The sequence below is a fragment of the Camellia sinensis genome, chromosome 1 (genome assembly GCF_055761805.1).
Source record: "Camellia sinensis isolate YWXY chromosome 1, ASM5576180v1, whole genome shotgun sequence".
Taxonomy (NCBI): Eukaryota; Viridiplantae; Streptophyta; class Magnoliopsida; order Ericales; family Theaceae; genus Camellia; species Camellia sinensis.
The window spans coordinates 4,702,277-4,846,455 of NC_138961.1; the positions used below are offsets into that span (position 1 = coordinate 4,702,277).

Genomic DNA, 144,179 nt, shown 5'->3' on the forward strand with positions numbered 1-144,179 from the left:
GGACGGACTGTATACAGGGGATTAGAATCCATCGGACTTGAGTCCTGGGACTGTGAATCCCCCGGACTATTTGGTTGGACTGGATATGTATCCTGTGTTTGTTTTTTCATGGGATTAGATGTCTAGAAATAACTATTTTTAGTGAATCCAATGTTTGGTTGGACGGACTGGATAGGATAAATGAACAAAAGACTATTTTACCATTTTTCAATTGTTTACTAAGTAATAGCAATATTAAACATATCTTTAATATTTTAATTATTTTTAGCTAGATTAAATAAAATTTTATTTTATTTTATTTTTTACACAATTAAATAAATTTATTTTTTTTAAATTAAATAAATAAAAAGGGTAAAATTTGATTACTGTGTAACCATTACTTTTATTAAAATTTGATTACTGTGTAAGCATTACTGTGTTAAGATTTTTTACACCATTACTGTTATAAAATTTTACACAATGATTTATTAAATAAATTTGTTTTAATAAAATACAGAGGACATTATTTTTTTTGTATTATTTAATAAACCATTAAAATTTCATTTAACACTGTATAACCTGTATAAAAAATTTATATTATTTTTTTAATTAAAATTTTTAATAAATTTTAAATAAAACACCTATTAAAATTTAAATAATGAAATTAAATAAATTATAAACAAAATTTTAAAATAAAACATCAATAAAATATATATAAAAAATTATTTTAAAAAATTAAATAAATAAAACATCAATAAAAAGTTAAATAAAATTATTTTATTTTTAAATTGAGACATTTAAATTTTATTGAATTTTAGTAAATATAATACATAATTAAATAGTAGATGGTCAAAATAGTCATTTTAGCATCTAATCCCAACAGTGGATAGTCCCCCACATTCTGTCCCACCCCCCCAGGACACAATAGTCCTCCATATGGGGATAAGGAGTCCAGCCGGACTCTATGTCTGGCGGACTAAAAAAAAATCAAACGGCAGACAAGGAGCACTATTTGGATTGTAATCCAAATAGTGGATAGTCCCCCTTCCAATCCTACGAATCAAACACGCACAAAGGTGTATGTGTGTAAATTAAATGTATAAATTAAATAAACAATAAAATAAAATAATTCAGAAAATAATTATATAAATTATTCCCCGAATTACATGCTTACAGAAATTAATGTCGAGGGTTGTGTTGGACACAATCTCCTTAAAGTAGATTTTGCCCTCGCTCCGGTGCTTCGAGATTTACCAATGTCTACTTTCCAGGATGCAACGACTAACACTTGATTTTACAACACTATAAAATCAAGTCTGGCGAACCAAACAATGCTATAACTCTTTCTCTTTCTTTTTCTAAAAATAAATGCAGAAACAAACGCAGGAGCAACCGAGGACGAACAGAAGAAGAAAGGAAAGAAGTCCGAAAATTTTTTCGGATCAAAATGAATTACTGGAGCAAACTTTATACAGGCAGATTGGTGGCTGTTCGAACAGGTAGAAAATCTGTTCGAACAGATTGAACAGGCACTAATAGATTTGAATTTGTTTGGAACAGATTCAAATTTGAATTCAACAGATCTGAACCTGTGTTGAACCCTTTGAACTATTTGAGTGGGTTAAACCTGTTAGGGACCTATTTGGGTGAAGAAAAAATTTTGGACCAATTTATTTTGGATTTTGAAACCAAAATTAAAAATAAAAAATAAAATACAAAAGTTTTTGGACCAAAAAGATAAGTATTGAGCCGGACAAGTCCAACCTAACCTCACACCCAAGCCTAGGCCAGCTGGACCGGCGGCACCAGCGCGCGTGTGGTCTTAATTTTGGGTCCAATGGGTCTAACTCACTTCACCTATCCACAAACTTAGGTACCCCTTGGGGGCCATCCTAAGTATCCCAAGCTAAGGTATATAAACCCATTCAAAACCTCAAGCCTTTCCAATGTTGGACAAGCACATTTCACAAATGTGTAGGAAACACACCAAAACTAGTTCCACAAACCCGAAAACGCGCGTTGAATTCTCATTCATCCGGAAATGGTTTTGAGCAACCAAATACATGAATTTATTCACTACGCGGCATTAAACATGAACCCAATTAGAAACGTTAAAAATAATGCTTGGGTCTCACCTTAATTAATGCTCAAAGTTAGCAAAAAATATGATAACACAAAAGCCATTTTCCAACATTTTATTTCCTACCGATGGCAATGCAAGTGACATGATGAAAAGAATGATTAATTCTAAGTAAATAATATTTTGTTTTAATTAAAAAAACATAGCTATGATTAAAAGTTTAATTTATACCCATTAAGGAACACACTTTTTTTCATTTTTCTATTTAAAAGCAAAATAAGAACTCGAAATCTCTACTCGAACAAAAATATACACTAAAGATCATACTTTCTCACAAGAATCTGAACTAAAGTTTCACCAACTTACAAAAATTAAAATAAAAATGAAAAAAATAAAACAAATTTATGCTATATGTAAATTTTTTACAAATAATTAAACAAGTCTTTGAAATTTTGACAAACAAAATTTTTTGCGATACGTAAAAGAGAAGTGCTAAAAATTCACAATTTTAGAGTTACAAATTCACCCATAATGACGTATTTGGCAAGAGACTTGGGCCTACATCATTGAATGTGTAACAAAGTAAAAGTGATCATATCACATCATTGTGAGTCAAATTGGAGGTTTCAAATATTTTTCAAATAGATATGACAAGGTGGCATCTCTTTTATCTTAATTATAATTTTGAAGGTGTTATAAATAGGGGAATTGATTCATAAATCCTAAAAGGTGGAATTGTAATCTAATCAGTCCCATATTTAATTTGTTACACCCAAAGGTCCCATTAATTGGGGGTGGATTGTTTTTCCCATTTATGTAATGTTTTTTTATTTGTGATATTATGTTGTAATAATGTGGGTGTATGTAACGTTTTGGAAAAGCTTACTATAGAGCTTTATAGGTTTAGTATTTTTTTATGACCGACACGTTGGTGCGCCAAAACTTTTTGGAAGCCCACGTTTGGAGAGCACACATCATTTTTTATACCCACAAAATTGTGGATGTATGTAATGTTTTTTGATTTGTGATATTATGTTGTAATGATGTGGGTGTATGTAACGTTTTGGAAAAGCTTACTATAGAGCTTTATGGGTTTAGTATTTTTTTATGACCCACACGTTGGTGCGCCAAAACTTTTTGGAAGCGCACGTTTGGGGAGCACACATCATTTTTCATACCCACAAAATTGTGGACCACATCAATTTGGTGAACCACTTTTTATGGTCCACATCAATTTGCTGAACCACATTTTGGTGGCCCACATGGTACTGCAAGTCCATCCTGTGACCCACACGTTGAAGACAACCCATTATTTTGTAGAAAACCACTCACGTTTGTGGCCCACATCGTTGTTTGAAAAGGAAAGTAAGGAATCGAACAACAAACCACCGTATCCATCGGAAGATTCCCAAGGATAGAACCCGAATGGATCGTCACCAAGGAAGTTGCCGGAGTCGGAAGCTTTGGCGCTGATAGAGAAGAAACGAGGCGAGGAATGGGGGCGAAGAAACGAGAAACTACGGAGCGAAGTTAGGGGAGATGAGGAGAGAGAGGAATATGAGGTTTCTTTGGAGCGAGAAATTGAGGAGAGAGAAGAGGAGAAGGTGCAGAAGCACAGAGCTGAAGTTTCCGCCATTAGAGAGAGAGAGAGAGAGAGAGGCTTAGGGTATTGCTCCGGAGGTAATTGAAGGAATTGGGGAATCTAAGGAATGGAGAGAGGAATGGGAATGGAAAAGGGAGCGAAGGGAAAATTAAAAAAGAGGAAAAGGATCATACTGCAAGTCCATCCTTTATGGGTTTAGTATTTTGCAGAAAAACCACTTTGATGAACCACATTTGAATGGCCCACATCATAAAAGCAAGGCCACACTTGATCTTCCCATAATGGACACCGAAATCAGTGTAATCAAAATAATTCAAAGACCCTCCCAAAAATCGTTTCAACCACAAAAAAAAAAGGATACATTAGTCAGAAAAATCATTTCATAATTACATAATGGGATCCTTTGGATCATATTACCAAAAAAATAAGACTTGGACGTCTATTAATTTTAAAATGGGACTTGATAGACTACAACTCTTCAAAATGGGAGTTTCCAATAATTTCCCCTTATAAATATCTACACAAAAATATATATATAACAACTTATTCAACCAAAAAGGTTCGGCAATTTTTCACAAATTAGCAAAAGTTGCATCAAATAAATTCATAAATTATTTTAGTACTTTTAAGCGAAAAAACTATCTTGTAAGTAATACCAAACGGGGCAATATTTCATCAGAAGAAAAGGAAGAAAAATTAAAAAAACGTTAAAGAGAGAGGGGGGGTCAAATAGACTAGGGAAAAAATCAAGCCCCAACTATTTTTTTATTTCTAATTTGAAAAAATATATTTAAAAAATTGAAATAAAGAAACAAAAGTGACTTTTGAAAATTTTGAAAGCCTAAATTACCAATATCATGATTTGTAGATAACAAAATCCAATTCGCTATTTTCAAAAAAAAAAAAAAAAACTATTTAGCATTTCCCCCTTCATGAATGAAAAATTAAGAAAACAACAATACAAGGAAAAATTTCAACAAAAAAAATAGATGAAAGATAAGAAGTTATAACTTCGATCTCCTTATCATTGTCTGAGCAACCAAATAGGATATGATTATGAGAGGACACCTAATTATTGAATTCTTTCTAGTCGGTCAATCAACAAACTCATACTGAGGCCTCGTTTGGCAAGAGACTATTTTAGCCAATTAGCCAAAAAGTTACTAAATTAGCCAAAAAGCCAACAACCCATACCAAAAAGTCAAAGATTCTCTTTTTCTCTCTACTTTTTGCACATCTTTTCGTAATTAGCCAGAAAGTCATCCCAAACATACAAGTTTTTTTTACCTACCTTTTTAGCCAAATAGTCAAAAAGTTACTAAATTAGCATGTTCCCAAACGAGGCCTGAGAATCAAATTCAAAAATTATAGCACACAAATGATACAATAAGAATACTTTCATGTAGAAACACCTAAAATAAGAATACTTTCATGTAGGAAACATAGATAAACAAACTCTAAATAAAACACAATTTTAACCCAATAATTCCCGTTGCACACTACATGACATAGGCGTGCGAGCGCGCGCGCGCACACACGCACACAAAAAAAGCAGCTAAAAATGCATTCAAAGAATGATTATATGAATATTAAACTCTTGTGATTGGTTGTTAAAATAAAAAAAATTACTGATTGTAAAAAACAATCAGCTTGTTTGGTTCCAGCTTTCATAAAACAGTTTTCAGAAAATTTTATTTTTTTATTTTTCGTATTTTAATGTTTTCAATGAATTTTTTAATATTTTAAGCAAAAAATTTTTTAAAATTTTTAGACACACCTAACATAAAAACACTTAAAAAGTATAATATTTGTGAATTTTTTTTATTTTAAAAAATACACTAAATACCAAAAAATACAAAAAAAATAAAAATTTAGTACATTTTTGTATTTTTGTGTATTTATTAATTTTTTAAAATATTTTTTTACAAATATTTTACTATTTAGATACATCTAAGTAAAGTGCATCTAAAAAAGTAAAAAAAATTACTTAAAATTTAATAAATATTCACTAAAAACAAAAAACAAGAAAAATAAAAAACTTAATTTTCAGAAAATTGAAACCAAACACACTGAATGATACTTGAACATCCAATAATATTTAGACATATGCCTTGATTAAGGCTTTTAGTAAGAGTTGAAGTATATGTAGCATTACTCAAATTCCATACTTGGCAGTGGAAAAAATCAACTCATAATGGTAACTGGTAAGGGAAAAGTTATTGAATCTCAGGACGAAACTACAGCAAGACCACGAGGGGCTATGGTTTCCTACTCATGAGAAACAATTGGGTGTATCGTACTTGATAGTTGATAATATGTTCACCACCTGATAGATATATTGGTCCACAAGCTATTACACAATTGAAACCAATGGCCATTTTATATCTGGACATTTTATAAACATTTTGTTTATAATTAGGAACTTTTTGATTTAATGAAATGAAGGTATAATGGAATCATTATTAGAATGTTGATTTGTACATTTGATTTATTAAAAAAATAACAATAAAAAATATATTACAAATAAAATTATCATTCACCATTATAAGTGAATTGTCATTTCAAATTAACAAACGAGTAATCTCATTTCATTTCACTCTTATTCTAATGAACCAAATATAACATTAAGACTAATTAAATATTATATTAAGAGGTTGAGGGTTTTACTGTTGCCACAATAAAATTTTTTATTTTTTTCAAACGGTACTCCAAATGTACACAAAACAATAATAATAATAAAAATAAAAAATTGATTTTATTGAGTTAACCAAATAATATAAAGAAAAAAAAAATTATGATTGCAGAATTCATACAGAATTTTATACTTGCTTAATGTGACAATAATTTTTTTTAAAAAAAAAATTAGTCATGCCACATCGCAGCCCCCTATACATAAAATCCTAGTTCCACCCTTGCCCAATGGGTAGAGCTGTGGGAAAGTGATTATAGCTTATAACTGTGAACATAAGCTAATTTTTTACTTATAAATTAAGCTTCTCCTCCTCCACTCAAAAAATAAGTTAATTTTTGACTTATAAAAAACTATAAGCTGTATTGTTAAGCTGAACCAAACACATCAAAATAGTTTAAATTAAACTAAAAATTGAAATAATGTGGAAATAAGCCCTACCAAACCGGGCCTATGTACTACAACAAAAAAAGAAATATAATCCAACAATATATCCAAGTGTGCATAACAAATAATATGGAAACCTTAAAAACCATCCCAACAAATAAAATACTAACAAAGAATACCAGTCAGGATGAATGACCAAAGACACAACAAAACAGTGAAATACACAGGCCTGCACAATTAAAACGAAAATAACATCGATGAAACAATGCTCACACTACAAAATTCAAAACTGGCAGAAACGATAAACAAACATAAATAAGAGAAAGGAAAGGTATGCCACTTTATATCAACTCTGGCCCTATTTGTTTTCCGTTATTACAATTCACTCTGGACTATGATAGATGAATAGTAACCATAACTCTTGTTTATTTTGATTTTGGACTCCGGATTCGTAGTCGGAAGGTGTTATGGATAGTATGAAAACTCACATTTAATTATTCTTAAAAGAAAATTAATTAATTAATTAATTAATTTTATCCAGAGTTTATCTGAAATATATATTAATGTAAAAGTTAATTTTAAATTAACCTAATTCAATCACTAACAAAGACATTATTAGGAATAATAATTTTGTGGGTGTTCAATATTTGTTGTTTATAAATTATTTTAATTAGGATTCAATATGATAATTATTCTTACTAAATACCTTAGTTAGAAATCTTGGTGTATCAATTTTAAGAAACCCACACAAAAAAAAAAAAACAACAACAACAACAACTTTACAAAATTTTTGGTGGCAACTTTGTCACATGTTGGATTGCATGATATTATAGAGAATGAGAGCCCATTATACTTTTGGAATTGAGAAAAAAGGAACTCATAGAATGAAGAGAAAATGATGAGAAAGAGAGAGAGAGAGAAAAAGGGCTCAGCAAACATTGTATATATATATATATATATATATGCATGCAAACATTCATTGTGTATAGATATGCATGCAAGCATTCGGTGAAAAAAATAAAAAATAAATAAAAATAAAAAATAAATAAAAATAAAAATAAATTTGTGAAGCAGCTAAGTTGGGTAGGAGAGGAAGAAGAGTGGGAGATTAAGGAAGCTAAAATTTTCTACCATTTCATCATTCCATTATTAAGTAAGAAATCCCTCTCAACCCTCTCTTTTTTTTTTTTCTTCTTATATTTGAGATTTTCAGATTATATACATATGATAAAATGTCTAAACTTGTAGATAAAATTTTATTTATAATTGTATGAAAATTTATGATGGTATATCAAATATTGGTAGTATGAAAATCATGATAATATTATGGAATTTGGACTTGCATGTGTAGTTTATGCCATTAAAAAGATTATTGAAGATGTTATTTGGCCCTTTAAATCTACCAGAAAGTTGTACGGATTTTTTGAAAATTTTATACTCAAAATTTGAAGATGATTTATTCTAAAAAGTTGTTGAAAATGATGTCTAGGTAATCCACAAAATTTTTCAACAATTATTGAGTTTTTTACGAATTTATACAAATTTTTAACCAAATCTGGCGCTATAGGCAGATTTCACTATGTGTTTGAAAAATCATTAAAAAATTATATTAAACCAAATCTGGTAATTTCTAAGCAAAAAATGAAATTTGAGAAGTCTAATTTCATAATAAATTTTTATATTATGGAATTGATTTATAAATTTAAGTATGGAATTAATTTAAGAAAATGTAATAAATCTGTGTCATGAACATTCTTGGAATTTTTAAGAATTATTTATAAATTATTTTTGAAAAATGCTTTCTGAAAAATGACCATAACATGTTTATTGAGTATTCTGTAGATTGATATGAATTTTAGAGTTGTATAAGTAATTTATTTATAATTTTATTTGCAAAATATACATTCTGAAAACTTTGGCAGATTAAGGAGGAATAAAAAATTATCTCTTCAATTGTTTCTTTGGACTAAAATTTAATATTGTGCTAATCTAATCTTGTAAATTAAAAATCCATGCATGTGTGTGATTATGATTTATTTCTTTTTGGTATCTACATTATTATTTCATACCATAGTTTAAATAAATTGTTTATTTAAATTTTGTACAATTGTTTATTATGGTGTGACATATGTAATATTTTATGTTGGGATTTTAATGAGTTGGTATAACATTATTGGTAATTAAATTTTGAATTTTTTTGAATATCTCAACAAGTAAAGAAACACGAAATTTAACCAATGATACATTAAAATGTAAAAGTGATGGGGTGAGCTTGGTTTAGAATCTTGCGCAAGTGAGTTGTGAACCCTAATATGGCACGGGAAGGTATTTCGACTCTTATCGGTGTAGGCGATATAAGGTTGGTGGTACGAGTGTCACAACATAGACCGTTCCCTTGGGACAGATCGTGATGTCACGACTCGGGTACGTAACTCTGGTACGTGAGTATCATTGGTAGTTACAATAAGTAACATTTAAATATTTGACCAAGGGGGAGTCATAATTGCCTGTGGCCATTGCTTAGTGGTTGAGTGGAAATAGTGCTCCGCGGGGAGTTACTTAAATTTATCTGATAAACTAAATCTATGAAAATTTAGAAAGAAATGTGGACATATTCCTTATGATGAAATACTGCTTCCGTTTGTTATAATTTTTTTTTATTATTTGATCTATTATTATTTATTGTTATTATTTCAACTGATAACATTTATTTTATGCTTGCTAAATGTTACTGGTTATTCTGTTACTACACATTATTCATAAATTGTGAGTATAATTATCGGAGTGGGTATTTTCGGGTTGTACTATCTTATTGAGCTCGTCACTCACTGGCATTCCGGTTGCCCTGGCGTTTTATGCCAGGTATCGAAGAAATCGAAGGAAACACCAAGGCCTTGCAAGGCGACACTCAGCCTTGGTTAACTTGAAGAGTGCCAAGTTCCATGAACTATTTTCTAAAATTTCTAGTTTTTCTCTAGTTTTCTTTTTATATTTGTGTCATTTCTTTTATGTACTAAGACTAAGTTGTGATGTAAGAACTTTAAATTTTGGGTTGTTAATTAATGGATGTTGGTAATATTGGTGGCAATATTGATTTTAAATTCTAAATCTTATTGGGATGTCCTTAAATTTTGGGGCGTCACAAATAGCCCTTGGCGAGGGTATTAGCAATCCAGAGTGGGAGATGGTATTAGCAAAGTAGTCCATTCGGATTGGGTATTACCAGAAGTTTGGCCGGTCAACCGGTCAACGCAATTTTTATTTTTATTTTTTATTTTTTTTATTTTTACTTGTTAGGCATTTTTTTTAAAACATTAATGTTAATGTTTTTGTATTTTTTGTTAAGAAAAAATCATAAGTTTATTTGTTTTACTATTTTATATAAAAATAATTTAATAATCCCAATACTAACAATTATTATTGAAACAAACATAATTTTACTAATTTCCTCACTATCAATCTCCTATCTATCAATCTCTTTTATTCTACCTCCAAAAACAAACGGACCTTGATTGTTATGCTAAAATTCCCTCTAATTTGCTAAACCCAAAAACAAAACAAAAAAAAACATTAAAAAAATAAGAAACCAAAATTATACATACTTGTACTATCTATATCTATTAAATGAAGTCCCAAAATAGTCTCCTGAAACTTTTGCCACTTGAAAATTATATAATTAAAAACAAAAAAAACTACACCTGCACTGTTTAACTGTCCACGTTCTGTACCCTCACCTTTTATTACTCTACACTTACAACTTCTCTCATTTAATTGCCCAATTAGATTTTTTTTTTTTTTAAAAAAAAAAAACTTCAAGTCTGCACGTACACGTTTTTTTTTTATTTTTTATTTTTAGGAAAATCCTCCTTTCTCTCCCGCAAGTCCAAGACAGCGCCTCTTAAAGAGGTCACCAGGGTATTCTGTTAGCCGTTCCGGGCGAGGAGACTATAACCTGTGAACTTGCCCCAATCTCTCAAGACAAGTTCCGCTTAAATCAAGACTTGCACAGCGAAAGAGTATTAAACACACACTAAGTGTTGATTAGATAACTTGAGATTCAACCTTCTAACCAACTGTACTACGGTCAAAAGATTGACTCGAAAAAAATTAAACCCATGACCTAGAGGTTTAATCCCCGGATTGAAACAACAATGCCACCCACCCTGGTTACACTTGCGTTCTGTTTCCTAACTTTCATTTTATTTCATCCCTACCCTACACCTACGCGTTCTGTACCCTCACTTTCATCTTATTGTTCCATAGTTCCACAAACTTTTCAAAAAATTTCTTCCCATTCAAATCATTAACAGGTTTGCACAGTTCCGTTGTCTTTTTCTTACTAAAGTTGCTCACTTTAATTTTCTTAATCAAACTATTGTTGTTTTTAGTTTTTAACCTCAACTATTTTGTTAATTTTGAAAACAACTATTTCTCAAATAAAAATATAAAAGTAAAAGCATTATCAAGTATATTTTTTTCATACAATTTATTTTTATGTTATTGTATGTAAAATATGGATTGAATATTGTAAAGTTTTTTTTTCTTCTTCCGGTTCTTTCTAAATTTCCTTTTAACTGAAACTTTTTTCTTCAATTTTTCTCAATTTTTTTTTAAAATTTTATTACTTTATTATGATGTATCATAAAAATTCTAATCAACCAATTCAAATGGTGGCCTACGTGGTGACTTTTTACAACTTATTTTTAACTTAGAAATTAGAAATGCAATTGGCTTTTTTCTATAAGTGTTCTATCAATGTTTGTTTATTTTTTTTAGTATAAATTCTGTAATTATTTAGTCAAAAATATGATTTTTTTTTTATTTTCTATTTATTTTTTATGTTTTGCATTTTATCAGAATATGCAAGTAAATTTGCTTATCATTACCGCCTATTGAGTGACTATGATCTCCAAATAATCCAGTAGCAACAAAAATTCCCTACATTAAAATGACAAGATTCAAAAAGAATTTTGCTAAAAACAATTGTATATTGGCAAGAAAAACAAAGTGATGCCAAAGAAAAAAAGATAGAATGAATCCAAAAAAAGTGCACCATTAAACTGGACTACTGGAGCAAGCAATATAGTTTACAACATCAAATACAGAAATGTATGCATGTATCAAAACACATTTTAAAATATTTCTCCTTGCATCATCTTAAAGTTTTTCATAACTTGAACAACATTTAAAAGCATGTCTTCCTCTTAAAAAATAAATAAATTACATAATATAAAATATAAATTACAGAATATAACTTCTTTTTTTTTTTAATTTGCACACGCATCGGCTGCTAATATATTATAATATGAAGAAGGAAATTGGGAAATTGTTTTTTATACTTTTTAAAAAAAGTTCTATAAGGAGGTGAGTAAGGTTTGAGCCAACGGCCATAGATGAGAGGACTTATACGTACTTAACTACATACATTTTAGACTTATACTACTTAAGTTGTATAAGTCTAACAAGTCTAATTGGGCTGCATAAGTTGTATTGGGCCTTATTCTTTCTCCAATACTATAAAAGGCTAATAAAAATTAGGGCCCTATTTCTGTTTAAAGTCTGGAGCCCAATATGCCTTTGTTGCCTACCCCTTGTTGGGCCTGCGTACAATTCTCATAAATTCTTTTTAAATGGATTTTCATTTGTTTTTATTGAATTTTTTTTCATATTTTAATCAATTTTTTGTTTTTAAGACACATTAAGATTATTTGTATCTAAAAAGTAAAGATGTTTAACTAAATTATAAGAAAATTACTAAAAACAAACTAAAAACCCAAACAAAAATGTATACAGATTTTTGTTTGAATTTTTATCAATTTTTAATATTTTTCTAATATTTTAGCCAATTTATTCTATATTTTGGATGCATCTAAAAATTACAAAGAATTGATTAAAATATAAAAAATGACCAACAATAAATAAAAACTCATCTAAAAATAAATTTGAAAAATTAAACCAAACATATTCTATTATTTTAATCCATCAATATCAAATTGAACGCTACACGTGTATGTAAACCACTTTTAAAAATATGATGTCTACAATAAAATTATAATGGAGTTAATTTTGATTAATGTAATGATATTTTATATTGTGATATGTGTTACAAATGAATAATTTTAATAATCTTAACCTTATCGTTCTATAAAAGTGTTACTTAATTACTTATATATAATAAATTTAGTTAAATTATTTGTTGATTTTGATAATTTTAGTTCTATTGTGCTTTTAAAAGTGTAATTATCATATAATGAATTTATATGATATATATTAAATTATAAGATAGTAAAATAAACACTCATTTTGATATTAAAAATAATAGTTAAATTAGAAAGAGAATTAGCAATATTAAACTAAAACTATAAGTGATTCTAATTATTTAATTTAATTTTAATTTTTATATTTATATTTATATTTATTTGGATAATAAAAATATGTAGAAATAGAGCTATATAAAATTTATTTAAAAGATTAAATATAAATATGTTGTGATTAGATTAAGAAGAAAATACATAAATTAATTATGTTGAGTATTGATTTTTTTTTTTTTTTTGAATTATTCATACATATTGTATATAGGTTTATCCAATTTAAATTAAACATAAATATTTTGTAATAAATAATTTAATGTTAAATAAAAAATTAAATATAAATTAATATTAAGACACCAATAACATAGACAAGCAACATAAAAATATAAAAAAAATTAATTTGATCTGTGTAATACACATAATTAAGCACATTAATTCTGTCTTATTTATTTATTTGTTTATTTGTATAGCGAGATAATTTTTTTTCAAATATCATAATAATTAAATCATAATTATATGTATGGGAAATAAATATTTCTCAAATAGAATACATACAAAATTGGTTATTATAATTAAAATTAAATTTTTGTAAAACTTTATATGTAAATGAAAAACAAATGCTGATATGATTTTTTTAGGAAAAAAAAAAGAGAGTAAGGTTTAGATTGTGCCACATAAGAAAAGAAAAAAACATTACATATATATATATAATATGATTAGAGTTTAGATTTGTCTTAAAGCTGTGAAGTATATAAAATAAAATATTATTATATTACATAGCTATCAATTATTATTTTCTATATAATTTTTTACACGAATAAACTTTTTGAGTAAATTAAGAAAAAATTAAAATATAAAGAGTCAAAAGGAAAAGAATAAAATTGAAGGGTTGAAAAAATAACCAAATATAATAATGATAAAATATAATAGATAAATTATAAATACACAAGTTTGTTTAAATACGAATTATTATTATAATTCTGGAAATTGTATTCCACCTTTTGAGATAATATCATAACAAATGACTTATTGTATTAATAAACAATCAACTCAATTAACAGTTTTTAATAATATTTAAAATATACTTTAATTAATAATTTATATAATTTTCTTATTATATAAGAAGAGAGTTATAAATTTTATTTTTTTAATTAAATTTATTAAATAAAAAATGTTTCACAAGAAAATATTTATAAATTTTCAAAGCTTTTGTAATTTATCAAAAATATAATAATGGGATACGTTTGGGGGAATATAAAAGGAGCAGTATATAAAGTATCAACACGAGACATGCAATGCAAGGCGTAATTTGAAGAAAATTGATAGAAAGAAAATCTTCAATCCTCAGGTACATCTCTTCTTCTTCACGTTGCTTGCTCTTCTTCTTCTTTTTTTTTTTCTTTTTTTTTTTTTTTTTTTTGTGTTCTTCCCTCTTTATATGTTCTGCCGGGTTTCTGTTACATTTTTTTTTTTTTTTTTGTTTTTTTTTGGGGGGTGTTTGTGTTTGTGTTGTTTTCAGGCTAGGGCTGTTAGTTTCTTCTTCTTGTTCACTTTTTTTTGTTTCGTTTTTCCCCATTGAGGTTTTGTAGATCCAGGCCATTCTTCTCCGCCTCTTCTTCTTAACGATTATTATTATTTATTTTTTTGGTGGTCTTATTTTCTAGTTAATGATTAATTTTAGCCCTCTCTCTGGTGAATGACCATGATTTGATCCCCCACCCACCAACCCCCATCTATACCGGCTGGACTGATTGATTATGGTTGTGAATCACAATGCTAATGAATTTCTTTGCTTATTATGAATTAGGTTGCCTATTTCTCTGCGAGTTGTTATGGAATTAGCATTTTAAATCAATTCTATTAACTGAGAATGAATGTGCTGTTGTAGTAGTTTGGGTGCTCCTTGTTTTGGTGAACCCCACTCCATGCCAATAAGGGGACACCACATATTGATATAAACTTTAAAACTGAGTATTTTTTCATGGGCAAATTACACTGATAGTCCCTACATTCATTTTGGTCCCTCCGCTTTTAATTGACTCAATTTTGACCCTTCATTTTAAATTTTGTGTCATTTTGATCCAATTGATAATGCCCTTAGTGTTTTTGATGGAAAATAATCATTGAATTGGTTGAGGTTAGCTCACTAAGTTTAGTAAATTTATAATTTTACTTTAAAAAACATAACATATGCCACTTGTTTGCATATTTTCTATAATAAAAAAATACTAAGAGTTGTAATCAATTGAACCAAAATCATAAATTCAAGGTCAAAATCGAGCCAATTGAAATTATAGGGACTAAAATGACACAAAGACCAAAGTACAATTTACCTTTTTTTTATAATCCAAAATTTACTAACAAATTGAAACCATCACTTGCAAATTTTAGAAAGCTAATTAGGGGTCAAACTAAAAATATATGGAAACAAAAAGTGGGAAAAGTGAAAGAAATTAAAAATACACTCACATATCTTTGTTGAGATGTGAATGTTAACTTGAATTTCTCTCTTCCTCTATTTTATTTTCTTTGTTAAGAAAGTATTTGAATATTAAGTTGCATTGCTTAATGTTAGCATTAGTGAGCATGGCAAACAAATGAGACTACGAGGATCGAACCTCAATCTTCTCATACCAAAATTTATAATTAACAAATTACAAATTTTGTATGAGAGCTTTGCCACTTGAGCTACATCCTCAAGTTTGTTTAGGTGAATTTGTGAACATTTATCTGATTAATTTTTTTTTTTTTTTTTTTTTTCCAAGATAGTTTTAATTTATTTATTTTTATTATTGAAGTGCATTCTCTCTAAATTTTGATAGTATTCATTAATCATATGAAATTTTTTATACATATTTTATTTCTTATTATAGGATCTTACGATTCTTGATTTGATCCTATGTAGGCCGGTAGAATCCCAAAACAATCCTATGTAACCCCCAAATTTTTACAACCTTGCTTCCTGTTGATAAGGAGTTATGGCTCGTTTTTTTCGTGGTGGAGGTCAGTATTTGTTTCCTTTTGCCATCTCTCTCTTTCTTTCTATCTTGCTTTGAACATAATTTAATTATATACATTTTTGCCCATTTCAATTTGTTTGTGCTTTTTGTTATCTGAAACCATTTGCTCAAAATGGTAGAGGTTTATTTAAAATTTCAATGTTTATCTACTTGCAAAAGGTATATGGCATCTGTGTACATTTTGCAGCATATTGGAAACTAAAAATTAAAAGCAAATATTGTTAGTTATTTTTCATGCTTGATTCATTGCTAGTTTGTGTTTGTGGATATATTCTAATAAAGGTTCTTTGTTGAACTTGTAAGTTTTTAACAACCTCAAACTGTGTTGCAAATTGATGTTTTTATGCTCTAGTTGAACAACTAATACATGTTATGGGTTAATTGTTTTTGATATTGTCTTTCCGTGTTTTTCTTCTCAAATTTGTTGCTCGTCTTTTGTAGGAAATTCTTCTTCAGCTTCTTCTGGTTCAAACAGTTTAGTGTGAAGCATTTTTCTTATGCTAAACGAAGTTGCTTGATCGCCCCTAGTAACTTCCCCGGTTTTCATTTCTAAGGGAAGTAGCAATCGGTTTTCAGCAACTTCTCTAGCTTTCTTCCTTTTTATTTTATATTTATGATATCTTGTTTTTGTGTTTACCTTTGCCCTTGTGTTCTTTATCTTCATAGTTACAAAAACTGCGGCAACTCTAATGGGTTTCTCTGCTCTGAGCAAGAACTTGGCAAATCTTTATGTAGAGCCATATTCATGCGAGATTTTAGTCAAAGAATATGAAGAGGTACAAATTTTCAAAGTTCAGTCATTGGGAATGGTTATTGGTGATATAGTAGTTGTTGCCTCTTTTCTTAGTTGAGGATGTGATGGTGCAGCCCTTGATTGGTTGGATGCCAATTATTGGATTTGGAAGCCAATGTTGAAGTGCATGGGTCCAAAGTCTTTTTGGTCCCATAATTGTAATTTGTAGTTTATTATTATTGTTTAATTAGATTTAATTAGATAAAGTTAGCTAGGAATATTAGGTGGTTAGGTTTCCTAATTACAATGTAGGACTTTGGTTATATAAATATTAGGAGTTTGAGTTTTGGCATTGTAATATTCAGTTTTTAGAATAATATTTGAGAGTAAAAGGACGTGGCCAACTTTGAGTTCTTCTCCCTCTCTCTATCCAGTCCTGCATCTGGATCAGCCATAGGTTTATGGCTTAAATCCAAAGATTTAATTTCCTAATGCAAATATTTTTAGTTTTATTTCAAAGAGTGTTTGGAGAGATTTTATGTTTCACTCTTCAATTTTCTTTTTAAGTACATTGTTTGTACTATATTTTGTCCTTTCTCTATTATGCAGTGCATGAGCAGAACTCCAACCAGTTGCGATGCCCAATGTTGTGAAAAAATTCGCAAAAGGATGGCATCTTGCCTTGAAAGTAAGTTGGGTTTGTATGCATATCTAGAAACTTTCTTGTTTTCTCTGCGGTGCCACTTTTGCCATTATTAAATATAAAAGAATAAAATGATGATTCCTTGGTGCTTTTAAGATGGTTCTGCATTTTAATTTTGCAAGAAACTCTATACCGTATCTCATATGAACCAGGAGTTCCATTCCAATTCTAAAAAGAAAACTAAACTAAGAAGGTTTAATTATCGTATAGGATTGTATTTTAAGGTGTCTTTATCTATTTTAATAGGACTTTTGATCCATCGAAATGCAAAATCCCATGTTCTAAGGTTTTGTTTGTTTGTTTGTTTGTTTGTTTTGTTTTGTTTTGTTTTTTTTTTTTTTTTTTTGGGGGGGGTGGGTGGGGGGGGTGTTGTTCGTGGGAGTAACACATGTTGACAGAATGAAGTCTGTATTCCCCTGATCACTATTTTTTTGGGATGATATTAGATTGTTGTAGGCCTTCCAGTTTATTGTATTTATTGGATTCATTTTATTTTTGATTTTCTTGGGAGGCAATGTAGTTAATAAAATTGTTTGCTTTGAGTTCTTGTACAATGTATATTGCTTTTGCTTTGTAATTACGGTTACTATTATAAAAAAAAGCAGCTTGCATAAATTTCAATTGTGAAAAGAATCTTAGGATTAGGACGGGTGAAAGTTGGATCTTAAGGTTTAGAAAACATGTAATGCCCTCTATTTGGGTTGTGATTAAATAAGTATACTTTCGAAATAGAGATAAGGAAACAAAGAGGAGACAACATGTTGTAAATTTGATGAATGGATACAACAGTGTGTAATATCAAGAAGGGAGAAAGCAAAAATGAGAAATCTATGGTGGGCTGAAATGATTAGGTTTGGAAACTAGACATGAATCCCAATTTATAAAGCTGTGATTAATGCTAACTTGTTAGGTGGTTGTTGTTCGTGGGAGTAACACATGTTGACAAAATCAAGTATGTATTCGCCTGATCACTATTTTTTTGGGATGTCATTAGATTGTTGTAGGCCTTCCAATTTATTGTATTTATTGGATTCATTTTATTTTTGATTTTCTTGGGAGGCAATGTAGTTAATAAACTTGTTTGCTTTGAGTTCTTGTACAATGTATACTGCTTTTGCTTTGTAATTATAGTTACTATTACTTATCAAAAAAGCAGCTTGCAAAAATTTCAATTGTGAAAAGAATCTTAGGATTAGGACGGGTGAAAGTTGGATCTTAAGGTTTAGAAAACATGTAATGCACGCTATTTGGGTTGTGATTAAGTAAGTTTACTTTCGAAATAAAGATAAGGAAACAAAGAGGAGACAACATGGTGTCAATTTGATGAATGGGTAAAACATGGTGTAATATCAAGAAGGGAGAAAGTAAAAATGAGAAATCTATGGTGGGTTGAAATGATTAGGTTTGGAAACTAGACATGAATCCCAATTTATAAACTTGTGATTAATGCTAACTTGTTAGGTGGTTTTTTGGTAATCCAATAGAGAATGCATGCTGAAAAATTTAGGCCATTTATTATTGATTCATAGTGTTTGGGAATTTTGTATCAAACTTATTTGGTACTTAATCAAATCAAATCAACCAAACCAAACCAAACCTTGTGTCCCAATCAATTGGGGTCAGCTACGTATCATTTTCCTCAATTATGTTTTGCAGGGCCATATGCTTAAGTAAATTCATATCCTTCTTCACCATTGTATCACATATCAATCTAGGTCTTCCCCTCCCCCTTAGCATTTTCACTAGCAGTAATCCTATTGCACTTCCTTATTGTTGCCTCTACCAATCTTAGTTGTACATGTCCAAATTATCTTGGTCTATTCATTTCTAACAATCAGCTCCAATTGGAGCTAATAATGTTAATAATTTGTAATTTTGTTATAAACAAAACAACTTGAATGGAAAGAAAACTACTGGCTTAGGGGTGGGGGGAGAGGAATGCTACATTAATTTAATAGAAATAAATATATTTGTGGAGACATCATGCAAGCGTGCAAGCTTTTAAACTAATGATAACGTGGAGTAACGTTTCCAATGAGTTATAAAGGTTATTGATGGTCCTTTTTTATTCGATCAATAAGGGGTGATCAGTTGGAAGTGAGACTTCTTGATGGTGTTTCTCCAATAGGAAATCTTCAATTGCATCAAGAACAGTAAAGATGGCTCGAGCTTGGTGATTTGGTTGGTGAAAAGTTGCAAAGAGATGGTGACGGCTATGCATGAAGGCTTTTTGAAGGATGATATTGATCAAGATGATTTTTGGTGATGATGGCGGGAGTATTCAATCAATTCATATGGAAGACTTTGATGAAGGATATTTTGGTGGTTGTCAAGCATTGACAAAATTTGGGGGTTATGTAGAATCTGATGACTTCTTAGATGAGTCTTTGGATGGCGATGATCGCAACAAAAACTCGATCTCAGCGTTGCAAGAGTCGTCCAACTTTGATACAGTGGTTTTATTCAACAATGCTTCTGACCAAGAACAAGGGGAAAATCATTCATCAGGATTTATACACAAAGGAAATGAGGGAACAAATGGAAATGGTGTTTTCACCGTTGAAATGGACCCTATTGTATGTGAATCAAATGGGTATGATCGTATGAGTACTTTGCTTTGAAGGGGCATTATTTGCTTATTTGGTTATGTTGATCGTCAAAACAAAGTGGATAGGAATTGTGATGCTCACACTTTTCTCTTCTTTGTTTTCCCTTTTTTCTTGCCAAAGGTTAATTTTGATCTTGAATCTCTACCACCTTCCAATCCTTTGAGAAATGCTTGCATTGGGGCTTGAGATGATATTCTTTTTCCTAGTAAGGATCTTATACTAGTTGATGGCTGCAAGTATAATGCTGCTATTAATTACTTTGGACTTATGGAAGGGGAATCTGGTAACCGTGAAGAGGAGGGGTGAAGGATTTAGGAGAGAGTGTGGTTTACCAGTGTTTATAGCCCGAACAATCCTAGGTTAATAGCTTTCTTCTAGGAGGAGTTAGTTGCTCGTTGTGTTGTGTTCTCCCAGTTGGTGTGTCAGAAGTGACTTTAAGTTTAGTGTCATTACGGTAGTTTCAGAGAAGATTAATGGGGATAAGTTACTTAAAGTATGAAGGATTTTGATATGTTCAATAGGAATTGTGATCTCAATCTATCATCAAACTTGTCTTTAAGACAGCTGAAGGGGTGCACTCTTTATCACAGGTCCATAACCATTCTCCTACCAACTTTGTTAAGGCTACCTATACATTTAAAGTAAGTTTTTTTTTTTTTGTGTGTGTGTGTGTGTTTTGTATTAGTGGTACGAGAGAGAGGTGGTTGAGATTATGATAGGAAGAAGTCAACTTAGCCTGTTGGATAGGATCTTCGTGATCACCTTGTAACTAAAGTTACAAAGATTGATTGGCCTGAAATCTGAAACGGCCTTAAATTTTAGGAAAACAAAGATGATTCACTGTAGCATATTCTATTACTAACTTATCCAGCAACCAGTTATCTGTCCAAAAGTGAGTTTAAGTTCCATCTCCAATAAGCCAACAAGAATTCTCAGTTAGAAGCTTATCATTGGAAATTCTTTCAGACAGAAGCTTTGAATAATTTTGACAAGGAGTGGCCAGGCACATAGGCTTTTGTTTAATATATATTGGTTTGGACTGGCTGAGTGTTTTTTTTTTTTGGTTTGAAAAAGCTTGTTTGTATTAATGTTAACACCGTATGCTGTAATTGGATTTCTCATGCTTTCTTTGATGGCACAAGCAGCCTAATGTTACCTCGTTGATCTTTATAGATGTATTTCAATTATTTCCCGTTATTTTTTCTCATGCATCATGTATGCAATCTCAGGTGTGCAAAGAAGGGTTGAAAGAGAAAAGAGTAAGTTTGACCTTTTGATTTCATGCTATTGTTTATTTCATTTTCCAATTAAAGCTTTCAAACTTGTATATTCGTGTTGATTTATGTTTATTCATGTTATTTTCATTTAGAAAATGTTTGGAAAGTTATAAATACACTCCTTGAGGTTTTAGAAAGTAAATACTGCCCCTTGAGGTTTCAAATCGCATGACAATTCTCCCTTTGTTAGTCAACTGTTAGGTCAACTAACAAAAGTAGATGACGTTAGCAATTTTATTTTTCAACATACGTAAACGCTTTGCTCATTTCTCTCTCTGTCTTTCCTATTTTGTTCCTTTCTCCCTCTCTTCCTCCCTGAACCACACCTCCTAAGAAAAACCAATGACCTTTTCATTTTATTTCATTGTTATATACTCTCATATAATTTCATATACAACTATGTTAATGATTACAAATTGCAAATACCAGTAAGGCTACATCCTTGTGAGACAATGTGTCGGACTTTTGGCAAGTATCTTCCAAGCCCCTTCAAACGTTTCAAAATTCGTGTAAAATATGCCATATTTCCTCTTGGTTTTATTACTTGTAGAGAGTTGGCCCTTCCAAAATCTCAATTTGTTTTAGTTAGGGTCATGATACAATACACGTGGTGTATATACCATACGTTAATTATGTTCTAAATTGGTGTTGGTTACGAGTCATTGTGGTTTTTAGTTATGGGCCATTGTCCTACTGAGGCTAACAATTGGTAAGTCTCATTATTATGTTTATTTATGTGTAAAAGTGGTTTTAGTTACGACTTATTGTAGTCACTTTGGTTACGACCGAATTGGTATTTGATGACTCAAGTTGGTGTTAGCTACGACCAATTTGGCTATGATCGGTGTGATAAAGTATTTAGTATTGAGTATATATTATTATTTCTCGTCTTATTATTTTGTACATACTTTTTTTTTCGTAAGGTTCAAGTATTTAATATTGTCTGAAATTTTATTTGCGAATTTAATAATAATGTTCAATTTTTATTCTTATAAATATGAAAATATAGTAAGAATTTAATAGAAGGGCAAATTATATTAAACCCCCTCAAACTATTGGCCATTTACACTTTACCCCCCTAATGTTTTAAACTCGACAATTATCCCCTCAAACTATTTGAATTTGAACATTAAGTTCTTCTGTTAGTCATTTGTTAGATATTTGGATAAAAATTGCCAAGTGTTGTACACATGATGATTATATTAAATTTTATGACCAAATTACCCCATTTTATTTTTTGTAAAAATTTAATATAATCATCATGTGCACCGTACTTGACAATTTTTCATTCAAATATCTAACAGATGACTAATGAAAGGACTTAATGTTCAAATTCAAATAGTTTGAGAGGGGTAATTGTTGGGTTTAAAACATTAGGGGGGTAAAGTGTAAATGGCTGATAGTTTGAGGGGATTTAATATAATTTGCCTTTAATAGAATAGATTATGTAGTCAATTTTTTATTGTATATATAATTCGGGCCCCCTTAACGAGATTTCCGGGTCCAGCACTAACTAAAGTGTGTTCCTAGTGAGCATCTTTAGCCACAGCGCACTCACTTCCTGCTCAAATCCACACCAAACTAGTCACCAACAATACATTGACCACCGAACCAGTCACCAACAAGCGTGTTGTGTCTAACCTCGAGACACTTTGGATACTCCTAAAAGTGTATTTGACACTTCATCTTTTTTAATTAAAAATGAAATTCATAATTACAGACATTTAACCAACATTTTGCAGACACTTCGGCGACATTTCTTGCATTCCTTAAACAAGTCCTACATAATGAACCCCTTTATAAAGAGCATGTGTTAAACTGATTGTTGATGGTGGTATAAAAAAAAAAGGGAGAGAATGAAAAGGAACTAAGGGATTGAGGATTAATAGAGAGAGAAGGTAATATAGAGTGCAATTGTTTTAGCTTTCTCGTCTATGGCTGCAAAAGGGTGTCAGTTGAGCATGGGAAGGGATGGGGGTGGCTGTTGAGGGTGGGGAGGGTAGGGTTCTGGTTGGCGGGGGAGAGTGGATGAGGGTGGAGAGGATGGGGGTGGCTGTTGAGGGTAGGGATCTGGTTGGCGGGGGAGAGTGGATGAGGGTGGGGAGGGTTTTTGAATGGAGGAAGGAGATGTGGGTGTTAGGGTTAATTTTATTTTGGTAATGGAGGGTAATTAGGTAGTTTACATTTTCTTTTAATTCTATTAAAAGACAAACGCTGACTGAGGATAATTGTAATTTCTCAAATCATGAGAGAATTTGTACCTTTGATAAACATCAAGGTTGTATTTGTAATTTAACCTTTTTTTTTTGGTGGGTTATATGTGGATGAGGTGTGTTGGGTCTTACTTTTTAATGCAGAGTATGGAGAATCTCTCTTGAAAGAAGCAAATGCGGCAGGTTTTGCCCGTGTTAAAGATCACTGGAGGTATACAACGTGTAATGACCCTGCACAGCGCAAAATAATTTGTGAGATGTACAATGAGGTAAGTTGTGTTTATTTTAGAGACTTCTAAGATATTTGTTTACGTGATATAATAATTATTTACGGGCAAGTTACACCGGTGGTCCTTACATTTTGCTCCCAGTGTTATTTTGGTTCATTCACTTTCAATTGACTCAATTTTAATCATTAATTTTAAATTTTGTATCAATTTGGTCTAGTTGATAATGTCGTATTTTTGACAGAAAATAATTACTGAATTAGTTGAGGTTAACTCACGAAGTTTAGTAAATTTATAATTTTACTTTAAGAAATATAACACATGCTACTTATATGCATATTTTTTTGTAAAAAATTATAATCAATTAGACCAAATTGAAATGAAATCATAAATTTTGAATCAAGTCAATTAAAATTATACAAAGACCAAAGTACAGGGATTACTATTGCAATTTGCTCAATATTTATTGCTTTTTATACTTGAGAATTAATAATATGGGCTAATTATTTAACAAAAAAGACTGAGACCCCCTTTCAAAGGTACCCCCACGACCTCCTTTGCCTTTTGATTGGTCAAAAATTTTTTTTTTTTTTCTTCTCTCCCACTCACCAACTCCCACGTGTGGGGGGGGATATGAGGGGGTCCTAATCACAGTTTAATTATCATTGTGTTTGTAGTGATATGATCCCAAATGAATTATCAAATTTTCTATCAAACTGCTCACATGAGTATAACGTTTGGTAGAAAATTTAATAATTTATTTAATATCCCTATCATAACTCTTTACATAATCTTGAGGTTGTTCAGATTTATAACAATTGTTTAATCATGCAGTGCCTTAGCAGGAAAGGCACGAATTGTGAATCTATTGGCGACTACTGTCCTCAATGTAAAATAGGCTCCTAAATGTCGTGTTGTTGTTCGCCATTATATGAATGTTTGGAGCACACTGAAGTCAATATATTATGCCTCTGAGATGAGACACTTATATTTATGGATGGGGTAAACATTCAGCTAAAGCAACGTGCCTCCGTTTGGGAAGTGGATTGATTTTTTGATTTTTTAATTTTTTAATTTTTTGGCTATTTTGACTTGGGCTAAAAAACTTGATTTGGGAAGAATTTTTTGACTTTTTGACTTTTTTGATTTTTTTTGTGAGAGAAGAGTGTAATGATTATGAGTTGGATGTGATGTTTTGTTTGTTATGGTTAAAATAATATATTTTGTCTTTTGTGGCTATTTTAGCCACAAACTCACTTGCCAAACAACACCAATTTCAGTTTAAGTGGTGATATATTTATATAATTGGTGTGAGATATATATATACATATACACACATAAATGAACTAGAATATTCTTGCTCTGGTTAAATTATGGATATGAGTGATGGTTGCAATTATACTTCACATCTTGTGAAATGCTTTCTAATTTAAAATTTATTTGAAAAATAAGGGAAAACAGTAACTGTTTTAAGTTATATATTTTATTTACATATATTTAAGATAATTACATAAGAAACTTGATATTAAATTTTTTGAATAATATTTATCCTATTTTTGGGATAATGATTATAGTGAAAATAAAATAAATTAAGCAGAAATAGATTTTTTGTCAATTTTATTTATACTTATCTAATTCATTTTCTTTGCATATTCTTAACTCAACCAAAATAAAAAATAGTTTCTTTTTCACTTCATTTCATAGCGTATAACATTTTATGTTTTCTCATAATATATTTTCATTTTCATTTTATTTATTTTAAAATTTTTGTAAACTTTTTTTTAATACATTTTATAAGTATTGAATAACAATATTCATGTATGGAAAAAAAAATAAGGATCTTGAAAAAGTAATTCAAAAAAATTATCTAAAAATAAAGTGGGCGGAGAGTATTCAAAATTCATGTGATGTGTTATTACAATCAGAATGTATCTATTCCACACGTTTTATTTTATGAAAACTTTTCAAATATATTTTTTAAATGATAATTTTAGAAAATTGACATATAAGTATTAAATAACAATATCAACGATGATTAATAAAAAAATTGAAAAAAAAAATTAGGAGCTCAAAAAAGTAGCCAGGAAAATTATCAAAACAATAAAAATGTCATGTAATGTGGATTACAACAACAATAAATTTGGTCTAGAATCTAGATTTTAATTTTGACAACTTTTTGAGATATTATATATATTTTATTTCGTAATAGAAAAACAATTAACAAATGAATGATAAAAATTCATAAATTTGAGAAAAATATATTGAGATTTTCATCATTAATATAAAAAATAGAAAGTTTCCATATTGACAAAAATTTCAATGATTCTCTAATTAATGGACAAAATTTGAAAGGTATTGCCATATTGGTCATTAAAATTAAAAAAATAAAAATGAAATTTGATGAGAACCAATAATGTGACAACACATATTTTTACATTATAAAAGTTCAAAAATTTGAGGAAAATATATTGAGCTTTTCAAAAACACTGCCACACAACATTTTTACTTATATTATATAACTAGCGTAAAACTCGTCCTATGCACGGGTAAGTAACAAAATGTGGTAAACTATTCTAAATATGTTAAAAATTAACTAAATACTATGGTATTAATTTAGATGGGTATTTAAATAATAGATTTTAGTGATTTTACTAGGTTTATATAAATATGCAGGACTAATTAATTTTTTTTGAAATACACTCAATTAAATAAACTCAATTGAAAAAGAATAGTAAGGGTAAAATTCTATAAATATAAGATGAATATGAAAAAATTAAATTAAATTTGAAGATGCATATAGAAAGAGAAAATGAGATAAATCTTCAGAAAAGAATAAATTCAACTGAAAATCAAGAGTGAAAGTGGATTCTGTAAATATAAGATAAAGTTTAAAAAAATCAAATTTAAATTTGAGGATGAACTATAAGAATATAAAAAGAGAAAATTAAATAAATTCTAGAAATATGAGGTAGAGAGAAATTCAGTAAATATCAAATGAAGATTAAAAAAAAAATTAAATTGAAATTTAAAATTTTAAAAATAAAATAAGATAAATGTGAAAAAAAAAATTAATATAACTCTAATAATAGAAGAATAGAAGATGGTAGTAATTTAAAAATTAGATAAGAGTGAAATGTTACCTATAAATTTTAAAATTTGTAAAAAAAAAATCTTAAAAATAAGAACTGGGGTATAGCAAGTTAAAAATTAGATAAGAATTAAATGAAAAATATAATTTTTTTAAATTTAAATTTTGTGTAGTTAAAAAATAAGCATTTATGATATCTTATTATACAAATTTTAACTCTATTTTGTGTCTACTACTGATTATTTTAAATAATTTTTGTATTATAAAGTTACTTAATTTTTTTTTTTAAAAAAAAATCAAGGGATCACCTTTTTATTTCTTAATTTTGTTTTGTGTCAATAACCTATAAATTTCAACAATTTTTGTATTTTGAAGCTAATAAAAAAAAAATCGCTTTTCTTTTTATAATCTTAATTAGATTCATTCTAATTTGGTTTTGTGTCAATAACCTATAAATTTTAGAAATTTTTGTATTCCAAAGCTACTAAATTAAAAATAAAAAATAAAAAATCACTTTTCTTTTTAAAATCTTAATTAGTTTTATTTTTACTTTGTGTTAAGATTTGGTAAAGTAACCTTGGTAGTGCTATGCACGAGTATAAATAAATAATCAAAATTTTGTTTTAAAGTTAAATAATAATATAAAATTTATCTAAAATGTGTAGTAAAAATGATTTATAATCATTTAAATTTTATTCATTTTTATCAGAGTTATACATAAATGACTTGTATATTTATGTCAATGTGACTTTCACCTAATCATTAAAAGTTGTCTTGGTCCATGCACAACTTATGAATCATTTGACTTATTTATTTATTAAATTGGTAAATAAATATCTATAAGTATTTTTTATTTTTAAAATAAGAAATATGAACATATTTATGCATATCTATTAAAAAAATTGAACTTAGGTAAAAAATTATATATTTATGTTAACACTATAAAATAAGTAGTTACATATATTCATATATTAAAAAATTGTCTAAGACAGAGTTGTCCTAAATTGTATATCATATTTTAGCTTTAATCTTAGTAAAAATGTTTGATAATAATAATTGTAAATATTATGTATAAATTATATCATAATTTATCGATTTGTGATTGTTATGAGCTAGTTTGAGGGTTCTAATATTGGATTGAACATTCAATGGGCCAATTTTCAAGCCTCGTTTTAATTATCCGAACCGTTCATATTTTAGGGTGCGTCCAGTACATCATCCTTGCAAAAAATAAGACAGACAAATAAAGGAAATCACGTGTTTAGATTAATTTCATATGAATCGTTTATTTTCTCACTATCCCTTTTTTTCCCATAGAAAACTGATACAAGCACATGTTTGTCTTTATTTGACCGACTTGACTTTTTTATAGGGATGATGTACTCAATAAATCCTAAAATATAAATGGTTTAAATTATCAAAATGAGACCTAAAAATGAGCCCATAAGGCCCTGCAGCACCTCTCCAGTCCGATGGAGGGCTAGAGAGAAACTTAGGCCATGTTAAAGAATCAATAATATTTAAATTTTAAGTTAAAGAATTAATTAATTTTCATATATGTATGTATGAATATATCAAAATCATACATTAATGCAATCTTAGGGAAGCAATTTTCGAAAATAAATTTGGTATGGTAAACATAAATTAATGAAGTGATTTGAAATGGTAATTATGGTAGCATAATTTAAGGGTTTAATATAAAACTCCATAAATTTAATTGTGAACTAATTAGTATTTTCATTATTAAAAAAATTATAAAAAAAAAATTTGAGTTGAGAGCTTGAACATTAAAAAACCATATTAACGCTTATTATGTATGAAAATAATGAAATTTGATACATACATTGAGCAGTACTGGTCATAGTGAGAGGGGAAAAAATGTTATAAATTTTTATTATATAAATTATTTTATATTTTATGATGAAGAATGTAAAATATTTTAATAGAAAATATTTTACGACGAAATAGTTTTGAGTGTGTGATTTATTAATTATTTTTTCTTAATTGGAAAACTCCACTACAAGAAAACTGGATATATGAGACGGAACTATTTGCGACGGCACACTTGCCGTCTCAAAAAGTCACTTTTTGTGACGGCAGAAAATGCCGTCTCAAAAAAGCAGAGTATTTGCGACGGCACCATTTGCCGTCTCAAAAAAGCAGAGCATTTGCGACGGCACTATTTGCCGTCTCAAAAAATGAGAGTATTTGCGATGGTATTTTCTGCCGTCGCAAATACTCTCATTTTTTGAGACGGCAAATAGTGCCGTCGCAAATGCTCTGCTTTTTGAGACGGCAAATGGTGCCGTCGCAAATACTCTGCTTTTTTGAGACGGCATTTTCTGCCGTCACAAAAAGTGGCTTTCGTGTTTTTTTTTAGTGAATATTTTTAAAATTTTAAATATTTTTTTTAGATGTACCTTACTTAGATGTATCTAAAAAATAAAAAATTTATGAAAAAATATTTTTAAAAATTAATAAATACATAAAAATACAAAAAAAAAATGTATTGAATTATAGTATTTTTTTTTGTATTTTTGGTATTTAGTGAATTTTTAAAAGATTTTGGTAATTGTGGTTTTGAGATAGCTTCATATATATACAGTCACAAAATGATTTGAATAAATTCAACGGTATTTTTCTGTCGCAAAAAAAATTAAAAAAAACAATGTCGTCTTACTCTTTTGATATAACATTTCTCTTTTCATTCATTTTTTCATTTTCCTGTCTCTCTGTCTCTATCTCTCTCTCTCTTCTCTTTATCTCTTTTCATTCATTTCTCTCTATCTCTATCTCTCTCTCTCTTTCTATGTCTGCCTGTTTCTCTCTCTCTCATTTTCTCTCTGTGTCTCTCGTCTATCTTTCTTCTCTCTATCTCTCTCATCTGTTTTCTCTCTCTGTCTCTCTCGCTCATCTCTCTTATCTCTATCTCTCTCATTTCTTTTTTTTTTCTCTCTCTTTCTCTCTCTCTTATCTTTCTATCTCTCTCTATCTCTCTCGCTCATTTCTCTTCTCCTTCTGTCTCTCTCTTTTTCTGTGTCTCTCTCTCGCTCATCTCTTTTCGCTCTATTTCTCTCTTTTTTTGTCTATCTCTCGCTCATCTCTTGTTTCTCTCTCTTTTTCTATCTTTCCATCTCTCTCTTTCTTTCTCTCTCTATCTCTTTTTCTGTCTATCTCTCTCTCCCTGTCTCTCTCTCACTCATCACTCTTTTCTCTCTCTGTGTCTACTTGTCTATTTGTCTATTTCTCCCTCACTATGTTCGACTTGCTCACTCTCTTACTCCTATCTTCTCTCTCTATCGAGCTCCTTCTCGATTTATCGATCCACTATAAGAAAATACACTTTTGGCAACCACTTTGTCTATCTCTCTCTCGCTCATCACTCTATCTCTGTGTCTCTCTCTCTCTATCTCTCTTCTTTATCTGTCTCTCACAAAATTAAAATATTTTTAAAATATTTAAATATTTAAAATATTTAAAAAATTGATTTGAATTAAGTTTTGAACAGAGTTTTGAATTATCTGTCTTCTTTATTTATTGAGCTCGCTATCGATTTATCGATCCACTACAAGAAAATGCACTTGTAGCGACCACTTTGTCTCTTTCTCGCTCATCACTCTATCTCTCTATCTCTTTTCTCTATTCGTCTATCACTCATCTTTCTCTCTCACTACCCATCTTCTCTACCACATTTACCACTACTGCAAATGCCATTCAACTACCACCACTCTTCTCTTTCTCTCTTTCACTCATCACTCTTATTTCTCTGTCTGTTTGTCTATCTATCTGTTTGTCTGTGTGTCTTTCGTTCATCTTTCTTCTCTCTATCTCTCTCATTTGTCTTCTCTCTATGTCTCCCTCGCTCATCTCTCTTCTCTCTATCTCTCTCATCTCTTTTCTCTCTCTGTCTCTCTCGCTCATCTCTTTTCTCTCTATCTCTCTATTTTTCTATTCTCTTTATCGTTCATCTCTTTTCGTTCTCTTTCTATATGTCTCTCTCATCTCTTGTTTATCTCTATTTTTCTATATGTCTCTCTCTATCGATTTCTCTCTCTGCCTCTCTATCTCTCTCTATATCTCTTTCTCTCTTTATCTCTCTCTCGCTCATCACTCTGTCTTTCTCTTTCTTCTCTATCTGTCTCTCACTCATTTCTCTCTCTCACCACCCATCTCCTCTATCACCTTCACCACTACTACAAACACCATTCCACCACCACCATTACTTCTACTGTAGCCACTTCACCTCTATGACTACCATTACTACTACTATCGCCACCACTCCACTACCACCACTACCACTACTACTACCATTACCTCTCTTTCACCCCTGCCACTCCATTTACACTACCACTACCACAACTTCACCACTAATCTGTTTCGCCATCACCATCACCGCCGCCACCACCATCATCTCTTATCCACCACCTTCACTACTGCTGCCGCTCCTTTTCCTCTACTACAAAAAATTAGTTCATGATTTTTAATAATAAAAAAAAATAGACCGCAGAAAAATATTTTTCATTGACTACAGAAAATTAACTTTTATTTTAGTGAAAATATTTTTCATTAAAATATATATGAAACAAATCAACTTTAATAACGGAAAGAAAATAAAAATTATTATTTATTTATTTTTATTATTTAAATATTTATTTATGATGATTTTTTTTTTTTTTTTTCCATCCCGCCCGCTCGGTTCCCCTCATTTTTTCCATTCCCGCGCCCCAAAATCCCCAATCTCTTTAGAACCAAAAAAAACCCTAAATCTAATCGTCTCCCTCACATCACTCTCTCAGTCGCCTCTCTCTCTCTCTCTCTCTCACCCTCTCGTTTATCTCTGCACCAATCACTCTCTCAGTCGCCTCTCTCTCTCTCTCTCTCTCTCTCACCCTCTCGTTTATCTCTGCACCGATCTCGTTCATCTCTGCACCGATCACTCTCTTACTCTCTCGTTGCTCATCTCATCGATTCGCACCGATCATCGCACCGCCGATCTACTCACTGGTAAACTCTCTCTCTCAATCTGTCTCTCTCTCTCTCTCTCGGCCCGATGGTTGTTTTATATATATATATATATATCAGATATATCTCTGATTTATAGTCATTAGTTGCGATGTATGTGTAAAAATTGTGTAGAAGTATGTGAATAGTGTACGAAAATATCTCTAAAAATTGTAAATATTGTATGAAATATGTGAAAATGCATTAGGTTTCTAATTATTGGGAAGATTCCACAAAGAAATATAAAAAAGAAGAAATCTATAATATTTTGGTTGCTTTGAAAGTTGAAAGAACGAAAAATCCATAGTATTATGCTCTGATGAGTAGAGATTCATTTTTTTTTTTGGTTGTCATATACCAAATAATGAGAAATCGAAGATTCAGGGTCTATTTAGATCTTGTTGTGAATCTATGATTGACTGAAAAGGGGAAATGACTAAAAATTATTTTTCAAGTGGAATCATTTCTGTTATAGAAATGTGAATGGTGTATGAAACTATCTAAAAATTGTGAAAACATCTCTAAAAATTGTGAATATTGTATGCAATATGTGGAAAATGCATTAGGATTCAAGTTATGAGGAAGCTGCCACAAATATATATATTTAAAAGAAGAAATCTTGAATATTTCTGTCACTTTGGAAGTTGAAAAAACTAAGAATTCACAGTATTTTGCTCTGACTAGTAGAAACTCCCCCTTTTTTTTATTTTTTGGTCATATCCCAAATAATCAGAAACTGAAGATTTAGGTCTATTTAGATCTCATTGTGAATCTGTCATGGACAGAAAGTGGAAAAATGACTCAAAATGCTTTTCCAAGTTGCTTCATTTCCGTTATAGAAAGATTGTGCCATTTCTTGACCATTTGTTTCTAAACATAATTCTCTTTGTTGTTCAACGGAGCTTTAGAATTAAATTCATGTATTGTTATTTATTTTTAGAATCAATTGTATACTCTAAAATAGTGTTTTTGTGGATATAATTGTTTAACATTGCTACTGGTTTTGTCTACACTTTGAATATTTCTAAATTTTTAGGCTGATTTTGTCTACACATTTGAATAGGCTTTGTATCTATCTCTAACAGCAAATTTGTTGGTTTGTATAAGAGCAAGTTGTCATATAAGTGTGTCTGCTGCTGGTTCAATGAATCATACAAAAGTGACTAGTCATTTTAACAGATCAAACATAGGATTACATCCCTGTCAAAGGTAAGGATTAATTGACAAAGGACCTTTCATCCTTAATTTCTTCTGTTGTTTTTGTAATTGGACCATAGGAATCTCGAAACATAATTCAATGGTTGTGAAGTGTTTGAGATTTGATAAATATCTCATAAACCTGAGTTAGTTGTGTGCAAATCTCAGGAAAACCTTAAAATTTGAAATTCAAAACATGACTCACTTTATTAATAGTTCTACTTTGTAAACTCAAAAAGTAGATAATACACCTAAAACAACAATAGATAGTGTTTCAAGCCTCATATGATCCTCACAAATCAAATAATCAACGAAAGTAAGTATAAAATAAATATATATATAAATATAATGCAATCATAGTAGTTATAAAAAAAAAATATCATATAATCATGATCAAATAAATATTTAATCAAATAAAAGTATGAATCCATACCTATAAAGAGTTTGTAACTTGAAACCAATTTAAAATATCTAAAAAATATGATAATTCCCCAATTAGTTAAAAAAATCTTAGATGAATAGATTCAATCAAACATAAATTTAAAATAAAGAGGAAAAGAGAGTACCTTCATTGAAAGAGTGCTTCTCCTAATTAGTCAAGACTACATGATAACAAATTGAAAGAGTGTTTCTTCTAATTAGTCAAGACTGAACTGCATTTCAAGGTTCTTGTTTTTGAATTTGAGTTGAAGATGCATTTATTGGAACAAGGTGGTTTATTTTAGTTTTGTGCTAGTGTATGGGCAGCATTGGAGTGTTTTTGAATCATCCAGGAGCTTTTGGCTCAGGGAAAAGCAAAAGAGAGGTAAATAACTTCTTTTAATTCTTGTCTTTTGCTTACAATTTTGTGGTTTGCATATTATGTGATTATGTGGTCAGGGATCATTGGATCATTTCAAAAATCAGCATTAGCTTAGAACTGTGATGGTGAGCTAAGCTAAAATACTGCTTAGATGTTTTTAACAGATAAATTTGGTAGATGGAAATTTGAACAGTTGCCACTTCTACCACCCTAGCACCAAGTGTCTAAGAATTGGGTGTAGTTTGATTTGGTTGTTTGGAATTTATGAACTGATCTAACATGGTCATGACACTTCACTTAATCATAGTTTGATTTGAATAGGTCATTGCAAAGTCACATACCAGGGGAACTTATAATTGGTGAACATATGCCAGAAGTGGTGATACCTTGATTCTGTGTGGTTGGGGTGATAAATGCATATGTCTGAATCAGCATAACTAAAAGGTGTAGCGATTGTGTTTGCATGGAGATGAGCCCCATACATACTACCAAATCTGAAAATAATATTTGTTGTATAAATTTAGAAGTTGCTTTAAACAGCCTTTTTGAACAACACACGCAAGTGAGGGCAGTGGGATTAGCACCTTCATACAGTTGTTAAATGAGGATGTAATCGTCTTGTATTTAAACACATTTCCTTTTCGGTAGATAAATTATCCACGTGTCAGATGCAGGGGGATGTTCTGTTATTGTGTCTACCACACCAAGTTTTATAGTCTTCTAATGTATCATAAGATAGAACCATGAGAAACCCCTTATCAAGATCATATTTATTCAATTCCATAATAGAGAACACGACTATAGATTCTAACCACACAACCAACTGTATATGAATTTATCTAGTTGCTTTAGGTCAATATCATTAGCTCGTTATATAGCTATCTTTGTGGTATATACTGGAATCAAATATTTTTTTACTACTATGTAGCATTGGTAAGCTGATGCTTTTGGTTGATCTTAAGAGGAGCTGAGTTTCTTAATATCCCGACTGTTAAAACAATGTTTTTGTTTACATCTTTGCACTTCCCTCCCTCTTAGTGCCACTGTTGCTGGTATGCTAGCCTAGCATTTAAGAATGTGATGATCTAGTGGTATGATGAGATTATGCGAATCACTAGAAACATGTGAATTGTATTAAATTTTGTTAAATTGCGATTAGAGTGGACTACTAATAATACTTATCCAAAGGGAAAACAAAAAAAAAAAAAAAAGAAAAGCAAATTACTCTTCGATTGAGTGATAAATTTTATTATTTGTATGTTTATATTCCATGGTCTTGCTGGCCGATATTGCAGATAATTGAGTTACAGCTGCCTTCATTTTTCAACAACTTCGATCCTCGTGCTGCTGCTGCTAATGCTAATTTCCCTTCAGGTAATGGACTTTCTAATTTTACCATTAGTTGCTTCACCTTGCAGCACTCCTGTGCTGGCAACCCTGCTTGGATACATAGCTGAATCCAAGGTACGTTTAAATGTTTATTGATATCAATTTCCATCTGAATTATTACCTTTTCGGACTGCTTTATACTAATCGTTCTGGGCCTATAATGATGGGTTAGCACTCTTATAGGAAGCAAAAAGTCTGCCCAAGAAAAATTTTGAGACCCAGGAGGGGCCATGGCCCCCCTTCATCCAAACATAGGCCCACCCTTAGATCCATCTTTTAAGTTGATAGTTTGCATAATGCTGTTCTGATATTTTGTTTTGAGTATGGCATTTCTATTACATATGTGGTTTTAAGATAAAATGTCCAACTTGCATTCTTGGCATTATTTGAGCATGTTTGACCCAATTTTAATTGAGCTTGGTCTGATCCAATTTTGGAGTTTTTATGGCAGCATGAACTGCATGGCACGGAGTGGTGCTTGCTTGAGTCTTAACACTTTTTTGGCAAATTGACAGTATCATTTCTCAATTACCACTTAGCTTGCTTTCATATATTAGATTATAGCTTCTGTTTTTCAATTACATTTGGAACAGGGAATATATGGTTATCCAATTGAGATCCAGGCCCTTTTCTTTTTTGCACTGAGGTGTGCACAACAAATGTTAAAACCAGAGGGTGGTGGCAAGGAATTGATTGAGCGGATTGACAAGAGGATTACAGCCCTGAGCTTCCACATACAAAATTACTACTGGCTTGATTTCACTCAATTGAATATTGAATTTGAACATGTACAGTTTAATTATTCTTTGTAAAATATTGAATTTGATGGTTTAATCAATTTTTATTTTTATTTTCTGTTATGATGTTTTTGTGAATGGAATATTTTTTGCGACGGCATTACACTGTCGCAAAAAATAGAAAATTTCATATTTTTTATATTTTTTGCGACGGCACCACACCGTCGGAAAAACAGTGTTTTTTTTTAAAAAAAAAAGACTATTAGCGACGGTATTTTTTTCCGTCTCAAATAACATTTTTAGCGACGGTAAAATAGGGCCGTCGCAAAAAAGTCAAGAAATTTCAAACGTTATTAGCGACTGCACGGTGTCGTCGCAAAAAGATAAAAAATGCCGTCGCAAAACATTAGCGACGACACTTACCGTCGCAAAAACTCTTTTGCAACCCCTGCTCTTGCCGTCACAAAAAGTCATTTTGCCGTCGCAAAAAGTATTAGCGACGGCATTAAGAGTATTAGCGACGGTATTTTACCGTCGCAAAAAGTCAATTTTTTTGTAGTGCTCCTTCCCTGTTTGATGGTAAGAAAGGAATGATTTTAGGAACAAAAAATGCACTATTTGTTTAAAACAAAAGTGTTAGCATGTGATTTATTAATTACTTTTTTAAATTGAAAAATTAAGAAAATTAGATTGAACACTTTTAGATCTCTCTTAGCTCTTTTCACTAAAAATATCCTTTTGTTTATATAATATATAGATAATAATAATATATACCAATATGTAATCAAATTTGAAATTAGGTTTAAAAATTAGATAAAAATGATTCTCAATTAGATTGAAAAGTTAATAATTGTTCTTTTTTTTTTTTTTTCTAAGTAAAAGAAAATGTAATTGTTAATTACGGTTAAAAGTTAGGAGAAATAACGAATCAGTTGGAAGTTGGAAGAAAATTTTCAGATTAATGGTAATGTTTATATACTTTGATTTCTAATTTCTCCTAAAAATTAATAAATATGTAATCTTTTTTGTAAACAAAATTTGTTGAATAAGACAAAAATGGTATAAATGTGTTTTTATCCATGTAGCAATTTAGTCCAAAATGATGTGGGACTCTTTGCATATATTTGAATTATAGAGGGATAAAGTGCTACAACCCTCAACCAAAAGAAAATAAAATGAATTTTGCCCCTTTTTATTATTATTAAAGTGCATTATCTCTTAATTTTGATAGTATTCATTAATCATATAAAAATTGTTATATATTTTATTTCTTGTAATATCTTACAATTCTTGAATTGATCTTATATAAACTTTTTGATATTGAAATATTGAAAGCATAACAACTGCAAACATAGTCATAATTTAGAATGAACTATTTAAATCTTTTATTTTTGATGTCCATGTTTTATTTACAATTCGTGTATTTGCATGTCACAACAATCCTAATTAGTTGTAACATACACCTAACAATATGTATTCACTATACAATGCTTATAAGGCTATCATCTTCACAAGCGCTCACACTCTTGGTACTCCTAAATTTTTTGAACGCAATTGGAGATTCAAGAGACCTCTAGAGTGAGAAATGAGGCCTTCCCTTGGATATCCTTACAAATGAGGCCCTCCTCTTGTATAGCCATCCACCTCCTCAATGGATGGTTAGGATCATTTTGATCCAAGAGTTACAATCTTTCCTCTAGAGCGTTCTTTAAAAATATCTAGGATAACAACCTATTTACTATATTCTAGAAGCTATATAAGTGTAGTATATAGTAGGCTTCTCCATAATTGTGAAAGGCTGAAATATTCTCCATAAGGAAAGTGAGATGAGTTGCTCATTCCTATACTCTGCAAAAAGACATCAAGTCGTTAGTGATCACTCTCGACCAGATTTGGTCGGGAGGACCCTCCGACGGTCAAGTCAAAATAGTGCTCGAACATATTATATTGAAAAGAAAGATTGAGCTATATTGTTTTTTCATACTTGCTATTGCTATCTCTGGTTTTTCCTTTTATAGTCCTAATATCTTATATTTTGGCCGTTGGATGACCATTTTGATCTAATGGTCTTGCATGCCATCAGACCTTGGTTGAGCAAATGGTCAAGTTGCCTTGATTTGTCACTGCCAGATTGTTTCATTCTGGGTGGCTTAGATTAGTTTGGATGTCTTATGCTCAATTTGCTAGTATCTTGACCGTTGGATCTTACTTATCGGGCGGTCATGTTGTTTGGATGTTCTGATCCCGAATCCTTATCTCTGATAGTCTTGATCTCCATCGTTGATTGTATACGGATCCAAGGGCACTGCTTTATTCTGTGAATCTCCCTCTAAGAGGCGATTTTATTCTGACTTTAGTCATGTGACGCTGTCTCCTCACTCGATAGACATTATTGGGTTTCTTCTTCACCTTGGACTACTTTGGCTAGACTAAATGTTTTGGGCCAGTCATTCATGTTCTTAGGCTTTTGAGGTTAATGCTTTTACCCCTCTACAACTCTATAATATTCTAGAATGTTCCAGACTCATCTAGACTTCTCTAGATCCTTCAAGGTTCTTCCACCAAGTTCAGAATCTTCTAAGGCACCACAGACCCTTCTACCATGTTCTAAAGCCTTTCAACCTTCTTTAGCACGTTCTCTCGCCTTCCGAAACCTTCCATAACCTCCAACACTGCTTCTCGTGTCACCAAAATTCTCAGGGCGTGATAGGTACTCATATTTAACTCATTTAAAATTAATTTTAATTCAAGTTGCAAAATGCAATTCGTTTATGAATTTGGACAAATTTAAATGTATATAAATTGATGCAATTGAATGAGTTCATAATTTCGGGTTTAATTTATCATAGTTATTATAAAATTAAAAAATAAAAATCCCTCTAATTAATACAAAATCCAAACAATACATTCAATCAAATTAGTTGAATAAATCTAAAAGTTCATAAATTTTCCAAATCTAATACAAAAATCATTAATTAATTGAATAAAGCCGGCATAGATTGAATGAACTATTTTTTGAAGCTTGTAATATTTGGACCAAATGTTAGTCCAATCCAATTGAAAGATTGTTTTTTTATTTTTTTTATTTCAACAAAATTGGGCCCAATATCCGGCCCAATGCACGAAATATCTCTCTCTGCGCCTCCAATCTGAGCCGAAGCTGGTATCTCTCTCTCTCTCTCTCTCTCTCTCTAGAATTGAAGGAAGGTCGAGACTCGAAGGCTTGGTGGTGTCTACAAATGCCGCAAACACTGTTGTTCCTCAAACCTTTCTTTTCAGCTCCATCCACTCTCAGTTGGAGGTTCGTTATCCTTGTGAATTTCACCGAATTACTTCAATTTCATTCTTATCTGTTTATATTGCTTTTGTATGTTTGGTTGCTGAGAAAGTCTTAAATTCAATTTCTTGTTGAAAAATTTATATAGCCAATTAAGCATTATAAGGCTCAGTAGTTGGGTTTTCTTGGGTTCCAATTATGAGTGAAGTTAGTTTAATATTTGAAATTCGTATAAATTTATAATTGCTTGTAGAATCTTTATAAATTTATAATTGACTGCTAAATGGGTTTTATATTTGTGGGTTGTTCATTTCTTATCATGTTGTTTGTTGGGTTGTGTTCATTTAACGCCTTTGTTATCATTGGTATAAAATTTATAAGTTGCTATTCTCACTCCACTTTGTTCCAAATACACTATATTTTTTGTCTAAATTATATATAATTACATTAATACCTTGGAATTTTAGTTTTTTCAAGGAGTATATTTGTGTGAGAAGGTATTAATGTAATTATGTATAATAAGAATAAAGAAGGGAGTCTATTTGGAATAGAGTGGAATGGGAATATTAGCTCCCTAAAATCAGGGCCGGCCCTGAGTTCGTCGGGGCCTAAGGCGAATTTCAGAAATGGGGCTCTTTTATATTGAAAAAAAATTTATGAATAAAACTATAAGTTATAATTTTTTTATTTGTTTGTAATCATAAAAAAATTTAATTACACATATAATCATTAAAATTATAAATAAAACAATTTAATAAAACAAAATTAGAACAAAAAAATTAGGAAAAAATTATTCAATTAAAATTGATAAAGACCTAGGTAAAAAAATTTGAGCAAAATTATTTATTCCACTAAAATCTAATAGATAAAGAAGGTAAAAATAAAAAATAAAAAAAATAGGGCCCATATATTGTATGTATTATTTTTCTTGAGCCCAAACACTTTTTTTTTAATATATATTTTCATTTTAATAAATATGGACCAAACTACACTTATAAATAAATATGGAGTAAATCATACATGGACTCAAAAAAATATTTTGGGGCCCTTTAAATTGATCCTAAAACCAAAAAAAAAAAAAACATTGAGCCTATAATATTTTACCAAATTTAGGGGCCCTATTTTTGGGCCAAATTTAGGGGCCCTATGTTATATATGTTTATATGTTTTACCAAATTTAGGGGCCCTATTGTTTTTTATTTATTTATTTATTTATTTATATATTTTCATTTTAATAAATATGGGCCAAATACATTTATAAATAAATATGGACTAAATTATACATGAGCCCAATAAAACATTTGGGCCCTTTAAATTGATCTTAAAACCAAAAAAAAAAAAAAAAGTTGAACCTATAACAATTTTTTAAATTTGGAGGCCCTATTTTTGGGCCAAAATATGGGACCTAAGGCACAAGCCTTACCTGCCTTAGGGCAGGGCCGGCCCTGCCTAAAATTTTCATGAACACCATATTGAAGTTTCATCAAATTTTGTTCCACAGATTGTTGAGCAAATGAATAATTAAGTTACTCCAATCTCTAACTGGATAAGCTTTTAGATGAGATAAGCTTAGTCCCTGTTTTTTTCTTCTGGTTCAATAGTTCTTTCTTTCTTTTTCTTTTTCTTTTTTTTTTGGTTTGTTGTCTGATATTGTTTAGTTTCTGGGTTCGGTTTGTTTTGTTTTGAAGTGCTGGGGTGTGCCCCTTGTTTGTTTTGTAATGGTGTTTTCTTTTGATATAAAATTTAAAGTTACCAAAAAAAAAAAAAAAAAAAAAAGTATGTATATATATATTTTAGATGAGATGGTGATTAACAATTTATGACAGTATCAAAGTATACAGTAAATCATGTGTTTGAACATCACTGCCTACCCGGTAATTATAATCATTGCATGTTTTTGGTTTGCTTATAGCGGAGAGTTTTGCTACACGTGAGGGGAATGCGTTGAGAATAATAAAGTAACTCTCTCTTTCTAATATCTTAGCTTAACTTTTAGATACGATGGTGCCATGGTGGTTAACAATTTATCACATATATTTGAAAAACAAAAAGAGGATACTTCTTGAATAACTTTCCAGCTTTTGGGGTATATTCATATTTTTTAGGGGCAGGATAATAACATTATGATATGTTGTGTCTTTGTACTCCAGTAAACCAAAAATATGTGGAGACTTTGTTGATGCCAACATAAAAATCCATAGAAGAGCTGAGGTAGTTTGTCTTGGTATGCTGGCTCCAAGAAAGTTCTTGCAAAAGAGGAAGAAAATAGAAGTTTTCAAAGATGCAGCTGACGAAGCTGATCAGAAGAACTGGAGGAAACTTATGAATGAAATTGAGGAGGCTGGATCTGCAGTTTCAGTGCTCAGAAGCCAAAGGACCAGAAACGAGTCACTTCCCAAGGACCTTGTTCTGGGGACCCTGGTTAGATTTAAGCAGCTAAAGAAATGGAACCTTGTTAGTGAGGTATTTCCAGAGGTCTTTCTCACAATCTTCTTTTTCTTCTTATTTTGTGGCTTGCATGTTTGCTTCAGTCATTTCATTAACTGTTGAGGAGGAGAATATGTTGTTGCTAAACTGTGTTCTAAGATTCACACATTCCACGTTACCAATATTTAAGTGAATTATAGGGTTAAGCCCATTATGCATCAATTCAAAATATTCTGTGCGAGGCATACCTCAAATGTTGTGCCAATTAAATTTCTATTCTAAATTCAGTATGAAGGTTCTCGTATCTAATGATTATCCAATTGTGAAGTGTCCAGACCTTTGGGCTATTAGGGAAGTATGTTTTGAGTCTTGTATCCACCATGCTATTGATTGGCATGTTTGGATTATAGACCGTTTAATATTCTGTACGTGAAGAGGAAAATATTTTGCAGTTTGTTAACACATCATTCTTATTTTTACTATGATTCTAACTTCTTGTTCTAATCACATGTAGATTCTTGAATGGCTTCGGACTCAGCATTGGTGGCACTTTAATGAGATGGATTTTCTTATGCTTATCACTGCTCATGGGAAGCAGGGGGACTTTAACAAGGCCGAAAGGGTTTTGAGCTACATGACCAAGAAGGGTTATGCATCAAATGTAATATCCCACACTGCTCTTATGGAAGCATATGGAAGAGGAGGTCAATACAATAAGGCTGAAGCAATATTCCGAAGGATGCAGTCTTCAGGCCCTGAGCCTTCTGCTTTAACATATCAGATAATTCTGAAAGCATTTGCTGAGGTAATTGATCTCTGTTATATCATTTCTGGGAATAATTCAAATCCTTTGACTTATGTAATTTCTTCAACTAAATTTTTATTATTAGAATCACAAAAAAAGGTTGTGGTCCAGAAGTGTGTAAAAGTTTGTCAGGGGCATCCGTATAAGAGTAATATAGTTTTGGACTCTTTTGCTTCTCTATGTAGGAAGCTCACTTTCATCACAAACTATGGCAGGTGGATGCATGATGCCTATGTTTATTTATTTTTTATTTATTTCATATTTAAACAGCATGATGTCTATGTATCCGTTAAGATGTTGATGTCCTTAGGTTTTTTTCTTCTCCATTTCAGAAGTTGCACCTTCACTCATTCTCTGTAATTGGTTGCATGGAAGATACCTCTGCGTGCTCTAAAGAGTTAATATCTTTCCTTTGCTTTTTTGGTTTTAAGGGAAATTATTATGAAAAGGATGTTGTAAATGCAGGGATCACTTCCTTTCCATATATACATTAAGCTACTACTATTTGAGGTTTTGAAAATTCATCTGATCTCGGCCTTCTAGGCCGGTCCCTCAATAAAGAGACTCCAAATTTGAGTATCCTTAAATTACCTATAAAAATAACATAAAAAATCCTCTTATTGCTTCCAAGTAGATTAAGGTGGTCAAAATGATTTGGATATTTCATAATGGAGACTGGAAAGTGTTGTGGCTTAAAAACACTAATTCCAATGTCATGGAAGTATGCACCAAGACTATGCCATTACCACAATGTTGAGTGCTATTAAATAAACTGCTACCTTTTCTGCAGGCAAAGAAAGTCCAGGTTCCTTGTAGCTCTATATTGCATTCCTTGAATATGCTTCACCATTAGAATACCTACAATAGGACCATGATCTGATCAGTATCCTTAATTAGCCCCTTTTCCTTCCCCCATTTTCTCTTCATTCTTTAATTAATCTTTCTCTTCATTCGTCAATTAATCTTGTGTTAGATGGGGGAGCGCATCTAGGTAGTTTATGGGATATACTTTAAATTTGTTGTGAAACACTACTAGTATGCATGTAATGTGTATCTGCACAGGCACATGATTTTTGGAGTAGGATATTGTTGTGCCATTGTTTGAATATGCGGGAATGGATATTGTGGAACCTTATGGTTGATTGGGTCTTGTAGGGGGACAAGTTTGAAGAGGCTGAAGAGATATTTGATACCCTTCTGAATGAGGAGAGTTCACCTTTGAGACCCGACCAGAAAATGTTTCATATGATGATTTATATGTATAAGAAAGCAGGGAGCTATGAGAAAGCTCGTAAAATATTTGCATTGATGGCTGAGCGAGGAGTGAAGAAATCTGCGGTTACTTATAATAGCTTAATGTCATTTGAAACAAATTACAAGGAGGTTGCAAATATCTATGACGAGGTAAAATTGAAGGACTTTCTGTTTAGTTTTTGTATTCCTGGATTATAGTTAACCAGTCTTTTATATGGAAGTACTTTTATTGATTGTCTATTAGCGTAGTGCAGTAATTTTTTTTATGTTTATGATGTATTGCAACACACATTAGGGGTTTGCATGCAAGTACACAAGCATTCTTTGTGAAAGAGTAATCCTTGAATGCTTGTCATAATTATGCAGGATCTCCTGAATTTTCTTTCCTACGTTTATCTTTTAATTTCCTACTTATGTAATTTCATTAGACTTATGAAGTAAATGCTAATTTCAGATGCAAAGAGCTGGCCTTGAACCTGATGTTGTGAGTTATGCATTACTTATTAATGCTTATGGAAAAGCTAGACGGGAAGAAGAAGCATTGGCTGTTTTTGAGGATATGCTTGATGCTGGTGTCAGGTGTGTAGTGACCTATTTCTTGTTATAATATCACTAGTATACAATGTTATAGAACTTAGATGTTGAGAAAATTATAGTTTATTCTCTACTTTGATTTTTTTGACTTTTGATGAAAACCCACTAACCATGCATAATGAATCTTGCTTGGCCTTTTTAGGATTTTTTCTTCATGCGCAGATTATGAAAAACTAGATATCATTGACATTCCAATATTAGAATAGATATTGTTGCATATGTAGGGGTGGAGCCACATGCAAAGGGAAGCCGTGACTCCCCACCCAGGAGATAAATCTGGCTCCACCCCTATAGTTGTGTCTTAACTTGGATTTTTCCATCTGAATGTTGAGAAATGAATTCAGCTTTCATGTTATAAAGACTGTTGGGGAATCATTTTTTTCTTCTAACTCTTCTGCTTGCTACTTTGGAGGATTCGTGCCCCTCTTTTCAAAGCCACAACCCACCAGTGGACTTCAGAGAGATTTAGGGTTGGTTTGGGATGTTCTAAAAAAGTGCACTTTTTGACTTATTGGCTTATATGAGTTGGGTTTGGGTTGGGTTTGATGTGATGTGTTAGAGAGGTGATGTGATTTAAATAAGATGATGTGACTTAAATAAGATAGTGACTTTTTGACTTTTTGTATTATTTAGGTTATGCCAAACTTGGCCTTAATATGCAAAAGTTTATAATTGATTGAGCCCAAGGGGAAAGTGATTTTACATCTGTGGCCAACCAAACACGAGCATTTTGTTATTAGATTATAAACGAATATTACCCAATGCATTTGGATATAGGTCAACCACAATCCATCTGTGTATCTGTAACTATATATCTCATCAATGATAAATATGAAGGTGCTACATTTGAACTGAATCAGAAACTACTTTGTTTAGTCTGCACAGAAGCCTTACTTGGATCTAAATATAGCTAAATCGGAAACTAACTGTTCAACTGATGAGAAGAGGTCAACCTGGTACTAATTCATATATGAATTGGGTTAGTTTGCCAGGTTGGATTCATACCTGCGTTTCTTTTATGAGTTGAGAATGGATGGAAATCCCAGTATCTCATTATGTGTTAGACGAACAGTTTTGCATTTTAAAAAAGCTTTAACGTTGATTTCTTACCTTTGCTTGATAGTTGATACTTGGTGTCCTTTGCAGGCCAACCCAAAAAGCTTATAACATCTTGCTTGATGCGTTTGCAATCTCAGGAATGGTGGATCAAGCTCGAACTGTCTTTAAGAGCATGCGAAGAGACAGGTAACCTTTCCTCTTTCTGAATATGATCACATACCCTGGGCTTTTCCTTGAACATGTCCTAAACTAAGGATAGAAGTATCATTCTCAGACAGTAATTCTTTATTTCCTTCTTCCTGAACCCTTTGTCTGTCGCTCTTCTCTCCTGTAATATGTTTTTCATTGTTCAGAAGTATAAAAAGCAAGTCAGCGATTTCCTGATTAGTGCCAGTTCAGCACTTCTGAAAGAAACACATTAAGACCGTCAGGTTCTGAAACGGTATTCCCTTCACAGCCCTTAATAGCAGCCCAGATTTTCCCTTCAGTGAACTCAGCCTCCAATAATACAGTTGCTTGTGAACCTCCAATAGACTGAAAGTGACCTGTCAGCTTTGGTCTAATCTTCCAAAGTTCAGTGAATTGCTTCTTAAAATGAGAGAACACCTCCATCTTTTGAGGATCATCATAATTAACTCCCTCAACCACCGCTGAATTCAAAGAGTTTCTGTTCATTCTACTGCTAGCGATAGTGTGAAAGAACTTGGTATTCCTATCTCCCTTCAATGTCCAACTCAATCTGGATTTTTGGAGCCACATCCATTCTATTCACTTGCTTAACTTCCAAACTTACTTCTTACCTCACATCTTCTAGCCTTCTCCGACTCATTCAGTGCTCTTTCTTCTGCAATCAAATCAAAAGAATGGGCTTCCTTCTCAGCAATCTTCAACTTCACATCCACGTTGCCAAGACTTCAGTATTCCACTCTCTCAGAGCCACTTTCAGTGCTCGGAGTTTCCTTCCGAGACTTGCGTACAACTGGTAAAACTTGGATGTAAAGCCCATGCATTCAAAAATCTAAATGGTCTAGGACCCCAATCCCTTTCATCTTCCATTAGAAGAATGGGACAATGATCCGAGAACATTCTTGGAAGTACCCAAAACTTAAGATTGAATTTGGCTAGCCACTCCGGGTGAATTAAAACTCTATCGATTCTGCTCCACCTCTCTCCATCATGAGTTGCACCAGGTGAACTTCCTTCCAAGCATTGGTAATTCTGCTACCTCCATTTGATCAATGAACTCGTTAAAACATCTTATTCCTCTATCTCTTCTGGGGCATCCCTTTCTTTCATTTATATTCCCAATCTCATTAAAATCACCACCCAAACACCATGGCTTTGGGAATAAAGATTTCAATCTAATAAGTGATTCCCACACCTTTTCCTTGCTCCCTGCATTATTTGGTGCGTATACGTTAACAACGATAAACTCAAAAGAATGACGAAAAGCACCAACAAGGAGTAAAAAAAATTTGCTGCTACAACATTCATAGAGTGGGAACACTTCAGGGTTCCAAATACATAATAGAGTAGCGCTACAGACCCCACAATTTGGACCCCTAAATTCACCCACAATGATGTGGCAAGAGAGATAGGCCCTACACAATTAAGTGTGTGGCAAATAAAAGTTAACATCTATCATGCCACATCATTGTGGGTTAAATTGTGAGAATTTTTGTGGGTGTTAAACATTTTCCTACATAATAATCCTCCTGCACTCCCTTCCAAATTAACTTCCATGAAATCAAAATGCTCCCCTACCCACAATAACCTTACAAACTCCCTAGAAACACTCGATTTCTTTGTTTCCTGCAACATTGCCAGGTCTACCTTTTCATCAACACGTTTCTAATCTTTCTCCTTTTCTCAAGTCTCCCCAAACCTCTAACGTTCCATGATAAGACCACCATTAAAAAATCAATATGACCCTTGAAATCACCTGAGCTAATGTAGCTACTGAGCATCAGCCCCTCCAACCTCGAATCGCTCTTTATCCTTTGTTTCAAGCTCCATTGTTTTACTTACGACTTCTTCCTCTATCCCATTGCAATTCATACCCAAAATTCAACCCATTTGCATTGTTGCTTGAGCTTCATCAAGGATTAGTCTATCTCTTCCTGATTTGCTTGACATTGACAACGATAATGTTGCTACCACCGCTCTAAAAACTGCTCCTTTCTTAAGATTAATACTTGTAGCAGCATCATTTTGGTACATCCTTCTCATCGTACCTGTATCCCTCTTTTTTTGCATACACTTCTTCCTTCCCCCTTTGCTTTTCTATCCCTTATCTCCTACTCTTCTGCTTTCTATGGTTCGATGTTACACCCTCATCAGCAATCCTCTGATTAGATGATAATAAGACAGTTTCAATTTGGTGAGCATGGGCTTTATTATTATCTGCAATCAATATGCTCAGCTCCACCAACTAAGTTCCAGGGTTGGGTTTGGCCCAATACAACTTCCTAGGTAATGGCAGGCCTACATCCCTCAGACCAACTTAGACTTCTAACAAAACCTGGAGTGAAAAATTCACCATCGACCCTTTGCCTCCCATCTTTAATGCTTTGATTGGAACTCGTTACCGTGAGCATACTTTTCCCACGCACGCACTGCATCCGGTTGATTTTCCCCCACCACTCCTTGTTTCTTCTACTGCTGATTCCTCCACCTAGCAATCATCCCCCACCACCTCATCACTTCTAATCTTCTTTGAATAGCACTGATGTCCACATCATCCCTATTTTCCACCTCCTCCTCCACATAGGCGTCCACATCATCATCGTCTTCCTCCCTTTGACTTCCATGTTCAGAGAATGGTCATCCCCACCTTCATAACTTCCATCACTGCCTTCTTTGCAATGAATCCGACATTTGCAAGATTCAGGAGCTGTTCTTCACAAACCTTAACTGGGAAAAACTGTCCCTTGCATTCCAAATTAATCACATTATTGATCAACTCCATACATTTCGTGGCAACTCTTACTCTACCACAGTAAAAGAACACATCATCAATTCCTATCACCTCCCCCAAAATCTCTCCAATTTTTTTAAAAGTATCCACATTCCACAAGTTTAGTGGAATACCATAACGGCTGATCCATACAAACCTTTCCTGTTCAATGCACAACCCTTTCTTCCATTCCATAGCAGAATCACTCCATTCATGCAACCAACTTTTCATCAAATGAAATTTCTCCTTCATAATATCCACTGAACTAAAGGTAAGAACAACATCCCTACCAACCCCGACTCTTACTTCAATGTCCTTCAATCCTTTCTTTTGTAACTCATCCTGAAAATCCTCAACAGAACAATAAGATTTGAGCCCTACAATGGAACTTTGATATAGCCATCCATTACCCACTTCATTAACCTTGACTGTAAATTTAGAGTTCTCTGATGATCCTTCTCCTCTGACTGCCTCAGTGAATGTTTTTACTCTTACACCGGTCGACAAGATGCTCTTAGCCCTGCTGACGTATTTTCTGGCATTTGTTGAGTATGGTACCCTCTGTCCTTTTCCCTGTTCTTTGCCAAACTCTGCTCTCTTTACTCTTATTGCTCGATCATCACACCAAAGTCCATTGGCTTTTTGTATTACAACATTAGCTGCCACTGGGCAATCATACCGTACAAATCCGATTCTTGACTTTGTTGACTTTCTTCTCTTACTTGGAAAAAACACATCTTTTACAATGCCATAGTTTGTAAACAGATCAAAAAGCCCCTTTGGCTCCATTGACTCTGGGATATTATCCACAAAGATGGTGTGAATGTCTGCTTCCTCTTTGTTGAACCGCTCCCTCTGCCTTCATGTTTGTAAACCACTGGTTTCCACCCTCCTCTCCTCTCCATATTGCCAAATTTTTTATATCGCCTATATATTATTTGAATGGTTTCATATTATTTTGGCATAGCCAATTCCCATAGATATTAGGATTAAATATTCATATATATGACATAATAAATGTTTCTTTAGTGATGTGTTATGTATTTTATTTTCTACCATGAGGTTATGATTGGTCATTATGTCTTCCACTTTTAGTCTGCTTAACTTTAGGATGTAACCATTTTTTGAATTATTGATAATGCACTCTCGGATGGCAGATGTACTCCTGATCTCTGCTCTTACACAACAATGTTGATGGCAGATGTATTCCTGATCTCTGCTCTTACACAACAATGTTATCAGCTTATGTGAATGCATCTGACATGGAAGGTGCTGAGAAATTCTTCAGAAGAATAAAACAGGATGGATTTGAGGCCAATGTTGTCACTTACGGGACAATGATCAAAGGCTATGCAAAAGTGAATAATCTTGATAAGATGATGGAGAAATATGAAGAAATGCGTTTTAGTGGTATCAAAGCGAATCAAACCATTTTCACAACAATCATGGATGCATATGGTAAAAACACAGATTTTGACAGTGCTGTTGTGTGGTTCAAAGAGATGGAATCTTGTGGGGTTCTTCCCGATCAGAAAGCAAAGAATATTCTCTTGTCTTTGGCGAAAACAGTAGAAGAACAAATGGAAGCTAACCGACTTGTAGGGCATAGCAATTCTTATGCCAATGATAATGATGATGATGAAGATCATGATTATGATGATGATTATGCAGAGACTGTTTCTGTTGAAGAAGACGAGCTGATTGCTTTGATTGGTGATCATCAACATGAACAAGGTGTCCTACATGCTGTAAATTTTGATGCTCTATAAAATTTTTGACATTTTGAATGTATTAGTACACATGGAGTACTTGGCTGTGACATAAAAATTTGATGAGATTAGTCCCAGAACATTTTGTTGAAATGAAATCCTTCAAATGTATGTTACAACATTTGAAATGAAGTCCAGGTTGATAGTGCAATTTGCTTGAGTTTTTAGATTATGTATTTTTTGAAAAAAAAATTAAATATTTGTTTGGTGAAAAAAAATAAAAGCACTCATTATTTTCATATGATTATTTCTTTTTTGATAATGAATAATATTTGAAAATTCAAAGCATAGTTTTTTTTTAGTGTTTATTTTTGTTTGACTAGTTTTAAATTTTTTTTTAAGATAAAAAATAAATTATGAAAAACTCAACCAAAAGTTGTGCCTGTTTTAAAGTGTTTGATACAATTTTTGTTTATTGCTTTTGAGATAAAAAAAATAGTTTCAATAAGCTTTAAAGAAAAGAAAAGAAAAGAAAATTGGGAAGAGGTGTTTTGACTTGCTTATTATCAACTTTCAATTCCAAACAGGCTCTAAGTATGTTTTAAAATCACTCTGAAGGCTAAACTAAATCCAAATCTATTTTTTAGATGTCCAAAAAAATAAACGATAAGCATATTTTTGAAAATAAGTTATTTATTTTTTTAAAGATAAACACAATAAAAATTTTTAAAAAGTAAAACTTTTTTTTTTTGTCTCTCTTTTGAGCAGAATTAAAACTTGCTTTTGTATAAACACAAAAAACAAGCCAGCACAATCTCATCTAATAGAAGCCTTGTCTGACGCCTCAGATTTTGGTCCAAAATAACCCAAAATTTCGTAGTCTGTTATAGTACTTTAAGGGGCAATTTGGAAAACAATCATGCTGCATACCCTCATTGGAGGTCGCACCCCCAGTGAGGTAACAGTTTTTTTTTTGGACCAATAGTGGAGTGCCACCTCACTGGGTGTCGACCCCGTGGGTGTATGAGGCATTTTCCTTTGGAAAATTAGTTAAAAATTAGCTTTTAACGGGAAATTTTATTTCTATACATCTATTTATTTCAATCTAAACACTTAATGAAATTTTATTTTAATGACAATTGTACTTTAAAGTAAAATGACTATAATACACATCAAAATAAACCTTTAATATTCTATTCTAATTTTCTCTATGAACATCTTTTTAAAATAAAAAAATTTCAAAATTTTCAAAAGGAAAACCTTTGGCTGGGTCACACTAAGGGCATGTTTAATTGGCTGACTAAGGAGTCGGATTGGACTATTAGTAAGCTACAACAATGAATAGCATGTTTGGTTGGCAAATGATGGGCCGGATTGATAGTCTACGAGGATTAGTAATCCTGTACGGGTATTAGATTAACATAGCTGTGAGGAGTGTGGGATTCAAAAGTTAGTCCACAGATTGTTGGTGGAGAGGGTATGAAATTACATAAGTGCCCCTTTCTTTTCAACCCTTTTTCAAATTATTACCAGCATACAATGGCTTAAAAAAAAAATTAAAAAATAAAAAAAATGGAGGCGTTTATGTAAAAGGCAAGACACCCCAAGTGGGTTGTCTCCCATTTTTATTTTTTTATTATATACATATATATATATATATATATATATTATAATTATTAGAATATTGGTTAGTTTGAGGGTATTTATGTAATTTCATATATTAATCTCATATCATAGTATTTCCAACAAACAAACTCTCTTTATCTTCTATCTTCAAATTAATACTATTATTACTAATCTTCTTATTCACTCGTATCGTACTCATAATCTCATCCAACCTAATTCGCTAAATAAATGTGACCTAAATGTAGATGTATATGAAAACCGCTTAGTATTCATTTTTGCACACTCCTCTCATCAACAACAAATGCAAATTCCATGAATTCTCCAAAAATCATTTCCATTTTCTCCCTCTAATTTCGTCTACTTTTTGGAGAAAATTCAATTTCCCCGACAAAAAGTTTGCAGTTCAAGCAATTCACGGCCTTGAACTCTCCGTCCAGCTCTTTTGAGCAGAACCATCTCAAGAACTCACTGTTCTTGAAGTTGAAGGGTGATAATTGCTATTTGCATCCACACAATACAGTTTTTATTAGATCATAGTCAAGTTTGTTGGTTTAGTCAAGTTTTAAAATAAAATGGTAAATGCAATCATGAAATGAAAAATGGAAGATGCCTTACTTTCAACAATGCAATGGAGGGTCTTTAATGGTATTGTCAATGGAAGGTCTTCAATGGAATGGAGGTCTTCAATGGAAGACTATGATTTTCACTTTGACTGTGGTCTTCTTTGTCTGGAATGGAACTGTAGTCGTAAGTCTATAATTTTCAACAAGTGTGTGAAATGAGGGTTAAGATAGTGTGTGTATAATGATACGAATGATTGGCATAACTGAAACATTTAGTGTGTTGATTGAGAAAATAAATTAATAATCAAATTAATAAATAAGTGTATTGAGAAATAATGTACGCTGAGATAAATAGGTATGTAGAAATAGAATTTTTTGTTTTTAATTTTTAATCCATTTTGGATTACATCACTTCTCACATTTTTTACACACAAAAAGACAAAAAAATCAAAAAAAGCTAAAAATTCAACTTTTAACCAACTTTTCAAATCACCTCTAAATTCAAAAAGGCAGCTTTATTTGAGAGGTGGGTCGATTTTTTTAGTTTTTTGGCTAATTTAGTTTGAGATTAAAAAGTTTATTTGGGTTGCTTTTTTTAAACTTTTATAAGAGAAAAAATAAAATGATTATGGTTTGAATATAGCTTGGAGCTATTTGACATGTATTATATAAGTGTACTTATTTAAATAAGTACACTTTTGGGTTACATCACATCTTTATTTTTCTGTACATCTTTTTATAAAAAAAGTCAAAAGTATATCTATTTAGATAATTCCAAATATCCCCTTTATCTTATTGATTTTTTAACTTATTTTGGAGTGATTTGGGATATTCTAAATAAGTGTACTTTTTAATTTTTTATAAAAAAATGTGTAAAGAAATAGAGAAAGTAAGTAAAAAAATAAAAAAGAAATGTTCATAAATGTTGATTGATGTAACTTAAATAAATGTATGTATATAAAAAAATATAATTTTTTAATACATGTCAAAAATCTACTTCATCTTTTATGACTAAAAACACTACCAATCTCATTTTAGCCCATCACAAAACGAGGGCTATCTAACAATGAGGCCCAATCTAAATAGCCCAAATTATTTTCCCTTCCCATCCAAATATAAAGTTAAGGAAAATGTTATAAATCTCGATTTTTTTTTATCAAATGATCAAATATTTTACGCAAACAACTATCTATTTTCATAAGACATTTAATCACTTATTTAATAGAAATTTTTTAATATTCCTAACCTTGATGAGAGAGGACAATAAAATTAATAGTAATAAAATTAAAATAAAATAAAGTTATATTTGAGTCGAACACGATTGTCCCATAGAGAACACAACATATACTCTTCTTCTCTAAGTCAATCTCCTCCATATCCAAGCGAACAAGAAACCTCCGGCGACGACGTGAATCATCCGTCTGTGTACCTCCGGCGGTGAGTCCTTCCTCGCTCTCTCTCTCTCTCAGATTTCAATGGAAGAACATAGTTTGCCCTAACTGTGATTTTTTGTGTTCCTAATTGGAATAGTCTCTAATTTATGTGCTTCAATGGAAAATCTATAATTCTTGATGTGCTCTAATTTCTGAAAACATTGTGGATTGTGAATTTGTGTGGATTTTTTTATTGTGTAGTTATAGTTATGGATTTGAAAAAAGGAAAAAGAAGCGAAAAGTAGGGAAAAAAATTATTCAATCTCGATCGGGAGTTGTTGATAAATTTTTTGGTAGTAAAAAACAAATAATAGAGAGTTCTGATTCAGTTGATGAAGTTTTGGTTTGACGATTAAAGAACCTAATCAATGTATAAATGATAAGCTAAGAAGAGAGAGTTTATTGAAGAAACAGTATTCTTTTACAGAGACAAAATCATATATACATGCAGACTACGAGATCCTTCCTCTATTTTATACCCACCTCAGCCTAACTAATTGATTTCAGAACATTCCCCACAGATTCCTAACTAACTGTAACAAACTCCTAACTAAAAACATCCTAATCTGTCTCTCTCTCTTCTCTTGATTGGTCCACATGTCCAGTAAATTGTGCCCCTAACTATCTCTCTTATCAATAAATGAGTGGATACTAGCAAATAATTGTAGTTATTATATATGCAAGTAAATTGTGATTGAAGAACCTAATGTATAAATGAGTTGGATGTCTAGCTTTGAACATCAGTCACTTCTTTTCTCTGATTCATCTCTTTTGGGGTCTGGATTCCTTGTTAATGTATTTATACAAAGTCTCATATGTAAATACAATCTTTGTGAATAGATTTAGAATTATTGTTTGTATTAGGACTGCAATTTGAAGTTTGATATGGATTAGTAGTTGTTAAAATTTAATTTCAAACACTGAAAGTTTGAATCTTTTTCTCATTATATCAGACCTATAATTTTGATAATGATATGATAATAGGTTTCCAGGTTCAGTTTTTAAGCTTTGTGCGTCATTGATTATTCATAAATTTCCCTTATTTTTCTATAGTGCCTTTGTACTTTAATAGTTTTGTTTGTGTACGATGACCCTTTCCTGAATTGTCATTCTTTCAGTATACTTTTTTTTCATTTTGTTATTTCTTTTTTCTTCTTTATTGAGTGTTTGGCATAAGAACTTTGATGTTGGCCTTCTTGTGGTTGTGTGTGTGCAAGTGTAATATACCCTTGTATGTTTATGGTTTTGTATTTGGAAGATATTTATTAATTATTTCTAGACATTTGTGCCTTGCATATCACTTGTTGACTCGGGCACAAATCTTTATGGCCATGTTAAGGCTATAATTCTATATATACACCAAGTCAAATGAGCTTGACATGTCCTAATAATATCAGTTGCTTTGGGTTGGCTCCATGGATCCGACTTCTCGAGTTGGTTTAATGCAAAGCCTCATTAAGTACAAGACGATGATGCTCTCTCTCAGCCTCAACTTGCATCCTCGTTGGCCTTCCTCATGTGCTTTTAGCACGGTCAACTAGGATTGCTACGTACTGGTGTGCTAGTTGTTAGTTGTTTTACATTGTGCATGGCCAAATGATCTCATTTTAGATATATGTATGTGTGCGCTTGAATGTGAGAGATTATATGACTTTTGATATATAATTCCACACGTGCTCAGACACACACATGCATGAATATATTATATATGTATACTTTAATTTATTTTAGCATATTTGTACCTTTATTTAAACTGGTTGAAAGTGTCTTGGAGAATATTAAGAATTGTGTAGCTTTTGCATGCAGTGTACTTGTTCTTTTGGTATCTGTATGACGAGCCATTGACAATACTTGATGGGCTTTATTTTTTTCTGCCAGGTATCTTGGCTTCTGTTTAGGACCTTTTTGTCTTTTACATTTGGACTGCTGATGAATATTTCAAGTTCCGGTTGTCCCTATGAGCCAGTTGTATCCTTGTCTGCTGCTTTATGATTAGGTAATGAAGGGATTTCACGAGAGAACTTTTAATTCAAAGCATTGTTGTAAAACTTATTCTGATTCTCCAAATAGAACTTCTGGGTCTGTTTGTTCGGAGCCAGGATCTAGTGACAGTAAGCTCTACAAGACTTCCTTATGGTCAGGATTTTTTCTATCTGCTTTCTCAAACTTTGAAGCGCATGGTGATCCCAAAGGTTGTGGAAAGAAGGGATTCGGTACTAGAAGTAATGGGTGGACAGCAGCTGTGAAAAGAGTTATGAATGGTGGCTCAATGAGGAGAATTCAAGAGCGTGTGCTAGGGCTGTACAAGACTGGCATTTCTAGTTCAACAAGTGACATATGGCATCTTGGTTTGTGCTACAAAATTTCTCAGGAAGATTCGTCTAGTGATCTAGCTATTAGTGATGGACTAGCAGCATTTGTTGAAGATTTCTCATCAAGAATTTTGCTGACATATCGTAAAGGTTTGTTTTGTGGATTGTTGCCTCATTTCTGGATGAATTGAGTTAGGGTAGAAAACTGATGCTTACTGATGATGTGGATAAAAAGATATTGTGTTTGTTAATTCGCAGGCTTTGCTGCTGTTGGAGACTCAAAATATACCAGTGATGTAAACTGGGGTTGCATGCTTCGGAGCAGCCAGATGCTTGTTGCTCAGGTATAGTACTGTCTTCTCTCATCTTTTATTTTACAACTTCCATCCCAAATTGTTTCTCCGGCATGGAAAACGAGAACCTAAAAATAACGTGCCAAACTTTTCATTTTTTCTTTCACAAATTAAAAATATTTAAAGAGACCTTTTAATTGGTAAAAAAAGATTTAAAAATTTTAGTATGAGAATACATTTTTTTTTAAGTTATTGTTTTCCGTGCTAGACAACAATTTGAGACGGAGGGAGTAATTACCATAAAATGTGTTTGTGATGAGCATATGTGATCTTATATTTGGTTTTTGGGCTAGGAATAGTTGCATGTTGTTCTATTACCCATTAGTTTCATTTTTTTTTTTGGTTTATTTGTAATTTGTCAATGAATGAATGGCTATTCATATCTACAGGCATTGATTGTACATCAATTAGGGAGATCCTGGAGAAAAACTTCTCATAAGGTAATATAAAACCAGAGTATTATATTTATTATTTCTCTCCCTCATATATTGTAAATATTTTTAAATTTGAAAGTCAGAATCTGTGGGATCTGGAGAACGGGGTAATGAATTTTGATAAATTGCTAAATGGTTATGCTCATGTAACTGCCTTTCCATATGCAGCCACTCAACAAAGAATACATTGAGATATTACATCTCTTTGGTGATTCTGAGGCATCAACATTGTCTATTCACAATCTTCTTCAAGCAGGAAATGGTTATGACCTCGCTGCTGGATCATGGGTTGGCCCTTATGCCATGTGTCGCACTTGGGAATATCTAGTCCGCTTCAAGAGAGAGGAGAGTGAACTTGAAGACCAGTCTTTTCCCATGGCTATTTATGTTGTTTCTGGTGATGAAGATGGGGAGAGAGGTGGAGCTCCCATTGTTTGCATCGAGGATGCTTCTAGACATTGTTTTGAATTTTCAAAAGGCCAAGCTAATTGGACACCTATTCTTTTGTTGGTTCCCTTGGTTCTTGGTCTTGACAAAATCAACCCCAGGTACTTGGGTACTTCTGATGCTTGTCTTCCTGTTCATCATCATTTGTTTTGTTGGCCTCATCATTTTTCACACAATTTTTACGATGTACTTTTCAAACAATTTTGATCATAGCAAGTATTCATGTACTTCAATATTTTCTATGAGGTTACTTTTTTCTTGTTCTATGGCTATTAGGGGTTTATTTTCCATGCATTGAGAATTGGTAAGCTCCCCTAATATGTTTACCGGGGTATGTTGATCTATATGATTCAGTGTCATAATTTTGTTTTGAGCAAATTGTTCTATGTGGCTGTGTGCACTGATATAATCGCTGGAAACTAAATATGCTAAAGTTACTGCCTTGTGCGTCTTATTCCTTCCTTACCTTATTTGGTTTAATGTTGTCTTGTATGTTAATCAGAATTATTTTGTTTTTAAAATTCTGTTAGGTACATTCCTTTATTGTGCGCGACATTCACGTTTCCTCAAAGCCTTGGTATCCTGGGTGGTAGACCTGGTGCTTCAACTTACATTGTCGGCGTGCAAGATGAAGAGGCTTTCTACCTTGATCCACATGAAGTTCAGCCGGTACAGTGCAATATTGCCTTTCCACATTGACTTGTGTATGTAGTAATAAAATGGTTATCAGAATCTCGATCCGGATCACACTAAAATCTTAAATTTTGTAGGATCTTAAAGTGATTACGATCTTATTCATAATATGATCCCAATTCTATTATGATTTTGATCTTCCAATTGTTTTTGTTATTATTTATTTGTTATATATATGTATATCTATATAAAAAATTTGACTACAAACTCATTTTTCAATCGTCTCTTTCAATTTATATTAACATAGAAAGTGCGTTATATCAAATTTATCATTTTTCTTTAGTCTTTTTAAAATTGTGCAACATACATTATCATTATCCATAATTTTTCATTTTATTTTGCGTTGAAAATAGAATCTTACGATTCTTGATCCGATTCTACAATCCGATCCACGGGTCTCTCCCAACGATCCCACTTAGGATTCCGATTTTAACAACCTTATTTGTGCATACCTAGGCTGGCAATCTGCTTGTTGTCAACTTGAATACGGTCTACACGCTTCACCTTTTCTTTTCTTTTCTTTTTTTCTTTTTTGCGAACATCCTACAAGCTTTATTTGTAATAAAAAAATGGTCATAATTTCACGGGTGAAATGAGACAAAACCTTAGTTTAAATCGAAGTTCACAGTATGAGTTGTTTTAAGAATATTGATTTGACAAAGTCCTTTTTCACTATAAATGGTAGGCAACCTTTGAAGTGCCACTGTTAGAAACTATGTTCATGCCCCTGTATGGAAGGTTGTGCTGGGTTTGTTTTGCAACTATATGTTTTATATCAAGCCTATATGCTTAGCCTTCAAAATGTATACTAAAATGAAAAGTATAAATGCTAAATGCCTGCGTGGTTTTTAACGGCAGTCCCAGCAAAATGTACGTCATTGTTTTCCTGTGTCTTGATTTGCTTTCCTTACTTTTATTTTCTCATTATTGTCCTGTAATGATCTTTAATTACCTGGAACGATGAAATATGTTGTTGCTAATAAAAAAAAATGGCATAACTATGTTGTTAACTTGTTGCTTTATGATGTGTGAGTATTCATAATGTATACTCCATTTTCTCCTTGGCTGGTTGCATAATCAGGTAGTTGATATCAGGAAGGATAATCTAGAGGCTGATACTTCATCTTATCACTGCAAGTAAGTTTTGAGACATAGTGATTGCTTTATTATCATCCTCCATTTACTTTATTCTTCTTCTATTTATTTGTGTTGCTTTTTGTTTTTCCTTTATTTGTTTTGATAATGATTCCAGTGTTGCGCGGCACGTACCACTTGACTCCGTTGATTCATCCTTGGCAATTGGGTTTTATTGCAGAGACAAATGTAAGGATGCTGGCTGGCTGTTCTTCATTAAATTCCATACATTCATTTTATTATTGCTCGAGGATTGAAGCTTTTTTGGGCATGACATTCTTTTTCTTTTGGTTTGGCAGATGATTTTGATGATTTTTGTAACCGTGCTTCCAAGCTGGCTGATGGATCGAAGGGTGCTCCATTATTTACTGTTACTCATACCCGCAATCCGCCAAGGGCAGCGGATCACTATGACATGCTGAGTGATACTAGTCGGAATCAACAGGACGAGTCTTTTGACATTGTGCACGGTAATAATGCAGAGGGCGGAACACAAGAAGACGACTGTGATTGGCAACTCCTTTGACTGAGATGGTTAATATTCTGCGTCTGAAACTGAAAGTTGCGGTTTTGGGTTGGAAACTAGCACTCAATGCACTCTCAACCTGCACACAACCCCACAACGCCTCTCTTATTAGCAGAACCACAATCTCAATTGGGTTCATGTTTGTTTGTTATTTTATACAAATTGTTGGATTATTAAATGTGTAGAATAAATTATTCAACTTATTCATATGATTTACCATATACGGATGTTGTAATGTAAAAATGCAGTTATTTAATTTTTTGTTTCACAATTCTATACCATTTGAGTGCTGATTATTTGATTGAAAGTTTTATGCCATTATATGGGTTTTGTGGCAATTTTTTTGGTAAATGGGTACTAGGATGTTGTGGTATGCCAGTTCTGGGGTTTGGTTTGAGTTATAAAAGTTGTTGAAGTGAGTGCTTTCATCGGATTTTCAACCACCCAATATTGAATAAATCTAGGAATTGATCTATTGAAGTTTTTATTGTTTAAAATTGGCATTGCGAAGGCAGATTTTCATTTCTGAAACAGTCGATTAATGTTTGGATTTTTCTACTTTTTAGATTTATTTCTTTTGTTTTTTTGTTTTTTATTGTCAAGTGCGGCAAAAAGAGAAATGGAGAGGAGGATACATTTTGATCAACATTTGGAAGCTAAAGATTGAAAAAAGGGTTTGAGGTTTCAACTTTTCAGACACAAACAGATTGAAAAAAATTATTTCTTCAAAATCAAGGCCTAATTATAGATTACTACATTAACGCCCATATGGTGAAATTATACTAGACAATTTACAAAGTGATGAAGATTTGATGAAAATTTACTTTAGTCTGGCCAGACGAATGGTAAGATTAGATTTGATGAAATGATTAAAGTGTATCATATCTAATTAAACTTTTATTCAAATTTGATGAAGTGTTAGAGATGCTCAGCAAGACATTTAGAATAGGAAATAAAAATAAAAAAATACTAAAGAGTGCCCTTGAAGTATTATTGAATGTTAAAATTAAATTAATTTTGTGAAAATATTAAAAAATATATTTATTTTAATAAAAATTATATTAAATTAAAAAAGTATCTCGGCTGTGTTTGGTGAAGATTTCAAAACTCAATTTCACTCCTTGGTTTGAGTGTGGCATTTGGTTAAAGTTTTCAAAAATTGATTCCACACTTACTTTTAAAAACACGTCTACCCAGTCATCCTCCTGGACGTCCGACCGATTGACTAGAACAGTGTTCGTTTTTTTTTTTTTTTTTTTTTTTTTGGCAATTGGCACCTGTTATTTTTTTTATATTTAAAATAAAAAAATAGTTTTAGAATTTTAGATTATGTGTTTGGTTATGAGTTGTAAGCTTTTTAATCAAATAACTTTTCAAATTTCAAAAACTCAAAACTCCCTCAAAATTCAATTCAAAATTCTTTTTAAAATCCATTACTAAACAAATTTTCTTTTTTTCAAATCATAATTTCAAAACTCACAAACTTAAAATACAACTCTATCATCAAATTATAATTCTAAAACTCTAACAAACGCTACCCTCTTTTTTAAAAAAAATTTCTTATGCCTTGTCAACATTTTTTAGTAAACAATTTTTGAGTTAAAGCTGTCATAGCACAAGAAAATCACAAAAAGTTAATAGGAGAGCATATGCAAGGTTGGACACCAACTGCCCCTGCGAACTATTTCAAAATTTCAGGTAATATTATGCATTTACCCCTTTAGTCTACAATTTGTGAAGGGTTGGCCCCTGAAAAAAAAATATAATTATATACTCACACTACAATTTCATTATATTTATTTTTTGTTTTTTTTATTATAATTTAACTTTAATTTAAAATTATCAGAAATAAATATATAAATAAAACAACTTTGTTTTCTTTTTTGTCGTTTTTGTTTCTTTCTTTTATAAGTTGAGAATGGAAAAAGTAAGTGGGACCCACAACGTTTGAGTCTGTGTCTCCCATGACCTCTACTGCAATGCCGCCTATATATGCGCCTATCGAAAACAAAAATGATTATATGCCTCGCTAATTTTTGTAGTGAGAAGTTAGTACTACTCCAACATATTACACCTAATGTTGTATTGACGAAACAATTCTCATTTAGAAATTAATATTTTAAAATTCTTTATAAAATATATAGAGATTTTTTTTTTAACAACTAAAATTGTAAAAAAAAATTAAAAGAGTGAAAATTATCATAAAACTAATAAAAATATCTTCAAATTTATACTTATTTTGTACTTTTTTTTATTTTTATATATATGAAAAATTATGAATACATCCTTCTTTATGTTAAATTGGCTTGTGGCCTCAAGGCCTAGTCAAAGCTTGCTCAAGTGACGTATTTTTAGGCTCGGTCCGACCCAAATCTCAGTTCAAAGAACCTGGCTTGAGGCCTGACTCAAGGCCAAGCCTGACCGACACCCAACGTCACTTGTAAGTTATTTTTGGTGAATTTTTTTTTTTTTTTTGAAAATAAAATCCGATCTAGGCCCGACCCAAGCCTAAAACCCGTTGCCTAGGCTTGGACTTGGGCCTAAGCCTAGATTTTTGGGAACTAGTTCGGCCTAGCCACGCTGGTTTACATTCTTTTTACTATTGTTTAAGATTGATTCTGATTTTACATTGTTAATCTCTCTACATGTTTCTGTTAGAGGTTTAGAACACTACAAATTTGCATAACAATTAAAATTAAAGCCCTTAGGTTTTTAAATCTTGAAAGTCTAATTCTTCTTTTCACGTTATTTTAGTTTTTTGTCTAGTTTATCCTTAATCAATAAGGGGTGCTTTAGAAAGATGATTAAAAATTGATTTTTTGGCTTTTTTTATTTTTATTTTTTTTGGTTGAAAAAATGTGTAAAAAACGTGAGAGGTGATATGACTTAAAATGGATTAAAAGTTGATTTTTGGCTTTTTATTATGTTCACAAATTGGCCCTAAATCTTGATGTTCACTTCTAAAGATGAATTTTGAGTTTTTACAAATCAAGATTATGAATACCTATGGAGTAGGATCCTTATACAGGAGCATATGTAAGTTGCCAATACTTTCCATATAGTTGCTTAGAGATGTTATTGGTTGGTCCCGAGGCACCGTCACATGGTGTCTTAATGGTGTTGTGATTGGTAAAGACCGTCACATGGTGTCTCAATGGTGTTGTAATTGGTAAAGAGAGTGGGATTCAAAAATTTATATTACGTAATTGGAGAACATAAGGAGTCACGGTGAATTGTGATTGGTAAGGGGCATTGTCACGTGGTGCCCTGAACCAATCAATAATTTTTCGTTTTCTTAAGAATAAATCTACCACATTGGCCTTGTTTGGAAGTGTTATTTGGGCTAAAATAGTTAGGACTGTACAAAAATATTAGCCAATCCGTTAAAACTGTACTGATCCTCATGAATTTATACTGCTCTATCTACTAACTGCTGATTAAATTTTAAAATTTATAATCTACCTTCAAAACCGCTCTACTTTGCTATAGTTAATACTTATATATTTTTTAACCTCTAATGAAATATCAAAATAAAAATAAGTGTGAGAGATCGAAAATGTGAAATTTATTACAAATTAGTAGTTATATATATGAAAAATATTATGTAAAATTTGTTTGTGTTATATATATAAAAAAATATTATATAAAGTAGTGTTATATATTATGCAAATACTTAATAACTGGTTAGAATATTTTTCAATCCATTAATCCACCTAAAACAGTCCAAATCGTAATTTATCGATCCGACAATCCGCTGATCTGCCATTCGATTTATAATTTTACTCTCAAACTACTCGAACTACACTGCGCACACCCCTAAAAATAGCCATAAAGATAAAATAGACTAAAATAATCAATAAGACAAAATATTACATCTAACACATAATCATTTTATTTTTTCTCTCACAACTATCAAACCAACAAAAAAAAAAAAAAATCAACTATATTCCCAAACACAACTTTTTTTAGCTAGGCTAAAATAGCAAAAAAAAAAAAAAACTAAAAACCCAATTAAAATAACTAACTTTCCAAATGAGGCCATTGTGGGCCTTCACTTTCATTAACTTATTTCATTGCTGAGAATTATCGTGAAAAAATAAAACAAAATTAAATTGGCTTTTCATGCTTTAAAATTGGAAAAAAATTTGAAACATAAAGGACTTGGAACGCCTCCAAAATAATACAACTCATAAAGAGAAATGAGCAAAATAGAATTGGTATACTTTCATTCATCAGAGTTCATATTACAAAAGATGATACATGCAATATACATTCATAAATGTTCATCCTGAATCTATAGCATGTAACACCAGTGAATAATACAAAATAAATGCCCTACGGGCTTACATCTTTCCAAGACATTATTTGGTTACAACAAAAGAGAGTCATAAGCTCTGTACATATATAAAGCCCTTGGTTGGAATAAACATTTAAACACAAAACACAAAATAAAGCCTCCAGCTCCTAGGCTCTCCCAAGCTACGTCTTTGGAGGAAATATGTCATTGGTACCTGAAAATGATTTTCCAAATAGGGTGAGCCAAAGCCCAGTAGAAACAGTCTATCACAGTATATGAGGTTTAACTGAGTTATAAGTGTCAGAGACATATTCAATATTTATGACAAACTCACATTCTTCACATGACCATGCGGTACCAACATTCACATCTCAATCCATTTTCATTTATTCATTTCAAGTTAATTTGTTTTATTTCTATGCATAAGTCAAGTTTACAATTTTCCAAATAACCCAACTGAGGCTACAACTCAGTGGTTCTCAATCAACATAACCATCATACAAACACTTCAATCTTGCCATTTTACGAAAATTTCGTTCGTAGGATCGGCACCCATATATACATATGATTTCAGGACTTCTACCCTAGACACTCCATCCAACTTAATTTCAATGGAGTCCAACCCCTATCTCCTCTCAAAACATGGAGTACATCCTCTTTTTTCTCCCAAAACATTATACATAGACAATGTATTTAAAGGTACTGTCATATTCAATGACTATCAATTATAACAATGCCTCAACATACCGTCATATTCAATGACACAATTAAATGATTAGTTTTAATTCACCTAATCCTCATACAATTTCTACAACAATCATAGCTATCCTCCATCGATAGCCCAATACATATATTCAATCTTAATAACAGATAATTCATCACATTTTCATAGGTGAGTGATTAAACAAATCCAACAACACCATTCATCTATACTTTCCCCCAATTTCACATTTCCATGCCAATTTCATTATTTATGCAAAATAATCATTCAAGACATATTAGGGCAAATCTCCCCATTTTTCAAATATTAACCCAAAGGCTAAAATCCACCATTCTAACATATGATAACTTCATATCCAAAACCCCATAATTATTTATGTAATGCAACATAGAAACCCCTCTTTTCAATTTGAATCCAAACCCTAGGTTTACTCAAATACTTCCAAAATCTCACCCTTTGTACATAACAACAAATAACTAGGTTAAAGATCATATCAAGGTGTAGAATATTCCTACCTCAAGTGTAGAAGCCCAAAGGAGAAGTGGAGAAACCTTAAAAATGCCCAAACTCAACTTTATTCGGATCAAATGGAAGCTCACGGGATGCTCTATCTTTTTACCAAAGAGAGTAGGGTAGAGAGATCCCTAAATCTAGGCGTATTTCTAGAGAGAAGTCAGATTTTAGAGAGAGAGAGCTGATCTAGGGTTTTTGAGTAAAAAGGTACCAAAAAGTGATGTAAAAATGAGCTGCAACAAACTAATATACGCGAGGCTCACTCGAGCGAAGGAGTTGTCGCTAAAGCGACCAGACATAATAAGTGTCCTCGCTTGAGCGCAAGAAGCATCGGCAGAATACAAATTCCTAGAAGTTTTGCAGATAGAAGACCGTCGCTTAAGCGCAAGAGTTCTCGCTTGAGCAAACACCAACACCCTCCCAGAAACTCTACAGGACTAAACAAATACTGGGAGATCACAAAGCTCGCTTGAGCGCAAGAAGCTTCGCTCGAGCAAAGAAGCCAAAATCTAGGCAACAACATTCTACGCCAACTGGCAACTAACCTGTTCCAACTACCACAATGCTAGATGTCAATTTCATCTTCTTCTTTAGTTAACATCCATGTTATTATTATAAAGTAACTTGGATTTCAATTCATAAGGCAAAACCAGAATCAGCCGTTTTATTCTTCATAATTTGCTTAAAATGATAGGTAAAATAATTAATATTTTTTTCTAAAAGGAGTAACCAAAATCCATTTGCATTTGGTTAATAACTTATTATGCATGGATTATATGAATTCTTTCCTACCAGTAAGGATGGGAGCTCACTTCCAATGGGTTTGGTGAGCAAGTGGCTCTGGGTTTGAGTCTCCATGGGGGCGACGTGGTTTCCATCCACCTGTGCTTTTGACTTTTCTTCACTAGGACACTGATGGGGCTGGGGTCAAGCTTGCCTTGAGGAAGTGCTTGCATATTCCCCTTGTGTGTGCGATACCACCTCTTTGTCGGTCCTGTTTAGGTCCCTCCTGTCTGGCCTATCAGCGGGTTGGGGCTCCTTTGGCCGTGCCCAACGAAGATTGCTACTATTGGTCACCCCCTCCTTTTTTTTATCAAACAAAATATGAACTGTTTCCTATGTCATGTATGACCCCTTTTCATGTGTGATTTATGCATATTGATTAATAGGTGGGCATTATTTATTGTTCTTATCTGTTTTGTTTTCCTTATATTCTAGTTAGTTTGATTTAGTTTCCTAAGGCTATGTTTGAATTTTGGATTTGTGTGAATTTGTGGCAGGAAAAGCTAATGAAATAGAAAGCCATGTTTTTTTTAGGGAGAAGTTAATGAAACAGCATTTCCCCGACCACAAATCTCTCTTTTTTTCCTCTCTATTCAAAAATATAAGATCCAAACATAGTCTAAAAGGAATGATAGAAATATTCTCATTCTCTCATTGTATTTTAGACTTGCATTACATTTGTAGTTATAACCATCAAACGAAACTCATAAACTACAAACGTTAAGTTACAAGAAATATGATTTGTAAAATAAAAGTAACATTTATGTTCTTGTAGTGAGAGTTACATTGGTTCTATAGTCGAGAAAAAAAAAATTGTTTTCTATCCCCTAACTTAGCATTTCAGGATAATTGTTATTGAGATATAAAATGTCCTTGTCAATATCCGAAGGCTTAGGTTTGTATCTTCAATCTTGTTGAATTGTATAAATAACCATTGCATTTGTAGTTAGTGTTACATATTCAAGAGGTTGTTCAAATTTATTTCTTTAATTGTGCAGTGCCGCAAGAATAGATCTGAAGAGAGTTGTAAACATTTTTGCAACAAGTGTCCCAAATTTAAACAAGCTCCTAATTAATATCGTGTCGTTGTTTGCTGCTACTACATGAATGCCTGGAGCTCACTGATATTTATAAATTATGGCTTCTGATTACAGACGGTTATATCTATGGATTAGGGGTGTAATTTTGGCCCGTGGCCCATGGGCGGCCCAAAGCCCACCCGCGGCCCGAGGTGGGCCCGACCCGTTAAGACCTGAGCCCAAGTCCAACCCGAGGTCTTGGGCCAGGGCCTGGGCCATCATTTTGAAGCCTGGCTCGACCCATGGGCCCGACCCGCTTGGCCTGGCCCGTGGCCCGGCCCATTGACCCGCTCAAGGCCCGCCCAAAAAGCCTAGCCTGAGACCTGGCCCGCCCGGCCCGCCCGGCCCACCCGATGCCTAATGTTATTTTTAATGAAAAATAATAAAATTCTGGTGGAAAAAATATAAAAAATATAAAAAAATTATTTAGGCCCGCCCAAAGCCCGAGCCCAAGGGCCCAGGCCCAGGCCCGACTCACTGGCCTGCCCAAAGTCCGAATACCCCTGGGCCTGGGCCTAATTTTCTAGCCCGTGGGCCTGCTCGACCCCACCAGATTTTTTGGCAAGAACCCGCAAGGCCCCACATGGGCCCGGCCCAGCCCGAGCCCGAATGGGCCGGGCCAGGCCAAAATTACACCCTTACTATGGATGCAGTAATTATCCTATTATTAGAGCAGTGCTTCATTTTAAGTAGCTTTGCTAGTTTATATAATTGGTGTGATATATCTATACTATCTACATTATTATTATTACTAGTATTAAGTGAAGGTTGAATTTGGTGTCTTAGCCTTTTTCTTGTTTCTTCTCATGCCACATGTCATTTCTCTATTTACAACAAAATAGTTATACAAAGAAAACACACAAGACTCGAAACTTTAATCTTGAGTTTAGAAAATAAAGTTGTTAGCATTTGAGCAGCACATATATTTTGATATTAATTAATTAATTTTATTTTTACTTGTTTAAATTACACATAATATATATAGGAACTGGAATGAACCAAAAGTTTTTCCTTCTCTTTCCTTGGGTTCTAGCCCTAACAATTTGTATTTTTTTTTAGTAGTGTTTTTTTGTGTTTTGAAATTCTAAAAATTTTGCCACTATCATGTAATTAACTTTCTCAATTGCCACTATCAAGTAATTTTTCCTTTAATATTTTATATTTTTAGTTGATTCAAATTTATACAGTGGAATATCTTTAAATTCGATGTGTGAATTAGAACTTGAATTTTTGATTCATTCACACTCGTTGCTTACCAAGGTACATTTGATTGGGGTATTGTTGGCTTTTTGGCTTTCGAAGGTTATTTTTGTAATTGCGAGCGTGCCAGTAAGGATCAATCAGTCCTTACAGAAAATTAATTGCCAACCAATTATCAGACGATTGTGTTTTAGTTCTTTCAGCCTCAATGAAGAGGACTTTTACTGGTGGCTTGATTTAGGAGAATTAAGCAAATAACAATTAAATGAAGAACAATTGAAGCATTTCATTAAAATGAAAAACTTACAATGATCCAAACTCAGCCTCGTAGAGGTTTATAGCAACAATCTACTTGAAACTACTCCTATGAACGAAGTGCAGTGTAGGAATTTTAAAGTACAGAAATGTAAAGAACTGGAAATGTAAAACTGGAAAGGTAAAACTGGAAAGGAAATAAAGTAGAATAAGACTGGTTTTTTGGATCTGAGTCTGGGGGCTTTTTCTGGAGCCTTCTCTGCTATTTATATTTCTCAAGGATGACCATCGAACTGCACTTCCAACCGTCAAATTACTCTTCCATGATCGCTGATCATGTTGCCTTATAATTAGCTCCACTATGCCATCACTTGCAGTTAGGCTTCCCTCTTAATTTTGAATTTGAATGTGAGTAACTGTTGAAGCCACATCACTTTACATCTCTTTGTTGATCCAATGCTACTCAAATCTTGTAAGAACGAATACTAACTGCCACGTGTACGATCATGATCGAAGACTTGAATATTCTTCCCATATTACCCTTATTCTGCCACGTGTTGAATTGTAATTGGCTTGTACAAAATATGTAGCCAACATTACCCCCTGCACTAATATACCTAATACTTGGTGATATTAGTGGATCAAGGTCTTTTATCCACGTCCTAGAACGTGCATGAGCTTTGCATTCTTCCAGAAATACAACCGTCATTCATTATTTGCATTAAACTCTCTTTTAGTCTTTTGAACACCCTTATCACCTTAGTATTCAAATAGACTGATACATTTTTTATGGCCAAATCAACTTTCTCTTCTATTGATCAAGCACATGAAGAGTCATTTGATGATGCTGTTCCTCCTCAAAAGAACCTCCATGCATTAATTAGCCACATTTACCCACCTTTCTATATTCAAGTCATGGAAGCTTTTGCAAATTATCAACCCTTGGACTACGAACACATTGCCCTTAATCCTTTGATTTAGAAAGTTACGAATACGGACATGGGAAGTTCTTCTTCTGATTCACCCTTGGACTACGAACAAACTGCCCTCAATCCTTTGATTCAGAAGGTTACAAATATGGACATGAGAAGTTCTTCTTCACAACCCTCTGCATAGGATAAGGCTGTGGCTTCTTCCTCCTCTGGGGCTTTTGACTGGGCAAGCTGGTCGGAACCTGAGGCTTGTGATTTAAGGGAGCGAATTAACCATCACTTTGTCGAATTCACTGACCCTTTAGAGTTCCCTTCCTATGCACAAAGCTCGGTGGTTTATCCTTACGTGTCCATCGACCGTCGGCGCAGTTTAGAGGACAATCTGCTTGTAGCATGGTACACATCCTCCATGCCTACAAAAATAGTTCACGCTACCCGACGTCTAGAGGAGGCACAAGGGTATAACCCATCATTCTTAGCCCAGAAGGCGAGGCTTTGCTCTTCTGACTGGCTTGATTATATTAATGCCCTTGTTCCTTCTCTCGAAATGGAAGCTTCCATACCTCCTCTCCGCAAACCCCCTCATGGACAGAGAGACTGAGGCTTACCCTCTCTGAGGATAAGGTCTTTTCTCCTTACAAGCCTCCAACTTCCCCTACTTCAGTTGAGCGAAAGCAAGCCCAACTTCTGCTTGCGGCCTTTTCTCACTTGCCTTTCAATGTTCTTGAGGTTCTTGAGGACGATATTCCTCTCAAGAACCTTCGATGGGCTTGGGATATTCTGACTCGGGGTCACGTCCTCAACCCCCTCGCCCAAGTAGAGCTTCACATGTTTTTGGACCAACTACCGTTGCTTCTTCATTGGCATTGAACTTCTGTGGCCACCACTCAATTGTTGGACCAACTCTCCGCCCTTTAAGTTCATACCCAGTACGAAACGGAGAACCTCATTGAAGAATTCGATGACTTCAAGAATAAAGACTCTGCGTACTGGGATGACTTGGACATGGACTAGTTGGAACAAGGATTGAAAGAAATGGCGTTCGAAATGAAGGCTGAAGAGCTCTTTTATGAAGTGAGAGCACACCAACTTCAGCAGCCAATCCTGGAAGAAATAAAGGATAGAATAAAAAAAGAACATAAATTCATTGATCATAGTTGGACCAAATTCTATGATCTTGTTATATATTCTATTCCTTACTTTTATGAACTCGAATTTGTACCCAAAGAGGGCCATTCGATGTAATTGCTTTTACTTTAATACAATTAAGACTTCCCTATTTGTTTGGCATTGTTTGATCTTGTCTCCGTTTGTCTTTAAAAGCAAATTTAGGGCTTCGAATTGAATAATCTTATCCTTCGAATCTGGATTCAATTGTTTTAAATGAAACACTAACAAAAACCAACATGAACTTTTCCAATTTATGGAATACAGTTGACAGTTTTTGCTGATTTTTATTTAGAATCAGTGCTTCGAATTCAACAGTCTTATCCCTTAAAGCTTGTTTTAATCATAACCAAAATATGGTCATGGTCAGCACGATCAATCAGTTTTAAATTGACCATTTTTGCTTCGAACAACAGTCCATACTTTCAAAAATATGGAAGCTTCTTTTGAGGGCTGCACTGTTTTAGTCCGAAAAGACAATCTTTTCTGTATAAACCAACTATTGGTTTTGATGTTTCGAACACCAATTCCCATCTTTAAGGGATCTCAAGTTTTGCTTCGAAGGACATTACTCTCATTAAGAAACCTAAAACAGGTCTTTAATCCTTTTGAAGCAAACAAATACTTGAGCATTCATACATGTTTAGGTATGGAATGCGCTTCGAAGCCGGCTTCTCAGTTTCGAAGCCATTGTTATTTGAATTTTGGTGCCAAAATCTGGTTTCGAAGCCAAATATTTTACTTCGAAGCTGGCATCAACACCTGGGATGTGTTTTTTCCCTCCAAAAGTATCAATATTGAAGGAAAACTCTTCGTATCTGTACTTTTAGTACTTAAAGAATTACGCGATATATTTTCCAGACACAAAGGTTTTTAAAACCCTTTTATTTCGTGTTCTGAAATCACTCGCTCGCTTAACGCACAAAACCCTTTATCTCTACCGACCTTCCACTTCTCTCTACTCCCTTTTCCAACTTCGTCCTCTGAGAAAGTGTTCTATCAATGGCTTCTTCCTCTATGAAAGTACTCGCTGGTGATCGTATAAGCGTAACCATAGCTCTGAAAAGATGTATTGATAAAGAGATCGCCAAGTTAACAGCTGATGGGTCAAGTACCATAGACGGACTCCTCTTTATTCCTCGCTACAGCAACAAACAAGAATATGTCTTTGGTCCCATCTTTCGAGAGGCTCCTGCTTAACTTCCAGCTTTATACCCTCGCTTGGAGGACCACTTTCTTCTCTATGAAAGAGGGCTCGACTGGGGAAATTGGAGGGTGACCCGACCTCACCGTTGTTGGCCGACATTGAGAGCTGAATGGGAAGAATGGTATGACAGAGTTGTACCTGCAAGAGAAGATGACCTGCAAGAGCTCTGTATTCTCGACGCCCTCTGTCTCTCCAGGTTTATCATTCTTGAAGACCCTTTTTTGATTCCTGCTGCTCTTTGCTTTTGGAACATGGCTTTTAATTTTTTTCAATTTCGGTGTGGCATGATGGCCCCCACTGTTCTTGATATCTGCCATCTCTTAGGGCTTTCACCCCTCGGTACTCCTTTTACTCCCAGCTACCCAGACCTCTCTGTTAAGTTTTCTCTTCCACCCTTAAATTCTTCCTACAGTGACTTTGTAAAGGCTGAAAACAAAAGGGTAGGCCTCGTGAGAGATAGAGAACTCTTTTCCTTTATCTTATACTGGTTGTGTAAATTTCTCTTTTGTACATTATCTCAACGGATTATGCCTGAATGCGCCCCACTTGCGAAGGCCCTTGTTTTGAAGAAACGTATAGCCTTAGCCCCATATCTCTTAAGCCATGTTTATAGAGTTTGCTCCCAATTTTGTGAGAAACCTCTTGACATCGACCAGGGAGGTCCCCTTTGGGTGCTCCAACTCTGGCTCTTCGCCTACTTCACTGATTTGCATCCCAAATACTTAAAATTCTTTGTTTAGGATCCCAGCACTTATGGGGAGAAGTATGCTAGAAATTGTTCTTTATCCTGCTTCCTTTGCCTATTACCTCACCTTTTTTCATCAACTTCCTATTTCTCCATCTGCCTCCTTCTTTTGCCCCTTTGATGCCAACAAAGGACTTGCTTGGCTGCAAACATTCTTGGCTGACAATGAATGCTCCACCCCACCCCACTCCACAAAGATATGTGGGCTTCTATTTTGCTACCGAGGGAGCTGTTTATTGGTACTTTAAACCCTCGAGCTTATAAATGTATATCTGAGGTATACTGCCCTTCTCAGTTTGCCAGACAATTTGGGTTTACTCAGGGGATTCCCGTTCTACTTTGCAGCCTCTCGAATGTCCATCTTACGGCCAGAGACCTGAGAATACCCAAATCAAAACTGGAGGCAGCAACATTTAAACTGTTGAAAGAATTGAGTGAGTTCAAATTTGTCCCCTTTCTTCCCTCTGGCTTGGCTTTGAAAAGATTTCAAAACTGGTGGACAGCCAATATGGAAGTGCGTCTGTCAGTACACCCTTATGATTTACTGATAGGGTTAGGAGTGCCTTCTAAGGCTAAATCAACAACAGTCGAGAACATTCCCTCTCTTTCCACAGCTGCCAAAACTATTACTGCAACCTCACCCCCTCCTGCTAGAGTTACCAGAGCTGCTTTAAAAAATGGTAAAGTATTTTCAGGTTTCCTTTTTTTTAGACTCTTTTGTTTGTTTCCTTTACATTTATACCTCTTGGTGCAGGGTCTCCACAAGAAGAATCTCCTCAGAGGGCTGAAATTCTGGCTACTCTCAAGGGCAAACAAAAGCAGAAAAAGAAAAGGAAGCTGATACTCACTCCTGAGGAATCCGAATCCCAGATTGAAGAGGGAGGGATTGAGAAAGAGCAGAAAGTACCATTACAGAGAAAAAAGAGAAAGCAGATGACTGTCTCTCCTTCTGATTCAATCGAAGATCCTACTCATGAGACAGCTGCCAGAGTAATAGAAGAGGAACTCACTTCTGAGGAATCTGAATCCCAGATTGAAGAGAGGGTGATTAAGAAAAAAATAAGAAATACCAATACAGAGAAAAAAGAGAAGGAAGATGACTGTCTCTCCTTTCGATGTGGTTGAGGATCCTACTCATGAGGCAGCTGCCAAGGCAGTAGAGCAAGAACATTCTAAGGCCATAATTGTTTTTTAGAGAGCTGAAAAAAGGCGGCAGCAACAACTGTTAAGAGATGAAGCTTCTGCTGCTGCTGTAATCCAAAGAGAAACTGCAAGGAGGCAGCATACTGCTAAACACTATTCCCTTCGCAGCTCTCTCATTGTTGCTACCACTTCTGAAACAAGTAACCTTTTTCATGCTTCTATTCTTTTCCCCTGTCAAATTCTTAGTATTGAGACTTGACATTACTTTGTATTTCTTCTTTTGCAGCCACAATTACTTTGCCAATTCTTCCAATGAGGACTTCATCAATTTCAGTTAAAGTTGAACAACCTCAAGATGTGGATCCTATTCGAATAATTCTTCCACTTCTTGGCCCTATACTTTCCATACCCTTTTTGAGGTCAAGCATTCCTGCTCCTTTTCCCTCTGGCTTAACACCATACCTCCCTCACTTATCTTTTGATTTCACTCAATTTGGTTCTTTTTTGAGCTTTATTTCCCCTCCTCCTCCTGAGGAAATTCTAGCTGCTACTCCTTTGATGGTAGCTGATTCTCCAATCGTGGGCCCTAGTAGTTCTCCAACTCATGGTTTATTACCTCTACCTAGTTCCAGCCCCTTTTCCCTCGACCTATTGGTGGCTAGAACCATAGAGACTGCTGAAGATGCTCCAGCCATTTCTCCTATCCGTATGCAGTCCTTTGTGTCTTCTACCAAAGCTCTTTCTGCACCCTTCATGTCCACGGACGAGGTAGACATCTTCGAAGCAAGACTAGCTAGTCTCTTCGACGTGCCTTCCACCTCTCCAATGGCTAGTGATGAGACTGAGCCACTAGTTTTGGCTGATTTCCTACTAGAAATTCTTGAGAGCTCTTCCTTCAGTAGTAAGCCTTCTTCACCTCTGATGGACTTGGACAGCTGTCTGGAGCTGTTGACATCTTTTTCGGGGATTCCTTTTGAGGCCTTAGAGAGACCTATAATAAGAAATGGCTTCCTTCAGTGCTGCAAGATTGTTGAGCAATCCGGCATGACTGTCTCAAGTCATTTATCTCAGGCAGTAGCCACTATTGACTTTTATATCAACATTTGCCATGCTGCCAAGGCTACAGAGGAGAAATTGGTTAGAGACCAGAGCTTTGTTTCCACAGTACATACTGAAGTATCAGAGCTAAAAGAACAACATTCCTCTGTCTCCCACTTTCGAACTCAATTACTGGAGTAGAAAGCTTAACTTAAGGAGGAACTATCTGCAGTTAACCAGTCCTTAATCCGAACTGACACCAAGTTGCAGATTACCAATCAAGGACTGGCAGACTGAAAGCAGGAAATAACCACAGCCATCCAATTGTTTTCATCTTTTAAGAATAGAACATCCATTGTAAAAGAAAAACTGAAGCATTGTAATGACTTTTGGGCCAATTTATGGCAAAATATACTCAACTCTTTATGAAAAGCAAATTCTTATTTATCATTTGAATATTCTCATGTTCTTTTACTTGACATTTATTCTATTCCTTGTGTTTCCCATATGATTGGAAAATAACGCTTCAAATACATGCCATTAATCTTTTTGGGATGTACATATCCATTCAAATTTCTCAAATGGTATGCTCTAAAAGGCAAGACTCTATGAACTTGATATGGTCCTTCCCAGTTAGGGACCATTTGCCAAACTTATGGCTTTTAATCCCTATTGGGAGTATTATTTTTCATACCAAATCACCTTCATCAAAGCCAATATGTTTGACTTTTTTATTATAGTTTTTGGCTGCTTTCTTCTTTTGGAAAAGAATGCTATTTAACGCCAGAATTCTATCTTCATCTATGCTTTCTAATTCCAAGCACATACTCTGATGGTATTGCTCAGGATTTAACTGGTCTTGGCATCTTACCCTCAAGGGCTTAACATTAATTTCCACAGGTAACACTGCATCATGCCCATATACTAAGGCATAAGGAGTGACTCCTGTGCCTGACCTTGGAGAAGTTCTATAAGCCCACAATACATCCAACAACAAGTTATGCCAATCCCTAGATTGTCTTCCACAACCTTTTGTATTCCTTTTTTCAAGGACTTATTGGATGATCCAGCTTGACCATTGGCTTGTGCATAATAGGGGGTGGAATTAACAAGGCTAATTCTGAACTCTGTCATAAAAGACTTTACCATTTTCCCATCGAACACAGTCCCATTATCAACAGTTATAGTCTGCGGGATACCAAATCTATGGATTAAATCCTTAATGAACCCAATGACCTCAGTCTGGTCTACAGCCTTGTATGGCTTAGTTTCGACCCATTTAGTGAAGTAATCAGTGGCCACTAAAATGAAACAATGATGCTTCGAAGAGGGTGGGTATATTTTCCCTATCATATCCATGGCCCATCCTCTAAATGGCCAAGGCTTTACTACCGCATGCAGGTCAGTTATGGGCACATGCCTTATTGTGCCATGCTTTTGACATGCCTGGCAACCTTTTGCATATTCTATGCAGTCTTTAAGGATAGTTGGCCAATAGTAGGAATGCCTTCGAAGCAACTATCTCATCTTCACACCAGGTTGATGAACACCACAGATGCCTTCATGAACCTCAGTCATAGCTGTCAATGCTTCTTTTGGGCCTAAACATTCCAGCAATAAACCATCTCCCCCCCTTTTGTAGAGAGCATTACCATATATCATGTATTGCATAGATTGTAATTTAATTTTTCTGCTGGCCTTCGAAGATGGGCCAGCCAAGTACTGCATTATTGGATGCCTCCAATCTAGTTCTTGTAAGTCATTATGATTGACTTCCAAGACCACATTCCTTTTATTTAAGGGTGGTATTAATTTCTGGTATGTTGTTTGGCTTATGTTTCTTTGAGTATTATCCATTCTCTTGAAATTTGAAAATTTCTGAGCTACATCATTAGCTCTATTATTCAAGAATCTTGGGACATGAGTTACATTTGCTATTTGAAATTAAGAAAGCAGATGTAATGCAACAACATAGTATGGCAACATGCTTATACTTTGACATTTGAAAATCCCTTTCACTTGATTAACCATCAATTGAGAATCTCCAAATATGTCAACTGCATGAACTTGTAATCCAATAAGAATTTCCAATCCCACTATTAAGGCTTCATGTTCAGCTTGATTATTAGAAAAAGTAATTTTATCCACTCTGAAACCATGTGTGGTTTCTACTCCTTGTGGTGACTTAACCACTATACCAATTCCAATTAGGCCATTGGCTTTTGATCTATCGAACCACATTTGCCATGGCTCAACACTAGCCATACCAAGTTCCAATATCTCTTGGCTTTCTGTTTGAGATGGATGGTCTGCCAAAAAATTAGCTAAAACTTGTCCTTTTACTGTCTTTTGGGGAACATATTCTAAATGAAATTCTGATAAGGCTAGTGTCCATTTGCCAATTCTTCCCCTCAACATAGGTCTAGATAACATATACTTAACCAAATCTATGGTTGCAATTACCAAGACAGTTGTAGGCAAAAGATAGTATCTTAATTTCATTGCAGCAAAATACAATGCAAGGTACAGCTTTTCTACAGCTGAGTATTTACATTCACAAGAATTTAAAAACCTACTAAGGTAATAAACAGCTTGCTCCTTGCCTTCTTCATTGTCTTGGGCTAAGAAAGCTCCCAATGAATCTTCTACTGCAGCTATGTACAACTTCAAGGGCTTATCATCCTTTGGTGGCATCAGCACTGGAGGGTTGGCCAAGTAGGATTTGAGATCTTCGAAAGCAATTTGATGCTTTGCTGTCCACACAAATTCCTCTTCATCTTTTAGCCTTAATAAGGAAGAAAATACTTTAGTTTTCCCTGCAGAATTAGAAATGAATCTTCGAAGAAAATTAACCTGTGCAAGGAACTTTTGTAATTCTTTCTTACTTGATGGAGGTCTGACTTCAATGATGGCTTTGGCTTTATTTTGGTCAATTTGTATTCCTTTCTTGTGTACTATATAGCCCAAGAAGTTTTCAGATGATATGCCAAAAGCACACTTAAGAGGATTGAGTTTCAACTTGAACTTTCTCATTCTTTCAAAAGCTGCTTCTAAGTGAAACATATGCTCCTCCATGGATTGGGATTTAACTACAATGTCATCAATATAACACTCTAAATATCCTCCAATGAGGTCATGAAAGATAGTGTTCATAGCCCTCTAATATGTAGCCCCAGCATTCTTCAGGCCAAATGGCATTTTAACCCATTCGAAGGTGCCAATATTCCCAAGACATCTGAATGCTGTCTTGTGGACATCCTCCTCTGCAATGCAGATCTGGTTATAACTAGAGTGCCCATCCATCATTGATAAAATTTAATGCCCTGCTGAACTGTCTACCAACAAATCTACTATAGGCATAGGATACTCATCTTTTGGAGTTGCTAGATTTAAGTTTTTAAAATCAATGCATACCTTCATTTTACCATTCTTTTTAACTACATGCACAATATTGGATAGCCATTCAACATACCTGCCCGTCCTAATAAAGCCTGCTTTGAGTAGTCTAAGAATTTCCTCCTTAACTTTCTGAATCACTTCTGGACTCATTCTTCTAGGTTTTTGCTTGTATGGCTTGAAATTAGGCCTCATAGGGAGCCTATGTTCCACTAATGACCTATCCAATCCTGGTAGTTCATTATAAGACCATGCAAAACAATCTTTATATTTCTTTAGAACAACCAACAACTGGTCCCTGTCCAGAGTATTCAAACAAGAACTTATATAGGTGGGCTGTTGTATAGAACCTTCCCCTAAATTTACTTCTTCTAAGGGGTCTTGTGTCTAAGAACTTACTGAAGCTTCTTCTTTGATTCCTTCTACCTTCGAAGCAATCTTCTTGCTTTGTTCTGCTCCCAGATTCTTTAATTCAACATCTTTACCCTCCTCTTCATAGACAAAGTCTGTCCATAAGGCTTCTTCTTCCTGTATCTCCTGAACTTTTGTTTCAATGTCCAATGCACAGTATTTATCAAGGGCCAAAACTCTGGCCTATTGCTGCTCTTGCTTGCAGCCAATTATCATGGCTTCTTTCTCTTGCTCTTGCACTTTCTGGACTATTGATTTTATATCTAATATTGAGAACTTAATTAGAGCCAAAAACTTGGCTTCTTGGGCTTCATTTCTTTGCCTACAACCAGGCATCATTGTCATCCTTAACAACAACCTCTTCATCAGCACTCTCCTGGACTAAGTGCATCAGGTGTGTCACTTCCTCATCAGCCGTCACTTCGGCTGAGCCATCAGGTTTCCTCAGTATACTAAGTGGTGTCACTCCCTCAATATACAATTTGGCCTCTGCGAAGTCTACACAGACTATGAAGGGTTGAGGATCTGCATCAATTTCCTCTGTCTCTCCATTGCCCAAGGCCATCATTATTTTCTGATGCAAAGAGGAAGGCACACACTTGTTAGTGTAAATCCAATCTCTACCAAGTAAAGCATTGTACTTAGCATTGCTGTCGATAACGAAGAATGCCGTCATGCAGTCCCTAGTTCCCACACTCAGGTTGATGGGCAGAATTCCCTGAGCCATCTGTTTGTCTCCAGCGAAACCAGCAATGGTTGTGCTGGTTGGGATTAACCTGGGGTTCCTTTTCCCTAGTTTCTTCAAGGAAGATTTCGGTAGTAAGTTCACCGCTGCCCCATTATCCACCAAGACTCGGTTCAATGGTATCCCATCGAAGAAGGCCTTGATATACAAAGGCTTGACATGCTGTGTCATAAAGTTCGAGGGATACTCAAAAGGATATGAGATGTTAATACCCACCTCTTCTTCACTCTCATATTCAGTTTCCATTGGGGTAGCCATTCCGGATTCATCTTGCACCATACTCACTTGTGAGTCTTCACTAGAGACTGAAATTGGGTCAATTTCTTGCCCATCTTGGTTCTCATCTCCAGCTTGGAATTCATGCGGTAGTACGTGTACCATATTCACTGACACTGAGCCAAATTAGATGGCTGGTTGTGCCTGTTTCTCCTCTTGGCCACCTTGTTCAGTTACTTCAGAAGCATCCTCCATGCTGCATTCTGGCACTTCATTACTAACAAACTCCTTCGAATGGTCTTTTCCGACTGGCTTTTCTTTTTTTTGGCCTAGGCCAACTTCTTTCTCTGTCTCGCTATCACTCTCTATCAATGCCTTCTCCAATCTTGCTAAACTGGACTTCTCTCTGGCTTTTAGTTCAGAGTGAACTTTGGCCAACTGTTCTCTGCTACAACCCATTTTGCCTTGTAGGGTTGGTTTTGGAGTATGGTCTGACTTTGGATTCTTCTTTCCTTCTGTCTGGACCAATGAAGAGCTCTCTCCACTTTCTTTCAGGTCCTTCTGGTACTGAGTGTACCTACACTAAATCTTCCTCCTTTGTGATCTAGAAATTACGGGGACTATATCTGGTTCTTTTGTTTTTGGGTGTTTAAGCAATACCTAATTGTTCGGAGCCACCAAAGGAGGTTTGACCGTCCTACCTTGGTTTCCAATTACATCTCTTTGGGTAGACACTTCCCTAGGTTTGTTCTGCATCACAAACCAATCTGGAACTCCAGGTACCCACGAACTTACTGACCCAGCTGTTGAACTGCTTCTTTCTTCCTTCGAAGCCATCTTCGAAGCTGGCTGTGAAGGCCACTGCTTGGCCCTGACTTCATGTTTTGGGCTTAATTCAGGCCTTCGATGTAGGTGTCCACCTTCTGTCCTGCGTGAGGCTGGTCTAGAGGGCCAATCTCTGGCTTTGATCCCATAAACTGAACCCTTCTCCAGTCTCCTTTTAGAATGACTGCTCTCCATTTTGTAATAATTAGGCGGCCTGGACTCATATAAAGGCCTCTTGCCTTTAGAATGCATTCTATCGGCTGTTGGTTCAACCATTAATGGCTGCTGCCTAACACCAGATGGATATGGCCTTTTATTATAAGCATTGGTTGGCTTAGGACGCCTCTGCACATCCTTGTAATATTGCTTTCCAGCAATTAGAAGCCCTTTCAAGCACTTGTAGCTCAGTCTGCACCTGGGACACATCCTTTGCATTACAGCTGCCTCTAAAGAATCGTCATCCAGTGTTTCTTCATCAGAGTTTTCCCTCTAGTGTGAGAAACCTTGTCCAATAGCTGGTAGATTTCCAGTGTCTTTCTTGATAGTTGTCTGGTTGACAACATGGATCTGCACATTGACTTCTTCCAATTCTTTCAAGGACAAGTTCTGAAAGTCTGGCATAATGACATTGACTGCCACCTCTCCAATTTCTGGAAATGGATTATTGTCGATCCCCATGGCCTTTTCTGCTTTGGCTGGGAATTTCAAACTTCCTTTCCGAATTTGTTCTTGAATCCTATCTCGAAAAACAATATAGTTCTTAGTCGAGTGAGACCAAGAATTATGCCACTTACAATATACTTTTCCATTAAGTTCATCTGGAGATGGAATTTTGACTCCTTTTGGTAACTTAAGGAAGTTGGCTGCAAGCAAATGATAAAAAATGTCATCTGCCTTAGTTAAATCGAAAGAGTATTTCCTATGAAGGTCTTTCTTTTTAAATTACTGGTCAATTGTTGTATCCTTATGAATTAATGCCTCACAGATCATAGGTTCTTTCCCCACAATCTCTACTGCACCGATCTCATAATTAGGATCTCTATAATATGTCTTGTACGATGCATTATTTCGATCTTGTTCCTCCTCTAGTAATGCTTCATACCTAGACACCTTATAAGTTAGTTCCACTATGTCTCTGAATTCAGTTGAGTCAAACTTCTTTCGAAGCCTAAACTCTAAGCCATTTTGAGCCAATCTCACGAATTCTGGCTCTGGTAAGATGACTTTACATTTATTTCAAGCCCTTTTAAATCTGGCAATAAACTGAGTAGCCTTCTCATCAGGCCTTTGACTCAATCTTGCCAAGTCTGCCATGGAAACCTCTGGCTCCGATTGAAAGAATTAGGCATGAAATGACTTTTCCATTTGTTGCCAAGTTTGGATAAAGCCAGGTGTAAGGTTAATATACCATACAAATGCTCCCCCAGTTAGAGAATTTGAGAATAATCTTAACTTCATATAGTCATTATTAGTAAATTCACCGCATTGAGCAGCAAACCTAGCAATATGCTCCACTGTTGACTGGTTTCCATTCCCATAAAAAAAGGCAAAATCTGGTATCCTGAAACCTCTTGGGTATTCATGTACCCTATCTACCCATTCTGGGTACGGTTTCCTATACACATGAGTCTGGACCCCCCGAGCCATCGGTCCACACATCTCTCTAACAATGTCAGCAATTTGGTCCCTAGGGACTATATTTTGTGCTTGTTGAGCCACTAGTGGAGGGACAAACACAGGATTTGGTGGACAACCTTGTGCCTGTGGTCCTCTTGGTCCATAAGGTGATATATTTGGGACTGGTTGTCCCTGTGGTGCAGGTTGCTGTTGGGGGTGTGGGTAACCCCTTTGAGCCTGTCCTGCGAAAAGTGCTGGAACAAGTGTTGTGTCCCTTCCATTTGTAGGAAAACCTTCTAACCACCCCCCCAGGTATAAATTCGAATAAGGGATTAGTGAACCCCCTCATGCCAGGTATGGCTTCAAACATGGGATTTGGAACCATTCTTATGCCATTTTCTTGTACTGGGCCAGATCCACCAATTTGCATGGCTTCACTGTTAAGTACTGAGGCATTTTGACTTGTTATAGGCCTCGAAATAGGTTCGTACTAAGACTGAGGTGATGGTCTTTCATAGTTCTGATTACTAGTTTGACCATTAGAATGTCCATTAACTTGCATAGGCTGTTTATCTCTAGCCAATCTTTGCTGAGGGACATTTGAAACTTCCTCCATGTGTCTTGCATTTGTTGGTTGGTGGTTATTCATTCGATCCAAAAAGGATGTTGCCCACCTTTCCATCGTGTTCATTAACTGCTGTCCCATGGCATCTACTAGGCCACCCCATGGATTTATTGGCTGAGTAGATGGAACAGTGGATGGTCCAATTCCTTGGTCTCGTCCAATATTATGAACATGTGGTACTTGTTCCGAAGTGCTGGTCTGTTCGACTATAGGTTCTAATAAAATGGGAGTTTCCACAGGATGTGTTATCACATTGTCCTCTGGATTAGGTATCTCTACCTCTCCTTCTACGCCTTCCTCCAAACGTTCATTTTCTCCTTATCTCCTACGTCTAGCCATTTCAATTAGTCCCACCGGGCGTGCCAAAAATATATGTTGGCTTTTTGGTTTTCGAAGGTTATTTTTGTAATTGCGAGTGTGCTAGCAAGGATCAATCAGTCCTTACAGAAAATTAATTGCCAACCAATTACTAGACGATTATGTTTTAGTTCTTTTAGCCTCAACGAAGAGGACTTTTACTGGTGGCTTAATTTAGGAAAATTAAGCAAATAACAATTAAACGAAGAACAATTGAAGCATTTCATTAAAATGAAAAACTTACAATAATCCAAACTTAGCCTTGTAGAGGTTTACAGCAACAATCTACTTGAAACTACTCCTATGAACGAAGCGCAGTGCAGGAATTTTAAAGTACAGAAATGTAAAGAACTGGAAATGTAAAACTGGAAAGGAAATAAAGTAGAATAAGACTAGGTTTTTGGATCTGAGTCTGGGGGCTTTTTATGGAGTCTTCTCTGCTATTTATACTTCTCAAGGATGACCATCAAACTGCACTTCCAACCGTCGAATTGCTCCTCCATGATCGCTGATCATGTTGCCTTATAATTAGCTCCACTAAGCCATCACTTGCAGTTAGGCTTCCCTCCTAATTTTGAATTTGAATGTGAGTAACCGTTGAAGCCACATCACTTTACATCTCTTTGCTAATCCAATGCTACTCAGATCTCGTAAGAACCAATACTAACTGCCACGTGTACGATCATGATCGAAGACTTGAATATTCTTCCCATATTATCCTTATTCTGCCACGTGTTGAATTGTAATTGGCTTGTACAAAATATGTAGCCAACAGGTATTAATGTTGTGTTTGGTTGGAAAATTTGGAAATGAAAAAGGAAAAGATGTGTGAAATTAAGTAAAGTATAAGTATGTTTTATTCCTATTTCACTTATTCTTTTTTTTTTCTTTCCAAATTTCTCAATCAAATACAACGCATAAGGGAGATTGAATGTGGACGGAATATGAGTCCAATTTGATTGTAGAGAGTAAGGGAATAATGAAGAAGGGATTGGAAGTGAGGGACATTTAGGTTCTATTGGATTATTCAATTTTGTGATTGTTTTGCATGGTAGTAAATTCTGAATTATTTTAATATATAATTTTTTTTCTTCATCCAATGATAAAAAATAATTATATATTCTTATTTTATTCTAACTAAATTTAATACTTCACTCATTTTATCCAATTATTATTATTAATTTTTTTAAAAGAAAATTATAAAACAGTTATATTAAAATAAAAGTAAACAACATACAAACATACCGATCAAGAAAATAAAAACTAAAAAAATGACCTTAAAAGACCAAACAAACAATCTATAACCTAACAAGAACTACAACCAACAAAATACAAAATTGTCAAAAAAATAACTATGATCTATTGATCTTATCACATATGTGGTTTGGAAAAATAAGATCTATATCAAACCCATTGTCGGCGTCGACCCCGTACTTTGGTCACTGCCAGATGCTATAGTTGAAGAGAAAGCACACCCATAACAATATGGGAGGAGAATTGAGAGAAGAAGGAACTATTGTGGATATCGAAAATCTAAAAATCTATGCCAAAATTGGAGAGAAAGTTTCAAACTCCTCTTTCTAGGCATAAAAAAATCCAAATCTACACCTTGAAAGTATTTTGGAAGCTTGCCGGAGATAGGCCAAAAAGTTGTCAGAGAGGCACTAAAAATCGCCTAGAGTGAGGGTCTCCAGTGCCTCTTCTCTAGGCATTCCATCCAATTATTTATTTCATCTATTTTCTCTTCAAAGAAAAGTTTAGAAGGGCAAGTCAACAGTTTCATTGATTGTAGGCGTTAAAATAGTTCAAAATGTAAAATTGATATAACTAAAAAGATTGGGATGATTCATTTTTTAGGAATAACTGAGGCTATAAATGAAATATTCTCAAAAATAAAGACCAATAAATGCATTGAAAAGATAAAAAATAATACTAATATATGAAAAAAAATTCATTAAGAGAGAGATAGAGAGAGAGAGAGAGAGAGATTTAGAAGTAGTATAGTATTCAAAAGTGAACTAAATGAGAGAGAGAAATTTAGAAGTAGTATAGTATTCAAAAGTAAACTAAACGAGACTTTTTAACAAACTTCACATGGATAATTTTATTAATTTACACATTATTTATTGTGTTTTTTTTATATTAAGAGGGTGTATTTAAGAACTCGCATAAATATATAAGATTTACAATAGATTTCATTCTTATTATTGAGGATATGGTTTACTATTGCAACAACATCAATAGAGAAATTTAATTTTATTAAATATTATTAAGGGTATAATCATTATTATAAATTTTATTAAATACGAAGTTTTCAAAGAATTTTATGAAGTGCATTTGGAAGGTCCCCTATAGATTTAAATTGAATTTTTTTTTAAAAAAAAATTCAATAGGAAGCATCTAAACTATAAATTGAAAAAAAATTAACCTCCTCTCTATGGTGGTGTTTAATAAAGTTAAAAACTGAAAATTAAGTATTAAAAATTGAATGTTAAATTTTTTTAGTTGAAAAGCTGTTTGATAAAAATTTAATTATTGAATTAAAAATAAGTTATTTAATATATATAAGATAAAATTTAAAATTTATTATTAAATTATATATTTTAATTTTTTTTATTGTGGTGGTGGTGGTGGTGGTGGTGGTGGTGGTGGTGGTGGAGTGGTATATGAGAGAGAAAATTAGGTGATGTTTGTTACAAAAAGCAACTATGCTGACATCATCTAATGTCATCTTTTATAATATATATATATTGTAACGCCCCCAATATAGTACAACTAGTCCAACACACGAGAAGTAATAATAGAAATGATATGCTTTCGTTCATCAGAGTTCGTATTACAAAAGATAACATATGCAATATACATTCATAAATGTTTGTCCTGAATCTATAACATGTACTATCAGTTACAAACCAATAAAATAAATGCCCTACAGGCTTACATCTTTCCAAGACATTACTTGGTTACAACAAAAGAGAGTCATAAGCTCTGTACATATAAAGCCCTCGGCTTGAATAAACATTAGGTACAAAACAACAAAATAGAGCCTCCAGCTCCTAGGTTCTCCCAAGCTACGTCCTTAGAGGAAGCATGTCACCAATATCTGAAAGTGGTTTCCCAAGTAGGGTGAGCCAAAACTTAGTAAAAATAATCTAACACAATATATGAGGTTTAACGAAAATATAAGTGTCAAGTGTATATGCAGTATTTATGACAAAACATCCATTCTCCACATGACCATACGGTATCGATGTTCACATCTCAATCCATTCCCATCTATTCATTTCAAGCTTATTCGTGGGCCAAATTTATAATTCTCCGACTAACCCAACTGAGACTTACATCTCAGTGGTTCTCAATCAACACAATCATCATACAAGCACTTCAATCTTGCTATTTTACGAAAATTTCGTCTGCGGGATCGGCATCCATGTATACACATGTTTTTGAGACTTTCATCTTAGACACTCCGGCCAACTTAATTTCAATGGAGTCCATCCCCTATCTCCTTTCAAAACATGGAGTACATCCCATTTCTTCTCCCAAAACATTATACATATACAATGTATTTAAAGTACCGTCGTATTCAATAACTATCAACTATACATATTCAATGCCTTAACATACCGTCATGTTCAACGACACCAATTAAATGATTAGTTTCAATTCACCTAATCCTCATGCAATTTCTACAACAACTATAGCTATCCTCCACCGATAGCCCAATACAAATATTTCTAAACAGATATTCAATCTCAAGACAGATAATTTATTCAAATTTCCATAGGAGCGAGATAACGCGTACCCGGCTCTGCCATTTATATCAATAACTATCCAATTCCATGTTACCGTAATCAATTTCATTTATTTATACAAAATACAAATTGACCCATCTAGGGCACAACTCCCATTCTTCCAAATATTAACCCAAGTTTCCAAATCAACCATTTTTCAACAATAAACCTTTACATCTACACCCAAACCATTTTTACCAATTACATTTGAAAACCCCTCTTTCATTCCACACCCAAACCTTAGGTTCACCCACAAATATCCCCAATATTCCACCATTTATCCATAACAATGAATAACTAGGCTAAAATCATATTAAGGTGTAGAATATCCCTACCTCAAGCTTAGAAGAGTGAAAGAAGAGATAAAGGATCTTCAAAGACGTCAAAATCAAACTTCAATCGAACTAAAAGGAAGCTCTTGAGACGCATTATCTTTTTAACAAAGGCACACGGGTGTAGAAATCACTAGATCTATGTGTAAATGTAGAGAGAGAGAGAGAGAGAGAGTATCTTAGAGAGAGAGGGTCTCAACTTTAGGTTTTGGGAAGAAAAGATCTGAAAAAGTGATGTAAAAAGTCACTTTCGCAATCTGATATACGCACAATCCGCTCGAGCGCAAGAGTTGACGCTCGAGTGTCAAACACAATAAGTTGTTCCGCTCGAGCGTAAGAAGTCCCTCTCGAGCGCAGAATACACACCTCCAAAACTTCTGCAGACAACAGACAAACCGCTTGAGCGCAAGAAAGGCCACTCAAGCTCCCATCCGCTCGAGCATGGAAAACACCCCTTAAGTACTTTTGCAGACACGCAAAGTACTGAGAGTTTGCAAATACCGCTCAAGCGCAAGAAGGGCCGCTCGAGCGGAGGGCCAAAATTCTGGGCAATACAAGGTTTGAAAACCAAGCAACCAACCTGTTCTAAATACACTCAACACGTCCAAATAACCAAATTTAAGGAGGAATAAAGAAAAAGACAATGAACAACATTCAGAAACCATAACCCGAGTTCGGACTACCACAAGTGTCGGGTCAAAATCGGGATCATTATATATATATATATATATATATATGAATCTTATTCTCTAAAATTGTATTTCTGTTTCAGAATAGTAACCAATAGGGTGTTCGTGGTTCAGTTGCGGTTAGGAAATCTCTAATTTGACATCCGTCAGCCGGATTCACGGATGCAGATTGAGCAAATTGGCGGATGGATGTGAATCGGTTTGGCGGTTTAAATATTTACAAATTTTGAACATAATACAACAACTTGTCAACAAATTTTTTTTTTTGATAACAATCCAACTCAACATAACCAAAAGATTATCAAATAAATTGTCAAATACTAATAATAAATACATATAAGAAAACCATGCATTATCAAAACTATTTCATTACTTTTTTTTTATTCAAAAACTATTTAATTTGATTTTCGCGGTTTGGCTCATAAAATCTGTGAACTTTAACTAAAGTGATGTATCCCTAGCACAATGTTTGATGTCAATTTCATCTTCTTCTTCAATTACTCACAAGAAAGGATAACATACGATATATATGTGAGAACATACGATACATATGTGAGCCAATATTGTGTTATTATTATACTAAAACTTGGATTTCAATTCATAAAGTAAAATGAGAATCAACCCTTTTATTCGTCATAGTTTGCTTAAAATCATAGGCAATGTTTTAAAATCAGCCGCAACCATTACATAACGGTTATGATAGTTACCGCCACTCGTTACGGCTGCTATAGCGGTGTGATGCAAATTTACTTGTCTAACGACCGTTTCGGTGTTACGTAATGGCCGTAGCGGTACCGTAACGGCCGTAACGGTTTGTTAGATACTGTTACACCATTTTATAATATTTTGAATGTAACTCCCCAATTTTCTATGCCCAAATGATAACACAACCATCGTGGCTTTTTAAAGGAAAACAGAAATAATTCTCCACACTTGCATTAGATGATACAATTAGTTCCTCAATGCGATTATACGTTTAATCCAAAACTAAATAAATAAACAAATAGATACCCCCAAGGGTTTACAAGTTTCCAAAGCTTAGCCCTGGTTACACAAAATGGTTATTCAAACTCACACAAATACAGCCATTGGTTTACAAACAGAGTTACAGCAAAAGGAGAGCCTTATACTCTCAACACATATTTCCTCACCTTTAGTTAAGCGGAATCACCACATCTTTTCCTACACAAAAATCTCATAGGGTGAGCATAAAGCCCAGTAGGAAATCCTTAACAAAGTATATACATTTTATACAAGTCTCAAGAGATGAAATGCACATATCATGCTATGCTCCTTTTTTTAAAGTAAATCACATTTTCATCTTTTGAAAACCATCATGCTCAATGATGTCATACAATTTCAATTGTTCAAACTTAACAATTTATTTCAAGAGCGGTAAATACGACTCCGGTAATTCCTAGGTCGGTGTCTGCAAATAGACTATACAAGTACTACCAAATTGTCATTTTTACCGGTATTAACCGGAAGGCTCGACACCTATCCGAGTGGGTTTTCAGTCTTTCACCCCGAACTCTCAAGACAACTTATTCAATATCATCTATACCACCTATCAAGACTTACCAATGTATTTACCCCAAAACCATTCCATGAAAACTTGTTTCTCAACATTCTTTTCTCAAAGCAAGTTTTCAAATCAACTTTCAAAGTTTAATGTAATCAAATGAATTGATATGCCAATTTCACAAGATGAATATAAATACTTTTATTCCAATTCATCATCCAAGGAATAACACAATTCCCTCTTCTCAAGTATCCTCAACAATTAGTCATTTCAAGACCATTTCATCATTTTGAACAATAATTTCCAAAATGAACAACAATTCTCATATTCTATGAAATTCATCATTTATATAAATATAAATAAGAAAATTTTCAAATATCCATTTATTTTGACACACAAAATAAATACAACAATATCATTCATGGATTTTCAATCTCTTTTAAAAATCCCCAATTTCTAGGTTTTCTCACCAAAACTATACAACTCAAATCTTTTGAAAGAAAACTTTTCAAAACCATCTTTTCTTCAATCAACGAAGATCAAAAACCATAAGATCATTTTAAAATAAAAAGAGACAACCCACTTTCAAAATCGCTCAACTTTTTGAATCAACAATCAATTTTCAAAGCTATCGAAGGATGATTTTGAAAATCATCTAGATCTTGCAGAAATATATATATAACTCTAAGAAAATCCCTATCTCAAGTGTAGAAAACCTAAGCAACAAGATGGAACTTCAAAGATGACGAAATCAAGTTCTTCTTGGATCAAAATGAAGCTCTTGAAGCATTCTACCTTTTTCTCAAAGACACTAGGGTGAAGAACGCAATGGATCTAGATGAAATCTTAGAGAGAATGTGAGTTTTTAGAGAGAGAGACTCAAGATCTGAGTTTTTGGAAAGTTTTAGAGAGGGAGAGAGAACTGAAAAAGTGATCTGAAATATCAAATTTACGAACTGATATAACATGGTCCGCTTGAGCGTCGAATATACTTTCCCCATACTTTTGCAGACAGGTCAAACTTCTAAAACCAAACATTCTCCGCTCGAGCACATAAACGGCCGCTCGAGCGGACAAGAAACTTTGAATGCATTTTGCATTTTTGCTTCGGGGGCACTACTCAGCGAAATGGCAAAACATAAAAGAATTAACTTCTGATACAACTCTGCAAGACACAATTCGGGTTAAATTCACATCTAAAGTTTGGAGACATTACATGTTCTAAACACACCGCTACAACCCGATAACCAAAATAAAGGGAATATAGGGAAACTAAGATACGTAACACCATTCAAAATCATACCGACCCGAGCCCGGAACACCACAAAGAGATGGGTCAAAACCGAGATCGCTACATTGAATAGCTTCATTTTTCCCAAAAAAAAAAACAAAACAAAACAAAACAAAAGCTTACAAAAAAAGAACAAATACTCAAATGATCCAAGCCCAAATAAAAAATCTTATATGAATTTTTGTTCTTTATAATTTTTTTTAATTTATGGCACAATTTTTATTTAATTATTGTGAATATTTTTTATTCAATTAGTCCAGATATTGGTACAAAATAATTTGTAGACATTTAAAATCATTTATTCTCAAAATTATTAACTATTGAAATAAAATGTAAAAAGCTACTTTTATAGTGATTTGAAAATATAAAATATATTGGATCATACTTAAAAATTAACAAAAATTGATTAAAATTTAATTTAAATCCCAATAAATGTGATTTTGAAAAAAATATATATGTGTATCGGTAAGTTTTCTTCAAATTGTGACAAAAAAAAAAATTCATGGCTCCAGTTACCGCAACTGTTACGCTACGGCCTTTACACCCCGTAACTACTACCGCGTCACCGCAACCACTTTTTAAAATCTTGATCATAGGTAAAATAATTAATTTTTTTTTGCCAAAAAGAGAAACCAAAATCCATTTGCATTTGATTAATAACTTATGGATGGATTATGTGAAGTCTTTCATGTACACATGTGATACCGCCTCTTAATTTTTTTTATCAAGCAAAATATGAACTCTTTTGTATGTTATGTATGATGATGTATTTATGGAATTCATTAATAGGTGGCCGTTATTTATTTTTCTCATTTGTTTTCTTTATATTCTAGTTAGTTTGATTTATTTTTCTAAGGATGCGGTTGGATCTTGGATTTGTGGGGATTTGTGTGGGGAAATACTAATGAAATAGAAAGCTATGGTTTTTCAGGGAAAAGTTAATAAAACAACATTTCCCCTACCACAAATCTCCCCCCCCCCCCCCCCCCCTTTTCTCAGTACAAATATAAGATCCAAATATAGCCTAAAATGAATGATAGAAATATTCTCATTGTCTCATTATATTTCATACTTTTGTAATTATAAGAAATTATTAACACCATCAAATAAAACTCAAACTACGAACGTTGGGCTACAAGAAATTATGATTTGTAAAATAAAACTAACATTATGTTCTTCTAGTGAGAGTTAGATTGGTTCTACAGTCGAGAAAAAGTTTTTCTTTTCTATTCAACTTAGCATTTTAGGGTAATTTGAGATATAAATTGTCAAAAGGTTGTTCAGATTTGTAATAATTGTTTTTCTTTATTTAATCGTGCAATGCCGCCAGACTAGACCTGAAGATAATTGTAAATACTTTCGCAACAAGTGTCCCAAATTTGAGCATGCTCCTTAATATATAGATGTTGTTCACTGCTACTTCATCATGAATGTCTGGAGCACACTGACATCTATAAATTATGCCTCTGATCAGACTCTGTTATATCTATGGATGGAGTGATTATCTAGTTATTAGAGCAATGCTTCATTTTAAGTAGCTTTGCTAGTTAAGAGTTTGCTGTGATATATTTATATAATTGTTGTCATTTATATCTAAATGAACTTGAATGAACCAAAATTTTTCCTTTTCTATTTTTAGAAGTGTGTTCTTGGGCTTAGAAATGAGCTCCTTTTTGTTGATCTAGTTGAAATACTGCTCGATGGGCTTATTTGAGTGAGTCGGTAAACCTGTTATTATCTGTGACAACCACCTCCTTGATTAATTAAGCTAATTATGTGATTATGTGTTAATTATGACTTATGTGCCATGTGTGAGATATATATATATATATATATATATATGCTATGGTTATTGTGAACAGATAGGTAGAGCTATGATTGAACCTGTCTGATTCAGTAATTTAAACAAGTTAAAATTTAATATTGGGATAGGCAATTAGAGCCTAATTCACATTAGTATAATTAAACTTAGTTTGACTTAAATCATAAATGATGAGGATTAATTTAATTTGCATGAATTTGAAGTGGGCCTCATTATACACTATACACGTAGAGAGAGAGGGAGAGACTCTGAGAGTGAGTGTTCAACAAAGAGAAAGAAGAGTAGAAAAGAAAGGGAAGAGAAAGAACATTGAAGTTGAAGTTAGCTCTTCACAATTTCATCAATTTAAGGTAAGACTGTCACCCAATTTCTTGAAATTGAAACTCCAACACTCATCATCTTCTAAGATATAAGTTGAATTAGGATGAATTCATGGTTAATTGGAAGTTTTATAATGGTAATTGACAAATTAGGACATGCCAGCTAAGTTAGAAAAGAATTAAAGGAAATTAGCCTTAAATTCAAGATACATGGCATGAATTCATGACACCTTGGTTTATATACATATTTTCTTGCAAAATCTTCATGAATTCTACAAGTTGCAAAGAACTTTCCTCATAAAGTTTGGAATTGGAATTGTTGATACACATGGATCATGTTTTTTATAACTCCTTGGAGGCTTTGATCAACTAAATGGGAAGACTTAGTTTAAATTATGAACATGCATGATTTTATTTGTGTTCATACTCATCACTTCTTGCATGGGTTTTCAAATTGAAGGGAAATTCCATGGGTTTTGAAGATTTATAGCACAAGAATACAAGTGTAAGAATTGTTTTATGTTAAAGAATTTGCTCATTGCATGGAAATTGAGCCTTGTTTTGAACTTATGATTTTTTTTTTGTTGAAATTAGAATTGAATTCAAAGTATTTTGAAGAGATCTTGGCCTTGGCATGCATGGAAATAAAGTTGGATTTGCAAAGTGAGAGCTCTAAAACTTGGATAGATTTTCGAACATCATGTCAATCCAGACTGCTCGAGCCGCCAGCTCCCCTATACAGCATGTATTCTGTGCGCTTGAGCGGCTTGGGCTGCCGCACGAGCTGCCAACCCTCCCTTGCATCATGCATTTTGCACGCTTGAGCGGCTGTGGCCACCACATGAGCGACCGTGGCCACTGCACGTGCGGCCAACAGGGTAGACCCGGTTTTGTTTTCGCTCTATTTTTCTACCTTTTGAGCCGTCGTTTGCATGGTTTTAAAGTATTTTTCATGTGCATTCACATCTCATGAACACGAATGAATTAAAGAACAAAAGTTTAACCAAACGGATAAGCAACGGATAGAAACCGAATAAGTAAAGAACAAATAGAACCGACTGAATAAATGAAATGTGTATTGAATCGTTGTGCTTGAACTTGTTTGTTTAGGTCAGACGCCGCATCTTTAGTGTATTTTAGCACGTGTTTCAAGGAGGCCACAGTGAGTAACAATGTTGTAAAACTATGTTCAATTATAATTATTTTTTGAATGATTAACTGTACTGCTTTCTTAAATGCTATTGTTTACTGAATGAATGTTTGTCCTATTTTATGCATTATACTCGTGGCATCCATAGCAACTGACTGTTACTGCTACCGTTACAGAGATCTCTGTCAGTTCCAATCTTTGGAACTACTGTTACTGTATCAATGGCCATCAACTGACTGTTCAGTCTTTAAAACCTACTGTACTGTTTTGCTATGGGATGTACCATGTATAACTGCAATGATTTCATATGACACTGAACTGTATGAATACTGCTTATTGAACTGATTCATTACTGAAATTGACTGTTTGGAATTGTTATAAGGACATCATTCATAAATCCTTTACACACTTGTTATTCACCTGGCTTTAGTTCACCGCTTATATCTATATGTATGTAGGTGATCAGGAACCAGATTGGGCTTAGCGGCATCAACCAGAACTCCTATTTTGTCAAGCCAACTACCGTGCCTCACTACGAGGTTCCAAACCGACATGTGTTAAGGCTTTTGGGTGTTTTTACCTTGCCCTTTTGTGGCTATGACCTTATGTTATGAAGTTTTGTTCCAAACTTTCATTTTGACCTTTTTGTCATTGGGATTTAATTCCCTAAGTTATGGCATGTATATATATGTTTGGACATGGACTTATGTGATTATCGGTATATATATATAAGTTTGTTCGTTCATTTAAGTCCTCATTGGACGATATATTATATTATTAATTGGCTTCTGCCAGCTCCTTTTATTGCGTTATTGTCATTATTGTTAAGCAGGCCTTCGGTAATCACGGATTGCTGGCCGGTTACGACGCTAAACTTATAGGGGCAAGTTTGGGTCATGTGACATTATCCCTTCGTTCTGTTCCTATTTGGACCTCCACTTCTTAATAATTTTTTTATTAAAATTTTACCTTAATGTAATCACCCTTGTTATTAATTCCAGACCCTAGCCCATCTCCTATGGAACCCTATCCACATGTTCTCCCTAGGCCCTACCTTTTCCTTGTGACTCTAGAGTGAGTGACAAATAGAGTCATGCGAGAAAGAGAAAAAAGGAAAGAAACAGAAAAAGGGGGTGGCGAGGGTGGAGAGGAGTTGGGAGGTAGCAAAGGTGGATAGGAGGGGTAGAGAGGGGTTGTCAAAGGTGGTGGTGGTGGTAGTGGAGACCGAAACTGGCTAGAATTAAGATTTCAAAAGTTTAGGAATGAGGATAGAATTGAAATTAAGGTGGAAGGCCACTCTTTAACAATTTTATTTTTTACCTTTAGCTCCAAACCTTAAATCTTTCAAAACCATGCAAACACTCTAATAATGTAATTAAATTTCTCAATTGCCACTGTCAAGTAATTTTTGCTTGAATATTTTCAATTTTAGGTGGGTTTAGGTTTATATAGTGGAATATTTCTAAACTCAATATCTAAATTAGAACTCAATTTTTTTTTTATTCTTTCACACTAGCCGTATATAGGGCACGTTTGATTGGGCTATTAAAAATTAGTTTGAGAGTGAAGAGAACATGTAAGTCCACCACGGTGTTTAATTGAGGGATAAGGAGGACAGGATTAGAGATGGGTGTATTTGTTTTGCATAGTACTAAACTCTAGATAAGTTTAGTATTAATAGCATAAGTAATGTAGTATTAGAAGAATGAAGTCACCCAACTGTTTGTAATATACCTGATGAATTCTCAAGATAATTATAAGGTTAGCCTGTTAGGCATGCAAGAGAATTTCATAAAAAAAAAAAGAAACTATTTACAATCTCATCTAATCCAAAGCTTTATTGCAAGCAAGCAACATTTTATCTGCCTCAACCAAAACACTAATATTTTAATATTTTAAAAATTGCAAAGCATTTCACAAGATATGAAATACCATGATTGTAAACATCTCAAGCGACAGCGAACGACAAAGGAAGGGGAGTGGCAGCGAAAGAGGAGAAGGGGTGTCGGGCATCAGAAGGCGGTGACACAAGCAACCTAACAGCAGTAGATGTTGGTTGGGGTGGGTGAGGATGAGATTGGGATTATTTGCGTTGTTCAAAGTGAATAAAAAAATTTCAAATTTTCACTTAGGAATGGGGTGCCCAACAAACAATTTGAAGTGCATTTAGAGCCTCTTCAAGCAGGAAATGGTTATGACCTTGCTGCTGGATCATGGGTTGGCCATTATGCCATGTGTCACACTTGGGAATCTCTAGCCCTCTTTAAGAGAGAGGAGAGTGAACTTGAAGACCAGTCTTTTCCCATGGTTATTTATGTTGTTTCTGGTGATGAAGATGGGAAGAGAGGTGGAGCTCCAGTTGTCTGCATCGAAGATGCTTCTAGACAGTGTTTTGGGTTTTCAAAAGGCCAGGCTAATTGAACACACATTCTTTTGTTGGCTCCCTTGGTTCTTGGTCTTGACAAAATCAACCCCTGGTACTTGGGTACTTTTGATGCTTGTCTCCATGTTCATCATCATTTGTTTTGTTGGCCTCATCATTTTTCACACAATTTTTATGATGTATTTTTCAAACAATTTTGATCGTAGCAAGTATTCATGTACTTTAATATTTTCTACAAGGTTACTTTTTTCTTGTTCTATGGCTATTAGGGGTTTATTTGCCATGCATTGGGAATTGGTGGCTCCCCTAATAGGTTTCTTGTTCTATGGCTATTAGGGAATTATTTGCCGTGCATTGAGAATTGGTGGCTCCCCTAATATGTTTGCCGGGGTATGTTGATCTATATGATTCAGTGCCATAATTTTGTTACGAGCAAATTGTTCTATGTGGGCTGTGCACACTAATATAATCACTGAAAAACTAAAAAAGCTGAAGTTACTACCTTATGTGTCTTATTCCTTCCTTGCCTTATTTGGTTTAATGTTGTCTTGTATGTTAATCAGAAAAATTTTGCTTTTAAAATTTTGTTAGGTATATTCCTTTATTGAACTCGACATTCACGTTTCCCCAGAGCCTTGGTATCCTTGGTGGTAGACCTAGTGCTTCAACTCATTGTCGGCCTGCAGGATGAAGAGGCTTTCTACCTTGATCCACATGAAGTTCAGCCAGTGCAATATTGCTTTTCCACATTGACTCGTTTATGTAGTAATAAATTTGTGCATATCTAGGCTGGCAATCTACTTGTTGTCAACTTAAATATGGTCTACACACTTCACCTTTTCTTTTCTTTTTTGCGAACATCCTACAAGATTTATTTGTAATAAATAATTAAAATAAAGTCATAATTTCATAGGTGAAAGGGGAGTAAAAATAGTCCGTGACCCGTGGGTGGCCTGAAGTTCGCTCGCGGGTCAGGGTGGGCCCAACCAAGTTAGGCCCGGGCTCAAGCCTAGCTTAGGACCCTAGGCTTGGGCCTAGGCTATCATTTTGAAGCCGAGCCGGGCCCATTGGCCCGCTGAAGGCCTACTCAAAGTCTGACCCAAGGCCAAGCCCAGCCTGTTTGTGGCCCAGTTTCATTTTTAGTGGAAAACAATAAAATTTACGTAGAAAAAATAAGAAAAAAAAAAAATTCGTCCAAGCCTGAGCTCGGGCCTAGACCCGACCCACCGGTTTGCCCAAGGCCCAAAGACCCCCAAGGCCTATTTTTTTGGCCTGTGGCCCGACCCAAATTTTGACGGAAGCATGCACGGCCTGACATGGGCCGCTCCAACCTCGGACCCGGGTAAGCCGGGCCAAGCCAGGCCAAATATATACCCCTAGGTGAAATGATACAAAACCGTAGTTTAAATCAAAGTTCACGGTACGAGTTGTTTTAAGAATATTGATTTGAGAAAGTCCTTTTTCACTATAAATCGTAGGCAACCTTTAAAGTGCCACTGTTAGAAAATATGTTCATGCCCCTGTATAGAAGGTTGTACTGGGTTTGTTTTGAAACTATCTGTTTTATATCAAGCCTATATTATACTTAGCCTTGAAAATGTATACTAAAATGAAAAGTATAAATGCTAAATGCCTAGGTGGTTTTTAATGGCAGTCCCAACAAAATGAACGTCATTATTTTCCCCTATTTTGATTTGCTTTCCTTAGTTTTATTTTCTGATTATTGTCCAACAATGATCTTTAATTACCTGGAATGATGAAATATGTTGTTGCTAATAAAAAAATGGCATTAACTATGTTGTTGCCTTCTTGCTTTATGATGTGTGAGTATTCATAATGTATACCCCATTTTCTCCTTAGCTAGTCGCATAATCAGGTAGTTGATATCAGGAGGGACAATCTAGAGGCCGGTACTTCATCTTATCATTGCAACTTGCAAGTAAGTTTTGAGACAGTGATTGCTTTATTATCATCCTCCATTTATTTATGTGCTTTTTGTTTTGATAATGATTCCAGCGTTGTACAGCACGTACCCCTTGACTCCATCAATTCATTCATCCTTGGCAATTGGGTTTTACTGCAGGGACAAAGATATGCATGCTAGCTGACTGTTTTTGATTAAATTCCATACATTCATTTTATTATTGCTCAAGGATTGAAGCTTTTTTTGACCATGATATTCTTTTCTTTCTTTTTTTTTGGGGGGGGGGGGGGGTTTGGCAAATGATTTTGATGATTTTTGTAACCGTGCTTCAAGGCTAGCTGATGAATCAAAGGGTGCTCCATTCGCCAAGGGCAGCCAATCACTATGACATGTTGAGTGATACTAGTCGAAATCAACAAGACGAGTCTTCTGACATTGTGCACGATAATAATGCAGAGGGCGAAACACAAGAAGACGACTGTGATTGGCAATTCCTTTGACTGAGATGGTTTATATTCTGCGTCTGAAACTGAAAGTTGCAGTTTTGGATTGGAAACTAGCACTCCATGCTCTCTCAACCTATACACAACCCTACAATGCCTCTCTCATTAGCAAAACCAGAATCTCAATTGGGTTCGCGTTTGTTTGTTATTTTGTCCAAATTGTTGGATTATCAAATGTGTAGAATAAATTATTCAACTTATTCATATGATTTACCAAATATGGATGTTGTAATGTAAAAATACAGCTATTTAACTTGTTTCACAATTCTATACCATTTGAGTGTCGAGTATTTGATTGAATTTTTGTCCGTAAATGGGTACTTGGATGTTGTAGTATGCCAGTTATGGGGCTTGGTTCGAGTTATAGAAGTTGGAGTGCTTTCATCAGATTTTCAACTACCCAAATACTGAATAAATCTAGGAACTGATCTATTGAAGTTTTAATTGTCTAAAATTGGCATTGCAAAGGTAGATTTTCATTACTGAAACAATCGATTAATGTTTGGATTTTTCTACTTTTTAGATTTATTTTAATAATGTCAAGTGAAGAAAAAAGAGAAATGGAGAGAGAATTCACCCAAAAACAAAAAAGAGAGAAGGATACATTTTGATCAACATTTGCGAGCTAAGATTAAAAAATGATTTAGGGGTTTCAACATTTCAGACACAAACAAATTGGGAAAAAATTATTTCCTGAAAATCATGGCATAATCATGGGAAATTCTATTTCCGCACCAAATTATCTTTGTATACATCTTTTCTCAATCCACACTTTTAGTAATTTGATTTTTACTTTATCTCAGTCCACACTTAAAATTCCAAATATACCCTTACCTTCTCTATGCACATCCTCTCCTCCCATCATTTCTCACTCCAAAAACCTTAACCCTAACTACACCAGCTACGAATGATGGCAGCAATGACATCAACCACCGCCCCTTTCCAGCCTCTCAGCCAATAGAACATATGCACATTCAGATGTTGGTGCCTTTTCCAGATCCACATCCTAACAGACAAAATGCACCCAATTTAGATTTGTAATAGGAAGAAGATGAAGCAATTCAAACAGCAAGTGCAGATGCAGGTGCAACATTTACAAAACTTACAGTTATCAACAACACCTTATACACATACCTTTGGCCTAGGAATGGGTGAAGCTACCCTACTGGACTTGATCTGGTGAAATGCTTCTTCAACAACTTTACTTTCACCAATAAATTTTGGATGTGAAGTGTTTATATAGTTCATCTAGAATGCAGAATTAGATAAATTGCATTGGTACATAGATCATGATCATTCTAGAAAAATATGGAAATGTGCATTTACAATTCATAAACATTGAAAATTTAAATACTTAGAAACACATGTACAGGGGATGAGTTCAAATATTTAGATGCATGGTCACAACTCCGAGGATGAGGTTTAGGAATGGGAGGCGATGGTCGGCGGTGAAGTGGCAGGTGAAATGATAGTGGGTGAGATGTGCATGGAGAATTGTGAGATGTGTGGGTGAGGTGGTGGTGGGTGAGATGGTAATTTTGTTAAAGGATAAAATTGTGATTCTGGAAAAATTTATTAAATGTGTGGAGTAAGGAAACTTGGTGTGTGGAAATAGAATTCCTCCCTAATCATAGATCACTACATAAACATCCATATAGTGAAATCATACACGACAATTTAGAAAAAGTACTTTGACACGAACCCATTACCGAAATACAAAAGAGCTGCCCCTAATCAAGTAGATCCCACAGCTTCCCCTCTCATATAAACGAAAACAGACAAATTAAATAAAATTTACAAATATTCGACCACAATTTATTTGGTGCACTTGTTATAAATTACAAGTAAAAATAAGAAAGTAAAAGTTAAAATTACCACTCATCCAACTATTAAATAATTAATTTTTGTGATTTATTTGAACTATTTTTACTTAATAAATTGTAAAGTCAACATACACTAAACAATTTGACACAACTTTAAAGCACACAAATTATAAATAACTCAAATAAAATGAACCAAACAACACCACGTATTGTTAAAAGAAGTGTTTGTCCATTTTTTTTTCCTCTTATATGGTGCTTACAAGAAACTCTATAATCTTATATTTTTTAAATACTATTATAAGGATATCAAAATTGACATTATATTTATTTATTTATTATCAAACTAGCATTGATCTAATGTAATACACAAATTAAACAAAATGGTCATGCTATATTTTATAATTATTAATTAAATTATTTATTTGTGAGTCTACATATATATAAATAAATATTATTATTTAAGTCCAATATATTTGCTCCAGCATTGAGTGGAGAAGCATGTCCAATTCCTCTTCCTTCAAAGGTGTTTTGTTTCCTTCTAGTACAAATTTCACCAAATTGATTTTATATACTGACACTACATTTTCTCATCATATTTTATTTTATGTTTTTTTTAATTATAATTTTACTTTAATTTAAAATTATCAAACAAAATAAAATAAAAACTTCAAACTTAAAAGAGAGACCAGAGTTTAAACCCAAAGATAGACAAGAATTTAACTAATATAAACAGAGTTGTAAACACTAAAATAAACATAAACCTGGACAAGAGTTTAAACAAAACTTGAATTAAATTGACAATTTGTCAATGAGAATTTTTGATTGAAAACTTAAAATATACTGATACTGCTTCAAATCAAAGATAATGATTCACTCACCCAAATCTCCACCACCGTTTGTAAAACCACCATTTCTACCATTTTCAAAGTCCGATAAACCACCATTTCCAAAGTCCGATAGTGGTGGTGACAGTAGAATGATAGCTGATGATGGAGTGCCGTGGTGTTGCTTGCATCAAGCTTCCCACTAAGGTTGTCAAGCTTTCAGTCTATAGCATCCATTTTTTGACTCAAGTTGCCAAGCTTTCCATATTTTTTCTTTTTTTTGTTATAGAAAAATTCTCCCTCTCCAGTAGATCCAAGGTAGCGACTCTCACATAGATCACTAAGGTGACCTATTGTCCGTTTCATCCCTCGAAAGTTATGATTATTCAAGGCATTGGAGACATGACTTTGAAGAGTCTAGCCACTCTCCTTTCTGTTGCAGGAAAGTCTCTTAAAAAGGCATCGGTAAGGTTACTAAATCCATGACTGGCATCGATGCCAAGAAACAAATGAGGACAGTTACAAGAATTCTATCAGATACTAAAGTCATGAACAAAAAGATAAATGACATGAATGGAAAGTTTGACAACCTGACTAAAAAAATAGATGTTAGGGAAAAGTTCAAAACATCACTGAAAAAATGGATGCCATCCATGACATCTATTTTTTAAGTGAAGTTGTCAAACTTTCTATCTATTTTTTTAGTTAGGTTGTCAAACTTTCTATCAATCTTCTTGTCCATGACTTTAGTATATGACAGAATTATTGTAACAACTCTCATCTATTCCTTGGCACTCATGCCAGTCATGAATTTAATGACTTCTACCGATGCCTCTTTAGGAAACTTCCCTACAATCTTGTTTTGTGTTGCTGTTCTGTTTTAGGGGTGTATCTGAGAAGCTGTGCTTATTTTTTTTTAATTATTTATTTATTCTGTTTTATGCTATTGGACTTTAGTGCTCCGCATATTTTGGTTTTTGTGCGCACTTCAAGTGGAACAGCTTGCTAATAAAAAAAAGTTTTCTCATGCATAGAGAAACAAATGGTCACTTGATTGAAGGTTTGTTGCTACTTTCAGGTTTATCAGAATGTTAAGATGTAGATTTAATTTTAGGCTAGGGTTCATTTTGTTTTCTTGTAATGTTTATGTGGTTTGTCAATTTGTGTCTTGGCCAATCATGTTTTCTTCCTTTTGGACTAAATGTTTAATACAAGTGTTCTTTTCACCTTAGTTTTGTAAAATGTTATTATTACCTTATTGCCGAGAGGAAAAAATCATAATAATGAACTACTTACAATTGCAATGGGCACAGGTCATCGTGCAACGCCCCATAACTAGTGTATACATATGTAGCAGGCCTACGAGTTGTACCTTTTTTGGAGTAGCCTATGAGCTATACCTCACCATTGTAGATGATCTCTGCAAATCTCCTCCCACACCTTTCCCCTCCCGTACAACTCACCACCCTCACTCTCTTTCCACTGCAAACCCCACCATCACTCTTCGGCGACCCACTGTCGCGATCCTTACACCGCAGCACCCTCAATACTTCAGAGACCTCACCTCCGACTGTCAAAGCTGTTGGTTAGGGTTAGGTTGTGATTTCCACCTCGCAAGCCCGTCACACTTCGGCTCCAAGAGAGGAGAGTGAGATTCAAATAGAGAGAGAGAGGGGTCAACAGGGAGGGTAGCTAGGGAGTGACTGCCTATTTGGCCGTCGGACTTTAAAATGGCCGGAGAAAATGCCGGCCGAAGTTGTTGGGTTGGGGTCAAGGGTAAAATTGTTTTAAAAAAAAAAACACTTTAATTCATTTTGAGTCATATCACCTCACATTTTTTTTTAAAAAGTCAACTTTTAACTATCTTCTCAAAACACCTCTAAAGGTCACAAGTGTGGACTATACACCCATGTGGGATATGTGGTCATATATCCCTAACAGTATCCAAAGTAAAAAATGTAACCATGGTCAAAATAACACGTGCTAGGGGTAAAAGTGTTGCGTTGTGTCTATGTAGGGTAATATATACTAGTCTATACATACAAGTTTGTCCCATCATTTCTTCTCTAGCTCTAGTCTTTTCATCACACACACTCAGTTGTAATGGCTAAGAGAGCTTCTCTCGTCGTCGTATTTTCCATCATCAAACACCATTTTAAAAGAGCTTCGAATGATGCAAAAAGCTTAGGGGTATGATTATTTTTCATTTCCTTTCGATTTATGTGAATTTTTTGACTTTTTTTTTTTGCTTTTTCATATGAAGATTGCGATTGTTTCGATAGATAGAAGATGAAGTTAAAAAAAATTATGTATGGAGAGCAATATGAGTTTCTTTATAAAAACATTGAAAAATGATGAGCTGAAACTGGATGAGGAGAAGGAGACTGATGGGAAGAAAAAGGAGGAGGAGCTTCTTGTTAAGGAGAAATATGAGAAGAGGAAGAACGATGAAGAGGAGCTTGATGAAAAGAAGATGGTTGTGGAGGAGGAGATGGATGAAGAGGAGCTTGTTGAAAAGAAGAAGAAAGATGAGTTCTATTTGTCTTCAATGAAATCCCTCTCAAAGGTCATGATTATTCAAGGCATTGGGGACATGACTTTGAAGAGTCTAGCCACCCTCCTTTCTGTTGCAAGGAAGTTTCCTAAAGAGTCACGGTAGAAGTCATTAAATTCATGACTGGCATAAGTGCCAAGGAATAGATGAGAGATGTTACGTTAATTTTGTCATATATTAAAGTCATAGACAAGAAGATTGATGGAAAGTTTGACAACCTAACTAAAAAAATAGATGTAATAGATGGAAAGTTTGACAACTTCACTAAAAAAATAGATGCCATATCTTCTTGTCCATGATTTTAGTATATGACAGAATTCTTGTAATTGCCCTCATGATTTTAGTATATGCTAGTCATGGATTTAATGACCTCTACCGATGCCTCTTTAAGAGACTTTCCTGCAGCAGAGAGGGTGGCTAGACTCTTCAAAGTCATGTCCCCAATGCCCTGAATAATCATAACCTTTGAGAGAGATTCCATTGAAGACAAATAGAACTCATCTTTCTTCTTCTTTTCAACAAGCTCCTCTTCATCCATCTCCCCCTCCTCAAGCTCCTCTTCATCATTCTTCCTTTTCTCATATTTCTCCTTAACAACAAGCTCGTCCTCCTTTTTCTTCCTATCAGTCTCCTCATCCTTCTCATCAAGTTTCAGCTCATCCTTTTTCAAAGTTCTTATAAAGAAACTCATATTGCTCTCCATACATAATTTTTTTTAACTTCATCTTCATCTTCTGTCTATCGAAACAATCACTTTCTTCATATGAAAAATCAAAAACAAAAACAAAAACAAAGACAAAAAAAAGGTCAAAAAATTCACGTAAATCGAAAGGAAATGAAAAATAATTATACCCCTAAGCTTTTTGCATCATTCGAAGCTCTTTTAAAATGGTGCTTGATGATGGAAAATACAACAACGAGAGAAGCTCTCTTAGCCATTACAACTGAGTGTGTATGATGAAAAGACTAGAGCGAGAGAAGAAATGATGGGACAAACTTATATGTATAGACTAGTATATATTACCCTACATAGACACAACATAACACTTTTACCCCTAGCACGTGTTATTTTGAGCATGGTTACATTTTTTACTTTGGATACTGTTAGGGATATATGACCACATATCCCACATGGGTGTATAGTCCACACTTGTGACCTTTAGAGGTGTTTTGAGAAGATAGTTAAAAGTTGATTTTTTTATTTTTTATTTTTTTTTTGACTTTTTTTTAAAAAAAGAAGTGTAAAAAATGTGAGAGGTGATGTGACCCAAAATGAATTAAAGTGTTTTTTTTTTTTTAAAAAAACAATTTTACCCTTGACCCCAACCCAACAGCTTCGGCTAGCATTTTAGCATTTTCTCTGGCCATTTTAAAGTCCGGCGACCAAATAGGCAGTCACTCCCTAGCTACCCTCCCCATTGACCCCTCCTCTCTCTCTCTCTGAGTCTCACTCTCCTCTCTTGGAGCCGAAGTGTGAGGGGCTTGCAAGGTGGAAATCACAACATAACCCTAACCACCAACTCCGACAGTCAGAGGTGAGGTCGCTGAAGTATTGAGGGTGCTGCAGTGTAAGGATCGCGACAGTGGGGGAGAATGGGGGCAGTGGGTTGTCGGAGAGTGATGATGGGGGCGAGGTTTGCAGTGGAAAGAGAGTGAGGGTGGGTGAGACGAACGAGGGAGAAAGGTGTGAGAGGAGATTTACAGAGATAATCTGCGATGGTGAGGTATAGCTCATAGTCTACTAAAAAAAAAGTATAGCTCATAGGTCTGCTATACATATGTATACACTAGTTATGGCGTGTTGTGCGTTGCACGATGACCTATGCCCATGGCATTTGCAAGTAGTTCATTATTATGATTTTTTTTCTCCCAGCAATAAGGTATAATAACATACTAAGGTGAAAAGAACACAAGTATTAAACATTCAACCCAAAAGGAAGAAAACATGATTGGCCAAGACACATATTGACAACCGCATAAACATTACGAGAAAACAAAATGAACCCCAGTCTAAAATTAAATATACATCTTAACATTCCTCAAACTGATAAACCTAAAAGCAACATCATCAGCAACAAACTCTTCAATCAAGTGACCATTTGTTTCTCTATGCATGAGAAAACCTTTTTTTATTAGTAAACCATTCCACTTGAACTGCGCACAAAAACCAAAATATGCGGAGTATTTGAAATTGAAGAGCTAATAGGAAGATAAATTTTCAGAAAAATATTTTTTTTTTGGAAGTGTATAAAATAATATGTATGAGAAACCCCTGTCAAAGCTATAAATTGAAACATGTCAGGTTTGAAAAGAATGGGCATGGTAGAGTCCTTATAACAAAGCACATTACAAATAAAAAGTAAATATATAAACCAACAAAACAATCCATGGTGGCTCCAGACTACCCCATGCATGTATATAAATATTATGCTCAATGGATAATTCCATCAACCCCAGATCTATGCACATAAACAAGAAAAGAATAATCACAAAAATTGTAAAATATTGATTGAGAAAAAAAAGATACATGAATAAGAAAAAGAAAAATCACATATCTATGCACTTTGAAAACACTTTCTCCTCACATAGATAAATAAAATTTGTAGTTTGAGCCATAACTAAAACATGTAACTTTAAAGAAAATCAAAACTCATTTACAAAGCCTCATGGATCTGAACTTCATACCCAAGATGCCAAAAGAACACAATATATGCACACATAAAGAACATTTACGTAAAAGTATTAGCAAAACTGAATATCAAGTGAAAATAAGAAAAGGTAAGTGGACAATGAATTTTATTATTTATTTTTCTTGGCAGGAAAAACACCAATTTCTACCTAGAAGGTTTGAAAAGGAAACTGTGTTCCTTATCCCTACAAAAGAGAATCTTACTTGGACTCTTCTGCTTAAAATACTAAAAGGAAACTACAATAATTATGTTAAATTTAAACAAAATAGTGACTTGAACTATGAATTTAATCATCTGACCACGGTAGAATAGACATTCAACATTGGTCTTACAAAAAAACAAGTTAAGACATCTCATTTTTCAGCCGTAGAACAAACCTTCAACATTGGTCTTACCAAAAAAACAAAAAAAAAGTATTAGCATTGTTCCATTTCTGGAGAATGGTGCCAAAATAGAAATATAAAGCAAGCATCTAACCTTTTGACAAGAATGGCGAGTGTACTTCATGAGTGATGTAAAACTTTAGGATATTTGGAGTAATATTTTGGGGATAACCAAAGTCCATGATCTCTGCAATTTTTGATAGGAAGAAGAGCCCAATCTAGCATACATTAAGCATTTCAAAAGTACAAATATCAAAAAGTTCAGCTTCGAAGATTAAGAGTGTGGACCAGAAAGATCATACAACAGTAGTGCATAATTTGCAATAAAACGCATGGACAAAAGCAGTTTTGTCCACGCGTAAGTATGTGCACATATGCATTTGATTAAATTGAATCAGGTGGCCATTAAATGTATCTTATATTGTTGAAAATATGCAGCAAAACATGATGAAAAAGGGCAAGACACAAATAAAAAAATAAGATAATTTCTAAAGATAACTTTTATCAAACGTTGAACACACAGAAACTACTCAAAAAAAATAGTAACAGTTAATAATCGCAAGTGACTGAGTAATGAGGAATCTCATTATCCTTCTACTCAAGAAGGGATATTTTTGTTTTTAGGTATCTACAAGCTGCAAACTGACATATGTTCTAACTTTCAGTAAAAGAACAATTAAAGTTATTGAACTTCAAGCAGCTATGGCGCAGCTATGGCAAAGCTATGTTGATACAAGGTGTTTGACTGCAACACCTCCTAAAAGATATAATGGGGAAAAAAAATAAAAAGTTTCTATCTTGAACCTAGATTTAAATGTAATATCAAAATGAATCAAGCTAATGTTTAAAAGTAAGCATAGTTAGAATTGCCCTTTTGACCATAACAATGAGGGAGAAACCAAGCACCTCAATCATTACAACAAAAAATTTCATAATGAGAAATTAGTAATTATCCATACAAAATGACAAGCACAAGAACATTGTAAATCTATCCCTCAAAATCCAACAAAAAGTTAGCCCACAATTATGAGAAATTGAATCACCAAGTTAATGCAATCCTAAACATTCAAAAATCAAAAAGATTAGAAAGCAACAATCAATACTCGTATATAAAAAATAAAACATTTTTCTAAAAATACACAAACAAAGAAATTGCAATAATAAGAAATAAAGAGTACCCATTAAATGTTTAGAAACTACTTGAATTGCGTGGTCGGCTTCATAAATACCTAATTTGCAAAGTTCACTTAGGCCTTGTTTGGGAAGTGAAATTTTAGCCTTTTAGGCTAAAATTCACAAAAGGATAAAATAGGCTAAAATAGCCAATAAGACAAAATGTTACATCAAACCCATAATCATTTTACTTTTTCTCTCACAAACATCACATTCAACTACAAAAAAATCCAATCATCTTCCCAAACACAAAAATTTTAACCTACTAAAATAGCCAAAAACTAAAATAGCCTACTAAAATAGTAACTTCCCAAACACCCACTTAAAAGATTAAAGTGGCCTTACTTGATAAAAAGTAACAAAGAGTGAAACTCCTTAACTTTCATATGTTCTATCTACAGTCATTGTATAACATTGAAGCTAAGAAACATGAAACCAAAATATATATACATATATAGAAAACAAATTTGTAGCCAAAAGAAAGCAAAATCTAAGACTTCGGTGTACTTCCCTTGAAAAAAATAAAATAAAATAAAATAGAACAATGAATAACAAACCAAAGCAATAAAAGCAGAGAAAAATGATACTAACAAAAGTAAGAACAAGAAAGAAAGCTCTAGAAAGAATGAAAAATCAATAATAATATTTATTTACCTTTTAAATAAGAAGATTGTTAGCTATTCTAGTTGTGTTTCAGCTTCAAAGATTGACCCTGGAAATCAGAAGGAAACCAAAAAATGTAGTTATGTTTTTAAAAACAGAAATAAATAAATAAAATAAAACACAAAGATAATTGAACAAAACAGGTTGTTAAGAGCTTCGGTTGAAGATGATTGCCTTCAATGCAGGAACAATGGCTTGAAAACAGAGAGTCTATTTGATACCTCATTTGAAATTGGTTGAATCATGCGTAGTTGAACCCATAGATCTGGTCAAACACAGCTTTGAGATTGTCGTACAAATCGCAAATTGATCGTCATCAAGATCATCTACTTTAACCTATCTCCAATGGTTTTTAGATCATCATCGTGAGCCATTGATCGTCATCCAGAATGTGATCTCACTATAATGGTCGAGAGAGAAAGATAAAGACATGTAAAGGACTGAGAGAAAGAGAAAGCAAAACTCAATAAAGGTGAAGGTCAATAAAACAATAGAGTGAGTAATCTATGAATTTACCAATTAACCCAAAACTCTTCAATAAAACAAAAGCTAAAATCAATAAAGTTGAAGGTCAAAACGGAAAGAAAAAAAAAGAGCCATTGTTACTGTACAAGGCGACAACTCCCTCTTATATAATAGTAGTATAGATATATTGTTAAATGTATAGATGAGAAGAAGAAGAAGAAGAAGAAGAAGAAGAAGGAGGAGGAATAGAACAAGAGAAAGCTGCTGTAGATTATTGATTCAAAACTTAGGGTTTCCCCCTTACACACAACTACTTATACTAATAAGAATAATACATAAAGACCAAACTACCCCTAACACTTAACACTCTCCCTCAAGTTGGTGCAAAGATGTTTCTCATGCCCAACTTGCAACAAATAGAGTGAAAGACTTTACTACTAAGACCCTTAGTAAAAACATCCGCCAGTTGATCTTCAGACTTAACAAAAGGCATACATATCACACCCTTATTCAATTTCTCCTTAATGAAATGTCTGTCAATCTCAATATGCTTAGTCCGGTCATGTTGAACAGGATTGTGTGCAATACTAATAGCAGCCTTGTTGTCGCAATACAAAGTCATGGGACCACTCCAATCAAGCCCTATATCACTCAACAAAGATTGAAGCCACATTAGTTCACATGTTCCATGTGCCATAGCCCTGTATTCAGCTTCAGCACTAGATCTAGAAACGACCCCCTGCTTCTTACTACGCCATGTAACTAGATTTCCCCCTACAAAAGCACAATAACCAGATGTAGAGCGTCGGTCATCTATAGAGCCTGCCCAATCTGCATCGGTGAATGCTTCCAACCTCAAGTGACCATGATTAGAGAACAAAATTCCTTTTCCAGGGGCAGATTTAAGGTACCTCAAAATGCGATAGACTGCATCCAAATGAGGTACACGAGGATCATGCATAAACTGACTCACTATTCCAACTGCATAGGCAATATCTGGACGAGTATGAGAGAGATATATCAGTCTTCCCACAAGTCTTTGGTACCTTTCCTTCTCCACAAGCTCACCAATTCCACTACAAAGATGATGATTAGTCTCAATTGGTGAATCAGTTGGTCTGCAGCCCAACATGCCCGTTTCTTCAAGAAGATCTAGAATGTACTTCCTTTGAGAAATAAAGATGCCTTTGTCAGATCTAGCAACTTCAATCCCAAGGAAGTATCTCAATGGACCAAGTTCTTTTATCTCAAACTCCTTGGCTAACTGCATCTTGAGATGGGTCACCTCCTCCTCATCATTACCTATCACAACTATGTCATCCACGTATACAATAAGCACTGTTACCTTATGTACATTGCGTTTGACAAACAAGGTGTGATCCGCATTGCTTTGCTGATATCCAAATCCCACCATTGCCTTGAGGAATCTACCAAACCAGGCTCTAGGAGATTGTTTCAAACCGTACAAAGCCTTCTTTAATCTACAAACCTTTCCAACTGTAGACTGAGATGAGAATCCTGGAGGTACATCCATATATACCTCCTCCTCCAAATCCCCATGAAGAAAAGCATTCTTCACATCTAGTTGTTGTAGAGACCATCCCAAATTAGCCGTACATGACAGAATAGTTCGAATGGAATTCATCTTTGCTACCGGGGCAAAAGTTTCTTGATAATCTATTCCATATGTTTGGGTAAATCCCTTGGCCACTAGTCTTGCTTTGTACCGTTCAATCGTCCCATCTGCATTGTGCTTAATGGTGAACACCCACTTACATCCGACTGGGTGTTTCCCATTTGGAAGAGACACCAACTCCCATGTGTTATTTTTACTCAAAGCTTGCATCTCTTCTACCATAGCTACCTTCCACTTAGGATCATTGATGGCTTCTTTCCAACCCTGCGGAATACACACAGAAGAAAGGGACGAAACAAAAGCACGATACATAGAAGACAACGAATCATATAACACAAATTTAGAAATAGGGTGTTGAGTACAAGCTCTAACCCCCTTTCTGAGAGCAATAGGAAGACTCAAATCATCCGTAATAGGACCATCAACAACAGGTGAAGAAATGAGATGAGGATCATTACCTGAAGAGTTAGTGGAAACTGGGTGTGGAACTGGCATAGGAGATGATGATTGACTTGGTGGCACAAGAGAAGCCGGCTCTTTCTGACGCCGTGAATAAGTCTTAAGATCAGCTCTGTCCAAACGACCACTGATATCCGACTCCTCATCAACAGAACTCCTAGGCTCCCCCTCACCACAAATAACAGCCCGTTGAGGAGGAAGGAAAAAAGACAACTCATGCTGATATGATGCCGTCTCATCCGCAATCTCATCGATACCACGCTCCCCCTGAGGAGATGGCGGAGGACCAGGAAAAAAAGACTCAAATTCACGGAAGGTGACATCCATACTAACATACAACCTATGAGAGTGAGGGTCATAGCATTTGTAGCCTTTCTGAGTAGCAGAATAACCAAGAAAGACACACCGGACAGCCTTAGGATCAAGCTTCCCACGAGGCCGAGGGTGAAGATGAACAAAACAGACACTACCAAAAACCCGAGGCGGAAGAGAAGAAGTGGGATACGTCACAGGAAGAAGCTCAAGAGGAATTTGGAAGTGGAGGACACTAGAGGGCATACGGTTAATAAGATAAGCCGCGGTAAGAACCGCATCCCCCCAAAAGGACTTAGGAACGTTCATGGTAAACAAGAGAGAGCGAGCAACCTCAAGTAGATGGCCATTCTTACGTTCAACAACTCCATTCTGTTCAGGAGTGCCAACACAACTAGTCTGATAAAGAATGCCATGGTCGTCGAGGTATGCCCGGAAAGCGCCATCAACATACTCAGTCCCATTGTCACTCCTAAGAATTTTGATAGTAGCATTGAAGAGATTGGATACCATTTTATGAAAACTTTTGAAGCATGAGAAAACTTCATTTTTTGTGCGAAGTAAATAAAGCCAAGTCACACGGGAATAACAATCAATGAATGTGACAAACCATCGATAACCAGAGGTAGAAACAACAGGGGAAGGACCCCACACATCGGTATGAATAAGCATAAAAGGAAAAGTACTTCTTTTATTAATTGAAGGATAACAAGTATGTTTATGCTTAGCAAGCTCACAAGCATCACAAACAAAGTTATTCCTAGGACAATCACGAACTAATAAAGGAAAAAGTTTCTCTAAAATGCTAAAGGAAGGATGCCCCAAACGGCGATGCCACTGATGAAGGAGACGAAGGGAGGAGCCAGAAGAGCATTGCAGAGCCTGAGAGGACAAAGGTGAGGCAGGCATGGCATCCAGAAAGTACAGACCACTTTGTGCTCTACCACTGCCAATCATTTTCCCCGTAGCCAGTTCCTGAAAGACACAATGAGTCGGAAAAAAGGTTACAGAGCAATTGAGAGCAGTAGTAAGGCTACTAACAGAAAGTAAGTTAGTTGAAAAATTAGGAACATGAAGAACAGATGAAAGCGAAAGTAAAGAGGTGCAACGAACAGAACCCTTGCCGGAGATAGAAGATAAAGTGCCATCAGCCACTCTAACCTTATCTCGCCCAGAACTAGGTGAATAAGAATGGAAAAAACTAGAAGTACCCGTCATGTGATCGGTAGCACCGGAATCAATGATCCAAGGAGACGACGAAGAAACACTGAGGGCACTAGCAGAAATACCTGTGTGAGCAAAGTTGGAAGAGGCAGAAGAGGAAGGAGCTAAGGCAGATGAAGAATCAAGTCGAGCCATCAAACGTCTGAGAGTGTGAAGCTCATCCGGGGAAAGAGAACTAGCATCATTCGAGGCACTAGCAGTAGTCTCAGAAACATGTGCTTGAGGACGAACACCACCACCACGACCACGGCCTCGAGTAGGGCGGCCATGCAACTTCCAACAGTGTTCTTTATCATGTCTATCTTTCCCACAATACTCACACTTCAACCGGTCCCGATCAACCAATGGACCCTTACCACCACCTGGAGGCAGAAAAGGTGGAGTATCACGTGACTTGGGGCCGACAACCATCGCTGACCGATCCAGAACAGGAGCATGCACCATAGCACTGCGACGACTCTCCTCCTGCTGAACCAGGGCATAAGCCTCACGCAATGTAGGAAACGGAGAGCGACCCAACACCTGAACCCGTATCTGATCATACTCCAAATTCAGACCAGCAAGAAAGTCATACACCCGCTCCTTCTCCACAGCCTGCTGAAACATAGTGGCATCCTTGGAGCAAACTGGCTGGAAACTCTGGTAGAAATCTAGCTCTTGCCACAAACCACTCAACTCAGCATAGTAGACTGCCAGAGAGCGATCCTTCTGATCTAAACCCCTAATCGTCTTACGCAATTCATAGGCCTGTGCATCATTCCCTTGTTGAGAATACATTTGAGAGGCAGCTATCCAGATCTTGTGAGCAGTATCCATCAAGAGAAAAGTCCGACTAATGGTAGGCTCCATAGAATTGATGAGCCAGGTCATAACTAAAGCATTCTCAGAAATCCATTGAGCAGATAAAGTACTATCCTCAGTAGGTGGCTGGGTACTACTACCAGTAATATAGCCAGTCAAACGCCGGGCGGCAATCGCAAGACTACAGGAGCGGGACCAAATCAAGTAATTAAGACCATTAAGTTTGACCGGACTAATCTGGAGAGAAGGACTATCACCAAGAGTCAGACCACGACTCAGTCCACTCTCCTCCTTGCCCTTAGAGTCCTGACCCAAGCTGTCAGCCATGAGATGAGAAAAGAGGGTGCAAAAAACACAAGCCGGATATCAAACAAGTTCACAAATCACCCAACCAGCACACCAAACACCTTTTAAGGCTAAAACAGTCCAAAAGAAGCCCAGAACAGAGCAACCAGATCAACTACAAGTCAGAAAACCGAAGCAGAGCATCTAAACAGCGATAAAAATCCAAGATAGGGCCAAAATACATCAAACCAAGGACAACAAACCCCCCTAGGGTTCCAGTCGGCTCCCAAGGATAGGAGAAGAAGGGACAAAACCAGAAAAAAGAGGGTCAAACAGTGATTTTCGAAAAATCACCCAATTTTGACGAAAAATCAAAAAAATTAGAAAATTCAATCAATAATGACCAAACAATCAAAATGAGATTATAGGGTGATTACCCATTAAATTTCGAGCATACTGTAAAAATTTTTTTATTTTTTATTTTTTTTATTTATTTATTTTTTTTTTCTGGCTATAACAGACGTACCAGGAACAATATGGGGCTCTAAGGAACAATCTTCAAGGAGGAAGATAGTGCTCTGATACCATGTTAAATGTATAGATGAGAAGAAGAAGAAGAAGAAGAAGAAGAAGAAGAAGAAGGAGGAGGAATAGAACAAGAGAAAGCTGCTGTAGATTATTGATTCAAAACTTAGGGTTTCCCCCTTACACACAACTACTTATACTAATAAGAATAATACATAAAGACCAAACTACCCCTAACACTTAACATATATATATTTTGAAAGGGTCCTATTACAGTGTGCAACCCCTTAAGGGTTGCACACCATATGCAACTTTATTATTGGCCATTGGATTACACAAATACATCCTGACCATTGAATTCTTTAATTTTGAAAAATTGGACACCGGAGCAACCAGTTGACCACCATCTCCAAAAGTATTAACGTATTCTCTCTTCTTCTTTTTCTTCTTCTTCTTCTTCTTCTTCTTCTTCCACAGTGTTCTCTCGCTTTGCTTTCGTCTCTCCCTCTCCCTCTACTGAAAAAGTCCCTCCTTGGATTGATCTCTTCCCCTGCTCCTCTCGCTTTCTTCTCTCTCTACTGCGTTCATTCGTCTCTCTTCGTCTGGCTCAACTGACTACAGGTTGTAAGTGGTTGTTCGGTTTAAAACCCTAATCTAACCCAGTGAGCCTCTGTTTTTTTTTTTTGAAGAGCAATCAACAAGGTATGTCTCCCTTTGATTGTTTTTGAAACCCTAAACCCTCTTCTAAAACTCTCTTCTTCCCCATTTTTTTGGATATTTCTGAAATCCTCCTTCTAAAACTATACTCTCTAATTTTTACCCTATTTTTTGTCTCTAGTGTTCTATTTGAATTTCTATTCCAGTCTCTCTTGGCTCACACTAATTCAAAATTTGTACTGAAGCAAGGCTTCATAAGAATTTTATTCTACTTTGCTATTTATACATCTCAGTTGACATTCATAATGAAATAATCCATTTTTACATTAATCAATGTAGTATTTTGTAACCATATTGTTGCTTCCACGACTTGTTCTTGAGTTGTTGCAAAATATTTCATGAGAAATTTTGGCATTAAAATTATAGGGCTAATTATGTTATTTGAATTTTGATTGCATTTAAGATGTTTGCAAAAATGCCTAGTTCGTTAGCGACTTAAACGAAAGTATTTTGGAACTATAAAAACTTGTGATTGACTTAACATGTTATCCGAAGATTTATCCCAAAATATATTTAGTGATATTCACATGAAGCAACTATAACTTGTGGTTGGGACCTCCAAATTTGTAAGTATTTTTGGTAATGTTTAGTACTTCTTGTTCTAGTTGAAGTAAATAGCCATCTCAAGTAAATCATTTGTTTGATTGGTTTTTAAAAACATATATATATAAGCGAACGTAGTTCACATACAATAGAAATACTTCTAAAAATGCTAATCAAATAGTGCTTGAACTTCACTTGTATCCTTGTTCACGCATAAGCAGTTGACAAGATAATGGAGAAGAGACTCCAACCAACAAAAAAGTGTGAAAAGCTACCTCCGCATACTTTTTTCAAAGTGTATTGATGCTAAGATCATCCATGAATTAGTGTCTTCCTCTAAGCGTGGAGGCTTTCCTAGCAACCATGAAAGATTAGTGTCGAACTTTAGGATTGAAGTAGTGGAAAGTGTGAGAAGAGAAAATTTTGAAATCTTTTTTTCCTTTGTTGTTTAGCATGATAAATGATAATGTTGAAAAATATAAAATTGTTAAATTTTGTGTACAACCCATAGCAACATGGTAGGTTGCTTTTCAATTTCTTGCAAAATATACATAAATGTTTCTTGCAAAAAATAAAGAACATTTTTTTCACTAGTTTGTCACTATTGATTTTCGAGTCCTGTTGCCATGTGCACCTTATATCTTAACCATTGAATCTCCACAAACTAATCTGAGCCATTGAATAATTTAATAAAAAAAAGTTGAAACCTTCTCAACCAATATAATTGTTATATCTTAACCATTGAATCTCCACAAACATAATTGTTATACAGAATGTCACAAAAGCAATGTCAAAACAATATGCTTGAGCAATCATATCGTTCAATTTTATGTATGAATTTTATATTTACATAGCATTATTCGTTTTATTTTCCAACAGTGCCCTTTTTAAAACCTTATCAACGAAAATAGCTCTGCAATTCGTAATGCTGATAGTGTTTTGTTTATTTCTTAGTCTAAAACCAAAAATGACCCAAAAATACGAAGACAAATTTTTTTTTTTTTTTTCAACGAAAATACAAAGACAGTTGGGTTCATATAATATGGTCATTCCCCATTTGAAGTTTGCTTTCTATTCTAGGAATTGGAAGAGGTTATGGTCTTTTTTTTTAGCCCTAGTTAAAACTGAAAACCTATTTTTCAAAACATGGGGACTTCAACGTAATTGCGGATCCAATGGTAATGATTGTGGAATATATACTTAAAAAATAATAAATTATCTGTTTATATTCAATCTATAGAAAATTTGTAGCTCAAAGTAATCTTGGATTGGATTTATATGCAGTTTTACAATATATGATGAAAGTAAATGTATTACTTGAAGAGCTAAATGATTATATTTGTGTGTTTGTGTATCTGGTTTAGATTATATTTGCTCAATGATTTTTAATTCGTTTTGTCCTTTTTCTCTTGTTTATTTATTTTCTTTTGCATATCAAATGCTAGTTTACTTATGAATTGCACACTATGTACACACACACACACATACATATATGAATATGTTCTAGACTGTGTTTAATGAGTTGAAAAATATGTTTTTTTTTTTTTTTTTAGTTTTTGATTTTTAGTTTTTTAAGCAAGCAACAAAAGCCTTTATATGTTGTTGGCATGCTAATGTGTGCCCCCACAATCAAACTCAAGTTTTGGCTTGGTCGATACCTTTTGACAACCTTACTAATACAAAAAACGGCAAGATACTCTAGGAATCTATCTTACTAATAATAATAACCAAGGGCCTTTTATATGCCATGTCATTGTAAAGCTACAACTTAGAGTAGGCCTTACCTTCTATGGAATACAATTTCATGCACTCTGTACCCCTTTTCTTTAACCTAAGTTTCACCTTGTTTTTAGTTTCAATTGTGACAATCAAACATTTACATAGTTTCAGTCAAGTTTCAATGTCAATCCTCTATCAAAGATCTCCCATCAACTTTGACAGGGTGTAAGCATATGAGTGGCTAACACTTTCACCCCCAAGTCTCACTTTAGTGTTTAATGAGTTGATTTATATTGTAAAGTAGCTCAAATTGTCAGAAGTCATGTTAATGGGTTTACTTGTCTATATTCTGCTCTGATCTCTTTTAAATTGTATTATTCTGGTCATAATTTCTTGAACTAGTAAATTGTTTGGTTGAGTTATTTAATTGGAGCCTCAACTTGAAATTTTTGTTGAGCTGCTCTATTTGAATAGGAAACAAAACAGAACAAATTGAAAAGACTAAAATGCTTCGTTTAAGAAAATTACTCCTTTTAATGGTTGATTGTGAAATACATTTATTAATTGAATCTGATACTCCACTCGCAGATTCCAATAGTGATAGTTCCTCTGCTAGGCATTGAGTGGATTCAATTAAGGACTTGATATCATGCTTATTCCCCTTGGCATTCAGTTTAAGTTAGTGCATTTCCTTAATTTTCTAAACCCAATACAGTCACCCATTTACATTATTTTATATATAAAATATAATAGACTGACTGAACAAACATGAGATGTTAAAATTGTGTCCTTTTTGTTCTTTGAGTGATTATGTTGAATTTTTGTGTTAGTTATTCGTGAAATTCAACCTATGATGCTATGATGTTGAACTTGAGTGATTGCTTCCTCCTGAATTTTTTCATACAATATTAGATGATGATTGTCATATGGCTGGGTTTTAGATGATGATGATATATATATATATATATATATCTAGATTTCCTTTATTCACCCTATTACTTTAGCACATTTATTGCTTGATGAAAGCCCATCTCTTGTATGTAAGCTAATTGACATATCTCTAATTTTCGCAAATCAGGAAAAAAAAAAGTGTTTTTGCCATGAATGGATAATGATGCTCGACCGAAGTATGAACTCTTAAAATTTTGTTTGAACAGCTTATTGAAAACTAGTCCCTAGGAGCTGTATTTCCATTGTAAAACCAAGTTTTGTAGCAAATATATATAAAGCACAAAGCAAAAGTTTCACACCGGTCCACTCAAACCTTGAAAGAGAATAACAAAACCAGCAAGTAAAAAGTCACCAAATCAAAAGAATAAAAATAAAATTTACATTAAGTGAGACAAAAATAAACCAAGAAGAATTCAATTTTATTGAATCCACCGTGTCAAGCCATACATGCATTTCAAGTCAATGGAAGAATTCAATTTTATTGTAAACCAAGAAGAGCATGAAGTGAAGAATTTCTCAAAAAACATGAATAGAAATGGAATTAATTGATAAATATTTGTCAACAAATAGTCTAGTCCTGAGGGGATATATTTGGTCATCACAAACAAAAGAAAACCAGCCTAACACCATTACAGACTTAGCAATGAAATTGATTGCCGGTACATTAGTCACTTGTAATTTTATAAGGGCAAAGCTAACTTGATATAAAATCAAGGACAAAATGATCTCCAAAAAAAGAGTAATACCAAAAGCTTTCATTTAAATCATCATAGTTCCCACAAGGAATGCTTTAATATCCTTTTCTACTCCTAGCAACTTCCTTTTAGAACAAATTCAAATATTATTTAACACGAGTTTACAAAATTATAAAATCTAATCTTCAAAGAGAACCGAAAATTACTAGAACAAATCACCTAATAAACATCTCATATAGACACGTGATATTACAAAAACCAATACAAGACAAAATGTGAAAATGACACTACAAAATCCCGCAAATAATATAAGATAAAATCGACATGACAAAAACATAATTGTAATATTATTCAATTACACAAGCATACAACAATCAAACTTGGTTGATAGGACTATAGAAATAACTAACCTTTAGGCCATTGCCATTAGGAAGAATGACATGATCCACTGCATTAAATAACTTAACTTAGGGCTACAAACAATAACAAAAACGTAAAAATTAGAACTTCAAAAATGGACAATCATATAAATAGACCTACAAATATCTATGGAGAGAACTAGAGATTAGGGTATAGGTTTGAATTTATAAAGTCGGAAACAATAGCACCAAAATACAAATTTTTTTACTGCAAAAAACGAGATCTGATGGTAACTATTGCAGAAAACATAAACATAGCTAGGGTTTAGAAATCGGGAAAAGGAGAGGGAGTTAGAGAGAGAAATTGAATTAACCGGTGCTGGGTAGAGATCGAGACGGGTTGGTGTAGAAATTGGCGGAAGCAACTATGAATTCCGAGGAAATTTCCAAACAAAGCGATACAATGGTAGTGTGGGTGTAGATAGAACGGTATGAAGAAATCGCCTGAGTTAGAGAGAGAGAGAGAGATACCGGAGACAATGGTGACTAGTGAGGGTGAAAGAAACCATCGGAGAGCATGAGGAAGGAACCGAAATGGAGAGAGATGAAGAGTGTGAGTCGAGATGGTGAGCAAAACCAAAATGAAGAGAGAGGGAGAGTGAGTGCCTGAATTTCTAAGATTAAAACAAATTTTACAATCAGACTTGAACTAAAAAATATAATTCACTGCCACAAAATAGATTTTATAAACAAATTTACAATCTATGATCAAAATAGAATTCCCTGCCACCAAAAAAAATTCCTTCAATGCCATACTAATCTAGGATAATTGTTAGAGACATCCATAGAATTCACTGCCACCATTGCCTTGTTGAACTCAATAAACAATCAAACAAAACAGTTTTTTTTTTTTTTTTCCAAAAAGGAAAAAGAAAACAATAAACACACTTACAAATTTGTTTATTTGTTTAATAAACTCAAGAAACATGTTGCCACATTACACCTTTGCTCACAACCCTTGCAATTTACACATTCAATTTAAAATTGGGGTAAGTTAAATATTCACCATTAATACTTCCATCTTAATGTGTTTGCAATATTCAAAAATAAAACCCAACAAAGTATAAGAAATTATAAAAACATAAATCAAACAATTTCATAGAAGTCAACCATTTCATAGAAAAAGACCTATCTCATCTCATAGTAACCTATTTCACATAAATCAAACAATTTCAACCCATTTCATTTTCAAATAAATGAAATCAAAATCATAAAGAAACACAAATAATTCTGCCCAACTTCTCTGCACTCCTCTTTTACTTATCCATAAAGAAACCCAAGAAATTTTTTTTAATCAACACTACATAAACAAACCTTCTACAAAGAGGTCACAAAGTTAATGATTGAAACACATAAAAGTAAAAGTAAAGGAATACCAAAATCAAAGTGGTTCACAACTACTCTTAGTTATCTACAAAGAAATTTAAAAAAATAATAATAATCAACATTTTCACGTTTAGGCCACACAGTTCAGTCAAAAACATAAAACCAGAGTGGACATTAGGAGTATGATTTTCAACATTTTCTTTATAAGAGTCTTAGTAAATAATTTTTATTATAGTTATTTATCTAAAAAAAAAAAAAAAAAGTCCTAGTAAATTGAAGTTATTAAGTCCCATTTAAACATTCAGATCAAGCATCCAAGTCAAACACTAAACCCCAAATTGAAAATCCCCAAATTTTGAAATTGAAAAGCCTCGAATCATAACTCAAAACCCTAATATCTGAACATGTACCTGAAATTGGGCGGTGCGAGGGAGAGGTACGAGAGCTCCGGCAGGGGGGAGAGGTGAGACGGCTCCGTTTGCTTCGTTCGTGGGTCTTCATCGACCGGGCGGAGAAGCGAAGACGAACGGAGCTGCGAAGGAGGTAACTCCGAAGGACTGCTCGAGCGAAGAAATGGATGTCGCTCCGAAGGGCAACTCTTCCCTCCGTTTTCTCTTCATGTTCTCTTCTTCGTCTTCGCTCTCTCTCTCTCTCTCGAACGCATCTCTGTCTCCCTCCAGCTAGTTTTTGCTCTATTTTAGGGGGCTCCTAAATTTTAGGATGGAATTTTGATTTAAGGTAAAATTTTGGGGCGTTTGCTGGAAGAAATTTGAATTTGGGACAAAATTTTGTAATAAAAATTGGTCTTAATTTTATAGATTTTTTTAAGTTTTATTATTTATGTTTGTATTTTTACCTTTATTAAAGTTTAATTAATATTGTAAATGCAAAACTGATTTATGGAGTTTTATGATTTTAATCAATAAATAATAATTATATTAAAAAATAATTACTATTATGTTGTTAATAATTTATTATTTAATTATCAATAGTTATTACAAATAATAACAAATTTAATTAATATTAACATTAAAGTAATTTAACATTTTAAATTAATAATTTAATCAAATAATTATTTGAAGTAGTATAGTTAATTAATAATTTTTTTGGTCACTTGCCAACAGTCCTATTAAATAGACTTATACAAGATTGATAAATTTATTAATAAGACTTAATGGATAATAAGTCCCAAAAGTATGACCTATTGGTAATTTATCTTAATTTTTTTGTTTATTTAATAATTATAAAATACAATTAAAACTTGGTAATATTAACATTGAAGAAATTTCATGTTAGTTGCATGCTTAACCAATTGCAAGAGCTAAATGAATGTATGACCCTAACACTGATCTACATCCATCACAAACCTTTATTTATTTATTTTTTTACCTTTCTCTTTATGTCTCTTTCTCTCTATTTTATCAATGAAAAAATTAAAATTTGTAGAGGCAATTGTCAAAAAATTCAAAACATATTTTTTTCTCATTTATCTCGTGATTCTTCTACAATTCTACGTCCTTGTAGGCCTCTTTTCGCTATACGAAAATGTACCACACCCCTTGTATTATTTGACCTCCTTAAAGCTATCACGAAGTATCAATTTACTCCTCTCAAAAATGATACAATTAAACCCTTCAATAATATATACTAATACATGAACTATAACTTGCGAGAATAATGTGTTGACATGGTTGCGCTACGTCTTCATTAGATGGAAGGGCCAATTTGATAATATTCAAATTGTTAATCATGCCACATATCTAATTAGATTAGATGGATAAACTTAGTGTAAAGTGAAATGCCAAATTAGATGTGGTTATGATGTTAATTGTTAAATTTCACCTAAGCATTTACTCATTAGTCCGTCTTTGGCATTTGATTTTATAATTTTTACTCATTTATTAGGGTAGCGTTTGGTAACGTTTACGTTTTTTATTTATGTTTACAAAAATTTTATAAACTGGTTTTTATTTATTTTTAGAAAAACAAAAACTACAAACGCGTTTGGTTTGATCAAAATGTTTGAAAAATTTTAAAAACATAAATTTAAAAATTTGTTTGTTCAGGTAAAAAATATTTATATTTATTTTTTATTATTTATGACAATGGAATCATACACGTTATAATTGAAAAAAAAAATTAATTAAAAGAATTATTTGAAAAAAAAAATTAATCGGAAAAAAATAATTGAAAAAAAAATTATCTGAAAAAAAAAAATTTGTTAGTCAAATTTTTAAATTTCTGTTTAAAAACCAACATAAACTCATTTTTTGAGTTTATGTTTTTTTTTTTCAAATTTACAAATTAAGACAACAATTTATAAACTAAAAAAATTATCAAACAAGTTTTCATGACAGTTTTTTAAACTTTTGTAAATATAAACTGAAAACAAAAAGGTTACCAAACAGACCCTAGAAATTTCACTTTGCTAATAGTTAAATTTCACCTAAACATTAAGGCTAAATTTCACTACTTGAAGAGAATAAAATTTCGCTAGTTGAAGACAATGAAATAATTATTACTATCAAGTTTCCATTAAAAAATATTAAAATTTTGGTAATTTAATATTTTAGAATTAATTAGACAACAAATTAATTTAAAATTGTTACTATTTGCATAAATTATCTAATAGATTAGGAATACCACGTGTTCATGTGCCCAACTAATAAAATAACTTACTTTTAGTTTGGATTTTTGAGAGCCCAAAATTAAAAAATCATTCAGCTTGCTTGGTTCCATTTTTCCAAAAACACTTTTCAGAAAATTCTACTTTCGTATTTTTTATTTTTTTTGTTTTTACTTAATTTTTTTTAATATTTTAAGCAATTTTTTACTTTTTAGACACACCTAAAAAGTAAAATAATTAAAAAAAATCTTTTAAAAATTCACTAAATACCAAAAATACAAGAAAAAAATATAAGAATTCAGTACATTTTTTGTGTTTTTATGTATTTATTAATTTTTTAAAATATTTTTTCACAAATTTTTTACTTTTTAGATACATGTAATTAAGATGCATCTAAAAAAGTAAAAAAAAAAATGTTTAAAATTTTAAAAATATTCACTAAAAACAAGAAAACCAAAAAACTTAATATTCAAAAAACTTAATCCAGAAAACTCAAAACAAATGCACTGGTAATTATGATAATGATTATGGAGGTGAATGATTGTAGTAGTAGAGGTGGTGGTGGAAAGGTGGTGACAATGATCATAAAAACTGTGATTGGTAGTGAAATGATGGTATGTTTTATGGTGATAATGACAATGATAATGAAGATGGTGGTAATAACAATGGTGGCTTGATAATGGTGGTGGTGGTGGTGGTGGTAACAGTGACAGGGATGGTGATGATGATAGCAACAATATTAGTGATAATTGTAGCAATTGTGAGGTTATAATGGTATATGTTGATGCTTATGCATAAATATTTATAAATTCAATTAGCATTAAATAATTATATAATTTAATGTGAGAAATTCGTCATAATTTAAATGACTTTTATCTTATAAACTTAAAATTTAATGAAACAAATGAATTGGATAAAGGGTACCCTGCCTCTTACACCAACACCACCACCACCACCACCATCCCCACTGTTACAACAGTTGTCATGCCCCATCACCACTTGAACTCCACTACTATCAGCTGTCATGCCCTATCACCACTTGAACTCCACTACTATTACTACTCTACCACCACTACCACAGTCGCTCCATATACCACCACCGCCATTGCTACTACCCTACCACCACATCCACCTTCACCCCACCGCCATGTCTACTAAAGTTCTTCATTGCCTCATTGGTCACAAAACCCTTGTCGGCAATAGTCAATGGCGACTAAATTGATGTTGGTCACTAATTATCTTATCTTTCGCTACTAAAACGAACTTAGTCGCCAAACATAACATTTTGTCGATGAAATATTTAATCGCCAAAAGTAATTAAATCAAAATGAAATTCTCTTTCCGCAACTAAAATATTTAGTTGCTAAAACATTTTAGTCGCTAATAATAATATAATTACCGACTAAAAATTTAAGTCACTAATAATAATACATTTAGCGACCAAATAGTTTAGTCATTATTAGTTTTCACGACTAAACATTTTAGTTGGCAAAAGATTAGATATTTTCATTTCATCGTCTTTTACGACCAAACATTTTAGTTACCAAAGGATGCCATGTTCTTTCGTGAATAAAATATTTAGTCGGCAATAGTTTCTTCCCTAATCTTGATTTATTTTGACTACTAACTATTTGGACACCAAAAGTCTTTTGTTTCTTTTTTACTACTAAATATTTAGTCATGAAAAACCTTTGCTTGCATTATTGGCTACTAAAATATTTAGTCGCGAAAAGCTTTATAATTTTTTTTTAATTAATTTCTTGACCACCTGTATTTATTTCATTATTAGTGCAACTTGTATATAAATAAAATATTCCATATACTGATGAAATTAGTAACCATTCCACAACATGCACACATTTCATTTTCAACCATCAAAAAAATTCATATTTAACATCAAATTATACATGCAATAGAAATTCCATATAAACCAAATATAATCCAACCTCAAAAATACAAGTCCATACATAACAGAGGATTAAACAAAATTAATATCCAAAAGTTAATCAGTACCACCAAAAACTAATTTGTACCACGCCAAAATTTAATCTGTACCACTCCAAAAGGTAATCTGTACTGCATCAAAAATTATCTGTACCACATCAAAAGCTAAGTTGTACCATGCCATAAAACTAATGTGTACGAACAATTCTAATCCGTAGACTAAAAACAATTTCTTTTGTACTTATCAAAAAAAGTCGTATCCACAATTCCACGCCAAAAACCATCTGTACAAATAAAATTAATCATTAGTATTAACTAAATATTGGAATATTTAAAATTATAAAAATATATATATAAAACTCGAATATAATTAATATTTTCAAATAAATCATTAGTTTTGCATGCTCGAATTTATATAAAAGAAAAATATGTAAAACTCGAACGCATATTTCAAGCAACAAGTAATATTTTACAAGTAATATTTTACAAGTAATAATTGCACGTAATTAATAATTATTTTTGCATATCCACCATCCGAACTCCTTTTTTCGATTAAGTTTAAGGTGTTTTTGCCCCTAATTCCCAGCCTACGTGTCTTATTTACGTACCGTCTGTTCCTACAGGTACATTTGGCAAGGGGAACCTACTGGTAACATCACAACATTGGCTGAGGGACTGTTTTGCATTTTCGCACCTCCAACGCCTTTTTTGACTAAACCTCATTTGGGAACGTGTTTTTTTAGTAACTTTTTGACTTTTTGGCTAAAATATGATGTTAAAAAACTAGTATGTTTGGGATGACTTTTTGATTTTTTACGAAAAGATATGCAAAAAGTAGAGAGAAAAGATAATCTTTGACTTTTTGATATAGGTTGTTAGCTTTTTGATTTTTTTAGTGACTTCTTGGCTTTTAGGCTAAAAGGATTACATCCCAAATGAGGGCTAAGTTTAAGGTATTTTTTACTCTAACTCCCAACCTACGTGTCCGATTTCCATACTGTCTGTTCCTACAGGTCATATTTGGCACAAGGAAGCTGGCTGTTACATCACAACATTGGTTGGGGGCCAGTTTTGTATTTTTGCCCCTCGAACGCCTTTTTTCGACTAAGTTTAAGGGATTTTTTACTCTAACTCCCAACTTACGTATCCTATTTATGTACCATTCGTTCCTACAGGTCATATTTAGCATGGGGAACTTGCTTGTTAGATCACAACATTGGTTGGAGGTCTGTTCGCATTTTCGCCTGCCGAATGCCTTTTTTCGACTAAGTTTAAGGCATTTTTGACTCTAACTCCCAACCTACATATCCTATGTACGTACTGCCTATTCCTACAAGTCATATTTGGCAAGGGGAAGCTGGCCGTTACATCACAACTTTGATTGGGAGTCTATTTTGCATTTTCACCCCTCGAACGCCTTTTTTTGACTAAGTAAAAGGCATTTTCGACTCTAACTCCCAGCCTACGTGTCCTATTTACGTACCATTTGTCTCTATAGGTCATATTTGGCATAGGAAAGCTGCTGGTTACATCAAAACATTGGTTGGGGGGCTGTTTCGCATTTTTGCCCCCCGAACACCTTTTTTGAACTAAGTTTAAGGCATTTTTTACTCTAACTCCCAGCCTACATGTCCTACATACGTACCGTCTGTCCCTACAGGCCATAATTGGCATGGTGAAGCTTTCGGTTACATCACAACATTGGTTGGGAGACTGTTTTGCATTTTTGCCACCCGAACGCCTTTTTTCGACTAAGTTTAAGGCATTATCCTTAAGATATAATAAAAATTGGGCCATAACAAACTTAAGAAGTCAAAAAACAAAAAAATCCACCTCCTACCCCAACATCTTCACTCATGATGCAGGCAACACAGGTTATACCTACTTAATAGCATTAATAGAGTCAAAATTGAAAGGAGAAAAACAGATTGTTTGAGGCAAGATTACCCCGCAGCCATTTCAGCAGCCTTTTTGACACTAGAGTCGTGTAGATTCTTCATCTCATCAGCACTCCCCTTAGCTCCAGTCTCTATTTTCTTTCCTTTTTCTGATGTTGTGGCACTTCCATCAATTTCAGAACTTGAACTGAAAATTTGTTGCACCTGTTTTAACTTTCCGTCATAAAAGGACTTCTATTTAGATAATTGCTTCGCTTTTCTTTGGTTAAATAACAAAGCATAGTGGTTGGACAAAGACTTCAATTCTTGCAAATAATAGCAATTTAGAATCTTAAGCCAAAACTATCATTCCAGATGACATTGAATTGAAAGACATTCTATCAAGAAGATAAATAAGGTGATCTCCAACTGTTCTGGACCTCCGTATATGTAGAAGCATCCATCAAATGTCACTTCTTCAAACAATTGATCCTCATCATCTTGTGCTCGAGCTTCCTTCTTATCAACTTCAATATCAGTTTCTGTAATCAGAAGATCCATGGTCTCCTTGCCTACAAGCTCAAGCACTTGCATTCCCTTTGCGGTAAAAGCTTTTCCACTCTATAAAACAATGGCACAGAAATAAGTGATGCACTATTTAAATTTTCAGAAATAAGCAATCCTCTCTACCGGAGCATCAAGTTACATGAAGCTTTCCTCTATAACTGATACACTATTTAAAATAACAAGCACATAATCAAAACAACAATATTATGTGTGTGTGCATGTACATATATATCCATCTATGTACAAGTAAATTATATATCACAATCAAATTTTGCATGAGGAAAGCACGTGGGAAGAGTTACACACCAGATTTCAGCACAAACAACATGTTGAGGGAACCCTTCTTCAATTGTCACCAGTCTACTTGTTTTCCAAACTGAAGCATTGATTGTGGCCCTATCTAGTGGCCTAATTGAACGAAGATTTATAACCTATTTCAACAGTAAACCAACACTACCATATTTAAACTAATACTTGAATTGATTGTAGGTGTTACACGAACACTACCATATTTATTTAATGTACTTTATACCTCATCACTGATCCCTTCCTTTGCAAGAATCTCAACTGCCTGAACATCACACTACACAGTTACATTTAAAAGGGGGGCACAAAATTAACTAACTGTAACCAAAGGCAATATGAACGAGAATTTGAAAGATATGCAATGTCAACGAACAACAGGGATCACTAATGTTCTCATCGAAGATGAATACAAAAGTGTTTATTAATGAACTACAACAAGACTATATGAGAATGCTTAGCTGCAGTTCAAAGTAATTTCATCCACAAAGCTAAAAGTAATGTCACAATATCATAGAGACTAATTCAAGCCTTAAAACTCTGTATTCTGTGTGGTAGTGACAGTCAAAACCGCTATACCTTATAGAATGTAGGATAATTACTAATTAGCATACTATACCAAATACAGAGATGCTCCTGAAATTTTTCAAGTTCAAACTATGGCTTCATTTTCTCAACTTAAGATCACTTCGTGTGCAAAAGCACTGTCCTCCCATGGAACAAGCAATGTTAGGTTCTAAATGACAAAGATCACATCTCAAAAGGATATAAAGTTTCATAGACAAACCTTAATGGCATAGCCCACCATCCTCGAAAAAGTTGTAATCATGACATCCTTTCCTTCTCTCTCAACCTAGGAGACAGAAGGTAATAAATTTTAAATAACAAAAATAGTGAATCATGATAAAATAAATAACAACACAAGACAGCATAAGCAGCCACAGAAACTATCATAGTCTTAAGGAAAAATACCTTAGCTTTCCCTATTGGGAGGCAAAAATTGGAATCAAGAACTTCTGCGAAATAGGGAAAGACTCACCATATCTGAAGCACAAAAGTCACATAGGATAATAATAATGATATATATGGATAAGGTTAATATATTACAACTTAATGTTGCACTGTACTCATAAAAACTCATTTTCAAGGAAAACAACATGATCAGAGTCTCTAATGGCAGCTTTTAGCAGTCCACGAGCATCTTCAGATAAGTATGGGGCTAGCACTTTCAAACCAGGGCAGGCACCATACCATGCTGTGAAACACTACATGACATTCCATATATGTCCTCAATGGTTATGTGTGTCACTAATTTAGAATTTTATCACTGAAAGCATATTTGAGATTAGTAATGAAGAAACTCAACATGTTCACAACAAGAAACGATACTGTGTAAATCAAATATTAGACTTGGAGGTACTCAAACCTTAAACCTAATAAATACCTAGTGAAAATGAAGAAGGAAAAAAAGAAATCTGACATTCTCCGTATTGAAGGTTGAAACTTATTGATACAGTTGTTTGCAACCGTCCAAATTGGACACAAATTTAATACTATTCAATTATCATCTATACATAGTGCTTTAGAGCTATGTAGTTACTATATATCTCTCATATTACCTTAAGGATACAAGCAATGATGCTTAATAACGTGTCATTTGTTTAGAAAACAACCAAGCGAGTAAAGAACCATCACTTGCAAAAGAAGCTTGAGGAACCATGCTTGGGAGTGTTGGGCACCTACACCAACAGCAACACCATTTGGTCCTCTAAAAACAATAGGTACATTGATCTGGCCAGCAGACATGTAATTTGAATTTGCAGCAAAATTAATGATGTGGTCAAGTGCCTGCAACAAAATGAAGATTGAGATCCCTTGGAGACATTAACTGCGATAGAAAGGCGGCCAACAAATTATAAAGAGAAACTCATATGCAACAAGAGCTGAGATACAAGATTTTAAATTAATTAGCTATTAGTTAAAGCTCCAAAGTAAGTTTGACCATCGTAACCAAGTAAAACAAATATAAATAGAATGTCATAAATTTTCTCTTTGCAAGGTGTTGGGGATGACAAAAATATAAAACAACGTTGACCTGCATTGAAAAATTAAATGCCATAAACTCCACAACAGGCCTAAGACCATAATAAGCAGCACTTACTCTGATGCCTGCAAAACTAGCATTTATACATGAGATGAAAGAATTATGGAAAAACAAAAGGCATATTTATATACATACACAAAAGTCAATCATCATTGTAGAAATTCAAGAATTCAAATCAGCAAGTTTACCTAAGAAGAGAGAATGAAAATAATTTGGTAAATTAAGCATGGAAATTAGCAAAAGGAGAAAGCCATAACAAGTCTAATAATAGGTCCCACCTCTGTGATTGGAGTATCAACAACCCTGTCGGGTCCATACTTCTCCAAGAGCCCTTTGGAAATCTATACAAAGGTAGTATAAATTGACGGTTATATGACCACGGACGTTTATATTCTTAATAGGGAGAGAGAGAGAGAGAGAGAGAGAGAGAGAGAGAGGTCTAACCTTGTATGCACCTTGGTACTCCCAACTTGCAATAAGAAAAGGGCACATAAGGAAAGCACAAAGTGAAATCTTATTAAAAAGTCAAAAAATTTGAGATGCTACTAAAATAGTGTACTTTTTTGTCTTTTTATATTTTTTGGGTCATATCACTTCTCTACTTTTTCTGCACATCTTTTCATAAAAGGTCAAAAAGTTACTAAAATAGCATATTCACATCACCTCTCTAGTGCCCCTTTTTAATTTTTAACTCAGAAAAAGAATGAGATAGAAATCTGAGAATAGGCAAAAAAAAAAAAAAAAAAAAAGAGTAAAGCCTAAATCAGTACACAGTCCATCCTCCGATAATCATGGATTGATAAGACCAACACAAGTTTAGGGAGAGAGAATTTAAAGGACGAATGACCTCTGTAAACAAATATGGAGGGTATGAACAAGGAAATTATGCACCTCTGAAATCCAAGAAAAGACAAACCCAAGATACAATTTATTTAAATTCTCATATTTGTGACATGCCTGGCCAAGGATTGTATCTTCACTAGCCTTCTCCAATTTATCCAAACTAGCCTTACGTCGTTTATCGTTCTCATCTTCACTTTCTCCTTGAACTGCAGATCCTTCCATATCATCCTCCTTCGAAGATTCTAAGTCCTCTTCAACCACATTCTACATATCCGCAATGCTCTTTGCTGCGGTCTTAGCAGCCTCAACAGACTGCAGCATGAAACCATAACTTAACAAGGTTGCAAATAATCTGCCAAGGACATCATGTAGCAGAGCACTGAATGTTAGGAAAATAACACATGGACATTCGAGAACCATGTTTATATATTGTCTCCCTCATTTCAGATTGAAAAGCATAATTGTCTATTTTGTAAATACCAGTAAATAAAAAATGAAAAAACCAGATCATCTCAAGTATTCATAAGATACTCATAAAGCCTAATACACATGATTTTAATTCTGAACTTGTTTTCATTGTGACATGCATTGTGACCAATTTTAGCAATTTTGACTACAACAAACAATTCCCTAAATTCTTGAGGATGGATACTTCTCACACGATTATGAGGCGGATCTTGAGCAGAGTGCCGAGCGTGAGGAAGCATGTGAAGGCAAAGGGCTTGGACAATGTGTTTGTAGACACCCCATTTTTGACCGTCCTCTGGACTTGGACGTCACCGTTTGAACACTCGGTGATTATCCATGTTTGTGTTCGTTTGGAGTTCCCGGAGGTCTCGGCTCGCGCGCCTTGCCTCAGAATCTCCGAACTTGACCGTTTAGTGTCTGGTTTTGCACCAAACACTTGCATCTTGCCTTTGAGAGGCAGGGTAGGGCTTGTAGACCATCCCCACCCACCACTGGCAGTGGCTAGAGGCCACCGGCTGGTGTTTGCTGCCACTGGCAATGTATATTGCCGGCCGGTACTTTTTGTTTCCGGTCAGCACTTTTTAGTGCCGGCCGGCACTCTCTTTGGCCAAGATGGCATTTTTGGCCGGCCGATTGCTGTTCATCTACTTTTGCAGATATTTTTGGACAGCTGTCTTGCTTTTGCATCCCTCCATACACGTGTATGGAGGGATCTCCCTCTTGTAAAGCTTGTCTTGTAAGCTTTACAAGACATATAGAGAGAGGCTCTCTCTTGGAAGAAAAGGAGAGACTAAGGTTAGAGAGGGAGGATATTTTGAGAGCTTAGACAGCCATTGTTGAGCTCTGGTTCTAGGGTTTGAGTTACATACATTTTCTATCTCTCTTTCCCTCTCATTTGTGCTCTAGGTGTTTTGTGTCTTACTATTGCACACAAACACCTAGTGTTTCACCTTCCTCTCGAAACCAAGGTTCTAAGGGACTGATTTTGAAGTTTTGGTGTTGGATTCAAGCCAAAGGAGGTCATTGGAGCACCATTTGTGAAGAGGTCTACAAGGGTGAGAACCTAGTCTCATTTTTCCCCATTTTTGCATTGATTTTCTACCTGTCTTAGAGCTATTTTTGTGCTTATTGTATAACATAAAAAATTTCTATTTTTAGGCCCTCTTTATTGTTTATTAAGAGTGTTTTGTTGTTTGAGGGTAGTTGACCACCCTTAGGCCTTGAAAGGCCTCATTTTGAGCCATTTTGTGCTAGCTCCGGGATTTTGGTGTTGAGGTCTCTTCACCATTGAAATCTTGAGGGATTTCAGTGGTGAAGATGATGCTTTGAAGTCCCAAGAAGGAGAGGGCGACCCCCTCTCCTTGTTGTCCTTGAAAAGGGCATGTTTTGGCCTCTTGAGAGAGCCTATGCTTGAGTGTGTGTTGAGCATGTTTAGGCTGTTTTTCATGCTTATATATCCATAATATAACATGATTTTAAGTTGGTTTTGGTACCCCATGCATGCTTAGCATAGTTTCCATGTAATGCCTTGTTTATGCCTTGATATGCCTTAGGTTGTTAGCCTTTGTTGGAGCATGTTTTAGGCTTAGTCTTGTGAAGATTATGTGCTTATCTTGACATGTTTTAGCTCTGTCCATAGTCGTTTGGGTTGATCTTGGCATGCATAGTATAGCTCCTTTGTATTTGGGCTTGTTGGCCTTGAGCATGTGAATGTATAGCATGGCATCTTTGCATTGTTTTGGTGATTTGGGATCATCCTACGTGCCATTTCAGTCCCATTTCCATGCTTGTTTGATTGCCTTGCATGTCTCTTTAATGCTTTGAAAGCTTGTGTAGCAATGCTCCATGTTTTGGTGTTTATACATGCCTTTGTTTTGGAGTCATTTAGATGCCATCTAAGTGGTCCTTGGGCCTTGTATTAATGTCCCAAAACTCTGTTTTTGGTCAATGAGCTCATGCCATGTTTGGTCTTGCTTAGTGTAGTCCAATGCTCCATTGATTTGCTTTGAACACTTGGACTATTTGTTGCATGTTTAGCTTGATTTTGTTGCTTGGTTTGACACCATGTATTAACATGATTTTCAGAGCTTATGTTGCATGCTTTTAGTCTATGAATGCCTCTTTCAAGTGTGCTTGAATGTTGCTTGCTTTGTGCCTAAGTGTTGGGTCTTAACATGTGTATGTGTGCATGTGTGTTTAGCCTCCATCTTTGGGCATTATGGCTACTGTTTTGGGCCTTTTTAGAGTTGCTTAATTCATGTTTAAGTCCATTTTTGCGTCCATTTGCATTGCCATATGTATGCTTGTATGCTTGCATAAGTTAGTTGCCATGCCATGTTGCATCCTTAGCTTGCATGCTTAGGTTGCATTGCATCTTGCATGCATGCCTTGTTCCTTGACTTGATGATAGGAATTGGGCCTTGTTTGGTTTGATTGGTTTGCATTGCATTTGAAATCAAAGTTGCATACTTGGTTCTTTGGGCCATCGTGCATGGAAATGCGTGATTGGTGGTCCGAGAATCAAGGCACGTGCCCCTTTGAGTCGTTATCATGATAAGGGACATGATTGGTGCATATATGCCTTGAATTGTGCTGCCATGCTTTGTCTTGCCCTCTGTTGCTGTGAGTTGCAGGTTCTGCAGGCTTTCTTTGCCGACCGACAGTGTAAGGTGCCGGCCGGCAATCTTTTCTCTGCCGATAGATTCATTTTGTGCCGATGGCCATACACCACTGCCGGTGGTAATTCCACTCAGCCGGTGGCACTCCCCAGTGTCCAGGGATGCAGTCCTGAGGTTTTGACAGCCTCCAGAGGAGTGAAGGAGGGAAAACAGAGGCAGCCTATGCATGGCGGCGCGTTTCCCGAGGCGATTTTCCTGTTTTAATTAATTTATTTAATTTGTTAATTAAATTGATTAATGTGTAATATTTAATTAGCTTGCGTAGTTAATTAATTTGTAATATTTATTTGGTCCCTCCGAGCGAGGGCAAATTTGTAATAAGTGTGCGTGGGTGGTGTGTATGTCTTCCAATCCCCACTTCTTTCTTCCCTTTTACTTACCTGCTTTGATGGTTAGTATTAGGACACGTTTAAATAAGCATACCTTATGCTATGCATGTGTGCATCCATGCATTTGTATTGCATGCATTAGGCTGGGTACATCATGCTAACTGCATTTGTACTTCAAATTCTAAACTGAATATGTGATAGTTGCGCATTCTCACATGCCATGTTTAGGATAGCCGAGCCTATTCTAGCAACACTTTGTATGCGATGCATTAGGCACTTAACATGGACTTGGATCATGCATGTTTGCTAACGAGTTCTTTGTTTTGGCACGGAGTACGATGTAAGTATTTTCGCTTTAGCATATCGCATGAGTGTGAATGTTGCCATGTCAGCATGCTTAACATGTGGCTAGATGCTTATGTGTTATAAACTGCTTGGATGCCTGTGGGTGAAGGTTGGATTGTTTGAGTTGGAAGAACTCGTTGAAATCCGTATTTTAGCCTACTTGCGAGTAGTAAATTCCAACACATTTTCTGAAACAAATGGATATGCAATGTTTCCTTCCAAATTAGGCAATCTAGTCTATACTTGTTTACTGCGCGCATAACATAGTAATTCTAGGCTAATAAATGGATTAAGAACACATAACGTTTTCAAAACCGGATATCATGGTTAGTAGAGGCCGGTCTTCGGACCGGGCGAAAGGGGGTGCTCATAGCTGACCTTCCCCGATCGTACCCAAGCTCCCAAGCCGAGACAACTCCGGTGATGACGGACATGTGGCCTTCGGCACCGAGTCAGGGTTTCCTAAATTTTCCCATTTTAAAAATATTTAGGTGGCGACTCTGTATCTGGCAAAGCAGTCCATGTTTGGCACTACTTTTCAAAAATCTGTTTCTCAAAACGATTTGCCAGATTTGGACTCTTTGGTTCAGATTAAGAACCGCGACAACAAAAAAATCGCGAGTCCGAACTGTAGTAGCATGAGGCCCCCCTCGCGGGCGCGTCTACAGTGTTCTATGAATTAGTAGAGCGAGCACTATAGAAAGATGAGAATTTCAAGAGAAAGGTAACTGTCATTCAAGACTTGCGTGAAATGACAGGCAAGGTTCTTCACTTCTACAAAGGAGATTTTCTTGATGAATTGCCTGGGCTTGTTGACTTTACTGTATTTCTTCACCTCAACCCTAGATAGAAGCGTGAAGTTGAAGAATTGAAGAACTTAGTTAGGAAGTTAAAAATCAGCTTAGATTGGAGTGTGTGCCGGAAGTTTGTTTCTCTTGTGAAACGTTAGAGAATGAGTGAAGGCAAAGTTTAAAATCAACTCAGATGGGTGCGCACTTTGTGGGCACCCACAATTGAGATCTCTCCAAAAGAGTTCACCTAGAGACATGTCAACCAGAGAAAGAGAGGGGCTTGACAATGCCCGGATGGACCAAGTCTTAGAGAAGTTGGATATTAGAGAAGAAGTGAAGGCAAAGTTCTTCCTTGATCTATTAGGCTTGTGCGAATCAGGTGGTGAGAAGCTATTGGTTTTCAGCCATTATCTTCAGCCACTTAAGTTCTTGGAAAGGCTAGCCATAAAAGTGAAGGGTTGGACTCTGGAAAAAGAAATGTTTGTAATCAGCGATGATTCCAGTTTTGAGATTAGAGAGCGGTCCATGGATTGTTTTAACACTTCCCCAGATGCTCGAGTCTTCTTTGGATCAGTAAAAGTGTGTGGGAAAGGAATATTTCTTTACACAAATTGAAAATCATCATCATTTCAACTATTTGAATTGTCTTCTTTACACAAATTGATTCATTATCATTTCAACTATTTCAATTGGGTTTCCTATGTTTTAAGTTCAATTCCGTCAACTATGCATGAACTTCAGCACTCAAAGAAACATTTATTTCTAAATATAAGTTCCGGCAATATAAAGTCACTGGTTACTACAAAATTTAAAACATAATTTAAATTTTGGTAGTTAAGAGACATTGAATGACTCGGTGCGTTTTGTGGTTCCTTAAGAGCAAATAACCCAAGTTACTATTGAGAGTCACAAGCATCAATGAAAAAAAATTAAAAATAAAAACAAGAGAGAAAATAATTTCCAAAAACTAAAGCCAAATAAAAGGATTACACATCCTAGCAAACATAGTATATACCTAGCAAACATAAGACATGACAAAGGAACCATGTGCATAATAATGACCACCTATTACATCCATTAATTAGTTTCAAATAGTATAGTCATTTTAATCTTGACTAATTGTTTCAGTAGTCCATGATTCAATCAACTGAGCTAAATTTAAACTTGTCTTATGAACACAAATATTCACAAAAGGCAATAAGTTGCCACAACATATAAACAATCAAAATTTTCCTTTATAAAACCATAACGATAATGATAATAGTAACAAAACTTCAATAGCACTTATAAAATATCATCCAACACATCCAAGTAGTGGACCTACCAAGCCTACAAAGAGCAACTGGGGCAACATAGATTCAACCACAAAACATTTAAATAACACAGAAACAACTCTATCAAGGCTTAAATGAATTTCAAATTCACATAATCACATAAATTACAACTAGAAAAAGGAAATTAAAGGACAAATGACCTATGTATATTAATGGACAAATTACAAAATGGTTCGGGGGTTGTTTTGCATTTTCGCCCCCCTGAACGGCCTTTTCAACTAACTTTAACGTGTTTTCGACTCTAACTCCCAATGTACGTGTGCTAATTACATCCCGTCTATCCCCACAGGTCCTATTTGTTACCAGGAACCTGCCTATAACATCCACAAAGTGGTTCGGGGGCTATTTTGCATTTTCACACCCCAAATGTCTTTTTTCAACTAAGTTTAATGCATTTTTTACTCCAACTCCCAACCTACGTGTGCTAATTACATGTTGTCTATCCCCACATGTCCTATTTGTCATGAGGAATCTACCTGTGACATCCATTGAGTGGTTCGGGGGCTGTTTTGCATTTTTGCCCCTAAAACAGCCTTTTTCGACTAAGTTTATGACGTTTTTGACTCTAACTCCCAATGTATGTGTGCTAATTACATCCCGTCTATCCCCACAAGTCCTATTTTTCATGAGGAAGCTGCCCGTGACATCCATAGAGTAGTTCGGGGTCTGTTTGCATTTTTGCCCCCCGAACGCCTTTTTTCAACTAAATTTAAGGCGTTTTCGACTCTAACTCTCAATGTACATGTGCGAATTACATCCCGGGCATATAGTTCCCACATGAAGACAGATTTCTCTTTGAAGCATATTGTCTTCTTTTTCATTTTTAAATCTTATTATGTGAATGGTGAACCTTAAAAATTTGAAACTAGGTTTTCTTCTCCTCTCTATGATGGTATACTTTATTCCAAGTTTATCCCCTCTCACATAAAAATACGAATATAAATGTTATTAAAAAATTAATTTTTTTAAAATAAGAATATTATATTAAACAAAAGCATAGGCCTAAGATTCATCATCATCTGTTGTCTTATACTTTGAAAGATATATGAGTTTGCTATGGTATGTACCTAAAAACATTTTACCCACAATTCCAATTTTACAGAGCTAAAAATTTGAAGGAAAGACTTGAATAACAAACCATTGGATGGGTTTAAAAGAGCATAAAGGAAAACAAAAGGCAACAAACAATTAGGTTAAAAAACTCTAGAAAAATTGAATATATTTGGATTTCCATTTAATTCATTCATTTGATGTGTAATTTGCAGCTTTCAAACAATAGTTCCTTTGAGCGTGTCAAAGTAATTCTTGTATCTTTGTGCTAACCCAAACATGCCCATTATACCTCTGGTGTGACGCATTGCCACTTTTGCACTGCCTTTTGACTCACTCTGGCTAAGTTGTGTTGCTAATTCCCAAGCGGCCAACATGTATATTGGATCAACTATAAACCAAAACAAAAAATAATAATAATAATAACTAAAACTTAAAACTTGAAACCAGATTTGAACTACAACCCCTTTACCCTTAAACATTAATGAAGAGGTTTTAAGATGTTTAATGTTTGTTTTGGTGGACTAATTCCATACATTTTTTCTGTTGTGAGGTGCCTTGTTAGTCCTTTTCCTCTTGTTCAAATAATATACAAAACCAATCATACTTAAGAAATTACACACATTATAGCAGTGCAAATCAATAATTTGATTAAATAGACTACAACATGAGACCCAAATTTTTAGTTCACACTAGGTTTTTTTTTCCAATAATTCATGTGTACATCCAACATAAATATATTGTGTGTTTAACTGAATTTGCAATTGATCAAAGAAACATAAATGTGACATACTAACACAGAATACTCCTAAAATCTTGAAATTAACATATGCCCAAAACGAAATATGGTGGCTAAGAGAGAGAAAGAGAGATTAGGGCACAATGACAGGAAGCAAGAGAGGATGTAGAGGGACAACAAAAGCAATGGAAAGCGGGCTTATCAGTGGGATTGGCTGGCCGTAGTGATTACAGGGCGGTGAAAGTGTGTGAGGTAGAGATTGCTGAGAGAGGGAGTCGATTTGTGAGAAATTAGGGCAGAGAATAAGATCCAGAGAGAGAAAGAGAAATCAACTTACCTGGTGAGAATGAAATAGTCCAAGTTCATGAATCGGAGGTGTCGACTTTGGATTTCAGGCGGTACAACGGTGGAATGGGACCAACAAAATCGTCCTTGAGGGAGGAGGAATGAAAGGAAGTACTTATGTGAGAGAGAGGGAGAGAAAGAGGCATGAGAAACATAGGAGGGATTGGGGCCAAAATTGTGTGAGAGACAGGGGGTGTTCTTTCAATATGATTTTTGACGTGAGGAATAGGGAAATAGAGGAAGGGAGAGAGAGATCGACAGAGAGAAAGAGAGAGAGAGAGAGAGAGAGAGAGAGAGATCGAAAGCGACGGAGAGAGAGAGAGAAACCTGTGATTTAAGGCAGTGACCGTGGTGATTTGCGGCGGTGGCAGTGGCGGTGGCCGTGGTGAACGACGGTGGCTACCAACGGTGGGGTGGTGAGCGTCAGTGTCTGTGTAACTGTTCTGTGTGCGTGAAAGAGAACAGAAAAGAGAGTGCTTGTGTGAAACAAAGAAAAGGATTGCGGGCGGTATTAAAAATTTTCAACCTTTAGCTACTAAATTATTATTTGTTGGCAAATATTGATTAATAATAGCTAATCTTTTATAGCCAAAAGAATAATTTGGCTACTAATTTTTTTTGTCGTCGTAAAAAATTTAACACATAACGACTAAATTTTTTTAGTCACCAAAAATTTATATTTGCTGACAAAATTATTTGGTCAACAAAGAGTAACCGAAAAATAAGCTTGTTATTTGGCGACAAAACTAATTTTTGTTGGCAAATAATTGTATACGACGACTAAAACAAGAATTAGTAGCCTAAAATCTAGACTTACGCCAACTAAAAAAATTTTAGTCGCCTATTTACATCATATTTAGCGACTAAATTCTTTTTTAGTCACCAATAAATAATATATATCGACTAAAATAATATAGTAGCTAAACCTTGAACCAATGCCGACTAAAATAATATAGTAGCTAAAACTTACACCTTTTGTGAAAACTTACACCTTTTGTGAAAACTTATGCCTTTTTGTGAAATTACTTACACATTTTGTGAAAAAACTTACACATTTTGTGAAAATCTAAGCCTTTTTGTGAAATTACTTACACATTTTGTAAAAAAACTTACACTTTTTATGAAAACTTACACCTTTTGTAAAATACTCTCTTTGTGAAAATTTACACCTTTTGTTAAAACTTACACCTTTTGTGAAAACTTACGCCTTTTGTGAAATCATTTACTCTCTTCATGAAAACTTACACATTTTCTGAAAAATTACACATTTTGTAAAAACTTACACATTTTGTGAAAACTTACGTCTTTTTATGAAATTACTTACACCTTTTGTGAAAAAACTTATACTTTTTGTAAAAACTTACACCTTTTGTGAAATATTTTCTTTGTGAAAATTTATACCTTTTGTTAAAACTTACACCTTTTGTGAAAACTTACGCATTTTTGTGAATTTACTTACATCTTTTGTGAAAAACACTTACACCATTTGTGAAAACTTACACATTTTGTGAAATACTCTTTTTGTGAAAATTTACACATTTTGTTAAAACGTACATCTTTTGTGAAAACTTACACCTTTTTGTAAAATTGCTTACACATTTCGTGAAAAAACTTACACCTTTTGTGAAATACTCTCTTTGTGAAAATTTACACATTTTGTTAAAACTTACACATTTTGTAAAAACTTATGCCTTTTTGTGAAATTACTTACACATTTTGTGAAAAAACTTACTCATTTTGTGAAAAAACTTACACATTTTGTAAAATACTCTCTTTATGAAAATTTATACCTTTTGTGAAATTACTTACACATTTTGTGAAAAAACTTACACCTTCTGTGAAATACTCTCTTTGTGAAAATTTACACTTTTTGTTAAAACTTACATTTTTTGTGAGATTACTTACACATTTTGTGAAAAAACTTACACCTTTTGTGAAAGTTTACATCTTTTGTGAAATACTCTCTTTGTGAAAATTTACACATTTTGTTAAAACTTACACTTTTTGTAAAAACTTACACCTTTTATGAAAACTTACAAATTTTTGTGAAATTACTTACACCTTTTGTGAAATACTCTCTTTGTCAAAATTTATACATTTTGTTAAAACTTACACTTTTTGTGAAAGCCTACACCTATTGTCAAAACTTACACATTTTGTGAAAAAAAGTTACACCTTTTTTAGAAAGCTTACACATTTTGTGAAATACTCTCTTTGTGAAAATTTACACCTTTTGTTAAAAGTTACACCTTTTGTGAAAAAAACTTATATCTTTTTGAAAACTTACACCTTTTGTAAAATACTCTCTTTGTGAAAATTTACACCTTTTGTTTTGTGAGAACTTACACCTTTTGTGAAATACTTTCTTTGTGAAAATTTACACATTTTGTTAAAACATATACTTTTTTGTGAAAACTTACACCTTTTGTGAAAACCTACACCTTTTGTGAAATACTATCTCTGTGAAAATTTACACATTTTGTAAAAACTTGCACCTTTTGTGAAAACATACACCTTTTTGTGAAATTACTTACACCATTTGTGAAAACTTACACTTTTTGTGAAATACTCTCTTTGTAATTAATTTCACAAAAAGACGTAAGTAATTTTACAAAAGGGATAAGTTTTCACAAAAAGTGTATATTTTCACAAAAGGTGTAAATTTTCACAAATAAAGTATTTCACAAAGGTGTAAGTTTTCACAAAGAGGGTAAATGATTTTACAAAAAGGCGTAAGTTTTAACAAAAGGTGTAAGAGTTTTTACAAAAGATGTAAGCATTCACAAAAAGTTTAAGTTTTTTCACAAAAGGTGTAAGTAATTTCACAAAAGGTGTATGTTTTGACAAAATGTCTAAATTTTCACAAAAGGTGTAAGTTTTAACAAAATGTGTAAATTTTCACAAAGAGAGTATTTCACAAAAGGTGTAAGTTTTCACAAAACGTGTAAGTAATTTCACAAAAGGTGTAAGTTTTAACAAAATGTGTAAATTTTCATAAAGAGAGTATTTCACAAAAGTATAAGTTTTCAGAAAAATGTGTAAATTTTTCACAAAAGGTACAAGTTTTCACAAAAGGTGTAAATTTTAACAAAAAGTGTAAATTTGCACAAAGAGAGTATTTCACAAAAGTGTAAGTTTTCAGAAAATGTGTAAGTTTTTTTACAGAAGGTGTAAGTTTTCACAAGGAGAGTATTTCACAAAAGGTGTAAGTTTTTTTTACAAAAGGTGTAAATTTTCACAAAAAGAGTATTTCAAAAAAGGTGTAAGTTTTTTCACAAAAGGTGTAAATTTTCACAAAGAGAGTATTTCACAAAAGATGTAAGTTTTCAGAAAATGTGTAAGTTTTTTCACAAAATATGTAAGTTTTAACAAAAGGTGTAAATTTTCACAAAGAGAGTATTTCACAAAAGGTGTAAGTTTTTAGAAAATGTGTAAGTTTTTCACAAAATGTATAACTTTTCACAAAAGGTGTAAGTTTTCATAAAATGTGTAAATTTTCACAAAGAAAGTATTTCACAAAAGGTGTAAGTTTTTTCACAAAATATGTTCACAAAAGGTGTAACTTTTGACAAAATGTATAAATTTTCACAAAGAGAGTATTCCACAAAAGGTGTAAATAATTTCACAAAAAGATGTAAGTTTTTAGAAAAGGTGTAAGTTTTTACGCCTTTTTATGAAATTACTTACGCCTTTTGTGAAAACTTATGCCTTTTTATGAAATTACTTACGCCTTTTGTGAAAACTTACGCTTTTTTGTGAAATAAAAAATTATTTTATCATTTTATTAATTTTACCGGTAAGCAAGTCACCAATGTGTAAGTTTTAACAAAATTTGGTATAACTAATAACACAAATTTGTATAACCCAAAACATAAAAGGTGTAACTGCCTTGCATATGTGTAGACGCGCCCGCGTGGGGCCCTCGCTGCTACAGTTCGGACTCGATTTGGTTGTCGCGGTTCTTAATCTTGAACCAAAGAGTCCAAATCCGGCAAATCGTTTTGAGAAACAGATTTTGTGAAAAGAAGTGCCAAACATGGACTGCTTTGCCAGATACAGAGTCGTCACCTAAATATTTTTTATGGGGGAATTTAGGAAACCCTGACTTGGTGCCGAAGGCCACATGTCCGTCATCACCGGAGTTGTCTCGGCTCGGGAGCTTGGGTACGATCGGGGAAGGTCAGCTATGAGCACCCCCTTTCGCCCGGTCCGAAGACCGGCCTCTACTAACCATGATATCCGATTTTGAAAACGTTATGTGTTCTTATTTCAGTTATTAGCCTAGAATTACTATGTTATGCGCACAGCAAACAAGTATAGACTAGATTGTCTAATTTGGAAACAAGCATTGCATATCCGTTTGTTTTGAAAAGTGCTTTGGAATTTGCTACTCGCAAGTAGGCTAAAACACGGATTTCAACGAGTTTTTTCAACTCAAACAATCCAACCTTCACCCACAGGCATTCAAACAATTATATCACGTAAGCATTTAGCCGCATGGCAAGCATACTATCATGACCACATTCACACGCATGTGATATGCTAAAGCAGGAAAATACTTACATAGTACTCCGTGCCAAAATAATAAACTAGTTAGCAAACATGCGTGATCCTAGTTCATGTTAGAGTGGCTAATGCAACGCATGCAAAATGCAATTAGAGTAGGCTCGGCTAACCTAAGCATGGCATGTGAAATGCAGTCAGTTAATGCACGTATTCAATTTGGAAATTGAAATACAAATGCGGTTAGCATGATGTACCGAGCCCGGAGCACTACTAAAAAAAATACTTTTTGCGACCGCTACAAGCCGTCGCAAATAATAAAAAAACAGTCGCAAAAGACTTTTTGCGACGGCCCATGCGACGGCAAATGGGGGTCGCGAATGTGAGGGTGGCAAATACTTTTTGCGACCGCAAAATAACAGTCGCAAACTATTTGCGACCGCCTAACCTACTTATAGCGACTGATATTTTGCCGTCGCAAAAGAGTTTAAAAAAGG

At 34.1% G+C, this 144,179-nt stretch overlaps 4 protein-coding genes and 1 pseudogene across 28 annotated transcripts; 3 read left to right on the forward strand and 2 right to left on the reverse strand.

Annotated features, from left to right (window-relative positions):
• The first annotated feature begins 14,280 nt into the window (after positions 1-14,280).
• Positions 14,281-24,872, forward strand: LOC114264529 (uncharacterized). The gene is made up of 8 exons (XM_082871142.1): positions 14,281-14,397; positions 15,955-16,052; positions 16,511-16,543; positions 16,736-16,845; positions 17,412-17,490; positions 21,344-21,373; positions 23,749-23,873; positions 24,666-24,872. The coding sequence occupies exons 2-8, from the start codon at positions 16,028-16,030 to the stop codon at positions 24,735-24,737; spliced, it is 474 nt and encodes a 157-aa protein (XP_082727268.1). The 5' UTR covers positions 14,281-14,397; positions 15,955-16,027; the 3' UTR covers positions 24,738-24,872.
• Positions 24,873-39,171: 14,299 nt separating this feature from the next.
• Positions 39,172-50,337, forward strand: LOC114264530 (Tetratricopeptide repeat (TPR)-like superfamily protein). Its single transcript, XM_028205165.2, has 7 exons — positions 39,172-39,346; positions 41,473-41,785; positions 42,264-42,554; positions 43,710-43,958; positions 44,263-44,387; positions 45,549-45,647; positions 49,619-50,337. Exons 1-7 carry the CDS (start codon positions 39,285-39,287, stop codon positions 50,184-50,186), a joined length of 1,707 nt encoding a protein of 568 aa, XP_028060966.2. The 5' UTR covers positions 39,172-39,284; the 3' UTR covers positions 50,187-50,337.
• A 3,243-nt stretch (positions 50,338-53,580) lies between these two features.
• LOC114264531 (cysteine protease ATG4) lies at positions 53,581-59,923 on the forward strand. Of its 3 annotated transcripts, none has more exons than XM_082871167.1 (10): positions 53,581-53,752; positions 55,627-55,744; positions 55,819-56,210; positions 56,319-56,404; positions 56,803-56,853; positions 57,016-57,395; positions 57,825-57,963; positions 59,069-59,124; positions 59,240-59,310; positions 59,421-59,923. In XM_082871167.1, exons 2-10 carry the CDS (start codon positions 55,737-55,739, stop codon positions 59,645-59,647), a joined length of 1,410 nt encoding a protein of 469 aa, XP_082727293.1. In that variant the 5' UTR covers positions 53,581-53,752; positions 55,627-55,736; the 3' UTR covers positions 59,648-59,923. The 3 variants fall into 3 exon arrangements, with proteins under 3 accessions (XP_082727293.1, XP_082727295.1, XP_082727290.1); XM_082871169.1 differs by having other exon boundaries at positions 55,848-56,210; XM_082871164.1 differs by having other exon boundaries at positions 55,627-56,210.
• A 39,331-nt stretch (positions 59,924-99,254) lies between these two features.
• LOC114264533 (dynamin-related protein 3A) lies at positions 99,255-121,618 on the reverse strand. Of its 23 annotated transcripts, none has more exons than XM_082871182.1 (7): positions 121,247-121,542; positions 119,502-119,564; positions 108,981-109,159; positions 108,751-108,808; positions 107,018-107,110; positions 99,784-99,897; positions 99,255-99,655 (listed from the first exon to the last, which is right to left on the reverse strand). In XM_082871182.1, exons 5-7 carry the CDS (start codon positions 107,045-107,047, stop codon positions 99,575-99,577), a joined length of 225 nt encoding a protein of 74 aa, XP_082727308.1. In that variant the 5' UTR covers positions 107,048-107,110; positions 108,751-108,808; positions 108,981-109,159; positions 119,502-119,564; positions 121,247-121,542; the 3' UTR covers positions 99,255-99,574. The 23 variants fall into 23 exon arrangements, 15 of the variants coding, with proteins under 15 accessions (XP_082727308.1, XP_082727324.1, XP_082727349.1 ...); XM_082871198.1 differs by lacking the exon at positions 119,502-119,564 and adding an exon at positions 116,002-116,075 and having other exon boundaries at positions 121,247-121,539; XM_082871223.1 differs by having other exon boundaries at positions 107,018-107,141; positions 108,934-109,159; positions 121,247-121,539.
• A 6,331-nt stretch (positions 121,619-127,949) lies between these two features.
• Positions 127,950-131,322, reverse strand: LOC114317483 (pyruvate dehydrogenase E1 component subunit beta-1, mitochondrial-like; annotated as a pseudogene).
• Between the last annotated feature and the right edge of the window lie 12,857 nt (positions 131,323-144,179).

What these genes read in the sequence shown, in the direction of transcription:
- LOC114264529 (XM_082871142.1), top strand. Translation starts at nt 16,028, where the DNA reads ATGGCTCGTTTTTTTCGTGGTGGAG. An exon ending in AAGGGTTGAAAGAGAAAAGA is followed by an intron (nt 21,374 to 23,748) that starts GTAAGTTTGACC and finishes TTTTTAATGCAG; the next exon opens with AGTATGGAGAATCTCTCTTG. An exon ending in TTTGTGAGATGTACAATGAG is followed by an intron (nt 23,874 to 24,665) that starts GTAAGTTGTGTT and finishes TTAATCATGCAG; the next exon opens with TGCCTTAGCAGGAAAGGCAC.
- LOC114264530 (XM_028205165.2), top strand. Translation starts at nt 39,285, where the DNA reads ATGCCGCAAACACTGTTGTTCCTCAAACCTTTCTTTTCAGCTCCATCC. An exon ending in CCATCCACTCTCAGTTGGAG is followed by an intron (nt 39,347 to 41,472) that starts GTTCGTTATCCT and finishes TTTGTACTCCAG; the next exon opens with TAAACCAAAAATATGTGGAG. An exon ending in TTCTGAAAGCATTTGCTGAG is followed by an intron (nt 42,555 to 43,709) that starts GTAATTGATCTC and finishes TGGGTCTTGTAG; the next exon opens with GGGGACAAGTTTGAAGAGGC.
- LOC114264531 (XM_082871164.1), top strand. Translation starts at nt 55,748, where the DNA reads ATGAAGGGATTTCACGAGAGAACTTTTAATTCAAAGCATTGTTGTAAA. An exon ending in CTTGACAAAATCAACCCCAG is followed by an intron (nt 57,396 to 57,824) that starts GTACTTGGGTAC and finishes AAATTCTGTTAG; the next exon opens with GTACATTCCTTTATTGTGCG. An exon ending in ACTTCATCTTATCACTGCAA is followed by an intron (nt 59,125 to 59,239) that starts GTAAGTTTTGAG and finishes TAATGATTCCAG; the next exon opens with TGTTGCGCGGCACGTACCAC.
- LOC114264533 (XM_082871174.1), bottom strand. Translation starts at nt 107,047, where the DNA reads ATGAAGTACACTCGCCATTCTTGTCAAAAG. An exon ending in CTCGCCATTCTTGTCAAAAG is followed by an intron (nt 99,898 to 107,017) that starts GTTAGATGCTTG and finishes TCTGCATTCTAG; the next exon opens with ATGAACTATATAAACACTTC. An exon ending in CACCCATTCCTAGGCCAAAG is followed by an intron (nt 99,656 to 99,783) that starts GTATGTGTATAA and finishes TTTGTCTGTTAG; the next exon opens with GATGTGGATCTGGAAAAGGC.